The following is a 140,753-nucleotide window of genomic DNA, read 5'->3' as shown; positions in this document are numbered from 1 at the left end:
TGGAATGAGTGCGGCGGCCGGGCGGGCAGGGGCTCTTCCGCGCAGACCCCGCGCAGCCTGCCTGCGCCCCCGCGGAGATCGGGCGGCAGGATGGAGCCCGGGGATCCCCGCGGAGGCGGAGCGGCGGAGGCTGCCCCCCAGGTAGGGCTGCGTCGGGGGGTTTTTATTTTTGCAATGCTGCATCCGCGCCGGAGGGGACGCATCGGACCGCGGGGAGACCCCTTGGCGGGCGTGCAAGGCAATGCATGCGTGCAGGCGTTGCATGGAGTGCAGTGCAATGCAATGGCAACGCGGCGCCCTGCATGCATGCATGCAACTTCCACCGGCGCTCCGGACTTGGCAGGTGAGGGGGGTCCCCAGTGGGCGGCAGAGAGAGCCGGGAGGGCAAAGGGGAGCCGGGGGGGGGGAGCAGCGCTGCTCCCCGAGCCGAGCCCGGGGGGAAACTTCGGCGTCGTTGCGCCGGGTGTTGGAAGCGGAGGCTGGCGGGGGCCCCTCACCTGCAAAACCTGGTCGCCTCTCATATATTTCGTGCATTGCATTCATCGCCCGCTTTCTCCTCCAAGGAGCTCCCGGGGGCGCGCGTGGTTCTCCCCGTGTTATCCTCACAACAACAGCCCTGCGAGGTGGGTCAGGCGAGTGGCCCAAGGGAGCACCCAGGGATTGTCCTGGCCAGGTGGGGTGATTTGAACCCTGCTCTCTGCCCGGTCTTCGTCCTCATTTAGCCCCCACATGTGCATGACTGTGCATGACTGAGGTTTCCCCCCCTCGTCTTGGCTATGGTGTGAGTCTGTGCTGTTAATCAATGGGGTTCTGCCTTCGGAGAAGATGAGCCAGCCCTCAAGGAGGTGATTATGTAATTTGCTAGCAATTCATGTCCCTCCCGGCGTGACGCTGCGCGCTGACGTCACGGGGCTGTAATGGTGGTGTGCCTCGAGATTTTTTTCATGAAACAAGTGTGCCTTTGCCCAAAAAAGGTTGGGAAACACTGATCTAGTCAAGTGCAGAACATTCGATAACAGAGGTGCCTCTTTTATCCACCTTCCTTAATTTCTTGCCAACTTAAAGAGTCCCATCTCAAGTGTGCTTATCCTCCCATTCATTCAGCTACCATCCTCAGCTACCATCCTCAAAGATTCATTCAGCTACCATCCTCAAAGAAGAAAAGTGATCTGCATAGACCACCCTACACTTCAGATGCAACCCAAAGACACACTTCTTTAGGATGAAACCCCAGTGAACACCGAGAGACTTATTTCTGAGTGAATGTGAACAGGACTGTGCTGTAAGATGCCTACCTATGAGGTTCAGACAATTCTAGAATAGGCTGTCACTCCCATCTATCGCTTACTACATACATATTTAGCAGTTTCCAACCTGAGCCTGATGAGTTTGTGCACATGGATAAAATCCCACTACTCAGAATTTGGGGGCAGGTTTGCAAACCACTACTGTGAGTCTAGGCAATAATCTATTTAATGTACCAGACTGATATACAATCTTTTCTTCCAAGGAGCTCCTTTTACTCAGTCACTATTTTATGCTATTTTCATATCACAGCAATGCTAATGCACAAACATCACTATATTTACTTTTCTGCCCTAATGCAAAACCAGGTGAAGGATAACAACCAAAAGAACATCACTGAATCATCCCCTTATGGGGCTTTTAATAAACAAGGCTTTGGGCTTGGAAGCACAATTGTGCCCTGCATTTAACAGACCTGTCTTTCCAAGTCCTCATGAGGAGGAGGTGGCTCGGGAAACAAGAGCCTGGTTTTTCCCGTTTATTCTCACTCAAAACACCACATGGTGCTTCATAACCCTAATTAGAGAAAAAACAGAGCAATTATACTTTAGCATCAACACAGGAAGTGGCAGTTAGTAACAGCACCTACAAGCTAGGATGGTGGAGTCCAAATGCTGGAATTACTGCTACCTGTAAATCTCAGCCAATAAAGAGTGGGGGGGGGGGGGGTTTGAAATGAAAGGCCATAGATCATCATTTCACTGCCTCTTTCACCACTCTGTCTCATAAGTCACATACAAGGTTAAGTGTAAGTGCAGTTATATACGAATGCTGGACCGAAGAGACCAAAATTATTCAGCATCCGGCCAACTGCTTCTATCTTGGATTCCTTTAGCCTGCCTTCCTTCAGACTCATCGATGTCTGCTGGCACTTGTGCAGAGATATCAGAGGTGTGTGATGCCTTTTACATCACTTAAAAAAATTTAAATAAAAAGCAAACATACCTGAACTCTGCATTTTCCTCAGCCATACCCCCTCCCTTGGGAGATATTTCTTACTCCTTGAATTTATATACACCACTTGATTGTAAGAAAACCTCTAAGGCATTGTTAATTCTACAACTGCCCTCATCCCTGACTACTGGTGAGGCTTGCCTGGGGATAATGCAAGTTGTAGACTGACATTTCGGGACTCAACACTGAAAAACACTGCTTTAGTCTGAGCAACTTCAGCAGGCATCTCCCTCTGGCTCAGTATTGTTGCTGGTCAATTTACAGGTCTCTTCTTCAAGCACAGAAAGAAAATAAATAGCTTAGACCATGCAAGCATTGTAAACTCTGCCTGCCCACGGTCACTGTGAACCCTGAAGGCACCACGCAACAGCTCTGCTGGATGAGATTCCACTAATATATATCTTTTTGCCACCACCATAAAGGGAACCTCAAATGGGCTCTAGATTCAGTTAGCTCTCCATCATTGTCTCCCTAATGTTCTACAACTCCCAGAACAGAAACTTGATTTTTCTTTTCCTGTTAGGAATGGAGGGCCCCACCTGCCTCCTGTGCAAGGAGCCATTTCTCCTAAGTAGGTAACATCATAACAGAAAACATCCCAAAGCAGTAGCTCTAAACCAAGTGGTCTGTAGGCTGAAGTAAAATGAAGGCACAACACCTGCAGGACAAACACAAATAAATAACTCTGCGCAGAGGGGCTGAATATTCACAAAACCACGTTCCGCTCAATTTAAAGACCAATATGAATTCCCCTGACTGTATTGGCCAGGAATTCATCAAAGAGAGAGAAACTAGAGCAATAAGTCAAAATCCTCCTTGGCACCAAAAATACATATCGCCACACACTCTGCCTTAAACAGGAACACTGGTGCAGCAAAGATTTCACAAGTGACCTGTAAACAAAGCCTTTATGTATTTGCTAACTCCATTTCTACATTGCCAAATAGCAGGCACTCTCTGGGTGGTTCACAAAACAGAATAATAATAATAATAATAATAATAATAATAATAATAATAATAATAATTTATTTGTACCCCGCCCATCTGGCTGGGTTTCCCCAGCCACTCTGGGCGGCTTCCACAGAGACCAAAAATACACTAATATGTCATACATTAAAATCTTCCCTGAACAGGGCTGCCTTAAGATGTCTTCTGAATGTCAAGTAGTTGTTTATCTCTTTGACATCTGGTGGGAAGGCATTCCATACGGCGGGTGCCACTACCGAAAAGGCCCTCTGCCTGGTTCCCTGTAGCTTTGCTTCTCGCAATGAGGGAACCGCCAGAAGGCCCTTGGCGCTAGACCTCAGCATCCGGGCAGAACGATGGGGGTGGAGACGCTCCTTCAGGTATACTGGGCCGAAGCCGTTTAGGGCTTTAAAGGTCAACACCAACACTTTGAATTGTGCTCGGAAATGTACTGGGAGCCCTCCCAGTTAAACAGTGGCCCCAAATGCTGTCAAGTCTACAGCCCCCATCAGCATGGTCAATGATCAGGGATGATGGGAATGATAGTCCACCAATATATCAAGGGTCATGGGTTAGCCACCCAGTTTAGAACCATAAAATACAAGGATAAAACCATGTGAAAACAGCCATAGAATAAAGCCAAAGCAAAACCAACAGTATTGCAAAGATCTTTTTTTAAAAAGGCAACCCATTTTAAAAACTGAAGGACTAAAAAGCTTGGGGAAATTAAGAAAGGTTTTCATCCGACAGAATCATCCAGAAAAGGGCCTCAGAAGACGATATTATGGTACACGTGGGCATATATGGGCGGAGGCTGGCACTCCTTGGCCACAACCTGTTTTTGACTTTAATACCAGCATTATGAAATGGGTCAAGGAATGGGCAGCCAATGCAGATGACAGAGCATAATATTAACCACCATGATGCCTATTTTGAACCAACTGAAACATCTGGAGGGTTTTTTAAAGGCAGCCGCACGCAGGACGCATTGCAGTATTCCAAAACGGTGATGACAGAATGTGGGTAATGATGTCAACGCCGTTTCTATCAAGCTGATCTATCAACCACAGCCCTAAGACGATGAGAGAAGGCCACCTATGTATCCAGCAACAGTACAGTGGTACCTCTGGTTAGGTACTTAATTCGTTCTGGAGGTCCGTTCTTAACCTGAAACTGTTCTTAACCTGAAGCACCACTTTAGCTAATGGGGCCTCCCACTGCCAGAACACGATTTCTGTTTTCATCCTGAAGCAAAGTTCTTAACCCGAGGCATTATTTCTGGGTTAGCGGAGTCTGTAACCTGAAGCGTATGTAACCTGAAGTGTATGTAATCCGAGGTACCACTGTACTAGGTCCAAGAGCACCCCCAAACTACAAACCTAATTCTTTAGAGCAGGGTTGGCTAATGACCCCATCGGCCTCCAGATGTTGCTGGACTACAGTGTGGACTGAGTCTCCCGTTTACTGACCCTCATTCAGTATACTACAATAAGTTAGCAGGGTGGGCATGATGTCATTCACCCAAGGATTCTCAAAGAGGCATGTAGGCTAAGGTTACCAGACGTCCCCGTTTCCTGGGGACAGTCCCCGGATTTACAAATCAGTCCACTGGAGTTGAAAAGTGTCCCCAGATTCACTGAAAAAAATCTGGTAACCTTAATCTAGGCAATCATCCGACAACAGGTATGGGGTTTCTGGGGCAACAGCTACTAATGACAGAGTAAAGAAGGTCAAGTATACTGCAGAGGCGCACAACCTCTCAACAGGATGAAGTCACCAGGGACAGCGTCACTAACAGAGCCAGGCAGGATCTGACATCACAGTATGGCTGGGGCACACAATAGCCCTGTTTAGGCCACCCAGGTGCAGTCAGGGGTTTCAATGTGGAAACCCCGGGTTCAAACCTCACTCAGATGGTTTCAACAAGTCACTATCCCTTGGCCCAACCCACCACATAGAGTGTCTAAAATGCCAGCTGTAGGCTACTTGGAGAAAGGGGAGGGAGGCAAGTAGCTTAAATAAATCTGTCTGAGAGCCCCTTGCCTTTAGCTGCTCCTCTTCATTTACTAATCAACTGCACGTGGGCCTAGAAAGAGATTGTGGCAGCTGGAAGACCTGGGTGTACAACAAACTGGGACAGGAAAATGGGGCATAAAACACAAACACTCCAAGCAAAGAAGGATAGATACATCATGCCAAGAACTGCACTGATCAAAGTAACATATCAAGTTAAGGAGAGGCTGACTACATTTGTCTATCAAGACATATTCCCTTCAGACACTCATGCAAGGTTACAGATGCTTCCGGCAGCCTGGGAGACCTTTCAGTCACCTCCTGGAAGTTCAGTCTAAACCCTGAATCCATCTACCTGGCAGCAGAGCAGAGCACAAGAGCTGCAGCAGACAGGCAGAATTCCTAGAAACATTTCAGAGAAAAATGATGAATGCAATATGATCATGAAACGCCAAGTCCTGACAAACGAACCTTTCAACAAGCCCACACAGCTGCCAAGGCCTATGCTTACTACTGTAGCAAACCCTGAGTTGGGGGAGGGAATAACTCAGTAGAAGTGCTTCTGCCATTTCCTAAGCTGGAGGCACTCAAGAAACCTCTCCCCTCTTTTTCTGAGTCTAAACAACATCTGTAGGCTCCTGCAGCATTTAGGCAGGGGCTCAAACCCCTATTCAGTGAAAGAATCAACAGATACACTGGACTATAATAGGCAAGTCTCTCAGCCTCAGTTCTGCTGCCTGCAAAATATGCCATTATCTGCATACTGTATTTCTATTTGCAACCACCTAGCTCTCAGGACTGCTGTGAATACAAAACAATCTTCCAAAGCATTTGCACATCATAGTATGAGTTATATAAATGGCACTTATTACACAATTCTTTCTGACACTGAGGCTCTTCGGGAAGGGCAAGTTTTCCTGAAGACTCAAAGCATTCAAGCATTCAAGGATTCAGCCAGGACTGTAACCTGCAACAAATCTGTTTACACTCTCAGGGCATAGCCCCTTCCTGTTTCTAAGCTGCTTCTTTTGAACTATGTTGCACAATTTGCATGGGAAGGAGCTTTGCAGTAAAACCCTCTTCCTCTCCTCAGCTCTGATGGCTCAACAATCTGGGCACTGGTCGTCAACTGGTGGGTCAGGACGCCCCACTGCTGCATTGCGACTTCTTCTAAGGTGGGAACACACAACAGCGATAGCAGCAGATACTGTAAATAGATGGTAAACAAGCAGTTAAAGAGAGACTTCCCTAAATGTATGGTTGGACTAAAGATGGGTCCTGGGTCTATACTGTGAAGTAGACAAGACTCCAGGGGTTTCAGACCTTTTGCGTGAACGGTTTCCACTGAGCTATGGCTCATCCCCAGTCTTCTCAAATGAAGCTGCAAGAATACATTCCTGGGCTTGGAGCAGCCACAGACAACTTTGAACTGACCTTTCCGGGAACCCTGCTTCCTTTTGTAACCTTTAACACAAGTAGTAGGCTTTCTTAAACGCCTTCCTCGGTACCAGCCGCCATCCTTCGCTGCTTAGGTTACAACCCCCCCAGTGTGCAAGAGAACACCAGCTTTTACTTGCTTCCCCAACTGTATGGAAAATGTTGTATGGAAAAGAGTGGAAACAACTCTTTACAGATCTATGACACTTAGTTCTGAGGCTCAAACCACAGAATGGCAAAACGAGGCAATTATTCTTAGTTTAGATAAAATATTTACACAAAGCCTTTACTAAAGTTGTAAACATCAAATAATTGAAAAAGAACCACCAGAACTAACAAAAAACCATAAAAGATGGACATCATACAGGAATAATAGGTCAGCGGGTCCTGGAACTTTTCCATAATTTATTATAATTATTTGTGTCCTGCCTTTCAGGATATTCGAAGGTGGCTTACAAACAACATCTAAATGCATAAACAAACGAACAAAAAAATGACTAAAAATTCAAGACATAAGTCAACAGAATCCTTCCCACACAGCGGTTGGTGATAGACAACCTTAGAAAGGAAGGCCAGTTAACTTTAGCAGGTGGCTGATGGCACATTGGACAGACTGGCTCCCGGCCTCTGTCCTTCCAAGAAGACAGCTGGTAGATCGGCTTTGAAGGTGCCACAACTTTGGCACCATGATCATAAACTTTAAGATTCAGCTTCTAGTCATCATTCTCCTGACTTAACAGAGCTGGGATGGTAAGCAGAGTGTTTATGAGATCTCACCTAGCAGGGGTGTGTGTGCATGTGTCATGTGGGGAGAGACAGCCTTTGAAGGTCACGGATTTTCAAGATCAAGACCAGCACCTTGAACTGGGTCCAGAAACAAACTGACAACCAGTTACAACTGATGCAGAACAGGCTGACTATATGCACATCTCTCAGTATCTGAGACGAGCAACTGCATTCTGTATCGGCTGAAGCTTCTCAATTATCATGGAGCCTCATATGATTGCAACAACCACTGGACTCCAGACACAGATACTGTATTAACACAAAATGCTTCCATTATTGTCACTGCCAGAGTTTAATTGCCTGTGTGCTTCTCCTCATCGCGCTGCAACCAACAATGCTGCTTTTCTTCCCTGGGATCTTGAGCTTGTTTTCAAACTGCTTAAGCGAACACTAATCTTGCTCTTCCAAAAGCGGAATGCAATTCCTGCCCTGTTTTTCAGCAAGGAATTATGGAGATGGCACATCTGACATCTCTTTATTCTACAGTGAGGCAGCGAACACTGTGCAGATATTATTAGGGCGCAACCACCAAAGTGTAACATCACCAAGGCGATGACCTTTGCATTTAGGGACTTAACTAAGCCAAGTCACATGCTGCAAGTCACATGCTCCATGCTTCTGGTTCACACTTGGCTTCTTTTAGTGCGAGTCCTTGTTCTGCACCAATTAAGTGCAAACATTGTGCGGGGGGGGGGGCAGGGGAGAGAACAGGAGGCTTTCATGCAGCTGAACAGCCAACAACAGAGGCACAACTGGACATAAGTCCATTTGATTGTTGATTTGTTTGCACAGATTGCCTGAAGAGATTGCTTCTGTGGCTTCTTTACCCTAAAATGTTTGCAGGAATTAAATGGAGCACAAAAATGGAGGGAAGCAGGTTCTGATTCTGCAAGCGCTAAACAAGCACTTAAGGGAACAACTTTGCAAAACAGTTTCTTGGAAAGAGGGGAGAGGGTTTCTCCAAGCTTTGGTGGACACTGCAGAGCTCTTCATTACCAAAACAGAGAGGCAAAAAGCATCAATCATCTGGTAGCAGTACCTGAATTTATGCATGGAGCTCAGGAAGCCCAGAGCATTCTCTTGGTCAGAACAGCAAGGCACATCGGTCAGCCCAAACAACACACCAGACTTCCTCCCCAGCAAGAGGATCTGGGACTTTTAACAATGTCCGTACAACTTCTCTGGCCTCTCCATTTCTGATCAGAAGTCCAACAACATCCCATAACTTCTTTGAAAATAAGTGCCAACGCTTAATTTTGTTGAGATGATTTTAGCACCTTGCAGCTAATTCTGAAAGTTTTGTGCATTTGTAAGGTGGGAGGAACTACTTGGAAGTTATAGTCTGGATGTTCTCATTTAGGTACAGGAGGTGGGGACTTAGTCTGGCATATCTTTGGAAGTAGGTAGAAAGGAAGAGGAGAGAAGAAGCAAGCCACAGTTTTAAAAGTGAAGATAGTAAGTATCTCTAATTCTGTAGAGAAAGACAAGCAGATCTTTCTCATACATATAGGAAAGTAGGAACCCAGGCCCTGTAATATTCATTCAACCTGTAGGCTAAATGAGGCTCTCTGAACCTTTCCCAATCTTCTCACCACTGTCCCTTAATGTGTCTCTACTGCTTCTCTTACTCGCTGGATCACCACCAACCTTACTGTATGCTTGTGAAACATGGGCCATTTATAAACGCCATCTCCAACTCCTCGAAAGATTCCATCAACAGTGTCTCCAAAAAAATTTACACATCACTTGGGAAGACAGGCAAACTAATGCCAGTGTACTGGAAGAAGCAAAGATCACCAGTGTTGAAGCGACGATTCTTCAAACATCAACTTCGTTGGACTGGTCACGTTGTGCGGCTGCCCGATTATCGTCTTCCAAAGCAACTACTCTATTCCAAACTTAAAAATGGAAAGCGTAATGCTGGCGGTCAACAAAAGAAGTTTAAAGGCTGTCTCAAGGCAAAAATAAAAAATAAAAAAATAGTATAAACACCAACAATTGGGAAAAACTTGCCTGCAAGCACTCGTTAGAGAACAGCCTTTACCAAAGGTGTCATGGGCTTTGAAGACACTCAAACTCGGGACACAAGGGAGAAACGTGCTAAGAGGAAGGCACGCTTGGCAAATCCACACCGTGATCAATTTCTGCTCGGAAACCAATGTCCCCACTGTGGAAGGACGTGTGGATCCAGAACTGGCCTCCACAGTCACTTAAAAGGTAAAGGTAAAGGTACCCCTGCCCGAATGGGCCAGTCTTGACAGACTCTAGGGTTGTGCGCCCATCTCACTCAAGAGGCCGGGGGCCAGCGCTGTCCGGAGACACTTCCGGGTCACGTGGCCAGCGTGACATCGCTGCTCTGGCAAGCCAGAGCCGCACACGGAAACGCCGTTTACCTTCCCGCTATAAAGCGGTCCCTATTTATCTACTTGCACCCGGGGGTGCTTTCGAACTGCTAGGTTGGCAGGCGCTGGGACCGAACAACGGGAGCGCACCCCGCTGCGGGGATTCGAACCGCTGACCTTTCGATCGGCAAGCCCTAGGCGCTGAGGCTTTTACCCACAGCGCCACCCGCGTCCCTCCCACAGTCACTTAAGGACTCATTAAAACCGTGTTTATGGAAAACAATCTTACTCAGCTACGAATGATCGCCAAAGAGAAGAAAGAGAAGAGACTGCCTCTCTTTTATAGCTGTCAGGCTGCTCTCCTTCCAATACTCATGCACACATTCACTAGGTATAAAGATAGCAGAGAGGAATTCTCATCATATGCAAGCAAAGTATCTTAAGGAATCTCAGCAGATGAGACTTGCAGAGCCAGTGGCAACAAGAAGAATCAACACACTGAGAAGTCCTATCCAGCACTTTGAACATTACCATAAAACAGAGTCAGGAGATGGTGGTTTCTTGAACCTGTAGATGAGTGGAGTTGTACCATGGTTCACTCCTAGTTCACCATTTACATCCCAACAACTCTCACTCCTAGTTTACTACAGTGGTACCTCGGCTTAAACCATAAAGAAGGCTGATCGCCGAAGAATTGATGCTTTTGAATTAAGGTGCTGGAGAAGACTCTTGAGAGTCCCATGGACTGCAAGAAGATCAAACGCATCCATTCTGAAGGAAATCAGCCCTGAGTGCTCACTGGAAGGACAGATCGTGAAGCTGAGGCTCCAAGACTTTGGCCACCTCATGAGAAGAGAAGACTCCCTGGAGAAGACCCTGATGCTGGGAAAGATGGAGGGCAGAAGGAGAAGGGGGCGACAGAGGACGAGATGGTTGGATAGTGTTTTCGAGGTTACCAGCATGAGTTTGACCAAACTGCGGGAAGTAGTGGAGGACAGAGGTGCCTGGCGTGCTCTGGTCCATGGGGTCACGAAGAGTTGGACACGACTAAACGACTAAACAACAACACCTTGGCTTAAGAACTTAATTCGTTCTGGAGGTCCGTTCTTAACCTGAAACTGTTCTTAACCTGAGACACCACTTTAGCTAATGGGGCCTCCTGCTGCTGCCGCGCGATTTCTGTTCTCATCCTGAAGCAAAGTTCTTAACCTGAGGTACTATTTCTGGGTTAGCGGAGTCTGTAACCTGAAGCGTCTGTAACCCGAGGTACCACTGTGCTTACACCCCACCCTTCCTCCAAAACACAGGGGGAAGGGAAGCTCAGAGCAGCAATTATGAGCAGAACAAGTTATACCACAGGTTGAAAGATCAGCAGCTAAACCTGCCACCCAGGAGCCTAAATTAATGAGTCAGGAGCAAGCAGCACACAGGTGACCCTGCCCAAACGCTGGATAAATGGAGATCTCAGACAAAGCAAAACAAGGTGGGCGTGTCTGATTTGTGGAACGAGATAATTGTTTCCATTTTAGGGATTTCTCCAGCATGGCTTACAGAAATACAGCATAATGGGAAGGGGGAAATGTATGTACGTTATCTGATGGACACTCACTCTGTGCGAGAGGGTGGGAAGAACAATGCAAAAAAACACACCACAAGCACATCTCTCCGATTCAATTGGTTACTGCCTCCCTACTTCTGTACTTACCTGCCATATTGGCTATTCCGCCCAGAATATGCACTGAAGGAGGGGCAGAGGGTGGGGGAGGAAGAGAAGGGGACTGATCCACACCACTATTTGACCAGTCCGGCAAGAATAATCGGCTCAACACCTTAACTTAGGAGACAACCCACCTGCATTATTAAGTGATGATCCTTAGAAAGCGCTGATTTAACATCATTTTTTTGTGCTTTTCTCTCCCCCTCCCCTATTTCAAGCATTTCTCCCCTCATTTTGAAAAGCTCCTAACCCAACCCAAGGGCAGCGGAGACTACAAGTTTGAAACGAGCGAAATGAGATGGGCGGCTCAGGAGTCACAACTGACACCGGCCATTTCATAATGGGCCAAAGCTCAGCAGCACATGCCTTGCAAGCATGCATGCACAAGGTCGCGGGTTCAAATCCCCATGGCACCTGCAGGTAAGGCTGGGAGAGACTCCTTGCTGCCTGCCAAGCGTTTCCCAACCTCGGGTCCCCAGCAGCTGTTGGACTACATATCCCATCATCCCCGACCCCAGGTCCTGCTGGCTAGGGAGTTGTAGTCCCAACAACCCCCGGGGGTTGGGAAAAACGGGTGGGGACCCTACTGAGCCAGGTATGGGCTTGGCTCACGACAAGGTCGCCGCTGCCTGCGTTCCCGTGCTTACCTTCGCGTTCACACGAACACCTGGACCCAGGTAGCCCTTCCCGCCCCGGGGCAAAAGGTTCAGCGGGATGCGAATGCGTGCCTGCGAATGCCGCCATTGCGGAGAGGGGGGAACCCGGCACGTGGGAAGGGGACCTGTACACGCGTGTACACGTGTAGGACGCGGGTCGCACCTGGTAGACGGAGGCCTTGGGCAGGTCGAGGCACACGGTGCAGCAGAGGACCGAGTAGAGGCGCTCCTCCAGCTTGACGCCGCCGCCTCCCTCGGCTCCGCCCGGCAGCTTCAGTCGCTTCTTGGGCGGCGCGTCGGAGTCGCGGTCGCCGCCGGGCTCGGGCTGCCGGACAAGGCCGCCGCCGCCTCCCCCCGCGCCCGCCCCCCCAGCCCCGAGCGGCGGCCCCGGCTCCTCGGCGCCCCCCGGGCCAGGCCCCGCCGCCTCCCCCAGCGCCAGAGGACCCCCGGCGCCCGCCGCCACCACGCCGGCCGCCGCCCCGCCGCCGCCGGGCTCGCGCTCGTCTGGCCCCGACATGGCGCTCTGGCTCGGCCGCGGCTGCTCAGCCCGCCGTCCCCAGGCCCGCCTCGGCCGCCTCAGACGCCGCCATCTTGCTCGGGCCGCTCCGCTCCTTCTTCCCCCCCGCCCGGCTCCTCCGCCCGCCCCCTCGCCCACACGCCCGGCCAATCACAGCCACGGGGCCTCGCGACCCGCCGCCCGTCAATGGCGCGACGTAGGACGGGCAGCCTCTCCCGACCAATCCCGTGCCGGCTCTCCTCAGAGACGGGACAAGGCTCCGGGAACGCCCCTCCGAAGCAGCCAATCGCCCCTCTCGGGGGGCGGGGCGCCGCGCCGCTGGGGCAGCACAAAAGACCACCTCGCCCCAGCGACGTTGGACTCGCTTTCCCAGAAGCCTCCGCCGGGGTGGGCAACGGCCAGGGAAAGCGGGAGTTGTAGTCCTCCGGCGTCGTGAGGCCCGCAGCCTTTCCCCAACCAGCCACTCCAGTCAGGCCCACCTCGCGCCGCAGGGGCGGATGGGAGTTGTAGTCCGAAAGGTGTGATGCTGTAACAGCTGAGTTAGGCCCACCTGCTCTGGAAGAGCCAGAGAATAGACCCACCGACTTGTAGGGACCCCCAGGGGTCATCTAGTCCAACCCCCTGCAATGCAGGAATCTCAGCTCAAGCATCTGTGGCAGATGGCCGCCCAACCTCTGCTTAAAAACTATTGGGGGGGGGGGGGGAAGGGTATAGAAATAGGTTAAAAATTAAGGATAAGGATTTGCTGAACTAACAATTTGAATTGGAATACAAGAAGGGGAGGTATGAGGAGGTCAGGGAAATATTCCTTCCAGTAGCACCTTAAAGACCAACTAAGTTAGTTCTTGGTATGAGCTTTCGTGTGCATGCACACTTCTTCAGATATCTGAAGAAGTGTGCATGCACACGAAAGCTCATACCAAGAACTAACTTAGTTGGTCTTTAAGGTGCTACTGGAAGGAATTTTTTTTTGTTTTGACTATGGCAGACCAACACGGCTACCCATCTGTATCAGGGAAATATGTTATTGAAAAATAAGCATTGTGAACTTTATGTGTTTTTAAACTTTTTTGCTTTTTTCTTTTTGATTCTTTTTTTATTGTATTAAATTTGAAAACTTTAATAAATATCTTTTAAAACAACAACTTCCAAGGAAGGAGAGGCCACCACCTTTTCGACAAACAGCTCTTATTCTAGTTATCTCCCGCTTGGACTACAGTGGTACCTCGGGTTAAGAACTTAATTCGTTCCGGAGGTCTGTTCTTAACCTAAAACTGTTCTTAACCTGAAGCACCACTTTAGCTAATGGGGCCTCCCGCTGCCGCAGCACGATTTCTGTTCTCATCCTGAAGCAAAGTTTTTAACCCAAGGTACTATTTCTGGGTTAGCGGAGTCTGTAACCTGAAGCGTCTGTAACCCGAGGTACCACTGTATTGCAATGCGCTCTACGTGGGGCTACCTTTGAAGGTGACCGGAAACTGCAATTAATCCAGAATGCGGCAGCTAGACTGGTGACTGGGAGCGGCCGCCGAGACCACATAACACCGGTCTTGAAAGACCTACATTGGCTCCCAGTAGGTTTCCGAGCACAATTCAAAGTGTTGGTGCTGACCTTGGAAGCCCTAAACAGCCTCGGTCCAGTAGACCTGAAGGAGCGTCTCCACCCCCATCGTTCTGCCAGGACACTGAGGTCCAGCGCCGAGGGTCTTCTGGTGGTTCCCTCCCTACGAGAAGTGAAGCTACAGGGAACCAGGCAGAGGGCCTTCTTGGTAGTGGCGCCCGCCCTGTGGAACACCCTCCCATCAGATGTCAAGGAAATAAACAACTACAGTACCTGACATCTAGAAGCCATCTGAAGGCAGCCCTGTTCAGGGAAGTTTTTAATGTGTGACATTTTAATGTATTTTTAATCTTTGTTGGAAGCCACCCAGAGTGACTGGGGAAACTCAGCCAGATGGGTGGGGTACAAATAATAAATTATTATTATTATTATTACTATCAAATCTCCCTTCCTGTAACTTGAGTCTGGGGATTTGGGTTCTCCCTTACAGAGCAGGAGAAAACAAGCTTGTTCCGTCCTCCATATGACAGCTGTTATAAGAAAAATACTGCTCCTTTTCCCTTATGGGGTATCTAAGAGCTCGTATAGTCCTTAAATAGGTTCTCTATCGGTAGGAGAAAATAACAGAGGCCAACCAGAGAATATTGAGAAGCAAGTAAGCCTGATCTTTATTAAACTGTTGCAACAGGGTCCTCACTCACCACACACAGGCGGCAGGAGAGGAACCTAGAACAATGGTGTGCAAGCCCTTTCATAGACTTTTTGAAATTGCCTCCCCTGTAGCTCAAGACCACCACCCAAAACATCATACATACATCACTGAAGGAGGCGGGTCTACAGCAGAAAACCTGTCTTCCAGGATACCTGCTAATGGTCACTGAATGCTTATACCTGGGCACCCTGGCCATTCCTTTGAGATGGTAAGTAGTTTAGTTCCTGAATCTCTTATATATATTCATAGTTTGCTCAGCTTAGCAGATAATTGCCAGACTGTATTTGAAAAGGTAGGTGTAAGCTCCTACGGTCCAAAGACAACTGGAAAGCTTTTCCCATTTCCTTCCTCCTTGCAAGGAAATACCGTATTTGAGGTCAATTTGGGAAAGTCAAAATGCCTTCAGGATTGCTCTCCTGTACTGTTTCAGACATTATACTTATGCATGTGTGTTTGCCTTGTACATTTATGAACATGTGATTTATATATATGACACCTTAGAATTCCTATAACAACAGCCCTTCAGATATTTGAAGGCGTCTAGCTAGCATATGTCCTCTCAGACTCCTTTTTCCCAGGCCAAACATACCCAACTCTCTAAAATGTTCCACATAAAGGGATGAAGAAATGCCTCCTTTGACCTGCCCTGGATTTTCCAACCTTCAGCTTCACAAATTCAGTCAGGCAACCATTTGCCATCACCCACCCGGCCAGATGTGTGTGCTTTCTCTTCCAGATTTCCAGCTGTCACAAAGCCTGGCTCCTAGCTCTTTTCCATGTGATGAATGGAAAGGGTCTAAGCCGCCTTGTTCAGTGGAGGGCTTAGGGCTGAGTCCTTTGTATTGCCTCCTTTTACTTTTATCTGTGTTACCTGAAAAGGGAGAGGAATTCAAATCCGCCTTCCTTTGTTGTTGTTGTTTAGTCGTGTCCTCCTCTTCGTGACCCCATGGATCAGAGCACGCCAGGCACTTCTGTCTTCCACTGCCTCCCGCAGTTTGGTCAAACTCATGCTTGCATCTTCGAGAACACTGTCCCACCATCTCGTCCTCCGTCATCCCCTTCTCCTTGTGCCCTCCATCTTCCCCAACATCAGGGTCTTTTCCAGGGAGTCTTCTCTTCTCCTGAGGTGGCCAAAGCCTTGGAGCCTCAGCTTCAGGATCTGTCCTTCCAGTGAGCACTCAGGGCTGATTTCCTTCTTCTTGCAGTCCACGGGACTCTCAAGAGTCTCCTCCAGCACCAGAATTCAAAAGCATCCATTCTTCGGCGATCAGCCTTCTTTATGGTCCAGCTCTCACTTCCATACATCACTACTGGGAAAACCAGAGCTTTTAGTTTACCACCTTCCTTAGTTTCTGCAATAGGCTGCAAACAAGAATGCAACAAAAACAGAAGCCCCTAAAAGGAACTGGAAGTCGGAGCAAAAGAGCAACAGGGTAGTAAAGAAGAGAAACATTTATTTGTCGTACAATTTTTGGACCTCCCTACAGGGGAGAAGGGGTGGGTTTGAATCTCCAGGTGAGCAAGTACGCCTTTATTTTTATTTATTTATATTAAGAAGACTATGAGTGCAGTTTGCAAGCTGCAGCCTGGCAGGATAATTCTCACATAAACTCTCTGGGGTCTGCCCCCTTCCCCTCTCCCAATTAACCTCCATCTCCAGGGCTCAGTGGTAAGAGGGAGAATCACCAGGACCCAGCCCTGTGACATCACCAGGGGATGCCCCAATGACATCAGCAGAAGCTTCCCCTAAGTCTAAGGTTTGGGTCCTGGAATCTCAGGGTCTAGGATGCTCACGACCAGGCAGTCCTATTCAGACGCTACTGTTCCTTGTTCAGGGAAATTCAGAGAAATGAAGATTTAGATGTGCTGCCTGTTCTTTTCTTAGGCTTGGCATTGCTTTTTGCTCCCATGTGCAGTACAAACAAGAAACAGGTGCTGAACTGGGTTTTATTTTTGTAGAAATCATTGCAGGCAGAAATCAGAGGAAGCTCTTGCTCCAGAGCTGACATCTCCAAGCCGAGAGATTTCTCCAGCTGTTGATTTCTACCTGTCATCAGTAGGCACAGGTAGAGCCCTTGCCTTTTAAGAAGTAGCAAATCAAAGACAATTAGGGGCCTCCCAGCATAATTTTAAGCATGTTTACTTGGATTTTCAGTGAGACTGCTGAGTCATTCTCTGGCCGCAAAAGAGGAAAATGTCTCTCTTAATGCCATGCTATTGCAAAGTACCTCCTTCCTCAGAAGGTCATTGTTGCGTACCTCAAATGGAGCACAAAGTCATTGCTTAAGTATTCTGCTGCCTCCAACATGCCAGAAATGCAGGTTTATAGGGTGGGATTCAATGTCACGCTGTGATCAACGTTCTGCCTCCACAAGCATTTCAGCTCACCAGACAGAGCCATCCCTATGCGTGCTGTTCCAGGGCTTATTCCGACTCCCCCAGAGTCAGTTTTGAGGGGGATGTCCCATTGCACAAGCTGAACATTGCATGCATTGATGATGCTAGCTTAAATTTGATAGCAACAACCTCAGCAGAATTTGTGTCAGCCCCTTTCATAGGAAAAAAAGGGCATCTCAGAAGTGACATGTCTCTCAAGTGATGGGAAGGACAAAATCTGCTATTTGCCGTATTTTTCGCTCTATAAGACGCATCAGACCATAAGACGCACCTCGTATTTGGAGGAGGATAACAAGAAAAAAAATATTCTGAATCCCAGCAATCCCTCTTGCTGTTCTGGCTTCAGCGATAGCTGCGCAGCCTGCATTCGCTCCATAAGACACACACACACATTTCCCCTTACTTTTTAGGAGGGGAAAAGTGCATCTTACAGAGCGAAAAATACGGTATTATTCTTGTTATGGAATAGCTGGAGGCTGCCATGCTTCTGAATCCCAGTTGCTAGAAACCACAAGAGGGGAGATGGCCATAATAATAATAATAATAATAATAATAATAATAATAATAATAATAATAATTTATTTATATCCTTGTGCTCAGGTTTTGCTTGCTGGCTTCCCATAATGGGCATTTGGTCAGCCACTGTGAGATCAGGATATTGGACTAGCTGGTCCCCATTTGGCCTGATCTTAAGAAGAGAAAATTTGGAACAGGAGGAGGAGAGGAAGGATGATGTACTGCCTTGTTTGGAACACCGACAGGACATGGGGAGAGGCCAAGGATTGCACCCTCACACATATAACCCCCCCCCCCCCCCAGATCCCATAGTAGCTCAGAAGCCGCAGTTCCCAGAAGTTGGTTGTGTGTCCACAGTGGGGTCAGTTCGTCAGCTCAGCATCCTGCAGGAAATGGCCCACAGGTCTCCAAAGAGAAGCATTGATGGAGGTGAAGTGAGGAAGGCTTTCATTGGCCCACCAAGATGACTTCCAGCCAAGGGTACCAGCGCCACAGCAGAATATGCTACAGAGACTCTTCAGGTCAGACACAGGCGGCTGCTATAGCCCAGCCGTCTCCATGGAAGTGGCAAATGTCCCGATCCGTTATGCGGCAAACGCACAGAGAAAAGCTACCCGAGACCAAAGGCTACCTGAGACCAAAGGCTACCTGAAGCATCCTCTAAAATCCTGCGGCAGGAGGCTCTCCCACGCTCAGCATCCACATTGGCCATAGCCTGCATCTTGCAGGGGGAGATGGAGGCTGCTGTGCTGGAATTCTTTCCTGAGGAACAGCCTCTCCAGCATCTCCTGCAGGCTGCGCTCCACGTTCTCACCTGGAAGAGAGGAGGAGAGAAGGAAGCCTGGGCCAGGTTGGAGGGGGAAGAGGGAGAGGGAGAGAGGAAGAAGGCCAGGCAGTGGGCAGGCAAGTCTCCTGTTTGCACGTATTCTGATTATTACAGGTATATAGGAAGAGTGGCAAATGAAATTAACGGACTCTGCAGAATTAGACAAAATGACAGGAGGGATTCGAAACCTGCGGTACCAAAGATTCTTAAGAGGACTGGAGTAAATATTTGAACTATTTGCAAAGCAATTGTAATAAACAGATTACGCTAGTAGGACTGCAAGAAGTTTTGTAAGGAGGATTATGCGAAATATTGCAAGGAAGATTATGAAGAGAATACTGTATTAGTTAAGGATAATTAAAAGTAACAGAGAAATTAAGAAATGCAGATTAAGTGATAAAGAATGGAAAATCTTCAGCAGTAGTTGATGGGAGTCTAAAAAAAGTTTGTATAAGATAAAAATGTATGTTAAATGACTGGTGGAAATTATATGTTAAAAAATTAATAAAAATGTATATATAAAAAAACAAAAGGCGCCGAGTCTGTGGATGAAGGTGAGGTGGGAGGGAGGCTCTTTGATGGACTGGAGGTGCCACAATAATAGCAGCACTGTTGGCACAGACCGGTCTCTGCCCCTCCCAATGTTCTGTGCCAGGAAAGCAGACTGCTGTATTACTTAATATTAGCAAAGCGCCCTTCTCTGCCGGTGCTTGCCGGTCCAGAAATAGAACCTGCTGCTGCGCACCCATTCATTATCTCAACCCCCTGAGAGATGCACATTCCTCCAGAGAAGTCTGGCTGGCGCGCTTGCAAACCACCACCCCACCCCTACCTTCCTCCGCCTGTCAGATTGGCTTGAAGGCCCTTCGTGACCTTGCTTGGCAGCCGGGCGGGTAATTAGCGCCTACCCAACCTGCTGCAAACCCCACAGCTTCACGCAAGACTGGCGCAAGCTAATAAATGCTATTTAAAGCAAGGTTGAGCAACCGGCAGGCTTCTGCCTAATTGCATGCTGGGGGCAGGGGAAGGAGCCCAGAGGAGAAGAGGCAGCAGTGTGATGCCGCAGCAAAAGAAGCTAATGCTGCTTTAGGCTGTGTCAGCAGAAATCTGGTGCCCAGATCAAGGCAAGTAATACCGTAGTTCCGCTCTGTTCTGCCTTGGTCGGACCACACCTGGAGTCCTGTTTTCAGTTCTGGGCACCACAATTTACGAAGGATGTTGACAAGCTGGAACGTGTGCAGAGGAGGGCGAATGAGGTGATCAAGCTCAGGCATAGGCAAACTCGGCCCTCCAGATGTTTTGGGACTACAATTCCCATCATCCTAGCCACTGTGATCCACACGACGGTCACCTCCAGACTGGATTATTGTAACTCGCTCTACGTGGGGCTACCCTTGAGACTGACCCAGAAACTCCAGCGGGTGCAGAATGCCGCGGCGAGAGTCCTTACGGGGTCCTCCCTGCGAGATCACATTCCCCCAGTGCTATACCAGCTGCACTGGCTCCTGGTGGAGTACAGGGTCAGGTTTAAGGTGCTGGTCTTAACCTTTAAAGCCCTATATGGGTTAGGACCCTCGTACCTATGGGACCGCCTCTCCTGGTATGTCTTCAAACAAAGATCCCGGGCCACAGGGAGCTTAGGCTGGCCTCAACCAGAGCCAGGGCTTTTTTGGCTGTGGCTCCGATCTGGTGGAACGCTCTGTCACAAGTGACCAGGACCCTGCAGGACTTGACATCTTTCCGCAGGGCCTGCAAGACAGAGCTGCTCCACCAGGCCTTTGGCCAAGGCACAGTCTGACCCCCTTCTTTGGTAATCCTCAGAACTCTAGCCCAATAGTTGCCATTAATTTGAATTTGATTCTGAATTGATTTTAGAATGAATTGATTTTAGAATGCATTTCAATTAATTGATTGTGATTTTATGTAAACTGTGTTACTTTTATTGTTGTTAGCCACTCTGAGCCCAGCTTTGGCTGGGGTGGGGAGGGCGGGATATAAATAAATTGTTATTATTATTGTTGTTATTATTATTATTATTGTTATTATTATTATCCCTGACCTCTGGTCCTGTTAGCTAGGCATCATGGGAGTTGTAGTCCCAAAACATCTGGAGGGCCGAGTTTGCCTATGCCTGATCAAGGTTCTGGAAACTAAGCCTGATGAGGAATGGTTGAAGGAACTGGGTATGTTTAGCCTTGAAAAGAGGAGACTGAGAGGAGACAGGATACCCATCTCTAAATATCTGAAGGGTTGTCACATGGAAGATGGAGCAAGCTTGCAGCATTCGAACCAATGACTTCAAGCTACGAGAAAGGGGGTTCCAATTAAACCCCAGCGAGAGTTTTCTGGCAACAAGAGCTGTTTGACAGTGGAACAGACTCCCTCAAAAGGCGATGAACTCTCCTTCCTTGCAGGTTTTTCAGCAGAGGTTGGACGGCCATCTGTCAAGGACTTTTTAGCGCCGATTCCTGCATTGCATGGGGTTGGACTAGATAATAATAATAATAATAATAATAATAATAATAATAATAATAATTAATTTTATTTATACCCCGCCCTTCCCGGTTCAGAAAACCGGGCTCAGGGCGGCTAACAACAAATTTAAAACACTTTTGACCATTGGAGGTCCTTTCCAGATCTAGAATTCTATGCTTCCATGATTAACCTGTTCATTTGGACTCTGCTAACCTCGGCCATTTAGGCAAAGAGCAGATCAGACACGGTGGACTCAGGAGGATGCCAAGCGCAGCTCGGTCTCTGTGTCATTTTGTGCCAGCTGCCTGGGGAAATTATGCTGACTCTCGGTGACGATTTTACGAGGCTGACTTGGCATCTTCGAAAACGCCCGCCCGTCAGCAGAGGAAGAAGCTAAAGAACCTGGGGAAGGAAGGAAGAAGGAAGGAAGGAAGGAAGGAAGGAGCCTCAGCAGATGTGGAAACAGAAAGCTGCTGTAAATGGAAAGCTCTAGGAGGTGTCAAAGAGATGCAGCCAGACAATTGCCAGAGGCAAAAGTACGCAGAGCTGCAAAAGTAAATTTCACCATGGTACTTGCTTCTTTTGATAATTATTATTATTATTATTATTACTGTATTATTGTTGTTGTTGTTGTTGTTGTTGTTGTTGTTGTTGTTGTTGTTGTTGTTGTATTATTATTATTATTATTATTATTATTATTATTATTATTATTATTTATACCCCGCCCTCCCTGGCCAGAGCCAGTCTCAGGGCAGCTAACACCAATAAAATCACAGTAAAAACATAATAGGGGGGAAAGGAGGGGGGAAAGGAAAGAAAAAAACCAATTTAAAATCCAGGTTAAAATGCAATTTAAAATGCAGCCTCATTTTAAAATAGCTGATAAATCAAGACCATAAGGGGAGGGAAACATATGGGTCAGACCGACTTTGGACTTCCAGGACTCCCTAGCTGGTTCCGTTTAGAGAAGCTTTTAATTTTTGATGTATTACGGTATTTTAATATTTTGTTGGAAGCCCAGCCAGATGGGCGGGGTATAAATAATAAATGATGATGATGATGATGAGACTCTCCCTAGGTCAGGGGTCTGCAACCCGCGGCTCCGGAGCCGCATGTGGCTCTTTTACACCTTTGCCGCGGCTCCGGGGCGGATACTAGCGAGGGGAGGAGGCACATTGTGCGCCCCGACACTCCCCACTGCGGTGGGCGCTGTACTGGCTGTGACGTCGCATGGGGGCGGTGCGTGCGTTAGACACGCACCGCCCCGACGTCACCTTCCCGCCCGCCCGCTACATTGTAAGGGGCATGTACGCTGGTCACTGTACTGAAAGGGGGCATGTACGCTGGTCACTGTTTTGAAGGAGAGTGAAGAACACACACACACAAAAAGGTAACTTGTTAATTTAACATTTATTTCTATGAGGAGGACTAATTCTGAGGGGTCAAACAAAGAAATAATAAAAAAAAGTGACAAAAAAGTTATTTTTATAATCACAAGTTTTGCGGCTCCCAGTTTTTCCCCCCTTCGGAAACGGGTCCAAGTGGCTCTTTTTGTCTTAAAGGTTGCAGACCCCTGCCCTAGGTCATATCCCCTCTATAAGAAGATCCTGCTGGATCAGGCCCATCCAGGCCCACAGGCAGGATCCGAGCACAAGAGCAACTCTCGCTTCCTGTGGCCTCCAGGAACTGCTCTTCCAACTGTGGAGGCCAAGCAGAGCCATCCTGGCTAGCAGGAGGGACAACTTGGCCCCATGACCGCAGGTTCCCAGGGCCATGGGTGCTTTGCAGTGTGCACGGCCCCAGCACCAAAATTTGCTGGGGCCTGGCCCCTTCATGAGGAATTTTGTGGGTGCTTGGGCACCCAGAGAGTTGGCACCTGTGCTGGCTAGTACCCATTAGTATCCCTCTCTTCCTCCTCCTCCTCAATGAATTCATTTAACCTTCTTTTACAGCTGCCCACACTGGTGGGCATCACTGCCTCCTCCTGTGGGAGGGAGTTCCATAGTTTAACTCTGCACCACGTGGAGAAATAATGTCTTTTACCTGTATTGAATCATCTAACACTCAGCTCCCTCACCAGAGTGGTGCATGCTGTGGTTATCTCCCGCTTGGACTACTGCAATGCGCTCTACATGGGGCTACCTTTGAAGGTGACCCGGAAACTGCAATTAATCCAGAATGCGGCAGCTAGACTGGTGAGTGGGAGCAGCCGCCGAGACCATATAACACCGGTTCTGAGAGATCTGCATTGGCTCCCAGTACGTTTCTGAGCACAATTCAAAGTGTTGGTGCTGACCTTTCAAGCCCTAAACGGCCTCGGTCCAGTATACCTGAAGGAGCGTCTCCACCCCCATCGTTCAGGTCCAGCGCCGAGGGCCTTCTGGAGGTTCCCTCACTGCAAGAAGCCAAGTTACAGGGAACCAGGCAGAGGGCCTTCTCGGTGGTGGCGCCCGCCCTGTGGAACACCCTTCCATCAGATGTCAAGGAAATAAACAACTATCTGACATTCAGAAGACATCTGAAGGCAGCCCTGTTCAGGGAAGTTTTTAATGTGTGACATTTTAGTGTATTTTTGGTCTTTGTTGGAAGCCGCCCAGAGTGGCTGGGGAAACCCAGCCAGATGGGCGGGGTACAAATAATCTATTATTATTATTATTATCATCATCATCATCATCATCATCATCATCATCATCATCATCATCATCATCATCCCTGGCCTCAGCCGTTGCTCCCAAGCCTGTGACCCCTGCAATGTTGAAAGGAATGCGGCCCCCGATAGTCTGCCACCGCCGTCCCCCGTTTCGAGCCCCTTCCTGCTTCTTCTGTGCTTGGGGGGTCAGTGGAATCACTGCCCCTGCTGTTTACACCAACCTCATTTGCATCACCCCCTCTCTCAGCTCAGCCGGAAAGATGAGGCGTCCCTCCCCTCCTTACCTGTCTTGGCCGACACCTTGAACCTGCCGGACGCGCCGTGCTCCACTGCAAACCTCTCGGCCTTTTCTTCGGGGACGCAGCTCTCCAGGTCACTCTTGTTGCCCAGGAGGAAGAGATTGGCTTGGCGGGGGCGAGGGAGAAAGAACAGAAAGATCTGAGAACAGGTGCTGGGGCTAAAGGCTCTGAGCCCCTGGCAGGGCAGGAGGCGGCCAGTTCATGTATGGTGGAAGGATATTTGCAGCTCCAACATTTGTTAACAATTTTGTTTGGGCCAGCAGCGTTTTCAGCTTCTGAGACTCCTGAGATACTACTGGTTAAGTTTATTAAAACAAAAAACCACCACCCACAATGACTTTTTATAGATATTCCTGGTTCTGTTGGATCTCTCAGCGGCTTTTGACACCATCAACCATTTCATCCTTCTGGACCGTCTAAAGGGGCTGGGAACTGGGGGCACTGTTATACGGTGGTTCCGCTCCTTCCTCCTGGGCCGTGTTCAGAAAGTGGTGGTGGGGGATGAATGTTCAGACCCCTGGGCTCTCACTTGTGGGGTGCCTCAGGGTTCTGTCCTCTCCCCCATGCTTTTCAACATACACAGACTGTCTTGCCAGAGTAGTGCATGCTCTAGTTATCTCCTGCTTGGACCGCGCTCTATGTGGGGCTACCTTTGAAGGTGACCCGGAAACTACAAATAATTCAGAATGCGGCAGCCAGACTGGTGACTGGGAGCGGCCGCCGAGGTCATATAACAAAGGTCTTGAAAGACCTACATTGGCTCCCAGTATGTTTCCGAGCACAATTCAAAGTGTTGGTGCTGACCTTGAAAGCCCTAAGCGGCCTTGGTCCAGTAGACCTGAAGGAGCATCTTCACCTCCATTGTTCTGCCCGGACAGGGAAGCTTTTAATGTTTAATAGGTTATTGTATTTTAGTGTTCTGTTGGAAGCCGCCCAGAATGGCTGGGGAAAACCAGCCAGATGGGCGGGGTATAAATAATAAATTATTATAATATTATTATTATTTATTATAAATTTGACAGGCAGATTTTAAGAAATGATTGGAAAAAAGAACTTGTGGTTGCTGTGTTGCCTAGACCTAGACAATGGGAGAGTCACTTCTATAGCAAAGGTATATGACTTAAATTGTGACATACAACAGAAAATAATATTTTGAATTTATTGAACTCCACTATGTTTGTATAGAAAAGGACTGCCTAAGACTGCATTTTGTTGGAAATGTAATAAGGATAATGGTTCTTTAAAACATGGTTTTACAATGTCTTATACTTATTAAGATTTGGGAGAAAGTAGTGGATTGTATGAGGGGCACAGGTGGCGCTGTGGGTTAAACCACAGAGCCTAGGACTTGCCGATCAGAAGGTCGGCAGTTCGAATCCCCGCAATGACGGGGTGAGCTCCCGTTGCTCGGTCCCTGCTCCTGCCTACCTAGCTTCTCAGAGCGGCCAATACTGCCTCCTGGTGGTCAGTGGGATTACCTAGGGCAGACTTTCCCAAACTTGGGCCTCCAGGTGTTTTGGGACTACAATTCCCATCATCCATGACCACTGGACCTGCTAGCTAGGGACGATGGTAGGACTGGATCAAGTTCATCTGTTTTACTGAATTCATCAACCAAAATACTTTTAATTGAATAAATGTGCCATGCATTGCGACGCTTGGTCAGGTGTGTGTGCAGGAGCCAGGCCCTGTGACCAGTAGACTCTGCACGACTGGGGCCTTCCTAAGTTTGTTCTAAAGAGGCAAGGTGCGGCCGCACAGGTGAGGCTGATTGGTAACTCACAGCACCTGGTGGCAAGAGCCGGGAAGGGATATAAGGTCAGCATTTTCCCATCGGCTCTTTGCCACAGCAACACGTTCCCTGCCTTGCTGCGTTTGACTCCTTGACTCCTTGCTTCTTGACCCTCGGACCCCTGACTTTGTGACTCCTTGCTCCTCGACCCGCGGACCCCTGACTTTGTGACTCCTTGCTTCTCAACCCTCGGACCCCTGACTTTGTGACTCCTTGCTCCTCGACCCTCGGACCCGTGGCTTCTTGACTTCTCTGACCTTGGATTCTTGGCTTCCTGCCTCCTGGCTTCTGGACCCCCATTCCTGCTCCCACCCTGCCATCTTGCCCCTGGTCCCGACACCCCCAACCGGGACATCGATCGCCCATGAACCAGACCGTGACACGCTTGGGGTCCCGTCCTGCTCTGCAACCCTATGAGTCTGCGTGTCAGGCTGCTGATAAAGGCGCAGGCGCGGAGGCGGGAAAGTGGCCACCGACCCCTCCGTACTCCGGGACTCTTCATTTTCCCCTGCCTCTCACTCACCATCCGCACAGTACTGTCTGGCCAGATACAGCCAGTGCAAGAGGCTGTCAAAGGAGAGGAGGTGCTGCAGGCTGTACACGAGGAGCACAGCATCCGCGTCCCGGTAGTAGCTCCTGCTCAGGGACAGGAAGCGCTCCTCCCCAGCCGTGTCCCACAGGGAAATCTGCGCAGGTCGAAAGAGCAGGTGGTTAGAGCGCCGAACAGGGGAACTCCCTGCCGCAGCAAACCTATGAGAGACTGACTGGAACCTAGAGGGGGATTATCTGGGTTTTTGTGATGACCTAGTCAGGTATGACATGGTCCTCTGTCGTTTTTCTTTCCTGTAGACCCTGTCAAGATCGGGGCGATGGCTGCCGGAGAAAACAACTTACACCTTAATTTAAAGAAAACAAAAGAGATTATTATGGAGGCGGGCGGGTGTGGAGGACTCCCTGGTCCTGAATGGGGTAACTGTGCCCCAGAAGGACCAGGTGCGCAGCCTGGGAGTCAGTTTGGACTCAACGCGGTCCATGGAGGTGCAGGTCAATTCTGTGTCCAGGGCAGCTGTTTACCAGCTCCACCTGGTACGCAGGATGAGACCCTATCTGCCCGCAGACTACTGCAATGAGCTCTATGTGGGGCTACCTTTGAAGGTGACCCGGAAACAACTAATCCAGAATGCGGCAGCCAGACTGGTGACTGGGAGCGGCCGCCGAGACCATATAACACCAGTCTTGAAGAACCTACATTGGTTCCCAGTACGTTTCCGAGCACAATTCAAAGTGTTGGTGCTGACCTTGAAATCCCTAAACGGCCTCGGTCCAGAATACCTGAAGGATCATCTCCACCCCCATTGTTCTGCCCGGACGCTGAGGACCAGCGCTGAGGGCCTTCTGGCGGTTCCCTCATTGCGAGAAGCAAAGCTACAGCAAACCAGGCACAGGGCCTTATTGGTAGTGGCGCCCATGCTGTGGAACGCCCTCCCACAAGATGTCAAAGAGAAAAACAACTACCAGACTTTTAGAAGACATCTGAAGGCAGCCCTGCTTAGGGAAGCTTTTAATGTTTGATGTATCACTGTATTCTAATATTTGGTTGGAAGCTGCCCAGAGTGGGCGGGGCATAAATAATAAATTATTATTATTAATTATTTAGGAAATGTAAATCGAATATTCAGCCACTCATTATTGAGGGGAAGTGTGTGGAACAGGTCTCGGTGTTTTGATTTCTGGGAATGGAGTTGAGAAATGACCTAACCTGGGGAGAAAACAGGAAAGACCTGAGAGCATAGCATATATATTTTCTGAGAATCCTCCAGAAAAACAATCTCTCTAAGGACCTGTTGATGGCATTTTACCATTGTACTGTGGAGAGTGTATTAACTTATGGTCTGTGCGTGTGGTTTGGGAGCTGCACGGCCAGGGGGAAAACAATGCTGTCCTGGGTTGTAAAGACTGCGGAGAGAATAATTGGGTGCCCTCTTCCCACCTTGGATCAAATCTACGCTTCCAGGTGCCATAAGAAAGCTGCAGAGATAGCGCAGGATAGTGCGCACCCCGGAAATGATCTCTTTCAGCTTCTGCCTTCTGGAAGAAGGTCCAGGGTTATAAAGACTAGGACCAGCCGCCTGAGAAACAGTTTCTATCCAAATGCGATTTTTGTTTTAAACGCAGTGTAAGGTAGTCTCTGGGAGAGTATATTGTATTTAATTATGGGGTATTAGAGTTTTTAGGGGGCTAACCAGGCTGGGATAGCAGTTTTGTTGGTTTTGAATGTCTGATGTAGATTTAAATTACGTTGTTCTGTATGGGACAATGACAATAAAGATTATCGTATCGTATCGTAAAAGGGTGTCTCTGTGACAGCTCATGGGTTGTGGAATTCCCCACATGGCGTGCCTGGCACTTTTCTTATGCAGCTTTCAGCAAATGCATAAAACACACCTCTCTGCCCTGATCTTTGACACCTGAGATGTGTGTTTTCAGGACCCACCCAATTCCTGTGACTGCGATTTGCTTTCACTGTTTCTAATTCTGAATTTCGAATTGTTGTAACCTGCCCTGGGGCGTGCAGGTGAAGTGTGGGAAACAGAATCATAGAACTGTAGATCCCAAGGGTCATCTAGTTCAACACTCTGCAATGCAGGAATTACAGAAGGAGAAGAAGACCTTCACCTGTCAGTGCTAGGATTTATTCAGGACTTCAATGCCGGGAGTTCGAAAAGTTGGGTGCCATAAATGCAGAAAATTGCGGTCAAACATACATGAGTACTAGTTGGTACATGAAGGGGTTAAGACAATAGAGCTTTGTTCCTAGACTCAGTTAGGTCATGCCCCTCTTCTCTGATGAGTGAAGAAGTTAAGCCTTCTCTTCCTGTGCCTCACTTTTTCTCCACACCATGTAACCCATCAGGGAGTGTGTGCGTCGAAGCCATCTCCAAAGCTCTGAACATCCATTTGGAACTATCTTCTGTACTTTCTACCCTGGAGGATTCTGCCTATGTTTTTCTTGCTGCTGCTTGGATAAATGCATGAATCGGACCTTTGGAATGTTTTGTAAGTAAATCATTTTAAAGTTACTATGGATGCTTGGGTTGCAAAATGTGATCTGTGTGGGATGCACGTTCGCAACCCTCAGCGGTGCGTCTGCGCACGTGCGGGTTGCGATTCGGTGCTTCTGTGCATGCGCAAAGTGTGATTTAGCACGTCTGCACATGCGCAACCCCCGAAACCAACCCATTCTGGTACTTCTGGGTTTTGGCTGGTCCCTAACCTGAAAAAACTCAGCCTGAAGCATCTGTAACCCGAGTTATGACTGTACTTAACAGTGTGTGGTCTGTTCATTGCAAGAAGGGTGGAAAGAGGGGGCGCTTTGCAAGTGGGCTAAACAGGATTTGCAAAAGGTTTAATTCGTAGAATCACTGCATTTATCAAGCTGGAAGGGTGTCCAACTTTGTGGGTTTAAGCTCTGCTGCTAGGGGCTCCCTCCCACTGGAGAGCGTGTTAAGCTCCAAATTCTGAATCTAGGCACCCAGTCAGTTCTTTTATTATTCACCACAGACATGGGTCACAAGACCCTATATCCCCATCCTCCATGACAGAAACAGCCCACCTCCTCCTCCTTTCTGAGGAGAGAGGGGAATGCAGAGCAGCATGCAGGTGAATCTCAGCTTCCACAGCAAGCAATGTGGCCCCCAGGAAATTGAGCCGGAAGTGATCGAAGGGAAGTGATCGAAGGGAAAGTGAAATTACTGAAGGCTGCATACAGTATACTATTAGAATGGGAGACGAAAGATGAAGAGGTAAAATCAGTTATGATTAAATGGGCACAAGATGTAGGTCACATCATTATGATGGAAGATTGGGAAACATTATGGAAAACTGATTTAAAATTTACAGATTGTTCCCTGTTGAAGGAGAATTACATGAAGATGATGTACAGATGGTACATGACACCAGTGCAGCTAGGGGAAATGTATAAAACTAGTTCAAATATATGTTGGGAGTGTAAGGAAAAGGAGGGGACATTTTATCATATGTGGTGGGATTGCAATGTAATTTAAAAATTTTGGGAAACGATATACAACAAATTGAAGAAAATGTTCCATCTAACATTTGTTAAAAAACCTGAAGCATTTTTGTTAGGGATTGTAGTGAAAGACCTACCAAAAAAGCGGAAAAACATCTTCATGTATGCGGCCGCCAGAGTTTTAATAGCACAAGGATGGAAGACTGAAGAAACTCCAACTAAAGAATCATGGCAAGAAAAATTGAGGGACTATGCAGAACTGGCAAAACTGACATTTAAGCTACGGGACGAGGATAACTGTGACTTTAAAGATGATTGGGAACCCTTTACAAAGTATTTGAAGAGGCAACAAAGCGAACTGGACTCCTTGGCTGGCTTTGAATAAACATTCACAAACTTTTCTATTGATGATAATCAGCTAAATAGTTTGAGGATCTATACAACTGTGTAATATGCAGAAAACAGCATTCTTAGAGAAACCAAAGACTGGAACTGAGGGAAGTGGGAGGGTGGGGGTGGGTGGGTTTTGTGTGGGAGGGTGGGAGGAGGGAGGAAAAATGGGGGGAAAATAAGGATATGTTTTCTGGATAATATGTTTTGTTTCAATTTTGAATAATTTTTTTAAAAGGAAACTGAGCCCCTGCCCCTCTCAGAATCGTAAGAGGGACCAAGCCATCAACTCCCACCCTGCATAAGCCCAAGCACCCAAGTGTGCTTACGAAGGTGCATAGACCCTGTTGTTTTTCCCTCTCCCTTTCCCCCTTTCATGAGGCAGGGAGTTCCAGAGGCAAACCACCAACCAAATGAGTTGCCCGGGAAGCGGGCCCTTACCTGGACCTGGCAGTTCCTGCTGTTGAGCTTCAGGGGCAGGGTTTTCTCACAGGTGTAGCTGTGCTGGCCGGGCGGGTGGTCTCCCTCCAGGAAACGCCCCAGCTTGATCCGATGGAAGAGCGTGGTCTTCCCCACCCCAAAATCCCCCAGGAGGATCATCTTGAACCTGGGGCTCCTTGTACCTGCCATGGCTAAGCTTCTTCACCAGAAGCAGGTGTGGCACACACCTGACGGGCAGAGATGCTCCTTGCCAAGCGAGAGAAGGAGATCTTGAAGCCGCAGCTCAGCTGTGGGGAGGAGGAAATGTGGCCGGGTTTGTTCAAGGAGGGGAATAGGTGTTTGCATTCTCTCCCTCCTTTCTGGCGAAGGACGGATCCAGTACGCAAACACTTCCCCGTTGCTGGAAGTGGCAAAGCCCAGATCCAGACGCAAACTAGTTAGGAGAGCTCGGCCCAAGTTGGATCACCTTAATTTCCACATTTCTTAATTTTTTAAATAATAATCTTTATTAATTTAAATTACATATACAAAGAATTTACAATCTCATACTACAAAAAGAAAAAGGAAAAAGAATTAAGAAAAAATATAAAGAAAATACAGAAAGTAGAAAGAAGAAAAAACAGATTTACATGCATTAAAAAACTTAATCTTCCTAATTAATACTTAAATAAAAAAGACTTCTGATAAAACGAGTCTTCCAGTCATTCTCATTGTACTGTTTATACTGTCATCATTCCCCCCCCCGCAGTTTTATATTCTTTAATATTGTTCCCGTCTACTCCACAAACGGTATTGGTTGTGTTTACAAGTATTGCTCAAGTTCTGCTAATATGGTGTAGTGGGTACAATATGATCTTATATAATCTTTAAATATTCTCCATTCTCCAAATATTTTCTGGTTCAATACTCCTCTAACTCTTCCCGTCAGTTTTGCTAGTTGTAAATATTCTAACATGAGTATCTGCCAATCTGTAATTGTCGTTACTGTTTCGTTCTTCCTACTTCCTCGCCCCAAGAATTGCTGCTGTGGTGGCACGCATGAACAGCGGTCTTATGTCCTTTTTAATTTCTAGTGGTAAAATGCCTAAAGGAAAGATCTCTGGTTTGTTTGTTTTTTAAGTGAGTAATGGAATTGTAGGGGACATGGGTGGCGCTGTGGGTAAAACCTCAGCGCCTAGGACTTGCCGATCGTCAGGTTGGCGGTTCGAATCCCCGCAACGGGGTGAGCTCCCGCTGCTCGGTCCCTGATCCTGCCAACCTAGCAGTTCAAAAGCACCCCCGAGTGCAAGTAGATAAATAGGGACCGCTTACCAGAGGGAAAGTAAACGGCGTTTCCATGTCCTGCTCTGGTTCGCCAGATGCAGCTTGTCACGCTGGCCACGTGACCCAGAAGTGTCTGCGGACAGCGCTGGCCCCCGGCCTCTTGAGTGAGATGGGCGCACAACCCTAGAGTCTGTCAAGACTGGCCCGTACGGGCAGGGGTACCTTTACCTTTACCTTTATGGAATTGTAGAATTGTAGAGCTGGAATGTGAACCATAGAGTCATTTAGTCCAGCCCCCTATAATGTGGACCCACAAAGGGGACACAGAAACTGAAGGATGACTACTTATATGCATTGGACTGCTTCATTCAGTATAGTTGTTATGTACTGAGTTGAATAGGATCCAAAATGCAGCAGTCTGATTGGTCCTAGAACAATAGGATCCAAAATGCAGCAGTCTGATTGGTCCTAGAACAATGCAGCAGTATGATTGGTCTGCAGGAACCACCCAATCCAGCTCCAGATGGAAGTGAATCCACAACCTGATTGGCCTACCGGAGAATTCCAGAATTAGCCAATCACGTGGGGCCCATTGTGTAAATAATGGATATAAAGCAGATACTTTGGGGAAACTTTCATTCCCCCCTCACCACTATGAGCTGAATAAAGAGCATGAAATCCACTCTCGACTCTGAGTATATTTCAATGGTGCTGGCCTTGAAAGCCCTAAATGGCCTCAGTCCAGTAGACCTGAAAGAGCATCTCCACCCCCATCGTTCAGCCTGGACACTGAGGTCCAGAGCTGAGGGCCTTCAGGCAGTTCTCTCTCTGCGAGAAGTGAGGTTACAGGGAACCAGGCAGAGGGCCTTCTTGGTGGTGGCTCCCACCTTGGGGAATACCCTCCCATCAGATGTCAAAGAAATTGACAACTATCTGACTTTTAGAAGACATCTTAAGGCAACCCTGTTTTTATGTTTGATGTTTTATTGTATTTTTAATATTTTGTTGAAAGCTGCCCAGAGTGGCTGGGGAAACCCAGACAGATTGGCTGGGTGTTAATAATAATATTAATAATAATAATAATAATAATAATAATAATAATAATAATAATAATAATAATACAGTGGTACCTCTGGTTGCGAACAGGATCCGTTCCGGAGCCCCATTCGCAAAATGAGCAGAACGCAACCTGCGTCTGCACGTGCCACGATTCACCATTTCTGTGCATGTGTGAGACATCATTTTGAGTGTCTGCGCATGCGCGAGCGGCGAAACCCGGAAGTAACCCTTTCTGGTACTTCCGGGTCACCGTGGGACGCAACCTGAAAACGTTCAACCTGAAGCAAATGCAACACAACGCATGACTGTAATAATGATCATCATCCACATCAGTGCAGGATTACTTCTCTGCAGAGCCACGACAGGTGTAAATGTGAAGATTAAAAACCACCTGCTGGCAAATGGAAAAACAAACAAAGGCTTCCGCCAGCGCCAACTTAGCATGACATTCAGCGCAGATTTCTTTAGCAAACATTGAAGCGCATTCAACAGAAAGGCATAGCAGGCAAAAACGTGTACAGAAAAAGAGCTGGCTGATTAAATGGAACACATAACCTTTTTTCAAGTGAAACTCCATTTTCGGCTACCTTTTCCACGGGGAAATAAACGCCCCCTTGCCAGTGGAAGCGCAAGGAGGGCCATCAACATGTGGCTCCTCCACAAGCGGGAGCATGAAGGTTAGGAAAGGTGTGCGGAGGTAGGGAAAGGGAGGATAAGAACGTAAGAATCCGCTGGATCAGGCCAGCATCTTGTTCTCACGGGCCTGTAAGACAGAGCTATTCCACCTGGCCTTTAATTTGAATTCAGCCTGATCTTTTATTTCCCTTCCCTTCCCTCACCTGCTCTGAGACCCCACAGCTCATTCTCCCCTGGTCTCCTCACTGGCCCAAGTAGGACCAATTCAGCCAGCTAGCCCTGGGGATTATCTAATGCTTATTTCCCCTAAATTGATTTTTGAATTTTATTGTTATTCATGTTTTTATACTGCATTTTATGCTGCTTTTATAATTAAAAGTGTTTTAAATTTGTTGTTAGCCACCCTGAGCCCGGGAAGGGCAGAGTATAAATAAAAAATTATTATTCTTATAAATAGGTACGGCTGCGGTGGGAAGGTAAACGGCGTTTCAGTGCGCTCTGGTTTCTGTCACGGTGTCCTGTTGCACCAGAAGCGGTTTAGTTCTGCTGGCCACACGACCCGGAAAGCTGTCTGTGGACAAACGCCGGCTTCCTTGGCCTGAAAGCGAGATGAGCACTAAAACCCCATAGCCGCCTTTGTCTGGACTTAACTACCCAGGGGTCCTTTACCTTTACAGTGGATGCTCGGGTTGTGAACGTGATCAGTGCGTGGGGATGCACGTTCGCAACCCGCAGCATTCGCAACCCGCAGTGGCGCGTCTGCCGCATGCGGATTGTGATTCGGCGCTTCTGCGCATGCGCAAAGCGTGATTGCTGAAACCCGGAAGTAACCCGTTCCGGTACTTCTGGGTTTTGGCGGGTCTGTAACCCGAAAAAACGCAACCTGAAGCATCTGTAACCTGAAGTATGACTGTACCTTTTTACACCCTAGAATTGCATTAACTTTTTTTGTCTAGAATTGCATTAACTTTTTTTGCTGCTGCGTCGCACTGTTGGCTCATGTTAAGCTTGTGGTCCACCAAGACCCCTACATCCTTTTCACATGCCAAGCTAGGTGTCCCCCAACCTATATGTGTATATCCAGATTAGTCCTGCCTATGTGTAGAACCTTACAGTTGCCCCCACTGGTATTCAGATCCTTGGTCCAAACACCAGAGACATACCCACAGCCCGGCCTTGAGAGCACCCCCCTTCTGCCAGGGTGAGGGGCAGCCTGGCAGAACCCCATAAAACAGGGCCAGAAAGAGGCACCCCCATCCCAACCCAGGCCCTCCACCAACTGAGACATGGAATGTCTTGCCAAGGCAACTGCTCCTCTACCTTGTCTGTCCTCTCGAGGCCAGCCGAGTCAGCCGCCCACTTGACCAAGAGGCTTCTTCCTCCGAGGGATCCGCGGAGAGATCATCGCCCTGCCAGTCACATGCCAGTCACAAGGCCAATGTCCAGAGAGGGCCGCCTGTTCTCCTTCAGGAGTTCCTGAAGAGGCCTTAAGCCTCTGGGGGTGTGGAAAGAGGTTGGCACAGATGGCTGCCCTTCCCTGACCCAGCCTAGTTCCCTGTCTCCGACAGGAGATGGCAAGAAGCAGGGCAAATGTCGCGCACTCCGCGCATCAGGTCTTTATTTGCCTCTTTATGTGGGGCTGGGGTTTGTTTGTTTTCTTGTTTTACAGCCGCGAGAATTCTTCGCCTCTCCTCCGAGCTCAGAAACGGCGCATTTGCGAACCGTGAAATGCAGGTGCTTGAAGCTCAGCCAAGGCCCTTGAGGTTGCCTGGAGTGGCAAGGGAAGGAGGCAGCTGGCGGACTCATCTGGGGAGACCGAGGTCCCAAGCGGCTGTTTATTAGGGTACCCCGTCCTCCGTCACTTCTGGGCTTGGAAATCTGCACTGGGAGGACATTGTCGCAGGTGAACTGGGATGTCTGTATTTCATATATGCTGCCTTCTCCTCTAAGGAGCTCAAGGTGGAATAATAATTATAATAATAAATTAGTTATACCCCGCCCATCTGGCTGGGTTTTCCCAGCCACTTTGGGCAGCTTCCAACACAATATTAAAATACAATAGTCTATTAAACCTTCCCTAAACAGGGCTGCCTTCAGATGTCTTCTAAAAGTCTGGTAGTTGTTCTCTTTGACATCTGGTGGGAGGGCGTTCCACAGGGCAGGCACCACCACCGAGAAGGCCCTCTGCCTGGTTCCCTGTAGCTTTGCTTCTCACAATGAGGGAACCGCCAGAAGGCCCTCGGAGCTGGACCTCAGTGTCTGGGCAGAACGATGGGGGTGGAGATGCATACATGGTTGTTGTTCTCCCCACAACAACCCTGAGAGGTAGGCTCAGCTGAGAGGCAGTGACTGGCTCAAGGTCACCCGGTGAGTGTCATGGGATTCGAACCCTGGTCTCCCAGGTCCGAGTTCGAAACTCTTACCACTGCGCAACCCTCGTAAACGCAATGTTTACCTGTTGACTCCCTACCCGGCAGGAAGACCCATATGAGAGAGGCTGCGCATGGTGACCCGTCAGGGTCAAGACAGCCGCCCACGTTTGATGGCCCACCAGGAGGAGCTGTGAAGGGAATACCTGGCTTTTTCTGCTTGGCTGGTCAGTCCCGGGCAGGCTATAGGAGTACTATTTTGGGGGGACAGGAGGCGGGCGGGTGTGGAGGACTCCCTGGTCCTGAATGGGGTAACTGTGCCCCTGAAGGACCAGGTGCGCAGCCTGGGAGTCATTTTGGACTCACAGCTGTCCATGGAGGCACAGGACAATTCTGTATCCAGGGCAGCTGTTTACCAGCTCCATCTGGTGCGCATGCTGAGACCCTCCCTGCCCGCAGATTGTCTTGCCAGAGTGGTGCATGCTCTGGTTATCTCCTGCTTGGACTACTGCAATGCACTCTACGTGGGGCTACCTTTGAAGGTGACCCAGAAACTGCAATTAATCCAGAATGTGGCAGCTAGGCTGGGGACTGGGAGCGGCCGCTGAGACCACATAACACCGGTCTTGGCTCCCAGTACGTTTCTGAGCACAATTCAAACCCTTGGTGCTGACCTTGAAAGCCCTAAACGGCCTCAGTCCAGTATACCTGAAGGAGCGTCTCTACCCTCATCATTCTGCCCAGACACTGAGGTCCAGCGCCGAGGGCCTTCTGGCGGTTCCCTCACTGCGAGAAGCCAAGCTACAGGGAACCAGGCAGAGGGCCTTCTCGGTAGTGGCACCCGCCCTGTGGAACGCCCTCCCACCAGATGTCAAAGAGAACAACAACTACCAGACTTTTAGAAGACATTTGAAGGCAGCCCTGTTTAGGGAAGCTTTTAATGTTTGATGTATTACGGTATTTTGATATTTTGTTGGAAGCCGCCCAGGGTGGCTGGGGAAGCCCAGCCAGATGGGTGGGGTACAAATAATAAATTATTATTATTATTATGGCTGACAAGAGGCACGCGAGCCCTTTTAACCAGTAGCCTGTTGGTTTCACAGCTGTGACACACCTAGCACCGTTGCAACCTGCTGCAACGAAACCTTGAGTTAATAACTTCCACCCGTTCCAATTCGGCCTGGCTTCCTGACCAGCGCACCCAGGAAAGCGCCGAGGGTCCGGGTGAAAGAAACCAGCGGGGATCTTTGGTGTCAGAAGTGGGATTTCCGACATTCGCAGTGCGAGGTGGCACTACCCACGCTCCAAGGACGCAGCAGTCCTTGCCCATCTCTGCCAGCTCACTAAACCCAGCAAGCTCTGCAAAGGAAGAAGCTGGCTGCCTGAGATGGGCAGTGCCCAGGACCCCTTGCTGCTCATCTGTTGTCTAAGGTTGTTAACAGAGAACAACTTAAGGTTTATGTACAAAGGTTGCAATTGGGTTGAACCACAGGTACTACAGGTTACACGGAAAGGGGGAGGATGTTAGGATATAGTTCCTCCTTAAAAGTGTCAGGCATGATTGTTGTGTGTCACATGCCTGTTTACTCCCAGCACTGTTCTTGCTGGGAACTTCCGTTTTGTATATAGCTTTTGTTCCTGCTGTTTCTTCGACGCAGATGCAAGCAGTCATGTTTTTCCTTTGTTCTGACCTACGTTGAATAAAGCTGTAAATATGCTCTTCTGGCTGAATCTTCCGTTGCGGAGAAAGGCTGAAAAGGGTGTGCATGAGTCTTGGAATGTGTCTGAGGCAAGTGTCGCTATTTGGCTGATGCTGTTTCCACGGGAGACCGGTGATCGTCCGGAGACGACGATGAGGCTGCCTGATGCCTCTGCCTCCCTGGCAGTATCCAAACTGGCAGCGCCCTTTCCAGAGTCGTAGGCTCCCTGAAGACTTTCCTGGAGGCCATTTCCCAAGCCTCTTTGTGGCACCCAACAGACGTGACCAGCCTTTCCTCTACCTCACCTGATGCTGCGATGGCCCCACTGCCCGTCAGACCCCCTGGCCTGCAGTCCCCACCCCCTCAGTCCAGTTCTCGGTGCTGCGCTTGCAGAGCCCGCCGCAAAGTCAGGTTTGCCACCGCCATGAGGCAGCAGACGGCGTCCTCTTTCCGGAGCACCAGTAGCCGCCGCAGCTGGGTCCCTGCCAGCACCCCAGCCGTGCCCACCAAGAGGCTGCCCGCAATCCCGCAGGCGTTTCCGGTGAAGGTGGAAGCGATCAGGATGCTGATGGAGACCACCGAGGTGACGGAGTGGGCCACCATGGCCTTGCCTTCCTCGGAGAAGGAGCCCCAGCTGCCAGCCAGCAACAGCAGCAGTGCGCCCCCCAAGAGGGCGTTTGCCGTGGCACGGTCCCCGTTCAGCCAGTGGAAGCCGAAGGCGAGCAGGGGGAGCCCCACCACCGTGGAGACCCAGGCGTTGTCTGGGCTGTGGCGGGCAGCCTCCAAACCGAGCCCTGGAAGGGCGGCGAGGTGGGTGGCCGTATCCAGGAGGGGCACAAGGGCCTGGAGGAGAAACCCGGCAGAGGTTCCTCGATTGATCTGCAAAGAGAGGGAGTAGACGGCAATAGGAGCTCAGATAATAATAATAATAAAGGTAAAAGGTAAAGGGATCCCTGACCATTAGGTCCAGTCGCAACCGACTCTGGGGTTGCGGTGCTCATCTCGTTTTATTGGCCGAGGGAGCCGGCGTACAGCTTCCGGGTCATGTGGCCAACAGGACTAAGCCACTTCTGGCGAACCAGAGCAGCGCACGGAAACGCCGCTTACCTTCCCACAGGAGTGGTACCTATTTATCTACTTGAACTTTGACGTGCTTTCGAACTGCTAGGTTGGCAGGAGCAGGAACTGAGCAATGGGAGCTCACCCCGTCGTGGGGATTCGAACCGCCAACCTTCTGATTGGCAAGACCTAGGCTCTGTGGTTTAACCCACAGCGCCACCTGCATCCCATATCTAGGATAAGGTAAAGGTAAAGGGACCCCTGACCATTAGGTCCAGTCGTGACCGACTCTGGGGTTGCGGCGCTCATCTCGCTTTATTGGCCGAGGGAGCCGGCGTACAGCTTCCGGGTCATGTGGCCAGCATGACTAAGCCGCTTCTGGCAAATCAGAGCAGCGCACGGAAACGCCGTTTACCTTCCCGCCGGAGCGGTACCTATTTATCTACTTGCGCTTTGTTGTGCTTTCGAACTGCTAGGTGGGCAGGAGCAGGGACCGAGAAACGGGAGCTCATCCCGTCGCGGGGATTCGAACCGCTGACCTTCTGATCGGCAAGTCCTAGGCTCTGTGGTTTAACCCACAGCGCCACCCGCGTCATTATTATTATTATTATTATTATTATTATTATTATTATTAATACCCCACCTATCTGGCTGAGCTTCCCCAGCCACTCTGGGCGGCTTCCAATAAAATATTAAAATACAGTAATGCATCATATGTTAAAAGCCTCCCTAACAGACTGTAGCAAATGTATTGGGAATTATATTTAAATGTTGCAGCTTCTCAGCTTGGTCTCTGTGAGTAAGAACTAACCCAGTGACCCTTGTCGGCAATGCAGTTCAAGAGGAGGAGCGGGCAGCAGACCTTTGCACATCCCGGAGCGCAAAGCCCTGTTTCCACATGCAGATTTTACATTTGCCAGGTGTGCATGTGCAAATAATAATAATAATTTGGCAGGTTGCAGGTTCCCTGTACAGAGAGCAATTATTGGTTGGCCTGAATCCAAAACCCCTCTCTAGCAAAGTTAAAGCTATGGTTTTCCCAGTAGTGATGTATGGAAGTGAGAGCTGGACCATAAAGAAGGCTGATCGCCGAAGAATTGATGCTGTTGAATTCTGGTGCTGGAGGAGACTCTTGAGAGTCCCATGGACTGCAAGAAGATCAAACGCATCCATTCTTAAGGAAATCAGCCCTGAGTGCTCACTGGAAGGACAGATCCTGAAGCTGAGGCTCCAAGACTTTGGCCACCTCATGAGAAGAGAAGACTCCCTGGAAAAGACCCTGATGTTGGGAAAGATGGTGGGGCCCAAGGAGAAGGGGACGACAGAGGACGAGATGGTTGGATAGTGTTCTCGAAGCTACCAGCATGAGTTTGACCAAACTGCGGGAGGCAGTGGAAGACAGGAGTGCCTGGCGTGCTCTGGTCCAGGGGGTCACAAAGAGGCGGGCGCGACTAAACGACTAAACAACAACAACAACAGCAAAGGCCCATCACCCAAGAGGTCAGGCCAGCAAGCTGAAACACCAGGGGACTCCCCAAATCAAGTTCCATTCTTTTCTTACCTGGAAGGTTTGGACAGCGGAGCCCAGGGACACGACACACAGCAGGAGGTTGGAGAGCAGACCGGTCACCTCATCAGGCCAGCCAGGTATTGAGGCCGAGGCTCTGCAAATGAAGGCAGAGAGAAAGAGGATTATTTCACGCCTCCTTAGAATCAAAGGGACCCCAAGAGTCATCTAGTCCAACCCGCTGCAAGGCAGGAATCTCAGCTAAAGCATCCATGGAAGATGACCATCCAATACAGTGGTCCCTTGGTTCTCAAACTTATTTCGTTCCAGAAGTCCGTTCCAAAACCAAAGCATTCTGAAACCAAGGCACGCTTTCCCATAGAAAGCAATGCAAAACGGATTAATCCGTTCCAGACTTTTAAAAACAACCCCTAAAATAGCAAGGGAACATGAATTTTACCATCTAACGAGACCATCGATCCATAAAATGAAAGCAATAAACAATGTACTGCAGTCACACAATCAATCAATCAGTAGCTGAACTGGGTTCCACACAGTCACAAAAACAAAACAAAAAAGAGCCGCAAAAACGCAAAATAAATAGCAAAAACAGACAGACCTCAGCGCAACACTCAAAATGGAGAAGGTTCGGCGTCCGAAAAGAGTTCGCAAACTGGAACACTTCCTTCTGGGTTTGCTGTGTTTGGGTTCCAAGTTGTTTGAGTACCAAGGCGTTTGAGAACCAAGGGACCACTGTATCTGCTTAAAAACCTCCAAGGAAGGAGTACAAGACAGGAGGACGTGTGCCGCTGTTCCGGTCCTACCACCTCCACAGGGGCAAAGATGTTTCTCAGGCAGGATCTTTTGGAATCGACCCTCAAGTACCGCAGATGGCAAACCACCCAGTCTTGCAAGTGTAAAAGCACGTCTGTATTTTGGGATACGAAGTTTGTGCAGATATGGGGCCAGAGAATCAAAACAGAGAGGTGGAAAATGAACGTACCAAGGGCAGAATTTCCTTATAACGCCCAGGTTGTTCTGATGCTCAATATCTTTTAGACGTTGACAAATCAGATGGTTTGTTTTAGTGGGGCCCATAGTGAGTAGGTGTTGTGGGGATCGTCACCCCACTCGTACCATCCCAGGGCGCTCAACCACTGACACAATGTCCTTTCTTCTATCAGATCAAAATGAGCAGATAACAGCAAAGGTTGCTAAGTTCATAGCTGTATTGCAACATTAATAATAAATAAATGAAGTGCAAAAAATAAAAAATAAAGTTTTATGTTATCTATCTATCTGCTCCAAGGAAGGAGTCCCAAGGGAATCTGGTTCCACTGTTCCTCATTAGAAGGGAGCAAGGGCCAGCCCCAGGGGTCAGCTGATTTGATTCTGAGACACTCACTCTGCCATGGCGACTTTTGCTCTGCGAGGGAAGGAGCGTGCAGGTTAAAGAGCCCAGGAGTCAGGATGAGGCACGGCTGCTGCGCGGGCATCGAGCTACAAGACAATGAATCGGCATGTCAGGTGTCGGAGGCGAAGTTCTTGCTCTCTGCATCTCCTAACCAGGAGGCAATTTCAGACAGGTAATCAAGTATCCAGCACTTACCCCAAGATTGAGGGCACGGCAGGTAAAGGATCAGCTTGAACGCTGCTCACCTGGGCTCAGCCGTGGGGCTGAAGTTCATAATGAAAAACTTATAATCTCAGGTGCCTGGTTAGAAAGATGGTGGCATATTGCTAAAGCAGAAAAAAACCCCCGACTTTTAATGAAAAGTTGGGCAAAGGGTAAAGCAAAGGCGCTGGATTTTGTGGTCATTTGGGTGTGATATATATCTGTGGTTCCCAAGTTAGTTCCATAAACTCACCCCTAGCGCTTCCTATCCAGCCCTATAAAAAGCCTTATTCAAAACAGCAGTGTGCAGTGAGGAGGATAACGACACACACAAATGAGAAACAGTAACCAATTATTGCACATTTATTCAAAGGCCAACTGAAACTATTTACTTTCTTTTTTGTTTCTATGTTATGTATTTTTGTGTTTCCATGTTGCAAACTGCCCCGCGATCCTCGGATGGCGGGCAGCAAAGAAATTGAATGAATAAATACGACAAGGCTGATTTGACACAATGAGTTTGCCTTTTTCCTCCTCCCTCCTGACCCCTCTTCCTTTTGTGTCGCTAAATTGCGAGTCTGACCATTTGAAAGCGGCACTGGGCCCCCTTGCCTCTTAGCACGCCCCCCTCTCCAGAGAACCCCGCTTTGATATAAAGGTAAGGGGACCCCTAACCATTAGGTCCAGTCGCGGACGACTCTGCGGTTGTGGCCGGCGTACATGTGGCCAGCAGGACTAAGCCACTTCTGGCGAACCAGAGCAGCGCACAGAAACGCCATTTACCTTACCTATTAATCTACTTGCACTTTGACATGCTTTCGAACTCCTAGGTGGGCAGGAACAGGGACCGAGCAACGGGAGCTCACCCCGTCGTGGGGATTCGAAGTGCCGACCTTCTGATCGGCAAGTCCTAGGCTCTGTGGTTTAACCCACAGCACCACCCGCGTCCCATATATATATGTGTGTGTGTGTGTGTGTATAAAACAACCCTCCAGGGTCTGAGTTTGCCTTTTTATTCCTCCCTCCCAGCCCCACTTCCTTTTGTGTCGCGTCTCCTCAACGCCAAGTTCCCAGGGAGCGGAAGTCCCGCCAAAGAAAAGAAGGGAGGAAAGCTCAGAGGCCAGAGGGATGGGCTCCCCCGGCCTCCATTTGCCCGGCCCGCGCTTCCCTTCCTTCTCCCTACCCGGCCCGTTTCTCCCCCGAGCGAGAGCGGAGTCCTCCAAGTGCCCGACACCGAGTCTCCCACGGCTAGAGCGGCAGGTCGAGAGGAAACCCGGAAGAGAAAAGAGCCATAGAGTGCGCCAGGCTAGAGGGGCAGGAAAAAACCATAGAGGCTTTCTTTTCCCCGCGGGGGAAACAAAGCCACCTTCGTCCCAGCCGGGAGAGACTCTCGGCCTTTCTCTTTACTTGTTTTAGAGGCTTCTGAGCAGTCCCTGGAGGCGGAAATTACCCCCGCGCTCCTTCTTGGATTGGGCCTTCCTAGTAAGGGCAAGGAAAAAGGGCAGCGGCTTCAACGGTCGCTACTGGGCAGGCGCGTTAGGGACTGCGCACGCGCAATAGCACTCAGGCCAAGAGGAAAGGGAGCATTGTTGCGATATGAAACTTAGGGCGCCCAACATCAGGAAGATGCGCTTGTCTTCCTTGGGTGTTCTAGTGTTAATAATAATAATATAATAAATTTTAGTGTTAGGAGAGAGGGGAAAGCAGCAGTCCAGTTTGCACGCTTTACCTGGGAGGAATTCCCGAGGAAGTCAATGGGACTTACTTCCGAGTAGACCTGCCCCAGATTGCACTGCTCAAAAAATTGCACCGGCTCAGCGGCTGCAGTAAGGAAGTCCGATCCTGAATTACCAAAGATAAAACAAACATTAACACGAGCAGCTCGCGAGGAATAACTCCCCCCCGCAAAAAATACGGAGAAAAAGCTGGCGATTGTGCGTTCCTCGGGGCAGGGACCTTTGCCTGGGTCACCTGCCTCTTTTCAACACGTAACAAAAAGGGACCTGCTGCAAAAATATATTAATATTTAAGCTGGGGGTGATCTGGCTACGAGCACAGTTATTATTTTCATTTTTTCGTACGGTATGCAGTATAGAAATTTAGTTAACTATGCCGCTCTTGGTGGAGTACACAGTAAAAAACAAAGCATAAGAGCAGTGCTTTTTTCTGGGGGAACGCAGACCCCTAATAATAATAATAATAATAATAATAATAATAATAATAATTTATTTACCCCGCCCATCTGGCTGAATTTCCCCAGCCACTCTGGGCGGCTCCCCATCCCTAAACATTTGGTGAATCTTTGTACTTTTGTCCATTGACTGCATTTATTTCCCCCGATCTCAACTAGAAAACGGTGATTTTCGTGAGTCAAAATGACAGTAAACCCCTAAACATTTTTTTTAGGAAAGCATTGCGTAAAGAATGGTTTGGAGAGTTTCAATTGGAAAGCGCCGCGCGGCTGCAAGAACGGGGCTCTCTGCACGTGCTCAGAGGCACTCTTGCTGGCTCTGGAAGGCAGGCAGCTGGGCGCGCCCCTTTCCGGCCCGGGCTCGCTCCCGCCTCCAGCTGGCCGGGCTCCTCCTCCTCCCCGTCCGCCCCGGGGAAGGAAGGGCGGCGGCGGCAGCGCGCAGAGCCGGAGGGGCGCGCAGGGATCCGGCCATGGGGATCTCCAGGCTGGCCGAGCTGATCCGGGAGGAGGCGCCGGACGCCGTGAGCTCCGTCCAGCTGGAAGACTACCGGGGTGAGCGCTGCCGCCGCCGCCTTTTGCGCCCATCCTGCATCTCCCAGACTACAGGCATCCCCAAACTCGGTGCGCAATTGTAGTTTTGGAACTACAATTCCCATCATCCCTGACCACCGGTCCTGTTAGCTAGGGATGATGGGAGTTGTAGTCCCAAAACAGCTGGAGGGCTGAGTTTGGGGGTGCCTGTCCCAGAGGATCGCGGACATCTCGGCCGGTTGGGCTGGATGATGACCTTTGGGTCTCTGGTGCAAGTTAAAGCTGGGTGCTCCATCTCTTTTGGAACTACAGTTCCCATCATCCCTGACCACTGGTCCTGTTAGCTAGGGATGATGGGAGTTGTAGTCCCAAAACAGCTGGAGGGCTGAGTTTGGGGGTGCCTGTCCCAGAGGATCATGGGCATTGCAGCTGGTTGGGCTGGATGATGACCTTGGGTCTTTGGTGCAAGTTAAAGCTGGGCGCTCCATCTGTTTTGGAACTACAGTTCCCATCATCCCTGACCACCGGTCCTGTTAGCTAGGGATGATGGGAGTTGTAGTCCCAAAACAGCTGGAGGGCTGAGTTTGGGGGTGCCTGTCCCAGAGGATCACGAGCATCTCCGCCGGTTGGGCTCTATGATGACCTTTGGGTCTCTGGTGCAAGTTAAAGCTGGGTGCTCCATCTGTTTTGGAACTACAATTCCCATCATCCCTGACCACCGGTCCTGTTAGCTAGGGATGATGGGAGTTGTAGTCCCAAAACAGCTGGAGGTCTGAGTTTGGGGGTGCCTGTCCCAGAGGATCATGGGCATTGCAGCTGGTTGGGCTGGATGATGACCTTGGGTCTTTGGTGCAAGTTAAAGCTGGGCGCTCCATCTGTTTTGGAACTACAGTTCCCATCATCCCTGACCACCGGTCCTGTTAGCTAGGGATGATGGGAGTTGTAGTCCCAAAGCATCTGGAAGGCTGAGTTTGGGGGTGCCTTTTCCCAGAGGATCGTGGGCATCTCAGCCAGTTGGATGATGACCTTTGGGTCTCTGGTGCAAGTAAAGCTTTGCCAGGGCGGGAACAGCATCTCCTTACAAAACTTCTAATGTAATTTGTTGATTACAGTTGCTCTTCAAATAATTCACATACAGTGGTACCTCGGGTTAAGTACTTAATTCGTTCCGGAGGTCTGTTCTTAACCTGAAACTGTTCTTAACCTGAAGCACCACTTTAGCTAATGGGGCCTCCTGCTGCCGCCGGAGCCCGATTTCTGTTCTTATCCTGAAGCAAAGTTCTTAACCTGAAGCACTATTTCTGGGTTAGCGGAGTCTGTAACCTGAAGCCTATGTAACCTGAAGCATACGTAACTCGAGGTACCACTGCATAGGCGCCGACTCCATGGGGCTTGAGGGGGCCCGAGCCCCCTCAAAAATTCGTTTGGGGGGCTCCGCCCCCCCAATAATCTCCGGCGCCCCTCCAGCAGAGCGCCATCGCCGCCCCTCCCCCAGCCCAAAATGCACAGGGGGGGCGGGCTGCATGCCTCCTGCCCTCCCTCCCGAGCAAAAGCTCCACCCAATTTCCTTTGGAGCTGATTAATAGGCGCAGCACGCTCTCCCCTATTCGCTCACGAGGAGGCGGTGCCACTTTATTTGCATATTCATGAGCTTATTTATTATTCATGAGCTTTCCCGGCCCCCCCCAATATTTTTTATAAGTCCGCGTCCCTGTACCACTGTACAGTCATACCTTGGGTTGAATGTGCTTTGGGATGAGTGCGTTCGAGTTGCGCTCCATGGCAACCCGGAAGTAACAGAGTGCGTTACTTGTGGGTTTCGCTGCTTGCGTATGCGCAGACGCTCAAAATGACGTCGCGCATTTGCAGAAGCGTCAAAAAGCGACGTGCGTGTGCGCAGATGTGCCATTGCTGGTTACGTTTGCTTCTAGATGCGAACGGGGCTCCGGAACGGATCCCGTTTGCATCTAGAGGTACCACTGTACTTCTTCCAATCTTCTGAAAATCTCTGGTCCCGCAGGGTTTCGGACCCTTCCTGGCATTTTGTGCAATTTTTTGTAAGGAGTAATATACGAAGTGTTACAAAGTAGAAAAAACATAGAGATGTTATAAGTTTGAAATGTAATAGGAGAAATAAATGCATACCAAGAGATTAGATTGGGCAATTTTCAGACGGGACTGACGGAAGTTTAAAAAATTTCATATGATGTGAAAGTATGTTTAATTATTGTTGAAAATGGTATGTTAAAAAACTAATAAAAATTTATATAAAAAAGGGGAACAGCGTCTCCTGTGCAACTGTGGGAGCTGGAGCCAAACTAGGGAACTTGCTGCCGCAGGAATTTGGATGGGTTTAGAAGAGGGTTGGACAAATTCAGGCTCTGCCTCTGCAGCTGGAGACCATAAATGCTTCTGAATCTCAGAAACTGCAGAGCTCTTACGCTCAAATCCTGCTTGCTGGCTGAGGTATCTGGTTGGCCACTGTGAGGTCAAGATCCTGGACTAGATGGATCACTGGCCTGATCCGGCAGACTCTTCTTAGGTACTTAGGACTGAGTCTGAGGCTGAATCTGAGCATGTACAGAGTGCCTTTCCCGCCAGCCGATTCATAGCCCCTCGCTCCTGCACCCAAAACATTCCCTGTGCTCTGGCTTGGCCGTGTGGGGCGCACAAGCCTCATGTAGGGGGTACATGGCGTCCGAAGGGAGAAGCGGGTCTGTCTGGGAGTCTGGAGCCAGAATTTCTGACCGGTGGGAAGGTATTATTTATTTCGTCTGTTTACATCCCACCACCGTGGGGCTCAGAGTGGGGTCCATGGGGGTTCCCCGTGGCTTTCCTGCCCCCAAGCAGCCCTACTTGTCCTTAGACCGCCTCCTGGAACAAGTATTCTTATTTTATTTCCTAAAATTTATATTCTGCTTGAAAAGCTTTGTCTGCCGACGTTCCCCATTCCATTCCTAATTTTTACAATTTCCTATGCTGTCACCTCTCTAAAGTCTCCTTTTTCTAAACTAAGATGTCCCAAATGCTTCAGCCTTTCTTCAAAAGGGAGTCCCTCGATCATTTTGGTTGTCCTTTTCTGAATCTTTTCTGCAATCTCCTTTTTGAGGTGAGGCAGCCAGAACCATTCCTCTCTGCCTTCCCTTCCTCTCAGCCTAATCCTACCTCACAGGGCCATTATTGTCATGGGGATTAAACAAAGAGCCGCAGAACCATGCATACGCCACCTTGAGCTCCGCAAAAATAAAAATAAAAATGTAGGATAGAAACAGAACAAGCAGATACATGCACAGAATAATGATTAAGTTCTTTTCCCTCCTGCTTGGCTCAGGGCGTGTGGTGGCGATGGATGTCTCCGTCGCTTTTTACCAGTTCCGCACGGCTATGCCAAAGATCTTCAACCGCCATGGGGAAAATATCAGGTGAGAAGTTGCAAGCAAGTTTAAAAAAAGAATGTTTGTTGATTTAAAAGCATTCGTAAGCCACTTAATACTAATAAACTGTTGAACTGATTTTATAATGAATTGGTTTTAGAATGCTGTATTATTTTACTCTTGTTAGCCGCTCTGAGCCCGGCTTCAGCTGGGGAGGGCGGGATAGAAATAAAATTTTATTATTATTATTATAAGTCATGTTTTCTACTTTGGTGACCCCTCATAGCCGAGTAAGATAGTCTTCATAAACACGGTTTTAACAATGAGTGCATAAGTGACTGTGGAGGCCAATTCTGGATCCACACGTCCTTCCACTGTGGGCAGCGGCGTAGCGTGGGTTGTCAGCACCCGGGGCAAGGCAAGTAATTTGCGCCCCCTAACTCCTAACCTGCCGCTGCTGCCAGCTTCTTCTTGCTGCTGCCTGGGCTGGGGTATTTACGGTAAGGTAGCCACGGCGGCGGGTCCGTGTCAGGTGATGTGAGGCGAGTTGCTGCTGGCGCTGCTGCCCAAACGATGCCGCTTGCCCGGAGGAGGAGGAGGGCAGAGAGGCGAGGAAAATGCAACATGGCCCAGTAGCTGCAGCAGCAGCGGCGGCGACGGGGCTGTGAGGAGGGGCTGCCTGGCGCGCCCTCCGCGGCCCTGACGCGCGGGGACCACGGCGAGCGCTGAGAGCCGCTGCCAGCTTGTCGGTTCCGCGAGACATGGGGCTCTGCTACAGCCTGCGCCCGAGGCTCTTCGGCGACTCCGGAGGTGGCGAGCGCGCCCCCCCCAGATGTTGCGCCTGGTGCGGCCGGCCCCCCCTGCACCCCCCACGCTACGCCACTGACTGTGGGGACATTGGTTTCTGGGCAGGAGTTGACCACGGTGTGGATTTTCCAAGCATGCCTTCCTCCTAGTACATTTCTCCCTTGCGTCCTGAGTTCGAGTGTCTTCAAAGCCCATGACACTTTTGGTCAAGGCTGTTCTCCAACTGGAGCGCTCACAGGCCAGTGTTTCCCAGTTGTCGGTGTTTATACTACATTTCTTTAGATTTGCCTTGAGACAGTCTTTAAACCTCTTTTGTTGACCACCAGCATTACACTTTCCATTTTTAAGCTTGGAATAGAGTAGTTCATGGGTAGGCAAACTAAGGCCCAGGGGCCGGATCCGGCCCAATCGCCTTCTAAATCCGGCCTGCGGACGGTTCGGGAATCAGTGTGCTTTTACATGAGTAGAATGTGTCCTTTTATTTATAATGCATCTCTGGGTTATTTGTGGGGCATAGGAATTCATTCATCCCCCCCCAAATATAGTCCGGCCCCCCATAAGGTCTGAGGGACAGTGGACCGGCCCCCTGCTGAAAAAGTTTGCTGACCCCTGGAGTAGTTGCTTTGGAAGACTCGTCTGCGGAACTGGCACTGCTGCAGTTGCCACATAATACCCATAATACTCATTCTACATTTGTAAGAACTCGCTCTTTTAGTGTAGTAGCACTTTGGAACTCCCCGCCTATTGATAGCAGGAAGGTGCCGTCACTGCACTCTTTTCTGCACCAGCTAAAAATATTTTTGTTTATGCAAGTCTTCCCAGACATTTAGAATGCCGGTGTGATTCTTAATCTGCTTTTAGCCTATTGGTATTTTAACTTTTCCAAAGTCTTAACTGATTGCTGCTCCCCCCCACCCCCAATTGATGGCTTTATTGTTTTATATTCTTTCTGTAAACCGCTTTGAGGTGTTTTGCAATCAAGAGGTTTTCATAAATAAATACCGTATTTTCCCCTGTATAATATGCACCAGACCACAAGACGCACCTAGTTTTTGGAGGAGGAAAACAAGAAAAAAATTATTCTGACTCTCGGAAGCCAGAGGAATCGCTGCACAGTGAAAGCAGCAATCCCTCTTGCTGTTCTGGCTTCTGGGATAGCTGCGCAGCCTGCATTCGCTCCATAAGACGCACACACATTTCCCCTTACTTTTTAGGAGGGAAAAAGTGAGTCTTATAGAGCGAAAAATGCAGTATATAAACATCATTAAAACAACAATAGAGCGTGGAACGAGTAAAACTGTTGGTTTCAAAGCGTATAAAAACAGAGATTGAGGTTGTCAAAGCACATCTTCTGGGTTAGGAAAAGCCTGGTGCCCCCAGTACAGGGACAATAGTGAAAAATGTTCAGGTCACCGCCTGTTTTGCATGGTGTGGTGCCAAAGGTAGAATTTCCCCAGGTGATCTCAGCGAGTCTTTCAGGTATTTCAAGTTTTTGTGCCCTCTCACTTTTGCTTTAAGCGGGCTGTTTCCTGGGCAATTACTGTTCCAGCTCATTGTCAAACTGATGCCCCCAGTTTGCCAGTGTGAGATCTATGGCTCTTAGACACTTTAAGGGTCTTGGTGGTTTGTGTGATGCGGCAGCAAAAGCAGCTAATGCTATTCTAGGCTGCATCGACAGAAGTCTAGTGTCCAGATCAAGGGAAGCAATAGTCAATATATATACGATATCTTTATTGTAATTGTCCCATGCAGAACAATGAAATTGAAAGTCCCGCTCTATTCTGCCTTGGTCAGACCACAACTGGAATACTGTGTCCAGTTCTGCACACCACAATTTAAGAAGGATGTTGACAAGCTGGAAAGTGTGCTGAGGAGGGCAACCAAAATGATCAAGGGTCTGGAAACCAAACCTTATGAGGAACGGTTGAAGGAGTTGAATATGTTTAGCCTGCAACAGAGGAGACTGAGAGGAGATAGGATAGTAAAGGTAAAGGGACTCCTGACATTAGGTCCAGTCGTGACTGACTCTGGGGTTGTGGCGCTCATCTCACTTTATTGGCCGAGGGAGCCGGCGTACAGCTTCCGGGTCATGTGGCCAGCATGACTAAGCCGCTTCTGGCGAACCAGAGCAGCGCATGGAAACGCCGTTTACCTTCCCACCGGAGTGGTACCTATTTATCTACTTGCACTTTGACATGCTTTCGAACTGCTAGGTGGGCAGGAGCAGGGACCGAGCAACGGGAGCTCACCCCGTCATGGGGATTCGAACCGCCAACTTTCTGATTGGCAAGCCCAAAAGGCTCAGTGGTTTAGACCACAGCACCACCCGCATCCCTTACCTTTTACCTTCTAGGCTGCATCAGCAGATGTCTAATGTACATTTAAGCAGAGGCTTGACAACCATATGTCAGGAGTGCTCTGATGGTGTTTCCTGCTTGGCAGGGGGTTGGACTCGATGGCCCTTGTGGTCTATTCCAACTCTATGATTCTATGATCCCACCTGAAGTCCTCTGTCTAGTCCTGGGTACATTAGTTTAATATTATTATTATTATTAATATTATTATTGAAAGGTGTGCAGAGCAACCAATATGATAAAAGTTCTGGAAACGAAGCCTTATGAAGAGTGGTTGAAGGAGCCAGGTATGTTTAGCTTGGAGAGGAGGAGACTGAGAGGTGCTATGATAGGACTGTCATCTGAAGGACTGTCATAGGGAAGAGGGAGCAAGCTTGCCTTTTGCTGCTCTGGAGGGTAGGACTCGAACCCACGGCTTCAAGTCACAAGAAGGAGATTCAACATCAGGAAAAACTTTCTGATAGTAAGAGCTGTTTGCCAGTGGAACGGACATCCTGAGAAGGTGATGGACTCTCCTCCCTTGGAAGTTTTTAAGCAGAGCTTGGGTGTCCACCTGTCATGGATGCTTGAGCTGAGATTTCTGGATTGCAGGGGGTCAGACTAGATGACCCTAGGGTCCCTTCCAATTCTATGATTACCCCCACTTCCTCCTGGTCCATTCCCCGGTGATGGCGATGCACACCTGCACTGGCAGGGCTTGAGTTTGAGTTCTGCCCAGGTCTCCCTGCTCACTCCTGTCTCCTTTGCATCCCTGCCCCCTTCCGTGGGGCCGCTTTGCTTTGCCTCCCCCCCGGCCCCCTGCTCACACACTGCCTCCTCTTCTCTTCCAGTCCCCTGCAGGGGCTCTTTTACCGGACGATGCGTCTCCTGGAAAACGGCGTCAAGCCCGTCTTCGTCTTTGATGGGAAACCCCCAGACCTCAAGGAGAGAGTGGTTCGTAAGAGGGGATCCCGGGTGGGCTGGGAGGGCGAAACCCAAACACTGACCCCCAGGCCTGGCTAGAAGCGCAGGGGGAGAGTCTCACCCGCAAAGGCAGGGACCACATTGACCATGGAGAGAATTAGAAGTCTCCCCCCCCCATTCACCCCATTTTCCTATTGCGGCCTGACTTTGCAACGTTTCAGGCTGCTGTTAATCTGAAACTGCACATCATCATCATCATCATCATCATAATTTATTATTTATACCCCGCCCATCTGACTGGGTTTCCCCAGCCACTCTGGGCAGCTTCCAACCAAATAGCAAAAACAATACAGTGTCAGACATTAAAAGCTTCCCTAAACAGGGCTGCCTTCAGATGTCTTCTAAATGTCAGGTAGTTGTTTATTTCTTTGACATCTGGTGGGAGGGTGTTCCACAGGGCGGGTGCCACCACCGAGAAGGCCCTCTGCCTGGTTCCCTGTAACTTGGCTTCTTGCAGCGAGGGAACCGCCAGAAGGCCCTCGGCGCTGGACCTCAGTGTCCGGGCTGAATGATGGGGGTGGAGACACTCTTTCATTCTCCCCCCATCCAGGAAAGGGAGAAGCAATTCTGCGTAATTCTTCTTTCTGTCTCCGCTCCCCTTCCAGTTAGCGAAACGCGCCGCAGTCTCTGGAGCCAAGAGGAAAGCTGCAGGTAAGACTGTCTCAAACTCCCCTAGTTGAGGGTCACTGCCCCTTTTATTGGTGGGCAGTTGGCGCTACAGCAGGGAGAGCCCCGCCCCCAGACCCTCTGAGCCCGGCTTCGGCTGGGGAGGGCGGGATATAAATAAAGTTTTATTTATTATTATTCTTCCTGCGTCTTTCAGATCCTGCCATGGACGAGCCCCCGCAACGGCTGCCAAGAAGAGACTCCGAGAGGCTGCTGGGTTACTTGGGGGTTCCCTGTGTGCAGGTACACAATTTCTCCTGCGTCTCGGGGTTGGGATAGATGACCGCCTGGGGTCCCTTCCAACCCTACAAATCTATGCTTCCGTGTTCACATATTCACATCCAATGCAGCATATTTATATACTTATATGCGAGGGAACCTCTCTCTCTTTCCCCCCCCCCCATAGAATCGCAGAACTGTAGAGTTGAAAGGGACCCCTCAGGGTCATCCAGCCTAACCCCCTCTCCCCTCCCTTTCCTCTCCCTCTTAGGCACCAGCTGAGGCAGAAGCGACCTGCGCCGCTCTGGTGAAGTCCGGGCGCGCCTGGTGCACGGCCACCGAGGACATGGATGCGCTGCCCTTTGGAAGTTCGCGTCTCCTGCGGCACCTGAACGCCAAGAACGGGTGAGCGTGTCCTGGATGTTAATGGAAGCAGTAACGACTCTGGGCATGTGCAGAGTGCCTTCCCAGCTCCCACAGGTCGGAGGCAGAGAGCAGGTGGGAGGGGTTTCCGGGGGGCAGAGTGTGTCCATTCCTAGCAAGATCAAGGCCTGAAACTCATTGTGGAAGCTGGAGCGTAGTGGGTTGTTCTGGGCTGGGCATTTGGGAGGAGACCTGAGTTAAGAAACAGAAGAAGAGCTTGCAGAACCATCTAGTCCAATATCCTGTTCTCTCTCCTCTTTTTTTTAAGGTTGTAACACTGGTTTACTAGTCATTCATATTACTTGTAGATTAAAAGGTAAAGGTAAAGGTACCCCTGCCCGTACGGGCCAGTCTTGACAGACTCTAGGGTTGTGCGCCCATCTCACTTAAGAGGCCGGGAGCCAGCGCTGTCCGCAGACACTTCCGGGTCACGTGGCCAGTGTGACATCGCTGCTCTGGCGAGCCAGCGCAGCACACGGAACGCCGTTTACCTTCCCGCCGGTAAGCGGTCCCTATTTATCTACTTGCACTTTGACATGCTTTCGAACTGCTAGGTTGGCAGGCGCTGGGACCGAACGACGGGAGCGCACCCCGCCGCGGGGATTCGAACCGCCAACCTTTCGATCGGCAAGCCCTAGGCGCTGAGGCATTTACCCACAGCGCCACCCGCGTCCAGAACATGTTAAATAGAATAGAAAATAAAATTGTGTCTATGTTCCTACAAGCTTTCTGAAATGCAAATTCATGGGAAACGTGAACATGGACATTGACTTCCCTTTAATTCTGAACAATCATGATTACAGATGGAAAACAGTACGCAAGAACATAGAGGAGTTTCTTCCTTTTTGTAATGCCGTCTGTACATAATTCTACCTTCCCTTCCCCATCTGCCTTGGCCAGTCTTCCTGGGTCCTTGTTTTCATAAGTGTTTCTGGTGATAGCCTTTATGCGCTATCCTGTTCTCACAGGGGCAGCATCTCACACCAGCAGGGGCGGCGCAAGGCGGGTGGGGGAGTGACAAAATGCTGTTTGGCACTCAACGTCTTGCTTTGGTGCGCAGGCTTCCTGGTGTCTAAACGGTCCGCCCGCCAGCTCCTCCACAAAAACTCTGGTTCCCACCCAAAATATGAAATAAAGTCAAACCATATTTGCAGGCAAAATAAAAATAAAAATAAGTTTCAACGGGGGGGAGGGGTGGTTACAAGAAATTTTCTGCCCTGGGTACGACCTGACCTTGCTACGCCACTGCCCACCAGATGCCCGTTATGGGAAACCCACACCCAGGATTTGAGCAAAAAAGCCACTCTCCCCTCCAGCAATTGATATGCCGAAGCATCGCTGCCTCCGACTGCTAGGAGCCCCTGATAGTCTTGCCCTCCATGAATCTGTCCAGATTATAAAAGCCGTTCCATATGGCGCTCATTGTGCCTCCTTGTGGCAGTGAGTTCCACAGTTTAACAGCGCGTGGCACGAAGGAATTCTTTTATCCGTCTTGAATTCAGCTTCATCGGATATCAGTGAGCTGCTAGCATTATGAAAGAGGTAGAGAAACTTTTCTGTATCCTGTAATGGTGGCGGATTTTGAAACAAAACCATCCTTGTGTCTCCCCTTTCCGCCTTCTCTGACCCTGTCACAATAGCTGTTTCCTCTCCCGGTTTCTCAACAATCTGAGTTTAGCTTCGTGTTGCAAATGTTGGCTTCCTGTTGCCCCTTCCCAAGGTGGTTTACAAATCTACCAGTGATGAAACCACAAACTCTTACTTGAGTAAACCAGCAAGAACTACAATAGCAGAAGTCTGTAAAACCTTTATTAAAATGGAATAACAGCAGACTGGAATCAAGAAGGTTTTTTAGTGATCTTCTGAAACCTTGCAAAGTCATTACAGTGGTACCTCAGGTTAAGTACTTAATTTGTTCCAGAGGTCCGTTCTTAACCTGAAACTGTTCTTAACCTGAAGCACCACTTTAGCTAATGGGGCCTCCCGCTGCCGCCGGAGGACGATTTCTGTTCTCATCCTGAAGCAAAGTTCTTAACCCGAGGTACTATTTCTGGGTTAGCGGAGTCTGTAACCTGAAGCGTATGTAACCTGAAGCGTATGTAACCTGAGGTACCACTGTACGTATATCTCTTGCTCCCCTGGCATGTTAAAAAGTTGGTGAGTCTGAATAACCTGGTGCTTTCTAGGAATTACACTTTTTCATGTGGTGTGTGTAATGAGTAGCCAATAATAATAATAATAATAATAATAATAATAATAATAATAATAATTATACCCCACCTATCTGGCTGGGTTGCCCCAGCTTCCAATACATAGAAACATAATAAGACATCGAACAATACAAACTTCCCGATACAGGGCTGCTGTGGTGGATGGTGCCATTGAATGGGACAGGGGGCTCATAGAATCATGAAACTGTAGGGACACCAAGGGTCATCTAGTCCAACCCCCTTTTTATATAATAATTTTTATTTGTTTTTTTAAATATAAACATACAACAAACATCCATTCAAAATCCAAGTCCTGAGATTACTCTGAATCTCATGACTTCCCCCCATCCTTTCCACGCGTCCTAGTAAAAATAATTACAACTGCATGTCAATATTTATCCAGATATTTTTCTTTCTAAGTTGCCCATAGTTTCCGTTACTTACAAGTGTGATTAAAATCCTGCCAATGTTTTAACCTGTTTGCAATGGCCTTGTATATAAATTATGAACTTTTCCCATTTTAAAAAAAAAGTTATTGTCTTCTCGGTTTCTGAGCTTCCCAGTTAGTTTCGCCATTTCGGCAGAGTCCGTCCTCTTGATCTGCCATTCTTCCCTGGTAGAATTCATCTTCCTTCCATAGTCCAGCCCCCTTCAGCGCTGGTGTCACAATGCAGGAATCTGTGGCTGGCCCTTGTGCAGTGAGAAAGTGGATCAATTTTGTTCCCTGGGGATGTAATGGATTCTATGTGGTTTCTTTTATCTCCTCTAGAGACCTGGAAGAGATCTCCTTGCCGGTGGTTCTGCAAAAGCTGGGCTTGACGCAAGAGCAGGTGAGGAGACAGGGGTGTAGCAAGAGGGGGGACGGTAGGTGCGGTACGCCCTGGGTGTCCCCACTCAGGGGGGTGACAAAATCGTGGGCGGCACTCACTGCAGGGTCTGCAGCGCACCTGAGCCATGCATCTTGGGCGCATGTGTGCTGGGCCCGGGGGTAAGCCATGAAACGTGGTCCAGGACCGGTCCAGAATCCAAAGGTTCCACTAGGAGTCAGTCTGACAGGGCCAAGGCAGGACACGAGGCAGGAAACCAGGCAAGGACAGGCACAGGATCTCAGGCAGGATCTGGCATACAGCAATGTTGCACCTGCAACCTGGGGTGGGGTCCGATAGCCTTTTATCTTTGTTGGGGTAGCGGCCGGTCCTGATCCCCCGGCGACTCACCTCCCATTTTTGCCCTAAGGCAAGCACTCCTCCTGTGAGTATTCAGGTCTCTCATTCTCTCAGACCTCAGTCTCTGCAGCTCGGGAGACGTCGGTGGGTTACTAGATGCAGGGGCCGCCTCAGCCTCCCCTGACCCAACCGGTAGTGGAGCAGCTGTAAGGCCCAGCTGGAAGCAACAAGGTCATCCCCGCATCTAGAGCCAGGGCAGGCTCAGGCCCCTGACTCGGCCCAGCTGGTGCTTGTTGCAGGGGAACCTGTGCAGACTGGGACTCTTCAGGATCAGGCCCCAGACTTGGTCCGGATGATGCCTGAGGCAAAGGATCCGGTGCAAACTGAGTCTCCTCTGGTTCCAAGTCTGAGGCCGAGTCCCAGGCCATCACAGCCTGGAGGCTCCACCATCCACTGCCTCCCCCCTCAGATGTAAGGTGGCTGAGGCCCCACGGCACACCCTGCCCCGTCCCTATGGGCACCGTGCCACCCCATCCCTATGGGTGCCACGCGCCCTGTGCCTGTCGGACGTGCGTTCGACCGAGCGACTCCTCCAGTTGAGTCCTCCGACATGATTAATGACCTGAGCCTCTGATAAGGCTCGTTCCCCCATTACGCAGAGTATCCAGCACAGGGAAGGACGAGAAATATGAGCTACATGCAAAGAGTTTTATTACTAAGCTACGCAGACAGAAAAGAAATACATCCTCTCTCTGTGAGAGCAGAGAGCAACTGAACAACAAAGGAACAGGAAACCAGTAATAGCAACATCCGTCTCCTGTCTTCCGTGAGACTTCCAATAGCTTGGAAGCTCTGGAATGTAAACAGAGTCTTGTGACTCCAAAGCACTGCACAGTGGCAACAAACAGAAACCAACAGTGCCGCTCCTATGGGTGCCTCCCATCCCTCCCTCTGGGCGCCGTGTGCCCCGTCGCCAGGGGTGCCACGTCCCCCGCCCCTATGGGCACGCTGCCCTAGATGCCCGATAGGCTTCCTCCACCACTGTGAGGAGAGGCTGGTTCTGCAGAAGCAGAACTGGGAGCAGCTGCTCAGAAGCAGAACTGGGAGCACCTTTGAAGGTGACCCGGAAACTACAACTAATTCAGAATGCGGCAGCCAGACTGGTGACTGGGAGCGGCCGCCGAGACCACATAACACCGGTCTTGAAAGACCTACACTGGCTCCCAGTACATTTCCGAGCACAATTCAAAGTGTTGGCAATGACCTTGAAAGCCCTAAACGGCCTCGGTCCTGTATACCTGAAGGAGCGTCTCCACCCCAATCGTTCTGCCCGGACGCTGAGGTCCAGCGCTGAGGGCCTTCTGGAGGTTCCCTCGCTGCAAGAAGCCAAGTTACAGGGAACCAGGCAGAGGGCCTTCTCGGTGGTGGCACCTGCCCTGTGGAACACCCTCCCACTAGATGTCAAAGAGAACAACAACTACTAAACTTTTAGAAACTTTTAGGAGGTCAATAGAGTGTAGAAGAATGATTTAAGTTCCTAAGATATAAAGAGATAAGCGTGAAGACAAAGAACTGTAACGGAAACGGATAATATTTTTATGTTATGTTTAGATATTTGTTATGTATTTTTTCTTCTTTTGTAACTGTTGATTTGTTTTCCTTTTTGGTTACTTACATGAAACTTAATAAAAAGAAGTTTGTTTTTTTTTAAAAAAACTTTTAGAAGACATCTGAAGGCAGCCCTGTTTAGGGAAGCTTTTAATGTTTAATAGGTTACTGTATTTTAGTGTTTTATTGGAAGCCGCCCAGAGTGGCTGGGGAAACCCAGCCAGATGGGCAGGGTATAAATAAGAAATTATTATTATTATTATTATTATTATTATTATTATTATTATTATTATTATTATTATCCTGCTGTGTTGTGTGACGCTGGTGTCTTCCTCTCTCCTCTCCTCTCCTCTCCCCATCCCTGCCCCTTTCCCGAATGCAGTTTGTGGACCTCTGCATCCTGCTGGGCTGCGATTACTGCGAAAAGATCCGGGGTCTTGGCCCCAAGAAGGCCTTGCCGCTGCTGCGGCAACACGGGAGCATTGAGCGGGTCCTGCGCTCTGCCCGCAGCGCTCAGGTATTATAATAATAATAATAATAATAATAATAATAATAATAATAATTTCCAGAGGCAGCCACGCTTCTGAATCTGCGTTGCTGGGAACCCCAGGAGGGGAGAGGGCTGCTCTTTTGCACAGATCCTCCCTGCAAGTTTCTCCAAGGCAGGGTGCTGTACCAGATGCAGAGGCAGTTTTAGGGTGGCGCAATCGGTGCGCCCACACTGGGCGCCATGCGGCAGGAGGCAACACCAGTGCTGTAGTGCGAGAGGGGTGCCAAAACTTAGCGATACACTGGCTGCCTCTGTAATTTGAAAGCTCAAAGTCAGCTAGACGGGGCCGCCGGCCTGATCCTGCGCACTATTCTTTATGTTCTTAAGATGGTTCCTGTAGCTCAGGGTTCAGCAAACTTTTTCAGCAGGGGGCCGGTCCACTGTCCCTCAGTCCTTGTGGGGTGCAGGGAAATGAACGAATATGCCCCACAAATAACCCAGAGATGCATTTTAAATAAAAGCACAGATTCTACTCGTGTAAAAACACCAGGCAGACCCCACAAATAACCCAGAGGTGCATTTTAGAAGACATCTGAAGGCAGCCCTGTTCACGGAAGTTTTTAATGTGTGACATTCTAATATATTTTTAATCTTTGTTGGAAGCAGCCCAGAGTGGCTGGGGAAACCCGGCCAGATGGGCAGGGTACAAATAAATAAATTATTATTATTATTATTATTATTATTATTATTATTATTATTATTATTATTTTATTTTATTTTAAAATAAAAGGGCACATTCTACTCATGTAAAAACACGCTGATTCCTGGACCGTCCGGGGGCCAGATTGAGAAGGCGATTGGGCCGGATCCGGCCCCCGGGCCTTAGTTTGCCTCCCCATGTGTGTATCTGCTGCAGGCTGCAGCTCAGGGTTGATTGGCGAAGGGCAGGTAACGTTCTTTCCTACAGGTTAATGCTGAAAATCCTCCTCTCTGCAGAAGCACCCGTTGCCTGAGAACTGGCCCTTGGAGGAGACCCGGCGGCTCTTCCTGCACCCCGAGGTGGCCGAGCCGAGCCAGGTGGTGCTAGAGTGGCGGGAGCCTGACGAGGAGGGGCTGCTGCAGTTCCTGGCGCATGAGAAGCGCATGGCGTGAGTAGTGGTGTGAAATTCTCAAGCATGATCTCAGTCAATGAGAATATTAGAGAATTTTCATTTAAAACAGAATATTCATTTTAATGCATTGAAAATGATAGCATTTTAATGCATTGAAAATGATATAATTAGTTAATATACATGTTTATTCATGGGTAAACTTGTTCGGATGGCAACCAAAGGCTGTACAGATACTTTTATTCAATGGGGCAGGGCAGTGATTCCACATTCTTTGATTTCGCCCCCCACCCCCCCGTAGCTCACCTTTCAGAGCAGCCAATGGTGAATGACACAATGCCCAGTAATGTAACTGGATTAAATATATATATATATATATTCATTCCTTACACTGGCAATATCACAGCTTGACTTATTATTTATTAGATTTATTGAAATGTGGGTTGTAAAACCGGTCCTTACTTTAGAATTTAGTTTGTGGAGAATGTTCTCCGGAGAATTTCCTAGCAGGGAATATTCTTGCGGATATTCTCACCTCACCTCACAAGGCGTGAGTGTGGCTGCTCTTGCATGATGCTTGTTTGGCTAATAATAATAATAATAATAATAATAATAATAATTATTATTATTATTATTATTATTATTATTATTATTTATTTATACCCCGCCACTCTGGGTGGCTTCCAACAAAGTGTTAAAAATACAATAACCTATTAAACATTAAAAGCTTCCCTAAACAGGGCTGCCTTCAGATGCCTTCTAAAAGTCTGGTAGTTGTTCTTCTCTTTGACATCTGGTGGGAGGGCGTTCCACGGGGCGGGTGCCACCACCGAGAAGGCTCTCAGCCTGGTTCCCTCTAACCTCACTTCTCGCAGGGAGGGAACCGCCAGAAGGCCCTTGGTGCTGGACCTCAGCATCCAGGCAGAACGATGGGGGTGGAGATGCTCCTTCAGGTATACTGGACCGAAGCCGTTTAGAGCTTTGAAGGTCAGACCCAACACTTTGAATTGTGCCCGGAAACCTACTGGGAGCCAATGCAGATCTCTCAGGACCGGTGTTATGTGGTCTTGGCGTAGCAAAGGAAGGAGCAAAGGGACCAGGGCAGTCGGGATGTAAATGAGGAGTTTGCCTCCAGATGTTTCTGGACTGCAACTCCCATCAGCCAGCATAGTTTTCTGCTTTTGCACATGCCCCGATCTGCGAAAAAGGCCAGTCTATTCTTTGGCCACTTTTCCCAACCTTCCCCTCTATTTCCCTTGAATCTGCCACCTTTCTTTCTCACAAGGCGGTGGTCTCTCCTTCCTTGGAGGTTTCTAAGCAGAGGTGGGATGGCTATCAGTATGGATGCTTTAGCTGAGATGCCTGCATTTCAGGGGATTGGACTAAAAAACCCATCGGGTGTAGAAATAGGAACAACAATACATATGTGGTGGAGGTGTGAGGAAATTAAGAAATTTTGGATGGTAGTACACGAAGAACTAAAGAAGATGTTGAAAATATCAATAGCAAAGAAACCAGAGCCATATCTCCTTGGATTGATAGATGAAGAGATACCACGGGGTTAAAAAAGAATTTATATATATGCAAGTACAGCTGCTAGAATAGTGATTGCTGCTAGGTGGAAGTCACAAACTATATCCACAAAGGAGGAATGGATTAACTAAATGAATATTTAATTTTGGCAAAATTAACTGCTATAATAAGAAATCAGTCGAATCAAAAATTAAAAAAGGAGTGGAAATGTTTTGATGAATATATGGCAAAATATCGCTCAAAAAAAGATAGGCTATTATGCCTGGATTAAAATGTGAAGTACTGGATGGAGGAAAAATTAGTAAGGAAAGATAAGAAGAATATATAGATGATTTGAGAAGACTGTAGAATGCAAGGATTATTGTAAATTGTATAATGTGGAGGAAATTGAGTGGGGGTGGAGGGAAGTGGGAGGAGGGAGAAAAGAATAATATGATGGATTTAGGAAATATAAATGTAAAGGTATGGGGGGATGGGGAGGAAGTGGTGTTGGCTTTGGTACATCTGTATTGTAAAGTAATATGTGAAAACCAATAATAATAATAAATTAGAAAGAAAAAACCCATCGGGTTCAATTCTGTGATACTCTTTGACCTGAGCGCCTGCTTCGCAGCGAGCACCGGGTTCGCAGCCGACTGGAGAATTGGCGGGCCGCCTGCCTGAAGAGAGCCCAGCCCCAGTCGCCTGGCCCCGTGACAAAGGGCAGCAAGAAGCAGCGGAGGATGGTGGAGTTCTTCCAGGTCAAGAAGCGGTCTTGCAAGGTGAGGAGGAGAGGGAGGAGTTGCCCCTGGACCTTTGCAAGGCCAAAAGAGGGAGGGAGGGATGGATGGATGGGTAAGGCAAAGGGATGGCCGGAGGGGTCACTGTCAGTGCTGTGATGGAGCAAAATAGCCTAAATTCTTCCCCCAAACGGGTGCTCTGAATCGGCTCTGGGTCTTTTTTGGGTGGTGAACTCACTAAAAGAGTCAGCTCAGCATTCAGTGGCAGGCAGGGGGGCATAATTGCTTGGAAGGAGGAACAAAATGGCTGGGAGGTCTTGGTGGGGTTATGCTTCCTCTGAAGGAGCAGGTTCATAGCTTGGGGGTACAGTCATACCTCATGTTACGTTTGCTTCAGGTTGCGCGTTTTCAGGTTGCGTCCCACGGCGACCCGGAAGTAACAGAATGGGTTACTTCTGGGTTTCGCCGTTCGTGCATGCGCAGACGCGCAAAATGATGTCATGCGCAGAAGCGGCAAATTGCAACCCGCGTGTGCACAGACGCTGGTTGCGTTCTTTTCAGGTTGCAAATGGGCCTCATTCTGACTTGGCCGTTCCTCTCAGCAGATACCGAAACCTGGCAGGAAGAAGATGAAGACCCAGGAACAGCCAGGAACGGCAGTGGAGACTTGAGCAAACAGCTCCCTTTTTCGCTGGCTTGCAAGGGCCGCACTCCAGGAAGTCTTTGGATGTTGTTACCTGGGTGTTCAGGCTTGCTGGCACCCTCAGCATTTCATTCATTCCTTTAATAACATTTGTATGCCCCTAAATTCTCAGATCACAGTGATCTTCAGGAAACAGGACTCCTTCTTTCCTCTCCTCTGAGCAGGTGGCTGTCTGCCCTTTGACATATCCCTTTCCCTGACCTCGCTGTCTTTCGTACCAGACTCCTGCCATTGGCATTTTCGAGTTTTCTTCATTGCTTCTGTGTCCCCATTGCAGCCTGCCTGGTCCGTGGTGCCCGCCTCCACTTTATATAATCCCGCAGGAAGATCCCTTGCCTCAGCCTCTTTCTCATATTACAGAAATAAGCCAATTCAAGGAGTCGCTGCAGACAGAGGTGTGATTCTGAATTCTGGCTGCTGTCCAGTTCTGTGGTTGTTTGAGGCATGCAGTCTGTTGGGTCAAAGGCGGAGGACGGGCAAGAACAGGACCCTGGACAGCTCCAGCGGGCTCTTGTGAAAGTTTGTTGGGTCATGTATCTTCTGACTCACTGAATCTGCTGCAATAAATTTGATTTATTGCCACTCCGACAAACTTCCAATGGCGCCTACACGCTTCTACTCCATGCGCAACCACTCTCTCCAGTTGCCAGATAATAGCAGAGTTCACACGCAGCAGCAAATGGCTTGTCCGTGTCGACGTGGTGTCCTCAGTAACGCAGCTCGACACCAGTGCTTCTAATCCAGAACTCTTTATTTAAAGGTAAAGGTAAAGGGACCCCTGACCGTTAGGTCCAGTCGTGGCCGACTCTGGGGTTGCAACACTCATCTCGCTTTACTGGCCGAGGGAGCTGGCGTACAGCTTCCGGGTCATGTGGCCAGCATGACTAAGCCACTTCTGGCGAACCAGAGCAGCGCACGGAAACGCCGTTTACCTTCCCGCCGGAGCGGTACCTATTTATCTACTTGCACTTTGATGTGCTTTCGAACTGCTAGGTTGGCAGGAGCTGGGACCGAGCAACGGGAGCTCACCCTGTCACAGGGATTCGAACCGCCGACCTTCTGATTGGCAAGCCCTAAGCTCTGTGGTTTAACCCACAGCACCACTGGATAATAGCAGAGTTCACACGCAGCAGCAAATGGCTTGTCCGTGTCAACGTGGTGTCCTCAGTAACGCAGCTTGACACCAGTGCTTCTAATCCAAAACTCTTTATTTAGTAGCGCTCAAAACAGAAAAGAAAACCTGCAGAACCTAGCTGCATGTTCGCAGCTCTCTGCCTCTTAACGAAAACTACACGACCTTGCTAACGAAGCACGGATCATGTGGGCAGTGCGCCCAGTTCATAAGAATGCTCCTGGAGTGTTAACTCCTGACAGTCCAGAACTAAACAGCTCTGCTGGCTGAAATGTCCTGCTCTGCAGGGAGCGAGCGCCAGCGGAAGCCTAGCCTTACGCAGGCAGCCAAGAACGATTGGCAAGGGCTCCTCCTCCGAGCCCGATGAGGCTGGCAAGGCTGTGCCCTCCAGCTCGAAGGGTCCCAGATAAAGGTAATGTTCCCCATCCCCGGGGAAGCAGCTTGGACCGAGGGCAGAGAATTGTAGGTGCGGAAGGGACACCCAAGGCTCATCTAGTCTAAGCCCCCTGAAATACAAGAACCACAAGCTCAGGGTCTTTGCCACTGGACTCTGGGTCTCCCGCCCCTTATCTCCTATTTTCTAAATTTACATTTCGTTCTTTTTTTACGTTGCTTCCAGGGTGGTTTTCCTTCAAAACATCAGCCTCAATCTGCCACTATACATACATATGCGTCACAGGCCAGTGCTGGGAGCATTTGAAGGACCTAGCAACATCCTTGGCCTGCAAAGTCCTGACACAAACCAGATTTTTTTTTGCAAACCTTCTGTTACCTGCTTGTCCCGCACAGCTGTTACTTTCTGCGCTGCCGTTCCGGCGTTTTACAATAAACAAATCTCTGTTCTACCCAAATTGAAACCCAGCAGTATTTTGCTCATTCCTCTTGGGAATTAAAGGGTGCAGCATTAACTCCCGTGGTGCACTGTGGGTCCAGGACCCTGGAATATTATTGCCTCCAGGCTGAGATACGTTTACAGGTGAGTTTGTGCGTTACCTGCCATCAGGGCCAGGTGTTGACTTGAACGTGAGAAGAGCCTGCTGGATCAGGCCAACGGGGGACCATCTAGTCAACAACAACAAGAACAACAAGAACAACAATTTATTTATTTATACCCCGCCCATCTGGCTGGGTTTCCCCAGCCACTCTGGGCAGCTTTCAACAGAATATTAAAATACAATAGTCTATTAAACATTAAAAGCTTCCCTGAACAGGGCTGCCTTCAGATGTCTTCTAAAAGTCTGGTAGTTGTTTTTCTCTTTGACATCTGGTGGGAGGGAGTTCCACAGGGCGGGCGCCACTACCGAGAAGGCCCTCTGTCTGGTTCCCTGTAGCCTCACTTCTCGCAATGAGGGAACTGCCAGAAGGCTCTCGGCGCTGGACCTCAGTGTCCGGGCAGAACGATGGGGGTGGAGACGCTCCTTCAGATATACTGGACCGAGGCCGTTTAGGGCTTGAAAGATCAGCACCAACACTTTGAATTGTGCTCGGAAACCTACTGAGAGCCAATGCAGATCTCTCAGGACCGGTGTTATGTGGTCTCAGCGGTCACTCCCAGTCACCAGTCTAGCTGCCACATTCTGGATTAATTGCAGTTTCCGGGTCACCTTCAAAGGTAGCCCCACATAGAGCACATTGCAGTAGTCCAAGCGGGAGATAACCAGAGCATGCACCACTCTGGCGAGACAGTACACTGGCAGGTAGGGTCTAAGCCTGCGTACCAGATGGAGCTGGTAAACAGCTGCCCTGGACACAGAATTGACCTGCGCCTTCATGGACAGCTGCGAGTCCAAAATGACTCCCAGGCTGCGCACCTGGTCCTTCAGGGGCACAGTTACCCCATTCAGGACCAGGGAGTCCCCCACACACTTTGAATTGTGCTCTGAAGTGTATTGGGATCCAATGTAGGTCTTTCAAGACCGGTGTTATGTGGTCTCTTTAGCCGCCCCCAGTCACCAGTCTAGCTGCCGCATTCTGGATTAGTTGTAGTTTCCGGGTCACCTTCAAAGGTAGCCCCACATAGAGCGCATGGCAGTAGTCCAAGCAGGAGATAACCAGAACATGCACCACTCTGGTGAGACAGTCTGCGGGCAGGGAGGGTCTCATCCTGCGTACCAGAGGAGAGCTGGTAGACAGCTGCCCTGGACACAGAATTGACCTTCGCCTCCATGGACAGCTTTGGTGACAGTGTGCAACAACAGAATATTTTTGTTCTTTCTGCCTGAGAGGTTCAAATTGCAATTTGACTCCCCTATCACCTGGGGGCTATTTATATTCTGCCTGTAGGAACTGCTCTTTGTCTTGAGTAAACAGCAGCTTCACAAAGCACCCCTGACTTGCTCGGAAACATGAAGCCTGAAGCATTTTTTTAAAAAGGCTAGTTCAGCAGCATTTGAAATACTGGTTTGTCCCTGTATAGATGCCTCCTTGCTCCTCTGTCTGCAGTTTGCTGCAATTTTCTCTGGGAGCCCACCATTCTTGTTAAGTTGTTGCAAAGGTACCATTGCAATGAGACATCCTTTACCTGGGGAACTCCCTGCCACAGGAGGTGGAGGTGGCGACTCGCATAGGATCAGATAAAACTATGAGGGATAAGGCTATTGTCAAATATCTTTTTAAGGACATTATACAGGGGTGTGTGCTTGTTGACATAATGTTTGCCCTCCCTGTGGCCAAAACAGACTCTCTGAGAGGCTTGCAAACATCATTTCTAAGGCTGCCCCTGCCCTCAGGCTCAGCATCTAAAAAAAAAAGACATCAGAAGAAAATAACAAGTGCAGACAACTGCTGGAGATGTGGAAGTGAAAATGCAAACTTAGTACATATGATGATTAACTGCCCGATGATAAGATCATTTTGGTGCGAGGTGAGGATATATATATATAGCAAGAGTAATAAAAAGAAATTGTTATTTAGGGAATTTGAATTTAATTCTAAATTATATACCGGAAACGTGGGAGATTACAAGGGGTTAAAAAAAAAGGATGTGCTGTGCCATATTAGAAGCAAATAAACTTCTTTTGATGAATTGGAAGAGCCGCAAAAAGATTCCATTGAGCACATGGATTGACAATACGGACAGACTAGTTACATATGAGTGAACTGCATGTGGACGCAAATTAAGAATGGATAAATATGAAGAAATTTGGAAGGAATACTTAAGCGATAAGGCGGAAAGTGGGGAGAAGAGGTGGGGAAATATTGTTAAAAGGGTGCAGTTATAGGTATATCAGTACTCAAATCTGAATTGTTAAATTGTGTTATTGCGGTTTTTGTTGTATGTGCTTTTTGTGGTTGTTGTTTGTATTGAAAAAATGATTAAATATTTTTTTTTAAAAGACATCACACAAGGAGAAAGGAAGGGGAGGGAGGAGGGGAAAGCAAGCTCAAGTGAAAGTTCTTAAAAGCTGCTGTTCTTAAAACGACAGGTGATGTCAGTGGTGGTTCTGGCAGACTTGAACTGGAGAAAGTCATCTCTTGAAGTGTTCCAGATCCACCTACTCGGGTCCAGGATCAGAGCAGGTGGAAACATCCAGGCCAGGAGGAGAGGGAGCTACTGCCACACACGTCTTTCCTCAGACAGCTGCTTTGAGGCACCAAAAGTCATCTAGTCCAAACCCTTGCAATGCAGAAATCTCAACTAAGGCTCTAGTTACAGGTAGATAACCGTGCTGGTCTGCTGTAGTCGAAACAAAATAAAAAGATTCCTACCAATAGCACCTTGGAGACCAACTAAGTTTGTTATTGGTATGAGCTTTTGTGTGCATGCACACTTCTTAAGACAGCATCTTAAAAAGCAGAGACATCACCTTGCCGACAAAGGTCCATATAGTTAAAGCCATGGTTTTCCCAGTAGTGATGTATGGAAGTGAGAGCTGGACCATCAAGAAGGCTGATTGCCGAAGAATGGATGCTTTTGAATTATGGTGCTGGAGGAGACTTTTGAGAGTCCCATGGACTGCAAGAAGATCCAACCTCTCCATTCTGAAGGAAATCAGCCCTGAGTGCTCACTGGATGGACAGATCCTGAAGCTGAGGCTCCAGTACTTTGGCCACCTCATGAGAAGAGAAGACTCCCTGGAAAAGACCCCGATGCTGGGAAAGATGGAGGGCACAAGGAGAAGGGGACGACAGAGGACGAGATGGTGGGACAGTGTTCGCGAAGGTACCAGCATGAGTTTGACCAAACTGCGGGAGGCAGTGGAAGACAGGAGTGCCTGGCGTGCTCTGGTCCAGGGGGTCACGAAGAGTCGGACACAACTAAACGACTAAACAACAAAGGTGCTGCTGGAAGGAATTTTTAAATTTTGTCTCAGTTAAAGCATCCAACTTCTTTTGGGGCAGGACTGCTGTGTCCTTTAACAGCTGTGTGATGGGGAGGAACTTCAGCGGTGACATTTTTGCCACTTAACGTTCTGCTGGCATCATCATCATCATATATTATTTATACCCCACCCATCTGGCAGGACTTCCCCAGCCACTCTGGGCGGCTTCCAACAGAATATTAAAATACAATAGTCTGTTAAACATTAAAAGCTTCCCTAAACAGGGCTGCCTTCAGATGTCTTCTAAAAGTCTGGTAGTTGTTGTTCTCTTTGACATCTGGTGGGAGGGCTTTACCTGCAGAATTAATTTGAGTGGCACACAGCTCTTCGTTGTGGGCACTGTCTGCAGAGCCCATGCCAAAGTCTTCTCTGCAGCTCGCCCAGGCAAAATCAGGGATTCTTCTACTGCGATTCCCGTATTGCAGGATTCCCTTTGGTCCCCTTCCAACGCTACAGTTCTACGGTTCTATGAAATCCCATTCCTTGTGAATGTTTCTGGGCTCTGGATTCTTGCCAGAGAGGGTTAGGAACACGGGGAACTGCCTTGCACTGAATCAGATCCTGGGTCCATCTCAGACTGGCTGGCAGTGGCTCTCCATGAAGACCCTCCCAGGAGGTCCTAGGTGGCCGTCTTGGTCTGACGCAGTAGAAATATATAGATATATATCTATATAGATATAAATATATATATAGTCCAGTAACAGAGACCAACTAAGTTTGTTTTTGGTATGAGCTTTCATGTGCATGCACACTTCTTCAGGTATCTAAAGATTGTGCTACTGGACAATTTTATATTTTATATATGTATGTATATATATATATATGCTTTCGTAGATTTTCACGGGTATAGGTATGCAGGTTTTGGTGTCCTCGGGTGTCTTCCCGTGTAAAAGTTGGGGTGTCTAGGCGACGTTTCGACGAGGTCTCACTCGTCATCTTCAGGCTGGTGCTTTCGGCTTCTTGTTACTGGAACAGAGCAGGATCTCAGTGTTTGAGTTCCTATAAATACTGTTGAGGGGTGTGGTGTACCAAACCCAGACCCTCTCCACAGATAAATTACAGACACCATCCAGTAGCCAAACCATGATGGCACCTCCGGATGCTGCACCCCCCTGCAATCCCTACACAGATCTGGCTGGCACAGGCCACAAAACCACAGCTCGCCCCTATACACGAAGCCAAGCCAGAGCACAACTACAGCCATCTTCTCAGAAAAACTCTTCACAAAGTTCAAGAGGTCAAGACACAAAGGCTTTAGCAACTAATCCACACCTAATGACCCACCTAAGTGGTACTCAGGATATCACTCAAGAAATCACTCAAGATATCCCTCAAGCAACTAAGGAACAAAAGAAGAAAAGGCACACTAGCCTGGGAACTTCCTCTCGGCCCAGAACATTGGAGGCTATACACCACACCCCTCAACAGTATTTATAGGAACTCAAACACTGAGATCCTGCTCTGTTCCAGTAACAAGAAGCCGAAAGCACCAGCCTGAAGATGACGAGTGAGACCTCGTCGAAACGTCGCCTAGACACCCCAACTTTTACACGGGAAGACACCCGAGGACACCAAAACCTGCATATATATATATATATATATATTTCTCCCAGAGGTTGTTTCTCTCTCTCTCATCTATCTATCTATCTATCTATCTATCTATCTATCTATCTATCTATCTATCATCTATCTATATCTCTATCATCTATCTATCTATCTATCTATCTATCTATCTATCTATCTATCATCTATCTATCTATCTATCATCTATCTATCATCTATCTATCATCTATCATCTATCTATCTCTATCTATCTATCAACTATCTATATCTATCTATCTATCTATCTATCTATCTATCTATCTATCTATCTATCATCTATCTATCTATCTATCATCTATCTCTATATCATCTATCTATCTATCTATCTATCTATCTATCTATCTATCTATCTATCTATCATCTATCTATCTATCATCTATCTATCATCTATCTCTATATCATCTATCTATCTATCTATCTATCTATCTATCTATCTATCTATCTATCATCATCTATCATCATCTATCTATCTATCTATCTATCTATCTATCTATCTATCTATCATCTATATCTATCCATCTATCTATATCTAGTTTTTATTAAATTTTCTGTTTTACAAATTAAAATACTCATTTTACATTCTTAAGATATCAATGACTTCCCTTCTTCTCTTTTCACGGTTCATTTTACATTCATTTTACATATCATTTTACAAATCCCTGCTTATTTTACAAAAACTATACCACTCACTATCCCATTATTGCATCCATCAAAACTTATTTACCCTGTTGAATTGATCTGAATGCTGCCAGCATTTTCAGCTGTACACAGTTATTTCCAATATATTCAATAAACGTTTTCCAATCTTTAAACGTATGTTCTTCTTGTTCTCCTATTCTGTATGCTGAGTCTGCAAATTGTTCACCCCCTGGTGGTTGGGTCTGCTGCCTTCTGCATGCAAAGCACAGCTCCTGAGGCTCTTTCCTATAGGGCTGTCGCCAAGTCTGGTTCCATCTTTGCAGCAGGAGTGAAGGGGCTGCTTTCTCCCAGCAGGACCAGCCTGTGAGATTCTGCTGCCGTCAGCAGCCTCTGCATTGCCGGAGCTGAGAGAGGCAGCTCTCCAGCAGTGCAGAGACATCCTCTGCATGCCAAGCAGGTGTCCCACTAGGGATCCTGCATGGACCCTTTTGCATCCTCTGTCTGAGATGCTTGCATGTTGAGATGCAAAGGACAGGTCATGGCATTTAAGGTTTGTTTTATCCTGTTGACATCCTACCTTTTCCTCCAAGGAGCTGCAGGTGACCTCCTCCTCCTCCTCCTCCTAATAAATTTTATTTATACCCCACCCTCCCCAGCCAAGACCGGGCTCAGGGCGGCTAACACCAGATATAAAAACAATTGATTGAAATACAACTTAAAAAAACAAGATTAAAGTACAACATTAAAATGCAGCCTCGTTTCAGTAGAAACTCAAATCAAAAACTTTTTGGGGATGAAAACATCAAGTCTTCACCAAGGCCAACTATCCAGACTGGTCCTACGTGAGCCAGAAAAAAAAGCCAGGGAAGTCCCCAAATAGGAGTTCCATCACAGAAGGAGAAAGGAAAAAGGAAAGACGGGGAGGGGATCAAGTGGATTCCAAGCCAAAGGCCAGGCGGAACAACTCTGTCTTACAGGCCCTGCGGAAAGGAATCAGATCCTGCAGGGCCCTGGTCTCATGAGACAGAGCGCTCCACCAGGCCGGAGCCAGTGCTGAAAAGGCCCTACGTGGTTCTTCCACCTGCTTCTCATTCTACACCCTCCCCAACCCTGTGAGGGAGGTCAGGTTGAGAGGCACCGACTGGCCCCCAAGGTCCCCCAGGGAGCTTCGTGGCTGCATGGGGATTTGAACCTGGGTCTCTCGGGTCTTAGCCTAACACGCTAACCACTATGCCATGCTGGGTCTCTAATTGCAACGCCATAGACTGCTGGCCCTGCACCAGCCCAATTACACTGGCTGCCTGTTTATTTCCAGGTCCAATTCAATGTGATCGTTTTGAATTGTATGTCCTTAAAACGGCTCAGGACCTCAAAACCTCAAGGACCACCTCTCTTTTCAGGCATGTCCAAAGTCTGTTTCGGGGGCCTAATCCAGCCCCACCGGTCGATTTAATCCAGCCCCCGTGGCAGTATATGCAACTTCAATCCCCAAAAGCTCAAAAACTACCATTAGGAGTTGGCTACTGTGAGAAGTTGGGTGGGTCACTGGCCTAATTGTGTTCTTACATTAACTTTGGCCATAATCTGGGATGTTAACCTCCCCGGGTCTGGCCAAGTGAGTTCCAAATAAAAAGGTAAAGGGACCCCTGACCATTAGGTCCAGTCGTGGCCGACTCTGGGGTTGCAGCGCTCATCTCGCTTTATTGGCCGAGGGAGCCGGTGTACAGCTTCCGGGTCATGTGGCCAGCATGACTAAGTCGCTTCTGGCGAACCAGAGCAGCGCACGGAAACGCCGTTTACCTTCCCGCCAGAGCGGTACCTATTTATCTACTTGCACTTTGACGTGCTTCCGAACTGCTAGGTTGGCAGGAGCAGGGACCGAGCAACGGGAGCTCACCCTGTCGCAGGGATTCGAACCGCCGACCTTCTGATCGGCAAGCCCTAGGCTCTGTGGTTTAACCCACAGTGTCACCCGCATCCTGGCCAACTCCTAGGGGTTCCCAATAAAATATTTGAGGCGGTTGATGCTGAGCCCCACCCAAAGTTGATGGGCATTGCCATTCAAATAGTGTGTGTGTGCATGCGTGCTGTGTCTTGGAATCGATTATGTGGGGTAGGGCTTACCTGCCCATCCTCCATATTTTATTCAGGTTGGCATCTCTGGACCAGATGCCCATTATGGGAAACCTGCCAGCAGGATCCGACCCCAAGAGCCACTATTTCCTTTCTGTGGTCTCCAGCAACGGGCACTCATAATGCCAGTTATGGAGACAAGAGCATAGCCATTCTGGCTAGTAGTAACCACGGCAAGCCTCCCCTGCTCTGTTAAGAACAGCAGGAGATCCTGCTGGATGAGGCCCCTGGCCCACCTGGGCCATCATCCCGTCCTCACCTGGCCAAGCAGATGACCTGAACAGGAAACCCGCAAGCCAGGCCCCCTGGGGACCGAACCCGTGTCCTTCGGCCTGCAGAGCAGCTGCCCCGCCACTGCGGCACTCGGGGCTGGCGGGGACCTCCCGGCTGCTGCCTGGGGGGGAGAAGCAGGGAAGACCTCGCGGGGCGCGGCAGCGGTGGCCCAGGGATGCGCTCCTCCGGCCCCGGTGCCATCCCTGCGGCCGGCTCAGCCCTGCCTCCGACGGGGGTGGCATCTTCTGGGCAAGAGGAGGAGGAGAAGGAGAAAAAGGTAGAGAAGGAGGAGGAGGAGGAGGAGGAGGAGAAGGAGAAAGAGAAGGAGGAGGAGAAAGAGAAGGAGAGGGAGAAGGAGAAAAAGGAGGAGGAGAAGGAAAAGGAGAAGAAGGAGAAGGAGAAGGTAGAGAAGGAGGAGGAGGAGGAGGAGAAGGAGAAAGAGAAGGAGGAGGAGAAGGAGAGGGAGAAGGAGAAAAAGGAGGAGAAGGAGAAGGAAAAGGAGAAGGAGAAAAAGGAGGAGGAGAAGGAGAAGGAGAGGGAGAAGGAGCCGCGCCCCCCTCGCCCTCCCGCCGCTCCCGCCCGGCCCGGCCCTCCCGGTGACTCCGATTCAGGCTGCGGCGGGCCGGAAGGCGGGGCGCGGCGGGCCGGGCGGGGCACCTCCAGCCGCCGGGGCCGCCTCCTTTTCCTCCTGCTCCGCTGCTGCTGCTGTGGTTGCTGCGGCTGCTGCTGCTGAGCGGAGCGCGGGGGTTTTGCGGGGGTCGCCTCTCCAGGTGGGCGCCGCGGATTTGGGGGCTCGGTTGCCACGGAGCCCCCATGTACGCCTTTTACTCGCTGCTGGTCTACATCTTCTACACCCTCTTCAAGAAGGATGGCGGCGAGGAGGAGGAGGAGGAGGAGGAAGGGGGGGCAAAGGGGCAGCAGCAGCAGCCCCCCGACGGGCAGGACGGCGCTCCCCAGGTAAGGCGACAAGGCACCGGTCCTGTGGCTGGGCGTTCCGCGGGGCAAAGGAGGAAAGGGGGCGCGGGTGGCAGCCTGGCATCGCGGGTGGCGCTGTGGATGTCGCGGGCGTCCTTTGGGGGTGCCTGCTGTGGGGGGCTGGTTCCAGATGGGGATGTCGTCGCCCTCCGTGTTGCACCCCACTCCTAGCTATGGGGCATAGGAGCCAAGGTCCCTTGCCGCCCTCCAATAAAATATTTGAGTGCCGCCCCCCAAATTGCGTGCGTGTTTAAATGGCGTGCGTGTGGATTAGGTTTAAATGGCGTGCGTGTGGATTAGGTGGGGCGGGGCTTGTCTGCCTCCCCCCCATATTTTATTTCAGTTGGCACCCCTACTATGGGGCCAGTACGTGCCAGCGGTGTGGGGCGCAACGTCAGGACGGTGCCTCTCTTCATCGGGTTGTGCCCAGACCAGCCTGGAGGACGGGGGTGGAAGAGTGAATTCAGGGCTTTCAGACAGGCGTCTCCCGTCTCCCCCCTCTGTCTTTGGAGGTGCCCGCGGGACTTGAACCCGGGACCTTCCCCTTGCAAGGCAGACGCCCTGCCGGGGAGCTCTGGCCCCCTGCCCATTTCTGCCTCCGATTTTTGCTGCATTGCTGAATGGGCTGCGATGCTTCCCTGAAGGGCTGCCCTCATTCAGACCGGAGGTCTGGAGGTGCTGAGGACCCTGGCATTTTCTCCCTTGGCCTCAGATGTTTGTGCCCATTCCTAAGCAGCTGGCTGGAGTCAGGCTGCAGAAGGCAGGACCAGGAGTGGGGTGGGGTGAGCTCCCTCCAACCTGCCTTAGTCTATGGTTACCAGATTTTTTTCCAATGAATCCCGGGACACTTTCCCCCCTTTTTATCCCGAAGCAGAGTAGCAACAGGGAGTTGCCTGGGATGCGGGTGGTGCTGTGGGTTAAACCACAGAGCCTAGGGCTTGCCGATCAGAAGGTTGGCGGTTTGAATCCCCGTGACAGGGTGAGCTCCCGTTGCTCGGTCCCAGCTCGTGCCAACCTAGCAGTTCGAAAGCATGAAGTGCAAGTAGATAAATAGGTACCACTCCAGTGGGAAGGTAAACGGCATTTCTGTGCACTGCTCTGGTTCGCCAGAAGCGGCTTAGTCCTGCTGGCCACATGACCTGGAAGCTGTACGCCGGCTCCCTCGGCCAATAAAGCGAGATGAGCGCCACAACCCCAGAGTCGGTCACGACTGGACCTAATGGTCAGGGGTCCCTTTAGCAACAGGGAGTCAGTAGTGGGGATGGTGAGGCAAAAGACCCTGGGCCCAAGCACACATGCATATTGTTGTTGTTGTTGTTGTTGTTGAGTCATCTAGCCGTGTCCGCCTCTTCGTGACCCCCTGGACCAGAGCACACCAGGCACTTCTGTCTTCCACTGCCTCCCGCAGTTTGGTCAAACTCATGCTGGTAGCTTCAAGAACACTGTCCAGCCATCTTTGTCCTCTGTCGTCCCCTTCTCCCTGTGCCCTCCATCTTTCCCAACATCAGATTTGAACCCAGCTCTCTCCCAGGTCTTATTCCAACACTTTAACCACTACACCACACTGCCTCTGAAGAGTAAATGTAGGAGGCATGGAACAGAGAGCTGATCCCTAGATACAGGAGACCTGCAGCTAGACTCAATAATCAGACAAAGCTAATATTATTTACTTTGATATTTTAACTCATGTACAATGGGACTCATTCTTATTTTATTTTACGGTTTCAGTATTCATCTTTTAATTTTTGTCTGTTAGAAGAGTTTCTTTTTGGCTTCTTTTTTCTTTTTATAAAATGAAAATCTCCACAAAACTAACTAAATTACTAGATGCCAGAAATTCACCTGTGTGGAGTGGAACCAAAGAGTTGAGTCGCTGCGGACATGATCTGGGTGAACATGCAAATAACCCACCCAAGCTGAGCCCGATTTTCAGTGTCATGGGACACATGGAGGGGTGTCTTGTGTGTGCACAGGGTGTGTGTGTGTATTTGTGTAATCGGTGCCCCCTCGTACCTTACTGGCTGCCCACCCACCCAAATCCTCAGTCTCCCATCCCTGCCTTTTCTGCCTCTTGGGTTGGGAATGTCGTTTTCTCCCTGGGAACCAGATTTCCCCAACTCCTTCCACGCATGCGTGAGTTCATCCAAAGGTCTGCACATTTTTCATGGTCCATTGTCTGTCGGTTGCGGAGGCTGAGGGATGGAAATTGGGTCCCCTTCGAGGCTTCTGCAAGGAGTCGTGCCAAAGACCAGTGGGTGAGCAGCGTCTGGGAAGAGCTGCAGAGGACATAAAAGTTCTGTAGGATGTGACATGCTGCAAGCTGTCTCTTTTCCACCCTGAAGTCCTGTCACTCTGGGGAGGAGAACAGAAAGGGCTGGGATTCTTCAGAGGGAAAGAATTTCGGTCGGCTTGACAGGCCAGAGAATGTGATGCTTGTGGCTTATTTATGTCTCTTGAAGGGGAATAGCTAATGGCTGTTTTGGAGAGAGGCGGAGGAGCAGGGACAGGAAGAAATGACGGCATGCAGAGTATAGCTCAGTCGGTAGAGAACGAGGCTCTCAGGGTCAGGGTTCGAGTCCTTGTTGTTGTTTAGTCGTGTCCGCCTCTTCGTGACCCCCTGGACCAGAGCACGCCAGGCCCTCCTGTCTTCCACTGCCTCCCGCAGTTTGGTCAAACTCATGCTGGTAGCTTCAAGAACACTGTCCCACCATCTCATCCTCTGTCATCCCCTTCTCCTTGTGCCCTCCATCTTTCCCAACATCAGGGTCTTTTCCAGGGAGTCTTCTCTTCTCATGAGGTGGCCAAAGTATTGGAGCCTCAGCTTCAGGATCTGTCCTTCCAGTGAGCACTCAGGGCTGATTTCCTTCAGAATGGAGAGGTTGGATCTTCTCGCAGTCCATGGGACTCTCAAGAGTCTCCTCCAGCACCAGAATTCAAAAGCATCAATTCTTCGGCGATCAGCCTTCTTGATGGTCCAGCTCTCACTTCCATACATCACTACTGGGAAAACCATAGCTTGAACTGTATATGGACCTTTGTTGACAAGGTGATGTCTCTGCTTTTTAAGATGCTGTCTAGGTTTATCATTGCTTTTCTCCCAAGAAGCAGGCGTCTTTTAATTTCGTGGCTGCTGTCACCATCTGCAGTGATCATGGAGCCCAAGAAAGTAAAATCTCTCACTGCCTCCATTTCTTCCCCTTCTATTTGCCAGGAGGTGATGGGCCCAGTGGCCACGATCTTCAGTTTTTTGATGTTGAGCTTCATATTTTGCGCTCTCCTCTTTTACCCTCATTAAAAGGTTCTTTAATTCCTCCTCACTTTCTGCCATCAAGGTTGTGTCATCTGCATATCTGAGGTTGTTGATATTTCTTCCGGCAATCTTAATTCCAGCTAGGGATTCATCCAGCCCAGCCTTTCGCATGATGAATTCTGCATATAAGTTAAATAAGCAGGGTCTGGGCAAAAGATTCCTGCATTTCAGGGGGTTGGACTCTGCAGTTCTATGTTTCTATTATAGGGGATCTTCTCATCACACAACGGAAAAGGGGGTCCGTGGCAAAACTCTTTGACACCTGAGATCTCTGCTTCTTGTCCTGTGTCTGTAATACCTTTTAAACTGCTTTTAATACTGGGTTTTAATCTGTTGCAACCTGCCCAGGGTCCTTAGGGCAAAGGGAGGGTAAGAAACTAAGAAGAGCCTTGCTGGATCGAGTCCAGAATCCTGTTCTCCCAAAGGCCAGCCAAATAACTCTCTCCTCCATGAATTTGCCAAAGAAATAAAATACAGTGGTACCTCGGTTTACGAACTTTATTCGTTCCAGAAGTCTGTTCTTAAACTGAAGCCGTTCTTAAATCTAAGCGCGCTTTCCCTAATGAGGCCTCCCACCGCCGGTGCCCTTTCACCATTTGGATTCCGTTCTTACACCAAAGTAAAGTTCTCAAACCAGGACACTATTTCCAGTTTTGCTGTGTTTGTAAACCAAATCGTTCTTAAACCGGGCTGTTCTTAAACCGAGGTACCACTGTAAATAAATCATATAAATGATCATTGCCTGGAAGGCCACATTCAGGGACCTTCTGAGGTGACTGTTGTTGATCTGCCTCAACAAATCCTTTGGGTGTCATCTATGCAGCCTGCAAGTCGAGCAGTCAATAAATGCCTTGTTTCTGTGACCCGAATGCTTGACCTACTCAGGCATGCTCTGCTCGCACTATGGATTTATCACACACAACTGCTGCAGAGTAGAAAGTTTGCCCATGTAAACAGACACATGTAACCCTTATCACATGTATTTTAAAAAAGACCATGCATGTATATTTCATACTATTCTTTCTTGCATTCGAAGTCCAGGAAGTCCAATAAAGTGTGAATGACTGTAGCATCTGATGATTGGGAGCTTGTTGCTGCTACTCAGTGTTGGGAGAAAGGTACTCTGTGCATGCTCAGAGGTACCATTTTTATTCATGCATCAGGTGTCTCAAGCCTTACTGCACAGGTGGGGAACTTCAGGTCCAGGTGCCCAAGCCTCCTTATCTGACCCTTTGACCAGTGTACTCACTGGCCCTGCCTGGCCCCACAAATATTTGTGTCTGTTTGGATAATGTGCTGATATTTCCCTGTGTTTGCCTGTAAGGAGAATATAGAGGTGCGAGAGGTGTGTGTAGAAACTAGCCCACTGTACAAAGCTAACATTCCTTCCCTTGCCCATTTTCCCTCGAAAGGTATCCCAGAAAGGAATGCAACCTTCAGACAGAAAAAGATCTCCTACTGGCATAAAAAAAAAGATTTCAGAGCTAAGTGCTGCTAAGCCAGGCTCAAATCAGTCCCGCTCGACAGCCGCTGTTCCTGCAAGACCTCTTTATTTCCCTGCCCTTCAAAGTATTTATTCCCACATTGCTCCTTCACCCCAGAGGGCAGATGCCCGTCAGTTGCTTGCCATGTGTGGAGAGATGCTATAAATCTGGATCTGCTCATCCACAGGCAGAGGCCTCTGACAAACAGGCCCATCGCTCAGTGATGCGGTTTCCATGGCGCCTGTTGCCGTGGAAACGGAGCTGCTTCCCGACTAGGGTGGCCAGGCAGCTACAGCTGACGGGAAGGGGGGCATTTGAGGCCTGTCGGCTAGAGAGACTGTGTGTGTGTGTGTGTGTGTGTGTGTGTGAATAAATGAACTCTGGGCCATTCCTCACTTACACGCACCCTGTCATGCAAATTCACAACTGCCTCTGCTTTGACTTTAAATACAAGGGAACACTCCCACAATCTCTGTCACTGACAGAGCAATTGACTCTGTCAAGGAAAGTGGAGAGATGTTTGTGTTTGTGACAGCTTCCATTTCTAATGCTCCTTTCGCTGCCTGGAGTGACGGTTGGTTTGGCAGAAGCCCATCAGAGCATCACTGCCAGGGAAGGGCCCCTAATTGTGGGGGAAATGAAGCGTCGGAGCCAGGAGTGGGGGGGAATTGTTTGAGAATGGGCACAAATCCTAGAGAAGCTGACGTTCAGGGTGGAGGCAGGGTGAGGCCAGGCGTCGCCGGTTATTTTCCAACGCCATGATTTCCTCACGTACACACCTCACGGACAACTCTAAGGCCCTGTGGCCCCTGCTAAGAACATAAGGAGAACCTTTTGGATCATGCCAGGGGACCCATCTAGTCCATCGTCCTGTTCTCACCGGGGGGGGGGGGGGCAACCAAAGGGGAACCTGCAAGCAGGATTCGAACACAAGAGCGACTCTGCCTTCCTGGGGTTCTCAGCAATTCTCAGCAATTGGCCTTCAGAAGTATTGCTGTATTACTATATTATTATTATTATTATTATTATTATTATTATAGTAGCCATTGATAGGGACGCGGGTGGTGCTGTGGGTTAAACCACAGAGCCTAGGACTTGCTGATCAGAAGGTCGGCGGTTCAAATCCCTGCCACGGGGTGAGCTCCCGTTGCTCAGTCCCAGCTCCTGCCAACCTAGCAGTTCGAAAGCACCTCAAAGTGCAAGTAGATCAATAGGTACCGCTCTGGTGGGAAGGTATATAGTGTTTCCGTGTGCTGCTCTGGTTCGCCAGAAGCGGCTTAGTCCTGCTGGCCACATGACCCGGAAGCTGTACGCCGGCTCCCTCGGCCAATAAAGCGAGATGAGCGCCGCAACCCCAGAGTCGGCCACCACAGGACCTAATGGTCAGGGGTCCCTTTACCTTTACCTTTACCTTAGGTCATACAGTAAGATAAAATAGAATAGAATACTGAGAGAAAGATAAGAGTAATAACAACGTAGAAAGATGTCGGATGTGGTCCACAGGTAGCAGTCAAGTACTACATTCCTTGTTTTGCTAGAGTGGACATGCAAGGGGATGTTTGGTCCAGCTAGTCGAAACTTCCTGTTACCCTGGCCTGGAGCATCCTTCCTCTTGCAGGTGACCAGAGGTGGGCGTGGCCTTACCTGTCCAGGTAACAAAAGGACAAGTCACACTGCACTCCCTCCCTTTTTCCTCTTTCTCCTTTTGTCTGCTTCCAGCTAGGACTGCTCTGTTGGCTTTCAGGCAACAGCAGAACAGGTATTGTCCCCCATATGGGGTAAATCCACATGTTGCTATTTGTAACTTTAAATCTTTAAGCCTGCCTTCAGGATTGACACTGTGTACAGTCATACTTCATGTTACATTTGCTTCATGTTAAGTTCTTTCAGGGCACGGGTGGCGCTGTGGGTTAAACCACAGAGCCTAGGACTTGCTGATCAGAAGGTTGGCGGTTCGAATCCCCGCGACGGGGTGAGCTCCCGTTGCTCGGTCCCTGCTCCTGCCCACCTAGCAGTTCGAAAGCACCTCAAAGTGCAAGTAGATAAATAGGTACTGCTCTTGCGGGAAGGTGAACGGCATTTCCGTGCGCTGCTCTGGTTCACCAGAAGCGGCTTAGTCATGCTGGCCACATGACCCGGAAGCGGTACGCCGGCTCCCTCGGCCAATAAAGTGAAATGAGCACTGCAACCCCAGAGTCGGTCATGACTGGACCTAATAGGAGCGGAACGGTACCTATTTATCTACTTGCACTTTGACGTGCACTTTTCGAACTGCTAGGTTGGCAGGAGCAGGGACCGAGCAACAGGAGCCCACCCCGTCACGGGGATTTGAACCGCTGACCTTTTGATTGGCAAGTCCTAGGCTCTGTGGTTTAACCCACAGCGCCACCCGCATCCCTAGTACAAGTTAGGAAGGATATAATAATAATAATAATAATAATAATAATAATAATAATAATAATCATAATAATCATAATAATTTATTATTTATACCCTGCCCATCTGGCTGGGCTTCCCCAGCCACTCTGGGAAAAATATTAAAAAAATATTAAAATAGTATAATACATCAAACATTAAAAGCTTCCCTAAACAGGGCTGCCTTCAGATGTCTTCTAAAAGTCTGGTAGTTGTTGTTCTCTTTGACATCTGGTGGGAGGGCGTTCCACAGGGAGGGAGCCACTACCGAGAAGGCCCTCTGCCTGGTTCCCCGTAACTTGGCTTCTCACAGTGAGGGAACCGCCAGAAGGCCCTCGGTGCTGGACCTCAGATGGAGGTGGAGACACTCCTTATATTAATAAACACTATATCCTCTCCTGCTACCCTGAACATTCCCACAAAAGAAGGATAAGTAAAAGTGACTTCTAACTATCTATCCATTAGGTGTGCCAACAAGACTTCTTCATAATATCAATCTAGAGAGATATCCATTTATTCCTCCCTCTGCTGATGTTTCCCAGTGTTCAGTCCAGGCATGACAGATTCCTTGCTCTTCCTTTCCATCTAAGACTGTGGTTCCCAGTGTGAGGCACACGCCCCACAGCGGGGCAATTCGAGTATGAGTTAACAGTGAATGGCCTTTTAGGTTTCCTCCATGTGAATAGGAGCTCACTTTTTGAAGTACTGATATGTAGTTGAAAATAGAATTAAAAGGACCCATGGAAGGGATAGGGGATGTCAGGAAGATTCAGCGTAATCTCGATATTTGGACTTTGTACTGTTTTAAGATGTATATTACCGTATATTTTGAAAATCAATTAAAGACATCATAAAAAAGGAGTTCACTTTTTGAATAATACAAATTATATGTCACGGGGGGGGGGGTCAGGATTTTACAGATGCTTAGCTAGGGCATGGGCAAAAAAAGGTTGGGAATAATAATAATAATAATAATAATAATAATAATAATAATAATAATTTATTTATGTCCCGCCCATCTGGCTGGGCTTCCCCAGCCACTCTGGGCTGCTTCCAAAAAAAATATTAAAATACTGTAATACATCAAACATTAAAAGCTTCCCTAAGCATTCTCCATTTCCTGTTGCTATATATTTTTAAAGATGTTCTTACATTTTGTCTCCTGTTGCTTCCACCCCATGAAGGACTGCAAAGCTTTTTCCCTGGAGCAATCAAGGAGGACGAAGAAAGCCCTGAGCAAAGACCCCTGGAAGGAGCTGAGCGAACTGGACAGTAAGTCACCCGGACCCCTCCCTGTCCGCCCCCCCCCACTCCAGCAGCAGAAGTTAGGGTAGCCCAGAATGGTTGGCTAGTCCCAAAGTCTTCCTGTCCTCCCTAATGGGGCCTTGTATATGTGGGAACATTCAGGGTGGAAGGAGAGGATATACTGTTTATTAATATCCTTCCAAACTTGCGCTAGCAAGTTCCTTTATGTAGCAAAGTTACATCCCCCTTTTTACATACACAGCAGATAGCTGGTTGCAGGCTCGTGTCAGCCTCTCGCTATTACAGTGGACGCTCGGGTTGCGAGCGTGATCCGTGCGGGATGCACATTCGCAACCCGCAGCGTTCGCAACCTGCGTCTGTGCATGCGCAGGTTGCGATTCAGCATTTCTGCGCATGCGCAAAGCGCGATTTAGCGCTTCTGCGCGTGCATGACCGCAGAAACCTGGAAGTAACCCGTTCTGGTACTTCTGGGTTTCGGCGGTCCGCAACCCGAAAAAAACGCAACTTGAAGCGGCTGTAACCCGAGGTAAAACTTTATACAATTCCCTTTGAATCCCTCTTAAAAGAATAAAGATGCCACAATCTTATTAAAAGTAAATAAAAGAAGTTTACTTACATCAGTTCACAGTTGGATCCCTGAAGGCAGACTTAGTTACAAATATGTACATGTGCATCTACCCCATATGGGGGAATAATCTCAGTGCTTCTGCTAGCTGAGAGCTAGCAGAGCAGTCCTAGCTGGTCAAACGAAGAAGGAAGTGAAAAAGAGAGAGGTGTGCTGTGTGACTCGCCCTTTTGTTACCTGGACAGGTAAGGCCACGCCCACCTCTAGTCACATGCAAAAGGAAGGATGCTCCAGCCAGGAGGAACAGGAACTTTCGACTGGCTGGACCAAACATTCCCTTGCATGTCCTCTCTAGCATTTCAAGTAATGTTGTACTTGACTGCCTCTCATGGATCACACCCCACAGTTTAAGGATGGAGTCATCCTCATCATAAATAGGGCAATTGCCCTGTCCAGTGTGCAGCGATTCTGGAATCAGCTCAGATGTTTGGCTGTCCAAACATCTTGGGAGAGACTCTGTGCTGCTGGGCTCAGTTCCCAGGTCTTGGGTTGGGACACAGCCACTCCCCACAGTCTCTCCCCACCCAGGAACAAAACAGGCTTTCTGATGGGGAGGGTCAACCCGCGAGAGAGGATGCTGCCGGTTGGTGCTTTTTCTCCCTGGCCAGGGGTCTCTTCTCTTGACAGGCAGCTCGGAGAGCGACAGAAGCAACAATACAGAGGAAGAGGAGGAAGAGGAGGAAGGCCTTGGGTTGGGGGACGCCCCGACTCCGCTCACTGAGTTCCGGTCCCTCAAGGCGGAGGCTGCCGTGAAGACCATCCTTGGGGAAAAAGACCCAGCCAGTGGAAAGGTGAGTGCCCCCACGCCAAATCCATTTCACATTTGTTCTGCGGTGTTGGAAGGGGGGGAAGTGGCCTTGTGGAAAACATTAAATTAAATGTGGAGTTAAAATGAATGATTGGATGGATAAATATAAGATGGGGAACACCTGGTTTGCCAACAGGACATGTGGAAAGGATCTAGGACAGGGATCAGTAAACTTCTTCAGCAGGGGGCCGGTCCACTATCCCTCAGACCTTGTAGGGGGCCGGATTATATTTTTTGGGGGAAATGAACTGATTCGTCCTCTGTCGTCCCCTTCTCCTTGTGCCCTCCATCTTTCCCAGCATCAGGGTCTTTTCCAGGGAGTCTTCTCTTCTCATGAAGTGGCCAAAGTATTGGAGTCTCAGCTGCAGGATCTGTCCTTCCAGTGGGCACTCAGGGCTGATTTCCTTCAGAATGGATCGTTGGATCTTCTTGCAGTCCATGGGACTCTCAAGAGTCTCCTCCAGCACCATAACTCAATAGCATCCATTCTTCGGCAATCAGCCTTCTTGATGGTCCAGCTCTCACTTCCATACATCACGACTGGGAAAACCATGGCTTTAACCAGGGGTCAGCAAACTTTTTCAGCAGGAGGCCAGTCCACTGTCCCTGAGACCTTGTGAGGGGCTGGACTATATATTATTTTTTTTGGGGGGGGGAAAATATGAACAAATTCCTATGCCCCACAAATAACCCAGAGATGCTTTTAAATAAAAGGAGACATTCCACACATGAAAAACCCCCTGATTCCCGCACCGTCCGTGGGCCGGACTTATAGGTGATTGGGCTGGATCCGGCCCCCGGGCCTTAGTTTGCCTACCCATGAGTTGGGGTGTAGGAAAAGAGGAGACTAGGAGGGGATAGGATAGCCATCTTCAAATATCTGAAGGGCTGTCCCATGGAAGATGGAGCAAGCTTGTTTGCTTTTGCTCTGGAGGGTAGGACTCGAACCCATGGCTTCAAGTCAGAAGAAAGGAGATTCCGACTAAACATCAGGAAGAACTTTCTGGTGGTAAGAGCTCTTTGTCAGTAGGACAGATTCCCTCCGAAGGTGGTGTGCTCTCCTTCGCTGGAATTTTTTAGCTGGGGTTGGCTGGCCACGTGTTGAAGGTTCTTTAGCTGTGATTCTTGCATTGCATTCTGGCGGTTCCCTCCCTGCGAGAAGCCAAGTTACAGGGAGCCAGGCAGAGGGCCTTCTCGGTGGTGGCACCCGCCCTGTGGAACACCCTCCCACCAGATGTCAAGGAGAAAAACAACTACCAGACTTTTAGAAGACATCTGAAGGCAGCCTTCTTTAGGGAAGCTTTTAATGTTCGATGCCTTACTGTATTTTAATATTTTGTTGGAAGCCGCCCAGAGTGGTTGGGGAAGCCCAGGCAGATGGGTGGGGTAGAAATAATAAATTATTAAATAATAATAATAATAATAATAATAATAATAATAAGAAGAAGAAGAAGAAGAAGAAGAAGAAGAAGAAGAAGAAGAAGAAGAAGAAGAAGCCAGGATGGCTCTGCTCTGCCTCCACAGCTGGAGTCAGGGATGCTTCTGAATCCCAGTTGGAACCCCAGGAGATTGTTGTTGTTGTGTTGTTGTTGTTGTTGTTGTTGTTGTTGTTGTTATTGCAGCGGGTTGAGCTAGATGACTCTTGGGTTCCTCTCCAACTCCAGAGTTACATGATTCTCTACAATATGTTGCTGTTTTTCTGACCTTTCTCTTGTCTCCCGCCCTGCTCTCCTCCTGGGGTCCTGCTCCGTCTGCCACCAGCCTCCTGAGTCGCCTCTCCTCTCAGTGATCTCCCACCTCCTCTCCTTCCTGGAGCATTATGCGCAGATGCAGCAGCTGCAAGAGCAGGCCGGGGAGTACCGCTCCCGCCTGCGCAAGGAGGAGAGTCGGCGCCGCAAGCAGCTGAGGGGTCTGAAGAGGGCCTATCGCCAGCGGGTGAAGGACAAGCTGAGCCTCATCGAGAGCCTGGAAGGCGTCATCTCTGAGCAGCAAGGCTTGCTGGAGAAGATGCACGAAGGTGAGCGATGTCAGTATGGCTTTCAACCGATGTGCAGCGACTGGGCTCAGTAACTGGTTCTGCCCTGACCGGGCTAGGCGACTGGAGCACTTTTTCCTTTTTAAAATTTTTATTAAATAAATTTTATTAGAACCGTATTTTTTGCTCTATAAGACACACCAGACCATAAGACGCACCTAGTTTTTGGAGGAGGAAAACAAGAAAAAAAATATTCTGAATCTCAGAAGCCAGAACAGCAAGAGGGATCGCTGCGCAGTGAAAGCAGCGATCCCTCTTGCTGTTCTGGCTTCTGGGATAGCTGTGCAGCCTGCATTCGCTCCATAAGACGCACACACATTTCCCCTTACTTTTTAGGAGGGAAAAAGTGAGTCTCATAGAGCAAAAAATATGGTATTTTCCACACATAACAATAACAATGCACAACACACAAAAACCAACATTCGAAAAACTAAAATAGCAACAACTAAAATAAAAAAATACATATCTTACAAGTTAATAATATAAACACTAAAACAACAACAACAACAAAACCTTGACTTCCACCAATCCCACAGCACCTCCTTTATCTCTCATTCTGTCTTCCTGTTTTCCTGATCATCTCTATCCTAACATCCAGATATAAATCCTTCTTTCATATCCTTTCACTTCACAAGGTTCTTCCAGACTCATCCAGATTTCTGCCCTCGAACCTTGGCTTTTGAGGTATTCATTTAGGCACTCCCATTCTTTTTTTACTTCACTTTTTGGTTTTTGTCTTATTATGTCTGTCAATTTGGCTAATTCTAAGTATTCTGAGAGCTTACATAGCCACTCTCCCCTAGTGGGAAACTGATTCCCATTCCAGTACTTAGCCACCAGGATTCTTGCTGCAGACGTCGCGTATAAGAAAAATTTAGTTTTGTCTTTTGGAATATCATCATTTAAAATTCCTAAAAGGAATGCCTCTGGCCTTTTACTATATGATATTCTTAATATTTCCTTTATTTCTTCGTGGATCATGGAGCACTTTCAGAGACCTTCCAATCCTGGAAAACAGGTCCCAGTGCACTGGAGCCACAACTGTGCACTGTGAGCACCAGACTCATGCACAGTATAAATTACGCGAAAGCTCGCTGTGAAGCATAACTCCTTTTAGTTCTAATAGCTACTGCAAACTAAAGAACTACTGGCTTGCATGAGTGTTGCATCTCTCACTCAGCCATCTAGTCACCATCAGATCAGGAGATTCTCGCAATGGGAGGGGGTGAAAATATCAAGCCCAGGTGCCCTCCCCAAGCACAGTAGGGACTCAGCCACATTAGCCGAAAAAGCAGCGTTTTAAATGCATTATAAGCATGCAACACCAGATGGCGCTGTAGAGCAAAAAACTTCTCTATGTGATTTTGCATAGAGATTTTTTATTTTGTTATAACAATTTAATTTATGACTTATTTATAGCGGGGGTTTTCCTGCGTGAAGATCCACCCTAGGTTCCTCACTGGGGTGACAAACACCCTCCCCACCAAGTGCCCCTATTTTCCAGGGACAATCCCAGATTTACAGAAGCCATCTCGGTTTCTGATTTTTCCCATCTTCATCAGAGAAATATTGGTGGGGATGGGGTAGGCCACTGATCTGCCTCTCTGTCCCCTGTATATTTTGCAATATTCTGCTAGTTTTTATCTAAGGTGCTTCTGTATTTCGTGTGTGTGTGTGTGTGTGTGTAAGCAACATGATTGACAGGAAACTAAATAACATAATTGACAGGTTGCGTGGCCACCTGTCAGGGCTGCTTTAGGTCTCCCCTGCCAATTTGTATCGATTTATAGGAAAAGCAACAAACGAGGAAGTAAAGATTGATATAATTTCAACAATCCAATTTTTAGGACCCAGCGTGTGTTGTTAATTAGCAAATGCTAATTATCGGGAGAATAATCTCTGAGGCTGGCTTCCTTCAGAATGGAGAGGTTTAATCTTCTTGCAGTCCATGGGACTCCTCCAGCACCAGAATTCAAAAGCATCAATTCTTCTGCTTTGGCGCTTGTCCCTCAAGCTGGTGGCCTTGAGCTGGGAATGGTCCAGCTCTCGCTTCCATACATCACTACTGGGAAAACCATAGCTTGAACTATAAATTTGTTGGCAAGATGATGTCTCTGCTTTTTAAGATGCTGTCTAGGCCTGTCATTGCCCTTCTCCCAAGGAGCAGGCGTCTTTTAATTTTGTGACTGCTGTCACCATCTGCAGTGATCATGGAGCCCAAGAAAGTAAAATCTCTCACTGCCTCCATTTCTTCCCCTTCTATTTGCCAGGAGGTCATGGGACCAGTGGCCATGATCTTCGTTTTTTTGATGTTGAGCTTCAGACCATATTTTGCGCTCTCCTCTTTCACCCTCATTAAAAGGTTCTTTAATTCCTCCTCACTTTCTGCCATCAAGGTGGTGTCATCTGCATATCTGAGGTTGTTGATATTTCTTCCAGCAATCTTAATTCCGGCTTGGGATTCATCCAGCCCAGCCTTTCGCATGATGTATTCTGCATATAAATTAAATAAGCAGGGAGACAAAATACAGCCTTGTCGTACTCCTTTCCCAATTTTGAACCAATCAGCTGTTCCATATCCAGTTCTAACTGTAGCTTCTTGTCCCACAGAGAGATTTCTCAGGAGACAGATGAGGTGATCAGGCACTCCCATTTCTTTAAGAACTTGCCATAGTTTGCTGTGGTCGACACAGTCAAAGGCTTTTGCATAGTCAATGAAGCTGAAGAAGATGTATAAGCCTGGACGAAATTAGCTTCCATCCGAGGGGGAAGGGATTCTTCCGTTGAGATTCCTGCGTTGCTGCGGGTTGGGCTGGATGACCTTTGGGGGTCCTAAGATTCATTGCGGAGGCATCTCCAGGGGCTCCATCCCTTCTCCTCCTCTGTCTCAGGGGTGAAGCTGCCTTCAGCCTGCCTGCTCTACCCGGTGTCCTCGGCTGGGGTGCACCAGCTGGTGGAGTCCATCAACACCCTCCAGGGCGAGCGGAGCCGGCTCTCAGAAGAGGTGACAGGCCTCCGTCAGCAGGCGGAAGTGCGGGAGAGAGAGAAGCAGCGGCTGGCTGGGAATTTCCACCATCAGGTGAGGCGGAGGGCCGGGGGGGGGGCGTTGGGGGTAGTTGCCAGGGGCCGGGTCTCGCTGCCTCCCCTTTGCCGTTGTGCCCAGCGGTTCCCATCGTCCCTGAACGCTGGCCAAGCTAGCTGCCGAGGCCACTGTGAAATAGGGCCCATCCTCTTCTTTGCTCAGTACGTAGTTAAACGGCGGAACTCCCTGCCACTGGAGTCAGTGGTGGCCAGCAACCGAAGTGGCTTTAAAAGAGGATTGGAGGAGGAGAGGGCTATTGGAGTGGCTGGGGAAACCCAGCCAGATGGGCACGGTATAAATAATAAAAGTATTATTACTACTACTACTACTTAGGGCCCTCGTATTTACGGGACCACCTCTCCTGGTCTGCCCCGTGGAGGACCTTAAGGTCCATGAATAACCATAGTTTAGAGGTCCCGGGCCCTAAGGAAGTCAGACTATCCTCCACCAGGGCCAGGGCCTTCTCAGTGGTGGCTCCGACCTGGTGGAATGCTCTGTCCCATGAGACCAGGGCCCTTCAGGATTTAACCTCCTTCCGTCAGGCCTGTAAGACAGAGCTATTCCGCCTGCCTTTCAACTTGAACTTAGCTGGATCTTTTATTCCCCTTCCTTCCCGCCCCCTCCCCTTTTTATGAAGATTACCCGCTCTGGGATCCCACAGCTAATTCTCCCCTGGTCTCCTCGCTGGCCCAAATAGGACCAATTCAGCCAGCTAGCCCTGGGGATCATCTAATGTTTATTGCATGAATTTCCCCCCAAATTGATTTTTTATTTTATTTTTATTCACATTTTATACCGTATTTTATGCTGTTTTTTGTAGCATCAATTAAGTGTTTTAAATTTGTTGTTAGCTGCCCTGAGCCCGGTTTTCTGAACTGGGAAGGGCGGGGTATAAATAAAAAATTATTATTATTTATTATGATCATTACTACTACTACTACTACTATTGGCGGCTACTAGCCACAAGGGCTGCACTCTAGCTTATTTTTGCTCAGCTGCCCAATCTGGTTGCACCCCAGAGAGGCAGGGATACTTGAACTGCAGTTCCTGCCTTGCAAGGGGGGTTGGTCTAGAGGACCTTTAGGGATCCCTTACCACCCTGAGATTATCTGATATAACAACAACAACAACAACAACAACAATAATAATAAATAATATTTTTTATTTTTTTAAATAATTTTTATTGAGTATTCCACTTAAATCATATTCACATTTTGTTACATAATTCTATGACTTAATATATTACTCTGTAAGAGCATCAACCTCCTTCCCTCCCTATTTTCAGACTTCCACATAACTTTCCATATTCTTCGCATTTCTGTAAGCACTTACCGGTATTTACCCGTTGTCAAATTATAATATTTCACCTTATTATCGGTAAATCAGCTACTTATATTTACATTACAAAACATTTCAATTCAAGCCTACAAACGTTTTCAAATGTTTACAATTTTCTTAATAATAAATTTTATTTATACCCCGCCCTCCCCGGCCAGAGCCGGGCTCAGGGCGGCTAACACCAATAAAATCACAGTAAAAACATAATGCCCCCCCCAAAAAACCCCAATTTAAAATACAGGTTAAAATGCAATTTAAAATGCAGCCTCATTTTAAAGTAGCCTATAAATCATAAGGGGAGGGAAACATAAGGGTCAGACCGAGTCCAAACCAAAGGCCAGGCGGAACAGCTCTGTCTGCGGAAAGATGTCAAGTCTATGATCCTGTGCGAAGGAGACCATGACGAGATGAGGCAGGTCTGTTTCCTGCCTTTACCCAAAGAGTGGGGTTCGAGGGAGTGTGGGGCAGAGGGAGGGTGACTTTCCTCTTGTTCCTTCCTCACCAGATCCAGGGGCTGAAGCAACAGATCCAGGAGCGCGAGGAGGAGCTGGAACGCCTTCGCATGGGCACGGTGAGGAGAGCTGGAGCCCCTTCCCCCTGTGGCCCTCGCACTCGGGACCAGGGAGAACTGAGCCTGTGTATTGGGGCAGCACCCATAGCAGGGGGTGGGGAACAGTGCAGGACTCTGGAGGTTTTGAAACAGAGGTGATATGGCCCTCTGCCAGGGATTCCGCTTTGTGGGAATGTTCAGGGATGCAGGAGAGGATATATTATCTGATAATAGCCTTTCCAACTTGTGTTAACAAGTTCACAATTTAGCAGAGTAACATTCCCCCTTTTTAAACTCACAGTGGTTACGTTTGCTCAGACTCGCTAAAGCCTCTATAATAACTGTTCTGGTAGGTAAAGGTAAAGGGACCCCTGACCATTAGGTCCGGTCGTGACTGACTCTGGGGTTGCAGCGCTCATCTCACTTTATTGGCTGAGGGAGCCGGCGTACAGCTTCCGGGTCATGTGGCCAGCATGACTAAGCCGCTTCTGGAGAACCAGAGCAGCGCACAGAAACGCCGTTTACCTTCCCGCCGGAGCGGTACCTATTTATCTACTTGCACTTTGACGTGCTTTCGAACTGCTAGGTTGGCAGGAGCAGGGACTGAGCAACGGGAGCTCACCCCGCTGCGGGGGGATTCGAACCTTCTGATCGGCGAGTCCTAGGCTCTGCGGTTTAACCCACAGCACTACCTGCATCCCGAACTGTTCTGGTATTTTCCCCTTATTCCCTCATAAAAGATAATACATGACTAGTCTTCTATAAAAGTATAAAAAGAGTTTACAGTGGTACCTCGGGTTACATACGCTTCAGGTTATATACACTTCAGGTTACAGACTCTGCTAACCCAGAAATAGTGCTTTAGGTTAAGAACTTTGCTTTAGGATGAGAACAAAAATTGTGCTCTGGAGCCGCCGCTGCGGCGGGAGGCCCCATTAGCTAAAGTGGTGCTTCAGGTTAAGAACAGTTTCAGGTTAAGTATGGACCTCCGGAACAAATTAAGTACTTAACCCGAGGTACCACTGTACTCACTCACATTCTGTTCACAATTGGATCCCAGCAGGCAGACTTAGCTTAGAAAAGTAACATACACCTGGAAACTATCTCATAAGAAGACAGTCCCTTTGTCCTCTCTTGGCTGGAGGCCAAGAGAGCATCTTTGGCTAAGCAGATGTTGCTTCTTCGATGCATGTGGTGAAAGAGAGAGAGAGGTGGCTGCCCTGCCCTGTGCTTTTGTCGTTACCTGTACAGGTGAGGCCACGCCCACCTCTAGTCACATGCAGAGGAAGTCTGTCCCAGCCCAGAAGGAAACAGGAAGTTGACCTGCTGGCTGGACAAACATTCCTCCCCATGTGTAAACATGTTCACTCTAGGAATGTTGTCCTTGACTGCTCTTGTGTTTCACATCCCACACCCTTGTTGTGATTCCGGCATAGCGGTCAACCTTTTTTTAAGGGAAATTCCCTTGTTCCGAATAGGACTCCTCACTAGAAAAGGGAAATGTTGACAGCTATGGATTGCGGCATTGCAGGGGGTTGGACTAAATGCCCTTGGAGATCCCTTCCAGTTCTATAATTCTGGAATTATAGAGGTGGTGCTGGTGGTGGTGGGGAGCCCTTTGTAAAGGAAACCCTCAATTTTTTTGGATCTCCCACCCCCCCAGGGAGTGACCGACTCGGAGAAGCGGATCCACAACCTGACGGTGGAGAACGAGGGGCTGAAGCAGAGCCTGAATATCACCCAGGGGCTCCTGCAGCAGCTGGCCACTGTCTCCGCGCAGCCCCCTGCACAGCTGGTGAAGGTGAGAGACCCCCTTTCCTCCCCACCTCCTCGTTTAATTCCCAAAATAACCCTGCGAGGGTCTTCCTAAAAAAAAGGGGGGGGGAAAAGCGCAACAATTTTCAGGGTGTCCTGGTTTTTACTTTTTGAAATAGGACAACCCTAGAGGCAGCGAATGCCACCAAGGTCACCCGGGATTCGAACATGGGTCTCTCTGGTCCTAGTCCAACACTCTAACTACTGCACCAAGGGGGCTCTCTTATTTTGTCCTTTCCAGACCTGCATTTTTTGGGACTGTTGAGGGAGGCAGGAGAGGATATATTGTTTATTAATATCCTTCCTAACTTGTGCTAGCAAGTTCTATAACTTAGCGGAGTTTTAACATTTTCCTCCTCAAAAAAGTTTTTGATTTGAGTTTGTACTGAAAGGAAGCTGCACTTTAATGTTGTATTTTAATCTTGTTTTTTAAGTTGTATTTCAATCAATTGTTTTATATCTGGTGTTAGCCGCCCTGAGCCCGGTCTTGGCTGGGGAGGGCGGGGTATAAACAAAATTTATTATTATTATTATTATTATTATTATTATTATTATTATTATTATTATTTAAACGCAGAGCAGGTAGCTGGTTGCAGGCTTGTTTAAGCTTTTCAATATAGATTCCTGGTAAGATCCCTTATTTCCCTCTTAAAAGAATAAACATGCCACAATCTTATTTAGGATATATAGAAGTAGTTTACTCACATCATCATCAGTTCACAGATGGATCCCTGAAGGCAGACTTAGTTACAGATATATACATGTGAGTCTATCCTATATGGAGATAGTCTCTTTGTCCTCTGTTGGCAGGGCATCTCTAGCTAAAAAGCTGCTCAATGATGAGAGGAAGTCAAAAAGAGAGAGATATGGCTGCGTGCCTTGTGCTTTTGTTACCTGGACAGGTAAGGTCATGCCCACCTCAAGTCACATGGAAGCGGAAGTATGTCCCAGCCCAGGAGGAAACAGGAAGTTTTCATCTGGCTGGACCAAACATCCCCCTGCATGTACACTCTAGGAAAACAAATGCACAAGGCACGCAGCCATCTCTCTCTCCTTTCTCTTCTTCTCCATCTTCCTTTTGTCGTGGGAACTGCAAGTTAGGAAGGATGTTAATAGACAATATATCTTCTCCTGCCTCCCTGAACATTCCCACACTTTTCTTCCCAGGAGAACGAGGACCTCCGCACCAAAGTGCAGCAGCTGGAGGCCACCTTGCAGCAGAAGGTGGAAGAGCTGATGTCCCTGGAGGTGCAGATGGACCGGCTGCAGTGGCGCAAGGAGGAGGAGGTGCGCCACCTGGACGAACGCCTGCGAGGGCTCCAGCTCTCCCTGGAGGCGCAGAAGAGCCGCCCCCCTGAAGTGCAGGTGAGTGCTGCCCCTTTCTCTCTCAAGGACCCCTTTCCAGCTGCTAGAGTAATAATAATAATAATAATAATAATAATAATAATAATAATAATAATAATAATTTATTTATACCCTGCCCATCTGGCTGGGTTTCCCCAGCCACCCTGGACGGCTTCCAACAAAGTGTTAAAATACAGTGGTCTGTTAAACATTAAAAGCTTCCCTAAACAGGGCTGCCTTCAGATGTCTTCTAAAAGTCTGGTAGTTGTTTTTCTCTTTGATATCTGGTGGGAGGGTGTTCCACAGGGCGGGCGCCACCACTGAGAAGGCCCCTACCTGGTTCCCTGTAACTTGGCTTCTAACAGTGAGGGAACCGCCAGAAGGCCCTCGGCGCTGGACCTCAGCGTCAGGGGTTAATGATGGGGGTGGAGACACTCCTTCCTCCTGGGCTGTGTTCAGAAAGTGGTGGTGGGGGATGAGTGTTCAGATCCCTGGGCTCTCACTTGTGGGGGGCCTCAGGGTTCTGTCCTCTCCCCTATGCTTTTCAACATCCATCTGGTACGCAGGATGAAACCCTCCCTGCCCGCAGACTGTCTGGCCAGAGTGGTGCATGCTCTAGTTATCTCTTGCTTGGACTGCGCTCTACGTGGGGCTACCTTTGAAGGTGACCCGGAAACTACAACTAATCCAGAATGCGGCAGCTAGACTGGTGACTGGGAGTGGCCACCGAGACCACATAACACCAGTCTTGAAAGACCTACATTGGCTCCCAGGACCAGTGGCGTAGCGTGGGGGGTGCAGGGGGGGCCGGCCGCACCAGGCGCAACATCTGGGGTTAGGGCAAATCCACGGGTTAGGGGGCGCAAATTACTTGCCTTGCCCCGGGTGCTGACAACCCACGCTACGCCACTGCCCAGGACGTTTCCAAGCACAATTCAAAGTGTTGGTGCTGACCTTGAAAGCCCTAAACGGGGAGGATGGAAGTCAATGAGATTCTGGGGAATGTTGTAGGTTGAATATTTGATTGTAAAACTGTAATTTGAAAAACCATATAGGTAAATTTTAAAAAAAGATAATAATAAAACCTATATTTACATGGGAACCTACCGAGAGGATCCCTAAAAAGCAGCTGCACTGAAATGAATTATTGTGAAAACAAGAAATATTTAGGAGGAGGTGCCCATTTTCATCCTCGCTCAGGAGGCAAAAGTCCGTCCCTGGAGTAGCGATGAACATTGACAACCCCCAGTTACTTGCCTTTTGCCTGTCTGTTGTCCACATTCCCCCTCCTTGCAGAGGAAAGGGTCTTATCTCATCACAGACCCTGACTAGCTCCCCCCCTCCCACTGCAGTATATCACCAAGACGGTGGAGGTGGACTCCCCCCGTAGCCTCCAGGCTGTGGCAGAGGCCGAGGAACGGAACCGCGCCCTGATGGAGCAGCTGAACGCCCAGGCGGAGAGATGCCAGCAGCTGGCAGAGCAACTGCAGAGCTCTGAGGAGATGACAGCAAGGCTGAAGCACAAGGTAACGAGATGACGATATCCGAATACGACCATCCTATCTCCTCTCAGTCTCCTCTGTTCCAGGCTAAACATAGTCAACTCCTTCAACCGTTCCTCATCAGGCTTGGTTTTCAGACCCTTGGTCATCTTGGTTGCCCTCCTCTGCACACCTTCCAGCTTGTCAACATCCTTCTTAAATTGTGGAGCCCAGAATTGGATGCATGACTCCTGACCAAGGCAGAACAGAGCAGTACTATTATTTCCCTTGATCTGGACCAGGCATAGGCAAAGTTGGCCTTCCAGATATTTTTGGGACTACAACTCCCATCATCCCTAGCTAACAGGATCAGTGGTCAGGGATGATGGGACTTGTAGTCCCGAAAACATCATCCCTCGCTAAAAGGACTAGTGGTCAGGGATGATGGGAGTTGCAGTCCCAAAACAGCATCCCTAACAGGACCAGTGGTCAGGGATGATGGGAGTTGTAGTCCCAAAACAGCATCCCTAACAGGTCTAGTGGTCAGGGATGATGGGAGTTGTAGTCCCAAAACAGCATCCCTAACAGGACCAGTGGTCAGGGATGATGGGAGTTGTAGTCCCAAAACAGCATCCCTAACAGGACCAGTGGTCAGGGATGGTGGGAGTTGTAGTCCCAAAACAGCATCCCTAACAGGACCAGTGGTCAGGGATGGTGGGAGTTGTAGTCCCAAAACATCATCCCTCGCTAAAAGGACTAGTGGTCAGGGATGATGGGAGTTGTAGTCCCAAAGCAGCATCCCTAACAGGACCAGTGGTCAGGGATGATGGGACTTGTAGTCCCAAAACATCATCCCTCGCTAAAAGGACTAGTGGTCAGGGATGATGGGAGTTGTAGTCCCAAAGCAGCATCCCTAACAGGACCAGTGGTCAGGGATGATGGGAGTTGTAGTCCCAAAGCAGCATCCCTAACAGGACCAGTGGTCAGGGATGATGGGAGTTGTAGTCCCAAAGCAGCATCCCTAACAGGACCAGTGGTCAGGGATGATGGGAGTTGTAGTCCCAAAACAGCATCCCTAACAGGACCAGTGGTCAGGGATGATGGGAGTTGTAGTCCCAAAACAGCATCCCTAACAGGAACAGTGGTCAGGGATGATGGGAGTTGTAGTCCCAAAACAGCATCCCTAACAGGACCAGTGGTCAGGGATGATGGGAGTTGTAGTCCCAAAACAGCATCCCTAACAGGACCAGTGGTCAGGGATGATGGGAGTTGTAGTCCCGAGTTTGCCTATGCCTGATCTGGACACTAGACTTTTGTTGATGTAGCCTAGAATAACATTAGCTTTCCCCCTTGCTGCATCACCCTGTTGACTCATGTTCAGCTTGTGGTCCGCCAAGACCCATAGGTCCTTTTTACATGTGCTATTAGTAAGCCAGGGGTCCCCCATCCTATATTTGTGCATCTGGTTCTTCCTGCCTAAGTGCAGGACCTGACATTTGTCCCTACTGAAATTCATTTTGTTAGCTTGTGCCCAGTTCTCTAATCTTCTAAGGAAGGGTTCAGCAAACTTTTTCAGCAGGGGGCCGGTCCACTGTCCCTCAGACCTTGTGGGGGGCCGGACTATATTTTTTTGGGGGGGAAATAAACGAATTTCTATGTCCTACAAATAACCCAGGGGACGCGGGTTGCGCTGTGGGTTAAACCACAGAGCCTAGGACTTGCTGATCAGAAGGTCGGCGGTTTGAATCCCCACGACGGGGTGAGCTCCCGTTGCTCGGTCCCTGCTCCTGCCAACCTAGCAGTTCGGAAGCACGTCAAAGTGCAAGTAGATAAATAGGCACCGCTCCAGTGGGAAGGGAAATGGCGTTTCCGTGCGCTGCTCTGGTTCGCCAGAAGCGGCTTAGTCATGCTGGCCACATGACCCAGAAGCTGTATGCCGGATCCCTCGGCCAAGCGAATGAGCGCCGCAACCCCAGAGTCGTTCGCGACTGGACCTAATGGTCAGGGGTCCCTTTAACTTTACATTTACAAATTATCCAGAGATGCATTTTAAATAAAGTACACATTCTGCTCATGTAAAAACACCAGGCAGGCCCCATAAATAACCCAGAGGTGCATTTTGAATAAAAGCACATACCGGTATTCTGCTCGTGTAAAAACACTCTGATTCCCGGACCGTATGCAGGCTGGATTTAGAAGGCTATTGGGCCGGATCCGGCCCCCGGGCCTTAGTTTGCCTACCCATGTTCTAAGGCAGCCTTTCTCAACCTGTGGGTCCCCAGATGTTGTTGGACTACAACTCCCATCCCACCTAGCTAGCAAGGCCAGAGCTCAGGGATGATGGGAGTTGTAGTCCAACAACATCTGGGGACCCACAGGTGGAGAACCACTGTAAGCTCATCTTGAATTCCCATTTTGTCTTCTATGGCATTAGCTAACCCTACCTGGGGGGGGGGCGGTCTGTTCCAACGCTACAATTCTGTGACCCCTGAGCTGTGTGGTCCTTGCACCGTGTCCCCCGAACCCCCAGATTCTCAAGCGGGATCTCTCCCTGGCAGATCTCTGACTACGATTTTGAGATTGCCGGTCTGCGCCAGGAGCTGCTGGGCGAGATCAACCAATTGGAGGCGCAGAAGGAACAGGCGATCCGTGAAGCCTCTCAGTGCTCTGAGACACACCTGCAGCACCTGCGAGAACAGCTGGCAGGTAGCTGGGATGGGGAGTAAGGTATTGGCTGGGGGTGTGTGTGTGTCCCCAAAGTCATTTCAAACTATGGGCTGGGGCAAGAGATAGGGAACTGGGTAAGGATTATATTGATTTATTTATTCATTGGATTCCCATCCCACCCATTCCTCCAAGGAACTCTGGGAGGTATATTTTGTTCTCCCCTTCCTCATTTAATCCTCACAACAACCCTGTGAGGTAGACTGTGCTGAGAGAGTGTGATGGTCTGAGGTCACCCAGTGAATTTTTTTTTTTACCTAATTTTTATTGAGTTTTCCATATTTCATTTCATTTTCATTACACAAATCCATAACTTAAAGTATTGCTCAGAAAGAACATCGACCTCGTTCCCTCCCTCTTTCGGACTTCCACATATCTTTTACAAATTCATCGCATTTCTATAACCACTTTTTCACCTTTTGTCTTAATTGATTGATTGATTGATTGATTGATTTGTGTACTGCCCTTCATCCGTAGAATTCGGGGCGGTCCACAGCGTTCAAATTTCAAAACGAAAAACACAAAGCACACAACACAAATAAGAAAGGAAATAACCCCACTTTGATCTCTTTTATCTCGCAGGTCCTTTGTCCGATACTCTAACCACTGCGTGACGCTATCACTCACGCTACATCCAGGTTCTAGAGAAGAGAAGGGTTTGGGCACCGGAAATCCGGTTTTAATGCCTTTGCCCGGTGTGGCCTTCTCTCTTGGCCCGCCAGTCTACCTTACAGGGTTCTTGTGAGTTCAAAACACGACACGCTGCTCCGAGGAAGGGGAAGCTATGAACATGGCAAGCCAATGCTTCTCTTCCTTTCCCCTTCCAGGTGTCCGCCAGCGCCTGGACACCCTCCAGCCCCTCCTCAGGGGCATGAAATCCGACTATGGCAGCCTTCGTGGGCAGGTGCGCAGTTTTGCAGACTGCTACGAGGCAGCCCTCAATGAGGCTCGGCAGCAGGTGAGGCTCAGGGGCAAGGGTGGCAGCGGAGGCTCCAAGCAGGGGTTTTTGGGGGGTCTGGGCTGCCCCTCCTCTTTAGTCTACGTGACGACATGGGGCGGAGAGGGGCAGCAGGACCAGAAGCTGCTTGGGGCGATGGCTTGAGACTGACAGACCAGGTTGATCTTCTTTTCCACCGTGAAAAAAGCACACCAAGAACTCAGGCCAATGTAGGTTACAATAGTGGGAGTGACTTCTGCTCAATGATTGAAACTAAGACCCAGTGGCGTAGCGTGGGTTGTCAGCACCTGGGGCAAGGCAAGTAATTTGCGCCCCCTAACCCGGGGCAAGGCAAGTAATTTGCGCCCCCTAACCCCTAACCTGCCGCCGCTGCCAGCTTCTTCTTGCTGCTGCCTGGGCTGGGGTATTTACGGTAAGGTAGCCACGGCGGCGGCGACAAGTCCGTGTCAGGTGATCTGTGGCGAGTTGTCACTGGCGCTGCCGCCCAAACGATGCCGCTTGCCCGGAGGAGGAGGGCAGAGAGGCAAGGAAAATGCAACATGGCGGGGCTGTGAGGAGGGGCTGCCTGGTGCGCCCTCCGTCCCCGCGGCGAGCGCTGAGAGCCGCTGCCAGCTCGTCGGTTCCGGGCTCTGCTACAGCCTGCGCCCGAGGCTCTTCGGCGACTCCGGAGGTGGCGAGCGCGCCCCCCCCAGATGTTGCGCCCGGTGCGGCCAGCCCCCCCCTGCACCCCCCATGCTATGCCACTGCTAAGACCTCCACGTCGAATCTGACTATGGACTAACATGAACTTATCTCTACTCATAAACTCTTATCTCTAATTCTGTAACGAATTATTGTGTTCTGTCCCTCCCCAATGCTTTTTAATGTCTATATGAAGCCGTTGGGAGAGATCATCAGGGGGTTTGGGCTGGGTGTTCATCAGTATGCAGATGATACCCAGCTCTACCTCTCTTTCAAATCAGAACCAGTGAAGGCGGTGAAGGTCCTGTGTGAGTGCCTGGAGGCGGTTGGAGAATGGATGGCAGCTAACAGGTTGAGGTTGAATCCTGACAAGACAGAAGTACTGTTTTTGGGGGACAGGAGCTGTAATGAGAGAGGAAGGGAGGAGAAACCAAAGGCCAGGAACAACTCTGTCTTGCAGGCCCTGCGGAAAGATGTCAAGTCCTGCAGGGCCCTAGTCTCTTGGGACAGAGCGTTCCACCGAGTCAGGGCCAGTACTGAGAAGGCCCTGGCCTTAGTTGAGACCAATCTAATCACCTTGCGACTTGGGACCTCCAAAGTATTGTCATTTGTGGACCTTAAGGTCCTCTGTGGGGCAGACCAGGAGAGGTGGTTCTGTGTGTGTGTGTGTGTTTTTGTGTGTGTGTGTGTGTATTGTGTTGCTTTCCTTTAAAGACAAGTATATGGAGCCATTTGTGTTTATAATACTGTATAGGCAAAAAAAAAAAAAAAAAAAAAATACAGGCAAAATATATATTGGCAGTTTCATCCTCTCCTCAACCGCCTTCTGTCATCTAACTACAGTCTTTGAAACACTGACTCAACCCTTTTCTTTTACTGTGCACGCTGAGCCCTCCTTGCACCTTATCCGGAGTCATTTTCCACTTAGATTCCCTCTCAGCTGGTTCTTCCTGGTTTTGTGGCCAGGCGTGTGGCGCTGGCCTCGCTGGTACCGAAATCCCACCCTCTCTCTCCTCTCGCCCCCAGATGTGCTCAGCCATCGGCGAAGTCTCTCAGGCCAACCGTCTGCTGCAGGAGAGGTGCCAGCGGGAAGTCCAGTTGCGGAAGAAGTACCACGACCAGCTCCTGGAGCTGAAAGGTGCCGCAAGTGGGGAGGGCGCAGGGGGCGGGCAGGGGGGGGGGGAGGAACCAGCGTGCGGCGGCCGTGGGGAAAAGGCGAGGGACCATTAGGAAAGGACATAAGAAGGGCCGGCTGGATCAAGCCAATGGGCCACCTGGTTTAGCATCCTCTTGTCACCTGCAAGCAGGATTTGAGCATCAGAGCTCTCTCCCCTCTGCAGTTTGCAGCAACTGGTGTTCAGAAGCATCACATTCCCCTTTGAACAGCAGAAAACTAGTTGCAAACTCATGTGAGTTTCTAAAGACAATACCGTATTTTTCGCTCCATAAGACGCACTTTTTCCCCTTCTAAAAAGTAAGGGGAAATGTGTGTGCGTCTTATGGAGCGAATGCAGGTGGGAGGCTCTGCTCAGCGCTCCCTTTAAAGAGCACGCAGAGCGTGTGTGCGGCTCTTGGGGGCTTTTCACCGAGGAGGGAGAAGGGCAGCCCGTCACTCCCTTCTTCCACCTCGCGGAAAAGCCCCCAAGAGCCGCACACACGCTAGGCGCGGCTCTTTAAAGAGTGTGCGGCTCTTGCTGGCTTTTCCGGGAGGTGGGGGAAGGGACAGAGGGCAGCCCATCAGTCCCTTCCCCCACCTACCAGAAAATCCCGCAAGCGCCGCACACACGCTCCACGCGGCTCGTGAAAGGGAGCGCTGAGCAGAGCCTGGGATGCATACAGGCTCTGCTCAGTGCTCCCTTTAAAGAATATTTTTTTTCTTGCATTCCCCCTCTAAAAACTAGGTGCGTCTTATGGTCAGGTGCATCTTATGGAGCGCAAAATACGGTACACAATTCAATCTGGCTCGTCCAAATTGAAATGTGTTCTAATATTTTCCATCACTGCCACTGTGGCAGGGAGTTCCACAGTTCCACTCTGTGCTTCCTGAAGAAACGCTTCCTTTTCTGTGCCCTGAATCTTCCAACATTCAGCACCACAGGAAGCCCCCTCCATCTGCTTTCTCCTTGCCATGGATAATTTTATAAACGGCCGTTGAAGAATCTCAGCTAAAGCATCCCAGACAGATGGACTCCCGACCTCTGCTTAAGAACTAGCAGGGAAGAGGAGCCCACTCATGTCCGTGGAGGTCCGTTCCACCGAGATCTCTGAGGTGCCGAAATCCCAAGGGAGCAGAAAAGACTATTTATCTATGCCATCACAGCTGGTCAGAAGTGAATGGCCCAGAAATGGAAAGAAGACAAAGTCCCGACCAGAGAAGAATGGCAGATCAAGCTGATGGATTATGCTGAAACGGCAAAAATGACCAGAAGAATCAGAAACCTGGTAGACCAAAATTTTAATAAGGAATGGGGGAAATTTATAATTTATCTTAAAAACCATTGCAAACAGCTAAAATCACTTGTAGGGTTGGCATAACATTTGTAGTTTAATTGTGAATTTTGGCTATAATGGAGATGTAAAAGATTTTGGATTATTATAAAAGATGCAGGAGGAAATGGTTAGCGAAAGGACCCACAAAGGGGAGGAGAAAAATTCAGGAGATTTTTGGGAATCTTGTTTTTATGTTGGTTGTTGGATAATTGACTATAAAACTGAAAAACTAATTTATTTATTATTTTGAAAAAGAGCAAAGCTACTGAGCAATTTAACAGTTAAAAAATAATAATAGACAAGATCTCTGAATATGGATCCAGTGGATCCCTGGCAGCTGTTCTCGCCCTCTCCAATCACTCGGTCAACTCTGGCTGCACGCTTCACCCCTGAGGCAGCCGCAATTGAGCTGTGGGTCAATGGCGAATGGATTGGGCCGGGAACGGATTGTACTGTGAAAGGACTTTTGAACTGCAGCTACTGCCATCACCATCGCCATAGTTTGGTGGGAAAGACGCATGCAGATGAATGGGTGATGTCGATGGTAAAGGGACCCCTGACCATTAGGTCCAGTCATGGCCGACTCTGGGGTTGCGGCACTCATCTCGCTTTATTGGCCGAGGGAGCCGGCGTACAGCTTCCGGGTCATGTGGCCAGCATGACTAAGCCGCTTCTGGCGAACCAGAGCAGCGCACGGAAACGCCGTTTACCTTCCCACCTATTTATCTACTTGCACTTTGACACGCTTTCAAACTGCTAGGTTGGCAGGAGCAGGGACCGAGCAACGGGAGCTCACCCCGTGGCAGGGATTCGAACCGCCGACCTTCTGATCAGCAAGCCCTAGGCTCAAAGTACCACCCGCTTCCCTACTTCTGTGGGTAAAAGGTAAAGAGACCCCTGACCATTAGGTCCAGTCGTGACCGACTCTGGGGTTGTGGCACTCATCTCGCTTTATTGGCCGAGGGAGCCGGCGTACAGCTTCCGGGTCATGTGGCCAGCATGACGAACCAGAGCAGCGCACGGAAATGCCATTTACCTTCCTGCTGGAGTGGTACCTATTTATCTACTTGCACTAGTGTGCTTTCAAACTGCTAGGTTGGCAGGAGCAGGGACTGAGCAACGGGAGCTCACCCCATTGTGGGTATTCGCACCGCCAACCTTCTGATCGGCAAGTCCTAGGCTGTGTGGTTTAACCCACAGCGCCACCCGCGTCCCTGGTGTCAATGGTGCTGTTCCCTAAGCATTCCCGCCTTTCCCCGCAGGAAACATCCGGGTTCTGTGCCGCCTGAAGCCGCTGAGCAAGGAAGAACAGCAGGGAGGGGAAGTGGAGACCCCGGTGGCTGCGGACCCGGCAGACGATGGCTGCGTCACGGCCTCCTACAAAGGCAAGGAGCGCACCTTTAAGCTGGACAAGGTCTTCTTGCCGCAGGCCACCCAGGAGGAGGTGAGGACCCCCTGCCCTCGGAGCATGTCTCTGTCCGATGCTCCGTGCGCCTCTCCCTCCTCAAAACGAGGAGAATCTCAGCATCCCACCGGTCCGGAAAGCGGCACATGGAGACCGGGCGCTTGGCACGGTGGGTGGGTGAGGATTTGGGGCCTTCGCAGTTGAGCATGGTGAGGAGGTGCTGAGTGGCAGCCAGAAGAGGGGGGCTCTGTTGGAATCCCAGAAGTGCCCGGTTGGAAGGGACCTCAGGGGGTCATCTAGTCCAACCCCCTGTGATGCAGGAATCAAAGCTGAAGGATTCCCCGGCAAGTGGCCATCTGACCTCTGACAAAGGGGAGCCACTGTCTTTTGAGGTCACCTGTCCCACTGCCAAACAGCATTTGGAATACTCTGCCCGGTTCTGGTTGCCTTGCCTCGAAATGGATGTTGAAAAGGTTCAGAAAAGCGCAACCAATACAGTCATACCTCGAGTTGAATGTGCTTCGGGTTGAGCGCGTTCGAGTTGTGCTCCGCGGCAACCCGGAAGTAACGGAGCGTGTTACTTCTGGGTTTTGCCACTCCCTCATGCGCAGATGCTCAAAATGACGTTGTGTGCATTGCGTGGAAGCGGCAAAATGCGACCCGCGCCGGCGCAGGCGCATCTTGCGTTCCGTTCGGGATGTGAACGGGGCTCTGGAACGGATCCCGTTTGCATCCTGAGGTACCACTGTACTTGCTTGGTTATTTTACTTATTTCTCGTATGCTTAGAAATCACCCCAGAATTGGCCTTACTAAACATCTTCCAAGACAACAATGCCCATTTACACCACAAAGAACTCATAACCCACCTACTTTCAGCAGCCAGAAACATCATAACCAGACACTGGAGAGACCTGTCAGGAGTAAGCATGGACCAATGGTACCAAATAGTGTGGGAAACAGCTTACAGTGGTGCCTCGCAAGACGAAATTAATTCGTTCCGCGAGTTTTGTCGTCTTGCGATTTTTTTCGTCTTGCGAAGCACGGTGTCGGGAAAGTTTTGGAAAAGCTTCAAAAATACCAAAGTCTTCAAAAACCTCAAAAAAGGCTACCACACCACGTCCTATGAGTTGCTCCTCGAAGTCAAGTCACAACTGTATTAACGGTGTTAAGAAAAAGGAAACAAACTTGCAAGACGTTTCTGTCTTGCGAAGCAAGCCCATAGGGAAAATCGTCTTGCGAAGCAGCTCAAAAAACAAAAAACCCTTTCGTCTTGCGAGTTTTTTGTCTTGCGAGGCATTCATCTTGCGAGGTACCACTGTACTATAAAAATTAACCAATAAACTGAAACTGACACGGGGACAAACAGAAGAAGACGCCTTCACCCCGGTCTGGCTCCCCTTTATCACACACACAGCCCAACAAGACAATGACAATAATCCACCAACAGCATACAAATCAAAATGGCTAACCTGATCCAAAACACCCTCCCACCCCACTCACACACGAAAACAAAGACCACCACAGCCAGCCACAAACGGACAACGACACCCTTGGCCAACCCCAACCTCTCTCACCACCAAAGGAAGACAAGCGAACAGCAGAGAACCTGCACAAGCAACACTGACACCAAACCCCACATATATTAAGTAAAATACCGTAGAAACATCGCCACCCGACCCCCCCATCTCTCCCCCACCTCTTTCCCCCTTTTCTTCCTAATGTCTCAACAAATCAAACTGATGTGTAAAAATGTTACATGGGGAAAAAATACGAGAGAGAGACATTGCAAAAACTTTTGTAAATCAAGAAAATCTTTAATAAAATAAAGAAAGAAAGAAAACGAAAAGGGCAACCAAACTGATGAGGCGGGTGGTGGGTGGGAACGACTCCCCTGTGCAGCATGTGGGATTTTTCAGCTTGAATTTTATAAAATTCTGTGCGGCATGGGGAATGTAGACAGAGGGCGGTTTCCCTCCCTTCCTCTCTCATTACACACCAGAACGTGAGGAGAACCAGGGGGAAGCTCCTGCCTCCTGTCAATAGGCAGGGAGTTCCGAAGGTTGGGTGGACTGAGTCCTTATAAAGGAGAAATGGGAATTACAGTATTTTTTGCTCTATAAGACCATAAGACGCACCTAGTTTTTGGAGGAGGAAAACAAGAAAAAAAATTATGAATCCCAGAAGCCAGAACAGCAAGAGGGATCGCTGCACAGCGAAAGCAGCGATCCCTCTTGCTGTTCTGGCTTCTGGGATAGCTGCACAGCCTGCATTCGCTCCGTAAGACGCACACACATTTCCCCTTACTTTTTAGGAGGGGAAAAATGAGTGTTATAGAGCAAAAAATACCGTAAGTGGTACGGCACCAGGTTGAGCTGGGAGCACCTTTGCATCACCAGGATGCCGCTTCTGGAACAGGACATTGTGTTTGTGTGCATGGGAATCGTCGTCAGGGTCAGAGGGGATGCTTTTTCTCCTGGGCTCCAGGCGCCCTGTTGGTTTGGCGCACAGCTTGACCCTCCCTCGCTGCTTTGTGACCCCTCAACGTCTAGGTACCACCCAGAGAGCCGCTGCCCAGCCTGAGTTCCTGGTTGCCACAGCAGCAGGTAAAACCCCCGGCACAGACGGACACGCTGCTCACGTCCTCACCGGCCCTCACTGCACCTCCTGACCTCTGCCTCACAGCCTCTGTGCGCCTGTGCCCGTGCGCATGGGTGCCCCTCGCTCAGCTCTGCCTTCTCTGCCCTCTCTGCAGGTCTTCCTGGAGATCGAGCCGCTGGTCATGTCCTGCCTGAATGGGTACAACGTTTGCATCTTTGCCTACGGGCAGACAGGATCCGGCAAGACCTATACCATGGAGGTAGGAGCTTCCTCACCCCCCAGCCCGTAGGATGAGCCTAGGGGGAATTGGGGGCACATGCAACCGATGCGCATGGCACACCCGAGCGAGGGGGTTTCGTGCACCGAATGCGCCTGAATTAATTCACTTGGCGGGCTTGCTGGGCACTTGCGCACGTCCCTGGAATCACAGGACTGGAGAGTTTGGCTGCGCATCTCTTTCTTAAGCTGCCGTCCAGATATAGGGGTACCTCGGGTTAAGAACTTAATTCGTTCTGGAGGTCCTTTCTTAACCTGAAACTGTTCTTAACCTGAGGTACCACTTTAGCTAATGGGGCCTCCTGCTGCGGCCGCCACACAATTTCTGTTCTCATCCTGAAGCAAAGTTCTTAACCCAAGGTACTATTTCTGGGTTAGCGGAGTCTATAACCTGAAGTGTATGTAACCCGAGGGTCCATTGTATAGACACACACAGAAGTTCTGCCTCTGTGGTCTCTTCAGAAGGAGATGGTTTGTTTGGGGCAAAGTTGCTCCAGGGTAAAGGGTAAAGGGACCCCTGACCATTAGGTCCAGTCACGGACGACTCTGCGGTTGTGGTGCTCATCTCGCTTTACTGGCCGAGGGAGCCGGCATTTGTCCGCAGACAGCTTCCGGGTCATGTGGCCAGCATGACTAAGCCGCTTCTGGCGAACCAGAGCAGTGCACAGAAACGCTGTTTACCTTCCCCCAGAGTGGTACCTATTTATCTACTTGCACTGGTGTGCTTTCGAACTGCTAGGTTGGCAGGAGCAGGGACCGAGCAACGGGAGCTCACCCCGTCACGGGGATTCGAACCACCGACCTTCTGATCGGCTAGCCCTAGGCTCAGTGGTTTAGACCACAGTGCCACCCGCGTCCCTCTATTGCGATATTACATTTTCTTAAATAGCAGAAACAGCAGTGCTGAAACCAAATTGCCCCCGGATAGGAATTCCCCAAAGGTGAGGGGCTCCTTCAGCAGAATCAAGTATCAAGGCTTCTTCTGGACACGACCACTTCAGACTGTAGCTATAGGCTTGCTTGCTCAAAGGCTTCCAGCGTGGAATTGCATCCATGCGTATGGGGGAGGTTTGGGCTCAATTTTCCTCATCGAAATGTAAGTTTTCAGTGTGCAAGGGAGCTTCTACCGACTCAGTGAGGAAGGAGCCATTCATGACACCCCCTGGCCATGCAAAATGCAGCCTGGAAAGCAAACCACTTGGGTTTTGCTGATTAAATCAGAAATGTGGCTTTCAGTCGATTTTGTTTTTGTATATGATAAATGTTAAAATTAATTATTTTTCCTTACCTGTACTGATAACAGTCATTGTTTGGATGGGGGGCTTTTATCCATTTCCGCAGTCACACAATCAGTAGCTGAACTGGGCTCCACACAGCCACAAAAACAAATTAACCGAAAAAGCCTCAGAAACAAAAACCCAAAATAAATAGCAAAAGCAAAAGCGCCAAACTTAATCCGATCCGGAGGTCCGTTTGACTTCCGAAATGTTCGAAAACCAAGGCGCAGCTTCTGATTGGTGCAGGCGCCTCAGAAACAATAGTCGAAAAAACGTTCGAAAACTGGAACACTTACTTCTGGGTTTTCGGCGTTTGGGAACCAAGGTACCACTGTACTGAGTAGCACCACTGATCAATCTAGTTCAGTATTTCCCACACTGGCTGGCAGCAGTGGAGTTTCAGGTTGGAGAGATTCCAAGCCCCTCTGAAGATGGCAGGACTTGAACCCAGGGCCTTCTGCATGCAAGGCAGACGCTCCCTCCCGCTGAGCTTCGGGCGGGACCCTCAGGGTCTTTCTGTTTCCAGGGCGTCTCCGACAACCCCGGGATCAACCAGCGGGCGCTGCAAGCCCTCTATCAGGAGATGGAAGCCAAGCGTGATGCCTGGAAGTATTCGGTCAGCCTCAGCATGGTGGAGATCTACAACGAGGTGATCAGGTGAGAGGCGCCCCCGAATGCGAACCCTGCCCTTGAGAGAGAAGCAGTGTGGTGTAGTGGTTAGAGCATTGGACTAGGACCTGGGAGAGAGACAGGTTCAAATCCCCATTTGGCTATGAAGCTCTCACTGGTTGGACTTGGGTGCAGGACCAGTCCCTGTCGTCTCTCAGCCTCGCCTACCTCTCAGGGTTGTTGTGGGGATTAAACAAAAAGGAGAATCATATAATGTAGAGTTGGAAGGTACACCAAGGGTCTTCTAGTCTGACCCCGTGCAATGCAGGAATTCTGCCCACAGCCACCCGTGGGTGGGCTCGAACCGCCAACCTTCTGGTAAACAGCCAGACTCACGGACCCTTTGCGCCACAGGAAGACCACTCTGCTATGCCAACGATCCAGCTTGTCAACATCCTTCTTTAATTGTGGTGCCCAGAACTGGACACAATATTCTAGGTGTGGCCGGACCAAGGGGGAAGAGAGTGGGACTATTATTTCCCTTGATAAGCAGTTGGCTCCTTACCTCTCTCGCCCTGACCTTGCCACTGTGATCCACGCGACGGTCACCTCCAGACTGGATTATTGTAACTCGCTCTACGTGGGGCTGCCCTTGAGACTGACCCAGAAACTCCAGCGGGTGCAGAATGCCATGGTGAGACTCCTTACGGGGTCCTCGCTGCGGGATCACATTCACCCAGTGCTTTACCAGTTCACTGGCTCCTGGTGGAGTACAGGATCAGGTTCAAGGTGCTGGTTTTAACCTTTAAAGCCCTATACGGCCTAGGACCCTCGTACCTACAGGACCGCCTCTCCTGGTATGTCCCATAGAGGACCTTACGGTCTTCAAAAAAAAAAAACCCATCTTGGAGGTCCCAGGCCACAGAGAAGTTAGGCTGGCCTCAACCAGAGCCAGGGCTTTTTCGGCTGTGGCCCCAATCCGGTGGAATGCTCTGTCACAAGAGACTAGGGCCCTGCGGGACTTGACATCTTTCCGCATGGCCTGCAAGACGATGCTGTTCCACCAGGCCTTTAGCCAAGGCACAGTCTGACCCCCTCCTTTGGTAATCCGCACAGAACTCTAGCCCAATGGTTACCATCAATTTGATTTTGAATAGATTTTAGAATGAATTGATTTTAGAATGTCATGTTACTTTTATTGTTGTTAGCCGCTCTGAGCGGGATATAAATAAAAAATTTTTATTATTATTATTATTATTATTATTATTATTATTATTATTATTATTGATCTGGACACTCAACCTCTGTTGAGGCAGCCAAGAATAGCATTAGCTGTTTTGCTGCAGCATCACGCTATTGGCTGACGTGACGCTTGTGATCCTCTTCTCCCAAGCGCTGCTGCCAAGCCAGGTAGCCCCCATCCTCTATTCCTGCACCTGGTTCTTCCTACCTGAGTGTAGGACCTTGCATTTGTCCCTGTAAGAAATGAAGAAATGCATTCCGCTCTGTCTTCACCAGACAGCGGCACCCCTGGCCTGTCAGTACCTAGCGAGAGGATTGCTAGCGCATCTTCTTCTTCCTCCCTCCTTCTAGGGACCTCCTTGCCAGGGACCCCCAGGAGAAACTCGATGTCAAGCTGAATCCGGACGGGAGTGGCCAGTTGCACGTCCCAGGACTGACCAGCGTGGAGGTGGACAGCCTTCGCCAGATCAAAAAGGTAGCCGGACTGGACATCAGTGTTTGGGGGCTTGGGAGCCTTCTGTGTCCCGGGGGGCAGCCTTACTTTTCCAGTGGGTTTTGCCCCAGTGAATTAATTGTGGGGTGTGATCCATGAGAAGCAGTCAAGTACAACATTCCTTGAAATGCTAGAGAGGACATGCGAGGGGATGTTTGGTCCAGCCAGTCGAAACTTCCTGTTCCTCCTGGCTGGAGCATCCTTCCTTTTGCATGTGACTAGAGGTGGGCGTGGCCTTACCTGTCCAGGTAACGAAAGGATGAGTCACGCAGCACACCTCTCTCTTTTTGACTTCCTTCTTCGTTTGACCAGCTAGGACTGCTCTGCTAGCTCTCAGCTAGCAGAAGCACTGGGATTATTCCCCCATATGGGGTAGATTCACATGTACGTATTTGTAACTAAGTCTGCCTTCAGGAATCCAGCTGTGAACTGATGTGAGTAAACTTCTTTTATTGACTTTGAATAAGTTTGTGACGTCTTTATTCTTTTAGGAGGGATTCAAAGGGAACTTACCAGGAACGTACAATTCAATCTGAGGCAGACGGAATTGTATAATAGTGATAGGCTCACACGAGCCTGCAACCAGCTATCTTCTGTACAGTGGTATCTCGGGTTAAGAACTTAATTCGTTCCAGAGGTCCGTTCTTAACCTGAAACTGTTCTTAACCTGAGACACCACTTTAGCTAATGGGGCCTCCTGCTGCTGCCGCGCAATTTCTGTTCTCATCCTGAAGCAAAGTTCTTAACCCGAGGTACTATTTCTGGGTTAGCGGCGTCTGTAACCTGAAGTACCACTGTACATGTAAAAAGGGGAATGTAACTCTGCTAAGTAAAGGAACTTGCTAGCACAAGTTAGGAAGGATATTAATAAACAATATATCCTCTCCTGCCACCCTGAACATTCCCACATTAATTCCCTGCTTGAAGTGGCCCTCCATCCTTTTGCCTCCTCTCCAGATGCTCTCGCTGGGCAAGCGGAATCGGGCCACGTACGCCACCAACATGAACGAGCGCAGCTCCCGCTCGCACGCCCTCCTCACCGTCAACATCACCGGCACTGAGCTGGCCAGCGGCACCCAAGTCACAGGTATCCCTTTTTTTGGAAATAATTTTTATTGGTTTTACAAAATAAATCACATGCTTGACCCAAATTTTTAAAATAAAACAAGATTCCTCCGAATCTTAGGACTTCCCTCCTCCCCTCCGTGGGTCCTTTAAATATTTTAATCAACTGCATATTATAGTTCATCTGAATTATGGTCCTCCAAAGTATCCAAAGTCTTTATAACACTGCAAGAGTTATTCAAGGCCTGCCAAAGATCTCAAGCATTTGTACTGTTCTTTCAAATACAATCTGCATTCGTCCCGTTCTCTGCTGAAGTTCTGGTCCTCCTGATTTCTGATTTTCCCAGTCATTCTAGCCATTTCTGCATAGCCTTGTAGTTCCATCTGCCAGTCCACCTTTGTCGGCATCTTGTCCTCTTTCCATCACTGGGCAAGACAAGTCACAGGTCCACCTGCCCTGTCGGCTGCTGCTGAGCAAATTGGGATGGGGCAGGGCACCTGTCCAAGGCATAGCTGTCAACTGTCCCTTATTTGGCGGGAAACTCCCTTATTCCAGCGCTGTGTCCCGCTGCTGTCCCTTATTGATGATGTACCTTAAATTTCCCGGGTTTCAAAGGAAGCAGCTCCTCTCCCCCCTCCCTGCCGGCCAGGGTGGAGGGAGGCTCCAACTGTGTTGCTTGGCTGCGTTGCTTACCCAATAAGGAGTCTAAGAACAACTGGGGGGTGGAGCTTGCATGCCTTGTGCCGATCAAATCGGCCGTGTTGCCTGGGAACTCGCCTTTGCTCAGCGCTTCCCAGCGGAGAGGTGACGGTGGTTTCCCTTGCTGCATCCCCTTTGCTGGGTTGCTGCGCTGTGGGAACCACCGCATGAGGTTTCGTAGGGCTACTGGCTGGGCTTTCTGCCTTTGGCTCGGAGGGGCTCAGAAGTTGAACATACCTGTGCCTGGAAAATCCCTTATTTTCGAGGCTGCTGGTTCCTTGTTTTCAAATCTGTAAGTTGACAGCTATGGTCCAAGGTAGGAGATGCAAGGATGTGGGGAAAGATGGAGGCCGTTTTTTCCTTCTTTCCCCCTTTTCTATTTGTCCCTCTTTTCATGTCTTATTTCACCCTGTGAACTTATATATAGAAGAAAGTGTTAAAGAGGAAACGCATTCTCCTCTGCCGCAGGGAAACTGAATCTGGTGGACCTGGCCGGCTCGGAGCGGGTGTGGAAGTCTGGTGCGCAAGGAGACCGCCTGAAGGAGGCTCAGAGCATCAACAAGTCCCTGCTGGCTTTGGGGGAGGTGATCCAGGCCCTGCGCACCAAACAGGCGCACGTCCCCTTCCGCAACTCCAAGCTCACCTACCTGCTGCAGGACTCTCTGGGCAAAGGCAGCAAAACCATTATGATGGTGCAGGTGAGGGAGGAGGGCAGGGCGGGGGTGGGGGGTCCAGGCAAAGATCCAAGCCAGGCATGTGGGATGTGGAACACAAGAGCAGTCAGGTACAGCATTCCTAGAGTGAACATGTTTACACATGGGGAGGCATATTTGTCCAGCCAGCAGGTGAACCTCCTGTTTCCTTCTGGGCTGAGACAGACTTCCTCTGCATGTGACTAGAGGTGGGTGTGGCCTCACCTGTGCAGGTAACGACAAAAGCACAGGGCAGGGCAGCCATCTCTCTCTCTTTGACTACATGCATCGAAGAAGCAACATCTGCTTAGCCAAAGATGCTCTTTTGGCCAAGAGAGGACAAAGGGACTGTCTCCTTATGAGATAGTTTCCAGGTGTATGTTACTTTTCTAAGCTAAGTCTGCCTTCGGGGTTCCAATTCTGAACGGAATGATGTGTGAGTAAACCTTTTTTATACTTTTATAGAAGGATCTAGGCCAGCACCCTGCTCTCATAGTGGTCAAGAGGGAGTGCCAGGCTTTGGGGACTCGCCTTTGTGGGAATGTTCAGGGAGGCAGGAGAGGATACAATACGATGCTATACGATACTCTTTATTGTCATTGTCCCATAGAGAGCAACAAAATTGAAAAAAAATCTACTTCAGACATTCAAAAACCCACAAGCCTGCTATCCCAGATATCCCAGCCTGGTTAGCCCCCTAAAAACTCTGATACCCCATAATTAAATACAATATACTCCCATAGAGACTACCTTACACTGTGTTTAAAAGCAAAATCGCATTTGGATTGAAACTGTTTCTCAGGCGTTTAGTCCTAGTCTAATATTAAGAGCCTTAAAGAAGCCTGCAACCAGCTACCTGCTGTAGGTTTAAAAAGGGGAATGTAAAACTCTGCTAAGTTATAGAACTTGCTAGGGCAAGCTAGGAAGGATGTTAATAAACAATATATTTGAGAATCCTCTGGAAAAATAATCTCTCTAAGGACCTGTTGATGGCATTTTACCATTGTACTGTGGAGAGTGTATTAACTTATGGTCTGTGTGTGTGGTTTGGGAGCTGCACAGTCAGGGAAAAAACAATGCTGTCCAGGGTTGCAAAGACTGCAGAGAGAAGAATTGGGTGCCCTCTTCCCACCTTGGATCAAATCTACACTTCCAGGTGCCATAAGAAAGCTGCAGAGATAGCGCAGGATAGTGCGCACCCCGGAAATGATCTCTTTCAGGTTCTGCATCTGGAAGAAGGTCCAGGGTTATAAAAACTAGGACTAGCCGCCTGAGAAACAGTTTCTACCCAAATGCAATTTTGGGTTTAAATGCAGTATAAGGAGTCTCTATGGGAATATATTGTATTTAAAAATGGGGTCTCAGAGTTTTTAGGGGGCTAACCAGGTTGGGATAGCAGGCTTGTGGGTTTTTGAAAGTCTGATGTAGATTTTTCAGTTTCGTTGTTCTGTATGGGACAATGACAATAAAGATATCGTATCTTATCGTAACACAGGAACCTGGACTGGAGGCTCTTCCTATGTTCTCATGTTCCCCCTTCCTCTCTCTGCCCCACAGATTTCCCCGCTGGAGAAGAACGTGGGCGAGTCCATCTGCTCCCTCAAGTTCGCCCAGCGCGTCTGCAAAGTGGAGCTGGGCCCAGCCTCCCGGCGCATCGACTCCTCTGCCCAGAGAGAGGTTTGAGCTGCCCTCGACCCATCAGGAAGAGGAGGACTCGGAGCCAGCGCAGTGACGGAGAGGGCGCGGGCCCCCTCTTCAGCAGAGGAGCCTTCTCCCAAGCAGGCTGGGCCGGAGAGCCAAAAAGCGTCCCTCTGCCCCCCCTTATCTGAGCACCAGTTTCTACAAAGCTTAGAAGGGGTTGCGATGACATAGACAAGCCCTGCATTGACTTTGGGACAGCCTTCCTCCAACTGGTGCCCTCCAGCTCTTTTTGGGATGTGGCCCCCATCAGCCCCTTTTGGGGCTGATGGGGGCCACATCCCAAAAAGAGGTGGAGGGCTCCAGGTGGAGGAAGGCTGCTTTAGGATTGTAGTTCAGCCAGCCACGCCCCTGCTTTGCAATGCCATTGTCCTTTGCGCTCTTCCCTGCTTTGGACGCTTGTCATATCCACAACGACCCTGCGGTGTTGCCCTCCCTCCTCCTCGTCCATTGATGGTCCCACTCCGGAGGTTCTGTGCTGGGTGGATGCTCTGTTGCAACCCGGAGGAGGTCTCCGGTCTCCCCCTTTTTCTCTCCATCAGTTTTGGGGAGCAGCCGTGGTGAAATGAGGTGGGCGGCCCTCTCTGACCATCTCTTAGTAGAGCGAGGTGGACCTGGCATTGAGCTGGGCCACTAACTCAGCCCACCACTCCCTGACCCAGCAAGCATGGATCTCGACGTGCGTGTCTGAATGCATACATCCCCCCCCCATCTCGGCACCCCCCAAAAACCCCCAACCCCTGTTTGCAGACCTTCAGAATGACTTAGTTCAGTCCAGTCTCCATTTAATCGCTCTGGCTGATGGCGACCCGAAAGGGAGATTTCATTGCATGTTTTGGGCAGGGAGCAAGGGTCCTGATCCATCGCAGTGGGAACCAACTCTTGGGGTCACCTGACGAGGAATTCTTCCCATTTTCACGAGCTGTTGTTGGCCTCCGTCTGTCCTGAGCTACTTATGAGCTGACTTTACGCAGCACATCTTTAAACTGTGGAACTCCCTGCCCCAGTAGGCAGCTCTGATGGTGTCAAAAGAGGACTGGACAAATTCGTGTAGGAGGAAAAGGCTATTGATGGCTACTAGCCGTTGGTTTTGTGTTCGAATCCTGTTTGCAGGTTTCCCGTAGGCATTTTTCCCTGTGAGAACAGGATGCTGGACTAGACGGGTCTTTGGCCTGATCCGACGGGCTCCTCTTACGTCCTTCCGCTGCTGCACTCACAATCACCCCCACAACTCTGGGGGTGCCACCCCCCGATTTCTATTTATTCGAGCTAGGAAGGAGCTGCGGAAAAGGGGCGGCACACAGGGTTCCCTGCAGGTGCAGTTGGCTTACTGCTCTGACCACTAGGGACACTGCCTTCTTGTGAGTCAGGGGAGCCTCAATCCACATAGCTCAGTATTGCTTGCACTGAGGTTTCAGGCACGACTCTCTTTCAGGTCTACCTGGAGGGGGCTTTCGGGTTTGGACCCCTGGGGCGTTCCGCATGAAAAGAAGCTGCTTCAGATTCCTGCCTTGCAGCGGGTTGGACTAAATGACCTCTGAGGTCCCTTCCGGCTCTGCAGTTCTTTGATTCTGTGACCACTGGGGCCTTTTGGTCCGGGACGGTGGGGATCCGTTGCCCAACAATGTCCGAACAACAGCACCACATCGGCGGCCCCCCGTGCAAACCGTCAGCTAGCTGGGAAGAGGCGTGTTGCCTCACTTTCTCCTTTGGGTTCAGGATCTTGGACCAAAGGGGAGCTGCTGGACTTTCTTCCTGCCTCCATCCCTCCCCCCCCCCAGGGACCCCTCTCCCTCCTGTTTCTCCTGGATGCTAGCCAGGACAATAAAGTGAACATGCCCCCCTGCTTCCGTCCTCTGCCTCGATTTTGTGGGTGTCTGCCCCAAAACCTGCGGGGCTGCATTAACCCCTCGGTGACGCTGGAGGTTTCAAGACCAGCTCAATGCCTCCTGACCCGAGACAGACAAGAGCTCCTGATGTCCAGAGCTGGTTTGGGGGCAGGAGGCTTAGGAAAACCTTTTCAATCATATGTAGATCTTGTGAACCCCATATATGTATGGGGGTTTGACTAGATGACCCGGGATTCCTGCCAACTCTACAATTCTGATTCTATGATGAGGATTAGGGGGGAAAGCGGCCATTTGAAGCAGATGAATTAGCAGGCAAGTTGAGTGTTACAAAATTGTAATAATAATAATAAATTTTTATTTATATCCCACCCTCCCCAGCCGAAGCCGGACTCAGAGCGGCTAACAACAGTAAAAGTAACACAGTTTACATAAAATCACAATCAATTAATTGAAATACATTCTAAAATCAATTCATTGGCTAAGAAACATTGGCACAGGCTTGGAGGGGATCCCAAACTCTGAGGTTTGTTAATGAGAATACCCCTGGTTTGAGTATCAGGTGGTTTGGGGGGTAGGAACCTACAAAACATGGTGTTCACACCACAAAACAACTACAGTGGTACCTCGGGTTACATACGCTTCAGGTTACAGACTCCACTAACCAAGAAATAGTACCTTGGGTTAAGAACTTTGCTTCAGGATGAGAACAGAAATCGTGCGGCGGCAGCGGGAGGCCCCATTAGCTAAAGTGGTACCTCAGGTTAAGAACAGTTTCAGGTTAAGAATGGACCTCCAGAACGAATTAAGTATGTAACCAGAGGTACCAATCTATAAGACTTTGGCACAGGTTTGGAGTGAATTGGGTTGGGTTTGGGGGACCCCTAGGACTTCAGTCCGAGTACCAGGAGGCCCTACAAAACACTGCGCTCATGCTATCAGACCTGACAAAACAGCTGCAGATATTGGCACAGGTTCGGAGGGGACCCCAAATTCCAGGGTTTGTGGTTAATGAGAAATGGGAGAAGTGGTTTCAGGGAACCAGTTTTTAAATTGCTTTGTGAGGCATGTGGGATGGGAAGGGGAGACATCCAATGTGATTAACTAAGACACAGGTGGATTAGATAGCAGACCGAAGTACAATCCATACTAATTGCCAGGTGATTTTCTCTCTCTTCTGTGGCTGGCTCTGCCTTCCTTCCCTCGCCAGCTGTCTCACAGTAGGCCTTGCATGTGCAGTTTGACAAACCTTGCATTGGAGCAAAGAAACAAGCAGCTCCTCGATATTCCCCATAAAAGAAAATCAGACGAAATACTCCAGAGCGGCTGCAGTTTGAACACCACAACTTTTTTAGTGCTAGAACTTGAGGACATCCCATGATGCTGAATGTAGGAATAATATTAATAATAATTTATTATTTATACCCTGCCCATCTAGCTGGGCTTCTCCAGCCACTCTGGGCAGCTTTTAACAAAATATTAAAATACAGTAATGCATCAAACATTAAAAGCTTCCCTAAACAGGGCTGCCTTCAGATGTTGTCTAAAAGTTTGGTAGTTGTTTTTTCCTTTGACATCTGGTGGGAGGGAGTTCCACAGGGCGGGTGCCATCACCAAGAAGGCCCTCTGCCTGGTTCCTTGTAACCTTGCTTCTCACAGCGAGGGAACTGCCAGAAGGCCCTCGGCGCTGGACCTCAGTGTCCGGGCAGAATGATGGGGGTGGAGACACTCCTTCAGGTATACTGGACCGAGGCCGTTTAGGGCTTTCAAGCACCAACACTTTGAATTGTGCTCGGAAACGTACTGGGAGCCAATGTAGGTCTTTCAAGACCATTGTTATGTAGTCCCGGTGGCTGCTCCCAGTCACCAGTCTAGCTGCCACATTCTGGATTAGTTGTAGTTTCCAAGTCACCTTCAAAGGCAGCCCCACATAGAGCGCATTGCAGTAGTCCAAGCAGGAGATTTGGGACACACACAAAGAAAGCCCTTCTTTACATGGTAAAGAGCTAAACTGTGGAACTGCCTGCCACAGGATGCAGTGATGCCCACCAACTGGGATGGCTTTAACGAGGCATTCCCAGACTCGACCCTCCAGATGTTTTGGGACTACAACTCCCATCATCCCTAGCTAACAGGACCAGTGGTCAGGGATGATGGGAACTGTAGTCCCAAAACATCTGGAGGGCCGAGTTTGGGGATGCCTGGCTTTAATGGAGGACTGGAGAAATTCACGAAGGAGAGGGTTATCGTTGGTCTGCTCGGCCTGCGCCCCTGGAGGCAGCCATGCTTCTGAATTCCAGTTGATAGAAACCACAGGAAGGGTCCTGTGTTCGAATCCTGCTGGCTGGCATCCCATAATGGGTACCTGATTGGCCACTGTGAGAACAGGACGCAAGACTAGATGGGCCATGGGCCTGATCCATCAGCGCTCTTATATTCTTATTCAGGCATAAGATGGGGGTTGCTTCTGCGACCCTGATGCTAATCACATTTATACGGAATAAGCAACTGCCTTGTTGTAGAAAAATACATTTTCAACTCCCACCAGCTCCAGCCAACATAGGCAAAGACTAGGGTCAGGGATGATATTTATGGTTCTCCATCAAGAGGTCCACAGGTTGGCCACCCCTGGAGCCTAGGCAGGTGCATGTCCACTTTAAAATCCTACTACATGCTCGAGTAAAAAAATTTAAAAAAAGAAGCCTGCAAAAATATCTTATGAAGAAGTGATGGAGCACAGCAGATTTGAACCTGGGTCTCCTTTAGAGCAGGGACGTGGGTGGTGCTGTAGGTTAAACCACAGAGCCTAGGACTTCCCGATCAGGAGGTCAGCGGTTCGAATCCCCGCGATGGGGTGAGCTCCCGTTGCTCGGTCCCTGCTCCTGCCAACCTAGCAGTTCGAAAGCACATCAGAGTGCAAGTAGATAAATAGGTACCGCTCCAACGGGAAGGTAAATGGCATTTGCGTGCGCTGCTCTGGTTTCGCCAGAAGCAGCTTAGTCCTGCTGGCCACATGACCCAGAAGCTGTATGCCGGTTCCCTCGGCCAATAAAGCAAGATGAGCGCCGCAACCCCAGAGTCGGCCACGACTGGACCTAATGCTCAGGGGTCCCTTTACCTTTACCTCCTTTAGAGTGTTGGTCTCGCAGCCCTGATCTCTCACTGCATCCTTTAATTAGCCTCACCTGCTCAGTTGCCACACCCGACTGAGTCAATTTTCTTGTGGCGGCTACTGATTTGATCACCTTGCAAAGCATCTACTTACAACTGGTGGCCCATTCTGAGGGGAGGGGGCTTCCCCCTCCGCCTGCCTCTGTGGGTCATTCAAGGAGAGCTGAGGGTTTTTTGGGGGGCAGCCAAAATACAATTTTGTTGTCATTTAGCCATGTAACCCCCTGGACCAGAGCATGCCAGGCCCTCCTGTCTTCCACTGCCTCCCGTAGTTTGGTCAAACTCATGCTGGTAACCTCGAAAACACTATCCAGCCATCTCGTCCTCTGTCTCCCCCTTCTCCTTGTGCCCTCCATCTTTCCCAACATCAGGGTCTTTTCCAGGGAGTCTTCTCTTCTCATGAGGTGGCCAAAGTCTTGGAGCCTCAGCTTCAGGATCTGTCCTTCCAGTGAGCACTCAGGGCTGATTTCCTTCAGAATGGATCGGTTTGATCTTCTTGCAGTCCATGGGACTCTCAAGAGTCCCCTCCAGCACCATAATTCAAAAGCATCCATTCTTCGGTGATCAGCCTTCTTTATGGTCCAGCTCTCGCTTCCATACATCACTACTGGGAAAACCATAGCTTGAACTATACGGACCTTTGTTGGGAAGGTGATGTCTCTGCTTTTTAAGACGCTGTCTAGGTTTGTCATTGCTTTTCTCCCAAGAAGCAGGCGTCTTTTAATTTCGTGGCTGCTGTCACCATCTGCAGTGATCACGGAGCCCAAGAAAGTGAAATCTCTCACTGCCTCCAGGGATGTTCAAAAAGGTTAACCAGTCCATGCACAAAGCAAAACAAAGGTCAGCCTTCCCATCTCAAGGCCGCCAGCGTGAGGGATAAGTGCCAAAGCAGTATTGTGGTCATTGCTGGACTTGGATTTGGGAGATCTGAGTTCAAATCCCCACTCAGCCCTGAAGCTTACTGGGTTTGGCCTTGGGCCAGTCTCTGCCTCTCAACCTCACAGGGTTGTTGTGAGGATGGAGAAGGCTGCATCATGCCACCTGGAGCTCCAAATAAATGTTAGGACCCCAAACAGCCCCCTTCCTTTGCAATTAACCAAACAAAAGACGCACCTAGTTTTTAGAGTAGAAAACAAGGAAAAACAATTATTCTGAATGAAACAGTGGATGGATGATTTTTGTGGTTCATGCTGTGGCCACAGACATGTGATTTGATGGTGAGTTTGGGGTAGCCCAATGCAAAAATCCTGAGAATCCAGGTGGATCAGTGCTTTGTAACTACGTTTTTGCACCATTGCGGCCCCACGAAACAGTGGATGCGTGGGGGTTTTTGTGTGCAGGCTGTAGCCATGGACAAGCTATGTGATCTGATGGTGAATTAGGGGTGACCCAATGTAAAAATTCAGAGGATCCATGGGCTTTTACCTCCCCACTCCCAGGCAGCCTCCTTTATCTCTAGAGTCCCTTATCTCCCTCCCGATTGCTTGCCGATCAGCTGCTTCCTTTCAACACTCCCTTCCCTCTTGTTTGCCTTTCTCTTCCTTAGTTGGAGTAGTTTTTTGCTCCTCCTTTTCTTCTAATCTCTCTCCTCATTGCTTAAGTCTTCCTGTCTCCTCTCCTTGCAAGTTCACTGTCTTTTCCTCCCCCCTCCCAGGCAGCCTCCTTTATCGCTAGCCTCCCTTATCTCCCTCCCGATCGCTTGCAATCAGCGGCTTTGTTTCAACACCCCTGTTTCAAAAAAAGAAAGAAAGCACAATCTGCTTTTCTCCCCTGGGCAATTTGGCTCCAGGGACCACGCATCTGCTCCATAAGACGCACAGACATTTCCTCTGACTTTTTAGGAAGAAAAAAGTGCGTCTTATGGAGCGAAAAAATAGTACAGTTAGGCCACCAAAATGACATGAAATGCTCAGAAAAAGGTAAAATAAAAAGTTGGTCAAGGCTGGCTGTCGACTTTGTGAATGAGCAGGGAGTTAACTGCAAGAAGATGGACTGCAAGAAGATCCAACCTCTCCATTCTGAAGGAAATCAGCCCTGAGTGCTCTCTGGAAGGACAGATCGTGAAGCTGAGGTTCCAGTACTTTGGCCACCTCATGAGAAGAGAAGACTCCCTGGAAAAGACACTGATGCTGGGAAAGATGGAGGGCACAAGGAGAAGGAGACGACAGAGGACGAGATGGCTGGATAGTGTTTTCGGGGTTACCAGCATGAGTTTGACCAAACTGCGGGAAGTAGTGGAGGACAGAGGTGCCTGGCGTGCTCTGGTCCATGGGGTCACGAAGAGTCGGACACGACTAAACGACTAAACAACAACAACAGGGAGTTAAAACCAGCTTGATCTCCTTGCTTAAAAGGACAGAGAATGAAAGTGTTTTTAATTTTTTTCAGGCCAGAGAAGCAGCTTCACTGGGGGGGCGGGAGCGAGAATCAACCCAAGAAACAAGGAAGTCCAGTTATAGTGCTTATTTTATTGCAGGGGAGGGGGGCTTCCCCTCCCCATTTTATTCATCTTACAAACTACCTGAGGTTTTCCTTTACAAAGCTGTACATAACCATTTATTGAGTCCCGAGCCGGACTGCAGGCAGCTTACAGATAAAAACAAACAGTTAAAACCTTTATTTAGGGAGCCAGCTTAGCCCAGCGGTTCCATCGAACAAAGCATTGCACGGACCCCCCCAATCGCTTCCGGTGGTTCGAGACCCGTGGGAGCTGCCTGGCTTTTATATATATATATATATATATATATATATATTTGCTTTCGTAGATTTTCACGGGTACAGGAATGCAGGTTTTGGTGTCCTCGGGTGTCTTCCCGTGTAAAAGTTGGGGTGTCTAGGCGACGTTTCGACGAGGTCTCACTCGTCATCTTCAGGCTGGTGCTTTCGGCTTCTTGTTACTGGAACAGAGCAGGATCCCAGTGTTTGAGTTCCTATAAATACTGTTGAGGAGGTGTGGTGCATAGCCTCCAATGTTCTGGGCAGAGAGGAAGTTCCCAGGCTAGTGTGCCTTTTCTTCTTTTGTTCCTTAATTGCTTGAGGGATATCTTGAGTGATTTCTTGAGTGATATCCTGAGTACCACTTAGGTGGGTCATTAGGTGTGGATTAGTTGCTAAAGCCTTTGTGTCTTGACCTCTTGAACTTTGTGAAGAGTTTTTCTGAGAAGATGGCTGTACTGCACTTAGTTGTGCTCTGGCTTGGCTTCGTGTATAGGGGCGAGCTGTGGTTTTGTGGCCTGTGCCAGCCAGATCTGTGTAGGGATTGCAGGGGGGTGCAGCATCCGGAGGTGCCATCATGGTTTGGCTACTGGATGGTGTCTGTAATTTATCTGTGGAGAGGGTCTGGGTTTGGGTCTGGTGTGGTTGATTGGTGATGGCGTTCTGTGTGCCTCTGGATCTGGTGTCAGTTTTTGTGGGGAGGGCTAATTTCCAGATGTCTGGCAAGCGGGATGTGTCGTCACGCTTGTTCATGTTGTGAGGGTGTTTCTCTATCTCGATGGCTTCCATGATTATTCTCTTGTGGTGATGTTCCATGTTAGAGAGCAATTTGGAATCTGCAAAATTAATTTCGTGTCCTGTTTCTTTCATGTGTTGGAAAAGAGAGGAAGTTTTTTCTTCTTTTTTGACGGCATTCTTGTGTTCTGCGATACGTGCATTTATTCGTCTGTTTGTTTGTCCAATGTACGTGGCTGGGCAGACTTTGCAGGGTATTTCATAGACCCCTTGGTTTTCCAACTGGATTTTATCCTTGGGGTTTCTGAGGATATTGGCTATTTTTTGGTTGGCGCAAAAGGCTGTTTTGATATTGTGTTTATGGAGGATTTTGCTAATTTTATCTGTAGTGCCCTTGATATAAGGAAGGAGGGCCATGCCATTGTTTTCTTCTGTGTCTTGGTTTTTGGGGGGTGTTTCTTTTTGGATTAGCTTCGTAACCCTGTTTTGCTGGTATCCATTGGCAATTAACACATTTGAGAGATTCTGTAACTCAGTTGTCAAGTGGTCTTTGTCAGCCAGGCGTTTGGTTCTGGAGATGAGAGTCTTGGCTACGGAGTTTATTTGTGCAGGGTGGTGGTGTGATTGTGCATGTAAGTAGCGGTTGGTGTGTGTTTTTTTCCGGTAGATAGTGTGTCCTAGGGAGCCATCAGGTTTTTTGTAGATTAGGACGTCAAGGAAGGGAAGTTGGTTGTTGGCTTCTATTTCCATAGTGAATTGTATTTTGGGGTGTAGGCTGTTGAGATGTGTGAGGAAGCTGTCCAGTTTTTCCTTCCCGTGTGGCCAAATTACAAAGGTGTCGTCAACGTATCTGAGCCAAAGTTTGGGTTTGTGTTCTGACTTGTCTAAAGCATTGGTTTCAAAGTGTTCCATGTACAGGTTTGCGATGACCGGTGAGAGGGGTGATCCCATAGGTGTTCCTTCTATCTGTTTGTATCTTTGTCCATTGTGGATGAAGTACGTGTTGGTTAGGCAGTGGTTGGTCAGGTCCAAGATGTATTCGGGGGGATTGTATTTGTTTTGAATGGCTGTCAAGGCTTCATTAATTGGCACTTGTGTGAAGAAATATATATATATATATATATTTGTGGGGTGGGGGTGTGCAAGTGTCCACCACGGATCTTATTATTTAAATACCCCCACCCCATTTTCATATTAAGGTCCTTAAAATCCATACGGAATAAAATGCAACGTTCCCCAAGTACTCTGGTTGAAACGGGGGGGGGGGGGGGAAGCTGGCCAGACCCCTTTCCAAGGGGGGCAGCCCGTCCCGTCAGTGGGGTGGGGGCAATTGTGTCTGATACCAACAACTGCAAATGGGGGGGAGGAAGGAAGGGGGTCGGGGAAGGGAAGGGATGTAGGGGCAGAGGGCTGTGTGGGGCGGACAAGGGACCCCAGGAAGTAGCCTGGGGGGCAGGTTGGCAGCAGCACGAGAGGCAGGGCAGGGCTGACGGGGGGGCCAACAGTCCCTGGAAGGGGACCTGGCCTGCCAGAGGGAGGGGCATGGCGCTGCTGTAGCACATGGGCAGATGACCCCAGGGCGTGGCGGGGTACCTGCCCAGGGAATAGTGCCGCGAGTCTGGGGTCTGCAAGGGGAGGGCCAAGGCAGGGGGGGCTGCCGGCAGGCTACCTTCCTGAGGGGAAGGCAAGGAGGGGTCCGGGCTGGGGAAGACGTTGCCCCCATGGTCCAGGGATGCCCAGGAGGTGGAGGGCGACGTCTCGAGGCTTCGACTTCTGGCTCCGGGGTCTGAGGGCGAGGTCCGCAGGATGTTGTCCATGAGAAACGAGCTTCCTGGGCGGCGCTCGGGGGTCTGTGCCTGGGGGAGACCCGCAGGCGGTGGGTAAGGGGATCCATGAACGATGTAAGGGGTCAAGTCCTGGATCCAACGTGCTTCGTCCTGGCGCGAGATAAGGGTATTTTGGAGTTTTAATGCTTCCGGGGGTATCAAGCTGACGTCCACGGACCAGTAGTTCCTCTTGCTGTTGGCTTTCGAGGGGTCTTTCAGCTCCTGCAACAAAAGCGGGGTTGGGTGAAGAAGCACCGTAAGCGGGTGGGAGTTGAGAACCATCGAATGGTGGAGGTGGAAGGGAACCCTGAGGTCATCCAGACCAACCCCCAGCAATGAGCGAACAGCAGCTGAAGAATCAGAGAGACTCACAAAGCTTGGAACTGTATTGTGCTTCTATGTTGTAACTGCCCCGAGACCTGCGACTATAGGCTGGTATACAAAATTTAATAGAAATTTCTATTGTCTTTCCGTGAGTAATGAGCCCCACTTGTACATTCAGCCCCCTAGAAGTAATTCCCCTAAGAAAAAAACGGTTGCAGCTTTTGGGACATTTTAGTTCAGAGAAAAGGCAAGAAGAGGCAACTTGATGAAGTTTGTAAAATGATACGTGGGATTTAGAAAATGGATAGAGGTAAGTTTTTCTCCCCCTCTCCTAATACTCATGGACATGCTAGAAAACTGAATACTGGAGAAACAGGACAGAGGAAATAAAGGTTTTTCTTACGTTCTTATGAACGTCCTGTAATATTTAGGTGGTTAACTAACAACAGCAACACACTCACTTCCCAAACCTAGTAAAGTAAAGTAAAGGGACCCCTGACCATTAGGTCCAGTCGTGACCGACTCTGGTGAGGGGATGTAAAAGGTCACATTTCCCTCTTCATCGCTCCTCCCCCTTCCCCTCAATTTCAAGCAATAAAGGTTGCAGTTCTCCAATTCAGTCTTCTCTAACCCGGCACTCACTTGCAACTCCCAACTCCCACCTGCCCCATTCACAAGACCTGGCAATACACCTGGAGCACCAGCTTGGAGAAGACCCTGCTGCCCCCAACTCCCCCATACCACAGGGTTTCTCAATGTCCGAAGCATGGCTGCGGAACCCCTTGCCACAAGTAAAGGAAAAACAACCCAACAACTTCCCATGATGGATTTCAGGGTTTCCAGCTGTTTTTGGACAATTCGCATCCACCTCAATCACTGATCCTGCTAGCTAGGGATGATGGGAGTTATAGTCCAAAAACAGCTGGAGACCCTAGTTTGGGAAATCCTAAATTAGATGTAGAAGGGTATGCCAAAATCCTCTGCCCCCATCTTGTGGCTGGCCCCGATCCTGAGCCGCCATTTTGTGACCGCAGTAATTTCCAGCAGTCTCAAGGAGTGCTAGTCTTTTTAACTGGGTGGGGGGAGGTAGAAAAACCATGGACCCCTTTCTCTATATAAATACACCCCCTTGCAAAATAGCAACCTAACTGCACCTTTCCCTCAAGGATTCAATTCAAACCTCTTGAGGGGATGAAGGAGAGGGAAGGTTTGCCATGTGAAATGCAAAGCGGCCCAGGACAACCACAAACTCCCTTCTGCTAATGGGATTTGTAGTCCACAAACCCCTGAGGGGATGAGGCTGGTGAAGGAGGCAGCTCAGCAAAAACCCGTTGGGAAACTCTTTAAATCCGACTGTTCCCTCTCCTCCCCACACTCCCTGCCCCCCTCCCACCTTCACAGCCCTAGACCTTTTCCCAACCCCCCCAGATGGGCAGCATCCTGGGTGCAGCTGGTTGGCAACTTGTGGGGACCAGAGCTGTTTTTGGAGGAAGAGCAGGATGCAAATTGGAACAATTTGAACCAGCAGGACTCCCCTTAGCAAGATGTGAAACTGCTTTCTATGACCAAGTCAAGCCTCTGGACTCTCTCTCTCTCTCTCTCTCTCTCTCTCTCTCTCTCTCTCTCTCTCTCTCCAGGATGACCCACACCCCACAGCCTTCCTCATCCTCCTGTTGCCTTGGCAGGGGTTTCGGACTATAAATCCCCCTGACCACTAGCCATTCCGGCTGGAACCAAAGTGAGGTCTGCCTCCAGGAGTTTTTCAGCAGCTGGATCAGAGCATCTGGTTCAGCCTCCTGTTCTTACAGCGGCCAGAAGGCTGCCCCAAGCCAGGCATGAGCAAAACAGAAGGACCCTGTCCCCACCTGCAGCCCCCAACACCTGGGATGCAGGTAGAGGGAGGACGGAGGCAGCAGGCTGGAGAGAGGGAAAAGGGAATAATTCTAAGGAAACTGGTCCTCCTTCTCTTCTTTCTTTTCCCCCAGAGCATCCTCCCTTCCTTCTGAGCTCTCCCGCCACCAACTTTGCCCAACATCCCTCCCACTCTCCCTTCTCACACACTTTTATCATTTATCATCCGACTCACCCATCAAGCCCAGGTTCCAGGGTTATTGCATTAAAACACAACATTGCACACACATTTAAAACCACTTGCAGCCACACAGGTAAGGTGCGTCCTAAAAACATTTGCCTTATGTATCACACTACATCATCATCATCATCATCATCATCATCATCATTAGCATTAACACTTTAATAATAATAATAATAATAATAATAATAATAATAATAATAATAATAAAATTTATTTATGCCCCGCCCTCCTTAGCCAAGGCCCGGCTCATGGCGGCTAACAAGCAATAATAAAAACAAGTTGAATGAATACAACTTAAAAACAAGATTAAAATACAACATTGAAACGTTAAAATGCATTAAAATGTTAAAATTCAACACTACTAACACGTACCATCCGAAAGCAGGGGTTGGAGGAGAGGTTGTGTCGAATCGAGTCCTTCCAGCCCTGGTAGCTGTCGCTAAAAATCGGGAAGAGGCCCTGGATATCCTCCACTATCTAAGAGAGAAAGAGAAAAGGGTTTTTTAAGTTCAGGGCGTCGTCGGAAGGCCTTCTCCTCCTCCTCCTCGCACAGCCGAAGAGGCAAGCAGCGTCTGGACCGGCCCGACGGCTCCCGTGCGCAACGCGCAAGCAAGCGGGTTCGCTTCCCAGCAGGTGCGCTCACCTGTCTTAGTTGCAGCCTCTTCTCCGGGGACCGTTGGATGACCAAGGCAATCATGGCCAAGTAGCTGTAGGGAGGTTTCGAGTGCCGGCTGTACGCTTTCTTCTTGTGCGCCCTCGACGGGGCGGACGAGCCTTGCGCCAGCCGGGGCGCCTCGGGACCCGGGGTTGCTGCTGGAAGGAGCGGCGTCGGCGGCGTGTCGGGGGGCGTCTCGGGCTGGCGGCTCGGGACCTGGAGAGGCTCCATGTCGACGTCGGGCACGAGGAGCGGTTCTTGGCGGGGACGGGCGGCGCTGGGGGTTCCCAAAGTCCGGGTGACCAGGATGGATGGTGCAGCGTCTGGATTGTGGCCGGCCCTTATATGTGCTGGGGACCCCGGGGGGCGTTGACCGACGTAGTTAGGGGCAGATCCTTGGCCACGCCTGGGGAAGGCAATTGACCCAGGTGGGATGATGGACGGGCGGGGGCGGGGAGAGGGGAGCAGGCGGCCCTTGGAGGCGCCCGGGCCTCGGATCCACAGGATCAGTCCGGCTCAAGCAACACCACCGACGGGGAAGGGGCATCGGGGGACAAAGCAGCCCCGTCGAGAGGCGCCGCGAGCCGCTGTGGATTAGCGGAGACGCGCGCCGGACTTCGAGGTCAAACCGCAGGAAGAGCCATTTCCACCTCATCGCTGCCCTGGGGTGGAAGAGCTTACTCCCGAGGAAGCGTGCCTAGGCTGTGAAAACAGCAGCAGCAAGGGGCCCGCTTGGCTGGACTAGACGGCGCCTGAGGACGGGGCAGTCGGTCGCTAAGGTGTACTGCTTTCCCCCTCACCTGCGCTCCGCCAGGTGTGCTGGGATTCCACCTGGCGGTTCGGCAGGCTGGCAAAGGCGGGGATGGAGCCTCAAGCGCAGCTGGGGCAAAGCAAAGAAAGTCCTTCTTCTCTCAGCGGTAGAGTTAAACTGTGGAACTCCCTCCCACAAGACACGAGGCAGCGAGGGCCACAAACTAAGAGTGTTGAAAGAGGACTGGACAGATTCGTGGAGGGATTCCTGCTTGTTTCCAGCAGGCACTGGGAGATGCTGGACTAGATGGGCTGTGGGCCTGATCCTGCAAGCTCTCCTTGTGTTCATCAATGGCTACTAACAATGGTGGCTGTGCTCCCACAGTGGGAGACAGTAAATTCTTCAGAATCCCAGTTCCTGGAAGTAATAGGAGGGGAGAGGGCTCTTGTGTTCAGATCCCACATGTATCTTGAGAGCACTATGCTAAACCCATGGGCCTTTGACCCGGGCTCATTTTATGTTTCTATGATTCCACTGGCCCCAGCAAGCATAGCCCTTGTTAATTGTTGATTAATTATGTATTATTTTTATGTATTAAATTTGCATGCTGACCTTCCAATAAGATACAATAATCTTTATTGTCATTGTCCCATACAGAACAACAAAATTGAAAAAAATCTACATCATTCAAAACCAACAAGCCTGCTATCCCAACAATCCCAGCCTGGTTAGGCCCCTAAAACCTCTGAGACCCCATAATTAAATACAATATACTCCCCCAGAGACTACCTTACACTGCGTTTAAAATCAAAATCGCATTTGGATAGAAACTGTTTCTCAGGCGGCTAGTCCTGGTCTTTATAACCCTGTAGCTTCTTCCAGAAGGCAGAAGCTGAAAGAGAAAATTTCTGGAGTGTGCACTATTCTGCGCTATCTCTGCAGCTTCCTTATGGCACCTGGAAGCGTAGATTTGATCCAAGGTGGGAAGAGTGCACCCAATTATTCTCTCTGCAGTATTTACAACCCTGGACAGCATTGTTTTTTCCCTGACTGTGCAGCTCCCAAACCACACACACAGACCATAAGTTAATACACCTCTCCACAGTACAATGGTAAAATGCCATCAACAGGTCCTTTGAGAGATTGTTTTTGCGCAGGGTTCTCAGAAAATTTAACCTCTTCATCAGGTCTTTACTGTTTTCTCCCCAGGTTAGGTCATCTCTCAACTCCATTCCCAGAAATGGGACCTGTTCCACATACTTCCTCCGTAGATCTGAGGGTGGTTCACAGCACAAAAATGTGAGATAAAAACATAAAATACATAATGAAAACAAGAAAAAATACAAAACCAAACAAATTTAAAAGAGTATAGGATGTTAGTCAGCCCAAAGCTTGGTTGAAGAGGAATATTTTTGCCTGGTGCATGTGTTGGTGTGCCAGCTCTGAGCACATGTGTGTTCCGATGACGCAGGTATGAGACTGGAGCTTTCGGTTGTTTGCAGAATTTAAGAAAGAAGGAAGCATGGTCTTCTGAGATTTTTTGTGGCCTCTTTGTGACACTGTTTTCTGTCACCGCAACAAAAACATTTAAACACGTGGTTCTTTCTTGCGATCTTTAAAGTTGACTCAGATTCAGCATATTCTTTGCAATGCATATTTCTCAAGTTGGCAGGCGTTCCAGACTAGCATTTATGCACCAAGAAACTCGCTAGTCCAGGCATAGGCAAACTCCAGCCCGCCAGATGTTTGGAACTACAATTCCCATCACCCCTAGCTAACAGGACCAGTGGTCAGGGATGATGGGAATTGCAGTCCCAAACATCTGGAGGGCTGGAGTTTGCCCATGCCTGTGCTAGTCTCTGAAATAAATGAGGGGCAAGATAGAAGAGGAAAAAATGTGGCGTCAAGAGCAGAATACTTTCTAAAGATACTTTCCATTCATCCAGCTGCCTCCATCTCTAGCAGACTTCACTTGATTGTTGTTGTTTAGTCGTTTAGTCATGTCCGCCTCTTTGTGACCCCCTGGACCAGAGCACGCCAGGCACCTCTGTCCTCCACTACCTCCCGCAGTTTGGTCAAACTCATGCTGGTAGCTTCGAGAACACCATCCAACCATCTCGTCCTCTGTCGTCCCCTTCTCCTTGTGCCCACCATCTTTCCCAACATCAGAGTCTTTTCCAGAGAGTCTTCTCTTCTCATGAGGTGGCCAAAGTCTTGGAGCCTCAGCTTCAGGATCTGCCGTTCCAGTGAGCACTCAGGGCTGATTTCCTTCAGAATGGAGAGGTTTGATCTTCTTGCAGTCCATGGGACTCTTGAGAGTCTCCTCCAGCACCAGAATTCAAAAGCATCCATTCTTCGGTGATCAGCCTTCTTTATGGTCCAGCTCTCACTTCCATACATCACTACATGGAAAACCATGGCTTTAAGTATACGGACCTTTGTTGGGAAGGTGACGTCTCTACGTCTCAAGATGCTGTCTAGGTTTGTCATTGCCCTTCTCCCAAGAAGCAGGCGTCTTTTAATTTCGTGACTGCTGTCACCATCTGCAGTGATCATGGAGCCCAAGAAAGTGAAATCTCTCACTGCCTCCAGGGATGTTCAAAAAGGTTAACCAGTCCGTGTACAAAGCAAAACAAAGGCCAGCCTTCCCATCTCAAGGCCACCAGCTTGAGGGACAAGCGCCAAAGCGGTATTGTGGTCAGTGCTGGACTTGGATTTGGGAGATCTGAGTTCAAATCCCCACTCAGCCCTGAAGCTTACTGGGTTTGGCCTTGGGCCAGTCTCTGCCTCTCAACCTCACAGGGTTGTTGTGAGGATGGAGAAGTCTGCATCATGCCACCTGGAGCTCCAAATAAATGTTAGGACCCCAAACAGCCCCCTTCCTTTGCAATTAACCACAAACAAAAGACGCACCTAGTTTTTAGAGGAGGAAACAAGGGAAAAAATATTCTGAATGAAACAGTGGATGGATGATTTTTGTGGTTCATGCTGTGGCCACAGACATGTGATTTGATGGTGAGTTTGGGGTAGCCCAATGCAAAAATCCTGAGAATCCAGGTGGATCCGTGCTTTGTAACCACGTTTTCGCACCATTGCGGCCCCACGAAACAGTGGGTGCGTGGGGTTTTTTGTGTGCAGGCTGTAGCCATGGACAAGCTATGTGATCTGATGGTGAATTTGGGGTGACCCAATGCAAAAATCCTGAGCATTCATGTGCTTTTACCTCCCCACTCCCAGGCAGCCTCCTTTATCTCTAGAGTCCCTTATCTCCCTCCCGATTGCTTGCCGATCAGCTGCTTCCTTTCAACACTCCCTTCCCTCGGTGTGGGGGCGGGGGCGCGCGCGCGGGGTGGATCTGGGCGGTGGCGGGCGGCGTTTGTCACCGGTGGCGGCAGAAATAGCAGGAGCAGCGGCACCGGCGCAAGGTCATAGTTGCAGAAATGGCTGAACAAGAGCCTACCCCCGAACAGCTGGCCCAGATTGCAGCTGAAAATGAGGAGGACGAGCACTCTGTCAACTACAAGCCCCCTGCCCAGAAGAGCATCCAGGAGATTCAGGAACTGGACAAGGATGATGAGAGTTTACGCAAGTACAAGGAGGCCCTGTTGGGAAATGTTGCCATCGCTGTCGATCCCAGCACTCCAAACGTCGTGGTAACAAAACTGACTTTGGTCTGCGCTACTGCTCCTGGACCCTTGGAGTTGGACCTCACAGGTGACCTGGAGAGTTTCAAGAAGCAGTGCTTTGTGCTGAAGGAAGGTGTTGAATACCAGCTAAAAATCTCCTTTCGGGTGCACAAAGAGATTGTTTCGGGGTTGAAGTATATTCAGCACACATTCAGGAAAGGAGTAAAAATTGACAAGACTGACTACATGGTTGGGAGCTACGGGCCACGTGCCGAGGACTACGAGTTCCTGACTCCCATGGAGGAAGCCCCCAAGGGCATGCTGGCTCGGGGCAGCTACAACATCCGATCCAAATTTACAGACGACGACAAGACAGACCACCTTTCCTGGGAGTGGAACCTGAACATCAAGAAGGAGTGGAAGGATTAGCCCTTCCCTAGCCAAATCCTGAGAGTTGCTCAGACAGTGGCTACAGTAGAAAACCCCCCCACCCTGTACCAAAGTGCTGGCATTGGATACCCTTCCCCCCTTCCCCAGCTCATCAGGAAGACCTTTTGGCTCAGCGCCCCACATATTTCCTCCCAAGAATCACTGAAAGAAATTGACCAAACCTGCACTGTCTGGCCCAAGCGCAGAGGTGGACGTGCTCCCTCTCCTTTCTCTGGCCTCCCGATTACGAGGTCTGCTGCTTCTGACCCACTCTTAATACATTTCAGGCAGGTGCTGAAGGGGAAGCAACATTCCTGCCTGCAGGGGAGAGGATTCGGAGGCACTCCTGTCTCTGGGTGATGGGCAAGGTGCTGAGGAATCGATTCCATGCAGAGCTGGGAACTGCCTGCTGCCCCCCCGTCCCCCCCCCATTTGTTTCCAGGCTCAATCATGTTCATGGCCTGCCCCTTCTCCTCCGGAGACGTGGGTCGGCTTTCCATTTGTGATGGTTTCCTGTAACCATGATGCCTTAATGTGTGTAACATACATCCTCCAGGGAGGGCCCCCCCGACCTTGTTACACTTTTTTTATATGTGCTCCTGTCCTGTCCCCCCACACATACCCCTCCCTCCTCCTGATTTTGCATCTTCTGACCAGACCATCCCCCTGCTGAGGCTGATGTCTCCTAGGGCTTAAGCTGCTACCCTTACAGGCTCCCTGTGGCCAGAGAAGCGCTTGCTTCCAGCTAGGGAGGTGGGGCCTGTTGGTGGGCGTGGAAGTTACGAGTGCCACTGTCATCTCCATCTTAGTTCTGTCACACCTAAACTGGCTGCAAAGCCCTGCAGTCCCAGGGCAGTCCCTGGGTTTCAGGGCTGGAAGAAGGATTGGCCCAGCTCAGCTGCTCCTCACCTGATCCGAACAAAAGAGCTTGCTATGGACAAATATTCGAGAGCAGTGAATGCCTTATGTATCTGTTCTGCCTTTGAAATCATGTGCCTGGCCTGTCAGTATTTATTATTGCCTTGATTAGATGCTTCTCCTTCATGATGCCCGGACAGCCCTGCCCCCCCCCCGTAGAAACCCCACTGGCGTGGAAAGAGGAGGCCTCGCAGGGCCTGCTCTCTGTTTTGTCAGGTGGGCACGTTCCAGCTCAGCAGCCCAACTCAGCGGGGCTATTGCGAGTCCCAAACTTGTGTTAGAACTGGGACCAAGCGTATGTGTGTGCGCGGTTCTCTTTCATAGCTACGTCTCTGCCCCCGACTCCTCTTCCCCACTCCATCCCTTGCAGGAATTATTATTTTTTGGGGGTTAAATTGATTTGATGCGTTTTTGTCTGTAAATCTAAAGATCTGGAGTAACAGATTTGGAATCATCAGCTTCCCCTTTTCTGACGGTAAAATAAAATCTTGAAACTGAAAAAAAAAAAAAAAAAAAAAAAAAAAAACACTCCCTTCCCTCTTGTTTGCCTTTCTTTTCCTTAGCTGGAGCAGTTTTTTGCTCCTCCTTTTCTTCTAATTTCTCTCCTCATTGCTTTAGTCTTCCTGTCTCCTCTCCTTGCAAGTTCACTGTCTTTTCCTCCCCCCTCCCAGACAGCCTCCTTTATCACTAGCCTCCCTTATCTCCCTGCCGATCGCTTGCAATCAGCGGCTTTGTTTCAACACACCCTTCCCTCTTTCAAAAAAAGAAAGAAAGCACAATCTGCTTTTCTCCCCTGGGCAATTCGGCTCCAGGGACCACGCATCTGCTCCATAAGACGCACAGACATTTCCTCTGACTTTTTAGGAAGAAAAAAGTGCGTCTTATGGAGCGAAAAAATAGTACAGTTAGGCCACCAAAATGACATGAAATGCTCAGAAAAAGGTAAAATAAAAAGTTGGTCAAGGCTGGCTGTCGACTTTGTGAATGAGCAGGGAGTTAAAACCAGCTGGATCTCCTTGCTTAAAAGGACAGAGAATGAAAGTGTTTTTAATTTTTTTCAGGCCAGAGAAGCAGCTTCACTGGGGGTGGGGGCGAGAATCAACCCAAGAAACAAGGAAGTCCAGTTATAGTGCTTATTTTATTGCAGGGGAGGGGGGGCTTCCCCTCCCCATTTTATTCATCTTACAAACTACCTGAGGTTTTCCTTTACAAACAAAGCTGTACATAACCATTTCTCGAGTCCAGAGCCGGACTGCAGGCAGCTTACAGATAAAAACAAACAGTTAAAAACTTTATTTATGGAGCCAGCTTAGCCCAGCGGTTCCATCGAACAAAGCATTGCACAGACCCCCCAATCGCTTCCGGTGGTTCGAGACCCACGGGAGCTGCCTGGCTTTCAATATATATATATATATACATTTGTGGGGTGGGGGTGGCGGTGTGCAAGTGTCCACCATGGATCTTATTACTTAAATACCCCCACCCCATTTTCATATTAAGGTCCTTAAAATCCATACGGAATAAAATGCAACGTTCCCCAAGTACTCTGGTTGAAACGAAGGGGGGGGGGAAAGCTGGCCAGACCCCTTTCCAAGGGGGGCAGCCCGTCCCATCAGTGGGGTGGGGGCAATTGTGTCTGATACCAACAACAGCAAATGGGGGGAGGAAGGAAGGGGTTCGGGGAAGGGAAGGGATGTGGGGGCAGAGGGCTGTGTGGGGCGGACAAGGGACCCCAGGAAGCAGCCTGGGGGGCAGGTTGGCAGCAGCACGAGAGGCAGGGCAGGGCTGACGGGGGGGCCAACAGTCCCTGGAAGGGGACCTGGCCTGCCAGAGGGAGGGGCATGGCGCTGCTGCAGCACATGGGCAGATGACCCCAGGGCGTGGCGGGGTACCTGCCCAGGGAATAGCACCGCGTGTCTGGGGTCTGCAAGGGGCCGTTCAAGGCAGGGGGGGCTGCCGGCAAGCTACCTTCCTGAGGGGAAGGCAAGGAGGGGTTCGGGCTGGGGAAGACGTTGCCCCCACAGTCCAGGGATGCCCAGGAGGCGGAGGGCGACGTCTCGAGGCTTCGACTTCTGGCTCCGGGGTCCGAGGGAGAGGTCCGCAGGATGTTGTCCATGAGAAACGAGCTTCCCGGGCGGCGCTCGGGGGTCTGTGCCCGGGGGAGGCCCGCAGGCGGTGGGTAAGGGGATCCATGAACGACGTAAGGGGTCAAGTCCTGGATCCAACGTGCTTCGTCCTGGCGCGAGATAAGGGTATTTTGGAGTTTTAATGCCTCCGGGGGTATCAAGCTGACGTCCACGGACCAGTAGTTCCTCTTGCTGTTGGCTTTCGAGGGGTCTTTCAGCTCCTGCAACGAAAGTAGGGTGGGGTGAAGAGGCACTGTAAGCGGGTGGGAGTTGAGGTAGAGGAACCCTGAGGTCATCCAGACAAACCCCCAGCAATGAAAGAACAGCAGCTGAAGAATCAGAGAGACTCACAAAGCTCGGAACTGTATTGTGCTTCTCTGTTGTAACTGCCCCGAGACCTGTGACTATAGGCTGGTATACAAAATTTAATAGAAATTTCTATTGTCTTTCCGTGAGTAATGAGCCCCACTTGTACATTCAGCCCCCTAGAAGCATTTCCCCTAAGAAAAAAAAGGTTGCAGTTTTTGGGACATTTTAGTTCAGAGAAAAGGCAAGAAGAGGCAACTTGATGAAGTTTGTAAAATGATACGTGGGATTTAGAAAATGGATAGAGGTACGTTTTTCTCCCCCTCTCCTAATACTCATGGACATGCTAGAAAACTGAATACTGGAGAAACAGGACAGAGAAAATAAAGGTTTTTCTTACGTTTTCACAAAGGTCCTGTAATATTTAGGTGGTTAATTAACAATTACAACAACACAGACACACTTTTCTCATACCTAGTAAGGGGATGTAAAAGGTCACATTCCCCTCTTCATCTCTCCTCCCCCTTCCCCACAATTTCAAGCAATAAAGGTTACAGTTCTCCAATTCAGTCTTCTCTAACCCGGCACCCACTTGCAACGTCCAAAGTTTCTCAAGGTGTGAAGCATGGCTGTGGAACTCCTTGCCACAAGGAAAGGCAAACAACCCAACAGGTTCCCATGATGGATTTAAGGGTTTCCCAAACTTGGTTTCCAGCTGTTTTTGGACAATTCCCATCCACCTCAATCACTGATCCTGCTAGCTAGGGATGATGGGAGTTATAGTTCCAAAACAGCTGGAGACCCAAGTTTGGGAAACCCTGAATTAGATGTAGAAGAGGATGCCAAAATCTCTGCCCCCATCTTGTGGCTGGCCCCGATCCTGCGCCACCATTTTGTGACCTCAGTAATTTCCAGCAGTCTCCAGGCGTGCTAGTCTTTATACCTGGGGGGAGGTAGAAAGAACGAGGACCCCTTTCTCTTTATATAAATACACCCCCTTGCAAAATAGCAACCTAACTGCACCTTTCCCTCAAGGATTCAATTCAAACCTCTTGAGGGGATGATGGAGAGGGAAGGTTTGCCATGTGAAATGCAAAGCGGCCCAGAACAACCGCAAACTCCCTTCTGCTAATGGGATTTGTAGTCCGCAAACCCCTGAGGGGATGAGGCTGGTGAAGGAGGCAGCTCAGCAAAAACCCATTGGGAAACTCTTTAAATCCGACTGTTCCCTCTCCTCCCCACACTCCCTGCCCCCCTCCCACCTTCACAGCCCTAGACCTTTTCCCAACCCCCCCAGATGGGCAGCATCCTGGGTGCAGCTGGTTGGCAACTTGTGGGGACCAGAGCTGTTTTTGGAGGAAGAGCAGGATGCAAATTGGAACAATTTGAACCAGCAGGACTCCCCTTAGCAAGATGTGAAACTGCTTTCTATGACCAAGTCAAGCCTCTGGTCTCTCTCTCTCTCTCTCTCTGCCCAGGATGACCCACACCCCACAGCCTTCCTCAGCCTCCTGTTGCCTTGGCAGGGGTTTCGGACTATAAATCCCCCTGACCACTAGCCATTTCGGCTGGAACCAAAGTGAGGTCTGCCTCCAGGAGTTTTTCAGCAGCTGGATCAGAGCATCTGGTTCAGCCTCCTGTTACAGCAGCCAGAAGGCTGCCCCAAGCCAGGCATGAGCAAAACAGAAGGACCCTGTCCCCACCTGCAGCCCCCAACACCTGGGATGCAGGTAGAGGGAGAACAGAGGCAGCAGGCTGGAGAGAGGGAAAAAGGAATAATTCTAAGGAAACTGGTCCTCCTTTTTTCCTTTTCCCCAGAGCATCCTCCCTTCCTTCTGAGCTCTCCCGCCACCAACTTTGCCCAACATCCCCCCTCCCACTCTCCCTTCACACACACTTTTATTATTTATCATCCGACTCACCCATCAAGCCCAGGTCCCAGGGTTTCTGCCTTAAAACACAACATTGCAAACACATTTAAAACCACTTGCAGCCACACAGGTAAGTTGCGTCCTAAAAACATTTGCCTTATGTATCACATTACATCATCATCATCATCATCATTATTAGCATTAACACTTTAATAATAATAATAATAATAATAATAATAATAATAATAATAATAATAATAATAATGTTTTATTTATACCCCGCCCTCCCCAGCCAAGACCGGGCTCAGGGCGGCTAACAAGCAATAATAAAAACAAGTTGAGTGAATACAACTTAAAAACAAGATTAAAATACAACATTGAAGCATTAAAATGCATTAAAATGTTAAAATTCAGCACTACTAACACGTACCATCCGAAAGCAGGGGTTGGAGGAGAGGTTGTGTCGAATCGAGTCCTTCCAGCCCTGGTAGCTGTCGTTAAAAATCGGGAAGAGGCCTTGGATTTCCTGTACTATCTAAGAGAGAAAGAGAAAAGGGGTTTTTAAGTTCAGGGCGTCGTCGGAAGCCCATCTCCTCCTCCTCCTCGCACAGCCGAAGAGGCAAGCAGCTTCTGCGGCCCCGCAAGCCCGCGAGGGCCGCCCCGTCCAGCCACCCACTTCGCGCGCAACCCGCCGCCCCTCTGCTTTTCACGGCAGCCCGACGCGCCGCGTCCCCCGACGGCTGAAAAGCCTCTGGGACCGGCGGGCTCCCGGGAAAGCAAAACTCATAAAGGCGGCCCCGCTGCGCTCCGGGAGGAGAACCCCGACAGGGAGGCGACCCCAAGCCCGCAACCCTCTTTCTGGCCGGCTGGACCGGCCCGACGGCTCCCGTGCGCAAGGCGCAAGCAAGCGGTTTCGCTTCCCGGCAGGTGCGCTCACCTGTTTTAGTTGCAGCCTCTTCTCCGGGGACCGTTGGATGACCAAAGCAATCATAGCCAGGTAACTGTAGGGAGGTTTCGAGTGCCGGCTGTACGCTTTCTTCTTGTGCGCCCTCGACGGGGCGGACGAGCCTTGCGCCAGCCGGGGCGCCTCGGGACCCGGGGTTGCTGCTGGAAGGAGCGGCGTCGGCGGCGTGTCGGGGGGCGTCTCGGGCTGGCGGCTCGGGACCTGGAGAGGCTCCATGTCGACGTCGGGCACGAGGAGCGGTTCCTCGCGGGCGGCGCTGAGGGTTCCCAAAGTCCGGGTGACCAGGATGGATGGTGCAGCGTCTGGATTGTGGCCGGCCCTTATATGTGCTGGGGACCCCGGGGGGCGTTGACCGACGTACTTAGAGGCAGATCCTCGGCCACGCCCGGGGAGGGCAATTGACCCAGGTGGGATGATGGACGGGCGGGGGCGGGGAGCGGGGAGCAGGCGGCCCTTGGAGGCGCCCGGGCCTCGGATCCACAGGATCGGTCCGGCTCAAGCAACACCCCCGACGGGGAAGGGGCATGGGGGGACAAGCACCCCCATCGAGAGGCGCCGCGAGCCGCTGTGGATTAGCGGAGACGCGCGCCGGACTTCGAGGTCAACCGCAGGAAGACCCATTTCCACCTCATCGCTGCCCTGGGGTGGAAGAGCTTACTCCCGAGGAAGCGTGCCTAGGCTGTGAAAACAGCAGCAGCAAGGGGCCCGCTTGGCTGGACTAGACGGCGCCTGAGGACGGGGCAGTCGGTCGCTAAGGTGTACTGCTTTCCCCCTCACCTGCGCTCCGCCAGGTGTGCTGGGATTCCACCTGGCGGTTCGGCAGGCTGGCAAAGGCGGGGATGGAGCCTCAAGCGCAGCTGGGGCAAAGCAAAGAAAGTCCTTCTTCTCTCAGCGGTAGAGTTAAACTGTGGAACTCCCTCCCACAAGGCAACAGGCAGCGAGGGCCACAAACTAAGAGTGTTGAAAGAGGACTGGACAGATTCGTGGAGGGATTCCTGCTTGTTTCCAGCAGGCACTGGGAGATGCTGGACTAGATGGGCCGTGGGCCTGATCCTGCAAGTTCTCCTTGTGTTCATCAATGGCTACTAACAATGGTGGCTGTGCTCCCACAGTGGGAGACAGTAAATTCTTCAGAATCCCAGTTCCTGGAAGTCCCAGGAGGGGAGAGGGCTCTTGTGTTCAGATCCCACATGTATCTTGAGAGCACTATGCTAAACCCATGGGCCTTTGACCCGGGCTCATTTTATGTTTCTATGATTCCACTGGCCCCAGCAAGCATAGCCCTTGTTAATTATTGTTTATGTATTATTGTTTATGTATTAAATTTGCATGCTGACCTTCCAATAAGATACAATAATCTTTATTGTCATTGTCCCATACAGAACAACAAAATTGAAAAAAATCTACATCATTCAAAACCAACAAGCCTGCTATCCCAACAATCCCAGCCTGGTTAGGCCCCTAAAACCTCTGAGACCCCATAATTAAATACAATATACTCCCCCAGAGACTATCTTACACTATGTTTAAAACCAAAATTGCATTTGGATAGAAACTGTTTCTCAGGTGGCTAGTCCTGGTCTTTATAACCCTGTAGCTTCTTCCAGAAGGCAGAAGCTGAAAGAGATCATTTCTGGGGTGTGCACTATCCTGCGCTATCTCTGCAGCTTTCCTATGGCACCTGGAAGCATAGATTTGATCCAAAGCAGAAAGAGTGCACCCAATTATTCTCTCCGCAGTATTTACAACCCTGGACAGCATTGTTTTTTCCCTGACTGTGCAGCTCCCAAACCACACACA

The 140,753-nt window shown here is 49.5% G+C and overlaps 7 protein-coding genes and 1 long non-coding RNA gene across 8 annotated transcripts in view; 3 read left to right on the top strand and 5 right to left on the bottom strand.

The window, feature by feature from the left end:
* The window catches only part of ZFTRAF1 (zinc finger TRAF-type and ring finger containing 1), a 24,616-nt gene extending 11,822 nt beyond the window's left edge, over positions 1–12,794 (bottom strand). The window contains exon 1 of the mRNA XM_028735981.2: positions 12,340–12,794. Coding sequence (XP_028591814.2) covers positions 12,340–12,693 — 354 coding nt within the window. The 5' untranslated portion in view covers positions 12,694–12,794. The remainder of the gene's footprint in view (positions 1–12,339) is intronic.
* A 2,102-nt stretch (positions 12,795–14,896) lies between these two features.
* Positions 14,897–17,017, bottom strand: LOC144328654 (uncharacterized). Its single transcript, XR_013393844.1, has 2 exons — positions 16,307–17,017; positions 14,897–15,865 (listed from the first exon to the last, which is right to left on the bottom strand). It is a non-coding gene; the product is annotated as an uncharacterized LOC144328654 (long non-coding RNA).
* A 1,033-nt stretch (positions 17,018–18,050) lies between these two features.
* Positions 18,051–35,744, bottom strand: LOC114600155 (ras-related protein Rab-19-like). Its single transcript, XM_077932668.1, has 5 exons — positions 35,061–35,744; positions 30,783–31,028; positions 26,445–26,607; positions 24,115–24,234; positions 18,051–18,693 (listed from the first exon to the last, which is right to left on the bottom strand). The coding sequence occupies exons 2-5, from the start codon at positions 30,969–30,971 to the stop codon at positions 18,572–18,574; spliced, it is 594 nt and encodes a 197-aa protein (XP_077788794.1). The 5' UTR covers positions 30,972–31,028; positions 35,061–35,744; the 3' UTR covers positions 18,051–18,571.
* Positions 35,745–36,184: 440 nt separating this feature from the next.
* On the bottom strand, positions 36,185–43,281 carry TMEM276 (transmembrane protein 276). Its single transcript, XM_077932669.1, has 4 exons — positions 43,174–43,281; positions 41,781–41,875; positions 40,430–40,532; positions 36,185–38,688 (listed from the first exon to the last, which is right to left on the bottom strand). Exons 2-4 carry the CDS (start codon positions 41,786–41,788, stop codon positions 38,173–38,175), a joined length of 627 nt encoding a protein of 208 aa, XP_077788795.1. The 5' UTR covers positions 41,789–41,875; positions 43,174–43,281; the 3' UTR covers positions 36,185–38,172.
* Positions 43,282–44,253: 972 nt separating this feature from the next.
* LOC114600152 (putative flap endonuclease 1 homolog) lies at positions 44,254–65,039 on the top strand. The gene is given in 13 exon segments (XM_028735979.2): positions 44,254–44,733; positions 48,044–48,134; positions 52,078–52,180; positions 52,816–52,861; positions 53,034–53,119; positions 53,367–53,500; positions 56,498–56,558; positions 58,885–59,019; positions 59,989–60,140; positions 62,248–62,395; positions 62,959–62,968; positions 62,971–63,816; positions 64,808–65,039. Coding segments are annotated over 12 exon segments (1,455 nt in total). The 5' UTR covers positions 44,254–44,414; the 3' UTR covers positions 63,141–63,816; positions 64,808–65,039.
* Positions 65,040–73,860: 8,821 nt separating this feature from the next.
* On the top strand, positions 73,861–114,814 carry KIFC2 (kinesin family member C2). The gene is made up of 19 exons (XM_028735977.2): positions 73,861–74,114; positions 82,526–82,613; positions 83,860–84,023; positions 85,802–86,057; positions 88,967–89,154; positions 91,001–91,066; positions 92,709–92,846; positions 94,028–94,225; positions 95,557–95,730; positions 98,244–98,391; positions 99,237–99,367; positions 101,075–101,186; positions 103,801–103,982; positions 106,697–106,801; positions 108,622–108,752; positions 110,298–110,421; positions 111,397–111,526; positions 112,673–112,902; positions 114,454–114,814. The coding sequence occupies exons 1-19, from the start codon at positions 73,971–73,973 to the stop codon at positions 114,577–114,579; spliced, it is 2,835 nt and encodes a 944-aa protein (XP_028591810.2). The 5' UTR covers positions 73,861–73,970; the 3' UTR covers positions 114,580–114,814.
* A 17,226-nt stretch (positions 114,815–132,040) lies between these two features.
* LOC114588876 (rho GDP-dissociation inhibitor 1) lies at positions 132,041–133,832 on the top strand. Its single transcript, XM_077932667.1, has one exon. The coding sequence runs from the start codon at positions 132,154–132,156 to the stop codon at positions 132,766–132,768; it is 615 nt and encodes a 204-aa protein (XP_077788793.1). The 5' UTR covers positions 132,041–132,153; the 3' UTR covers positions 132,769–133,832.
* A 901-nt stretch (positions 133,833–134,733) lies between these two features.
* FOXH1 (forkhead box H1) lies at positions 134,734–139,169 on the bottom strand. The gene is made up of 4 exons (XM_077933608.1): positions 138,927–139,169; positions 138,420–138,524; positions 135,858–136,033; positions 134,734–134,782 (listed from the first exon to the last, which is right to left on the bottom strand). Exons 1-4 carry the CDS (start codon positions 139,167–139,169, stop codon positions 134,734–134,736), a joined length of 573 nt encoding a protein of 190 aa, XP_077789734.1.
* Positions 139,170–140,753: the final 1,584 nt, after the last annotated feature.

The sequence above is a fragment of the Podarcis muralis genome, chromosome 8, assembly GCF_964188315.1.
Source record: "Podarcis muralis chromosome 8, rPodMur119.hap1.1, whole genome shotgun sequence".
Classification (NCBI taxonomy): Eukaryota; Metazoa; Chordata; class Lepidosauria; order Squamata; family Lacertidae; genus Podarcis; species Podarcis muralis.
This window is presented reverse-complemented; position numbering and strand designations above follow the sequence as displayed.

Coding starts and splice junctions, on each gene's coding strand:
- TMEM276 (XM_077932669.1), bottom strand. Junction 38,689..40,429: donor CCGCTGTCCAAACCTTCCAG/GTAAGAAAAGAA, acceptor CTCTCTTTGCAG/ATCAATCGAGGAACCTCTGC.
- LOC114588876 (XM_077932667.1), top strand. CDS start 132,154: ATGGCTGAACAAGAGCCTACCCCCGAACAGCTGGCCCAGATTGCAGCT.
- KIFC2 (XM_028735977.2), top strand. CDS start 73,971: ATGTACGCCTTTTACTCGCTGCTGGTCTACATCTTCTACACCCTCTTC. Junction 84,024..85,801: donor AAGACCCAGCCAGTGGAAAG/GTGAGTGCCCCC, acceptor GTCTGCCACCAG/CCTCCTGAGTCGCCTCTCCT. Junction 111,527..112,672: donor CAGCGGCACCCAAGTCACAG/GTATCCCTTTTT, acceptor CCTCTGCCGCAG/GGAAACTGAATCTGGTGGAC.
- FOXH1 (XM_077933608.1), bottom strand. CDS start 139,169: ATGGAGCCTCTCCAGGTCCCGAGCCGCCAGCCCGAGACGCCCCCCGAC. Junction 136,034..138,419: donor CCAACCCCTGCTTTCGGATG/GTACGTGTTAGT, acceptor CTTTCGTTGCAG/GAGCTGAAAGACCCCTCGAA. Junction 134,783..135,857: donor GGATCCCCTTACCCACCGCC/TGCGGGCCTCCC, acceptor CTTGGGTTGATT/CTCGCCCCCACCCCCAGTGA.
- LOC114600155 (XM_077932668.1), bottom strand. CDS start 30,971: ATGGCAGGTACAAGGAGCCCCAGGTTCAAGATGATCCTCCTGGGGGAT. Junction 26,608..30,782: donor GCAGGAACTGCCAGGTCCAG/GTAAGGGCCCGC, acceptor CGACCTGCGCAG/ATTTCCCTGTGGGACACGGC. Junction 24,235..26,444: donor CAGACAGTACTGTGCGGATG/GTGAGTGAGAGG, acceptor GCCCCCGCCAAG/CCAATCTCTTCCTCCTGGGC.